Genomic DNA, 144,179 nt, shown 5'->3' on the forward strand with positions numbered 1-144,179 from the left:
TCCTGATCATTCAGTTCCTGTGGAGGGAGGGACTTGCATAAAAACTAAAATGAGTCGATGACTCGTAAGCATTACTTCATACAGTTAAAATATAACAACATAGGTTTTCATTCATGCATTCATCATTCATACATACTATACGTACATGCATGCGTGCATACGTACGTTCTTTTGAAAACATCACTGAATAGGGTTTTTCTTTTCTTAAGGGGCTCTAATTTCTTAGAACGTTTCTCCCGTCAGCGTCTTCATTTCTTCAAGAGTTCGTGCGTTCATGCATACGTGCGTTCATGCATTCATACATTCTTCTTATCACTTTCGTAGGCCAGTACACACTATTATGCCCCGTGTGTTGGGGTTAGCGGTCTTCCTTTGGACCCGGACTCCATCCATGGCCACGGGTTGGGAATCCCTTTTCAGTCAGGGGCAGCACTGGGTGCACTACTAGTACTACTTACCCGACATTGCAATCTGCCCATTCATTGGTACCCTTTCCATTCATTCATGTGGCCGTTACGTATCTTCATACATTTCATGCTTTCATGTCTTTCTTTGCCTTTCATTCATTCATTCATTCATGTCAGCTCTAAAGAGCTGGAGCTTTCATTCTTTTCTTTTCTTTCATTTAAGAGTCATTTCATGAGAAAACATTCATTTTCATGAGAAAACAATATTTCATGAGAAAAACATCATTTGGGACGTAAGTCTGAAATTCGTCTTTCTTTTTTCAGTTCATTTTAGCTCTATCCTTCATTTAACAGTCCGTTCATGGAAAATATTGTTTAAAAACATAAATGAGCTTAAACGTCGACTTTAATGGCATCCATAAGCATCACCTTAAACGTCGTCCTTCATGGCATCCATAGGCATCACCTAATGGTGCACATAAAAGCATCGGTTCGTAGCATCCATAAAAGCATCCGTTTTCATGTCTTTCGTGCATTTTCATCAGTTCATGGATTTTTCTTAGAAAATACATACAATAGATACAGCATATAGTCATCCATTCACATGCGTATAATTAATACTTTGGGTGCATAAAAGGGGCTGCCAAGGAGGGCCGTACATACATATACCTTTGAACACTTAGCATTTTCTTCCGTAAAACATCTTTCGTGTCATTTAAAGCATCGTGAAAAAAAGCGTTTTGTTTTCATTTTTGTATCTTTTAGAAAACTCTAGAAGAGTATAAACATAATACTTACCTGGACTCTATGCTACTTGCATATCATGCAGTCCATTCATGTGCGTGTCAAATGGCAACCTACATGCATACACATAACCTTAACGTCATTTTCTATCTAATGCATAAGCAACTTAACTATAAATAGAACTACACTTCACTTGGAACACTCTCCTTCTATCCCATGCTCTTACGTGTACTTTACTATGCTAAGACATTCGAGGACCACTTACGGTCACTACCTCTTCCAACTCAACGTCTTACCTCGAGTGTTCATCCACTAAAGTGAACCCATGATTCACCTTAGGATTAAGACACTAAGACCTTTGTCTTACTCTCCTTATTGAACTCATCTCGATGCATGACTTAGACCGACTAAGTCACGCATCCCAATCCTAGACAATACACCCGTCACTGACTCCATGCATCTTAGCCCATACTAAATCCTCATTTCCATCCATACAAGCCACACGGCTCTAAGCCAACTCTGAGGATTAAGCACCGTGTAATTGTGCTAAGGACAGATTACCCATTACATATGGTGAATCCGTCCGGCACATGTGTCTAACCAAATTACACATGTACCTTACCCGTTTTATCACATGAGACCAACATATAATATGTTGATCACTTGCTCGTAGGGACAAGGGCCATACTCCGATACCAACCTTATCTTAACCCGGCTAGCATGACTCTTCATGCTACCCGTCCCTTTTGACAGTTCATCCCAACACTTAACATGACAAGACTCCATCCACAACCATGCCCTATGTCACGTCATATAGCTCAAGACTACTCCCAAGCTACACCATGACCTTGTCACGTCACCTGATATCCCACTACGTCATTTCTACGCCAACTTCTAACTCATCACGAGTACGGTTCCTCAAGTACTCCTATCACACGTTCCTGCTACACCATTTCTGCACTAACCCCTCACCCATCATAAGCACGACTACTAGTGGTCATGTCACTTCTTGACATTCCCCAGTCATGTTTCCGCTGCGCACTCTTATACTTGTTCTGCTATTTCACGCATACTCCTAGCCATAAGTCCATCATGGTGACACTTGTCACCTTAGACTACAGGCTACGCCATAACAACTTCGGGACACTGTTCCACAGTTTCTGACACTACTCATCACGTTCCACGCCCATCAATCACACAATCATCCTTATTTCTGCGACACGGCACACGAAATGTCGCTGCCTCGTGGAGTACACGCCACACGGAGTGTGGTTAGGATGGGTCGGTGGTGGCCTAAGGATGTCAGAGAGGGTCGTCACACGCCGTGGGTGGTGGCGTACGGTGGTGGAGGGCGAGAAACCAGTGCGTTGGAGAGGGGAGAAGCCCGTGAGCTAGAGGGAGGCTATGGGCCTCGGGTTAGGTGGAGGAGGAAGGGGGAAGCTAGTAAGTGCCTGGGGTGGTGTCCGGTGGCCGCGCACGGCGGCGCTAGGAGCGTGCACAGTGAACCTGTGCATGGGTAAGGCTGTGTACATGCGTGGGAGGAAGGTGGCCGTGAGGTGGAGGCTGAGCTTATTGGAGGATGATGGCTGGTGGGAGGGGAAGCTGCCGTGGAGGTGGTGGCGCCTGAGGACGGCGCACGGCGGCGTAGCAACATCAAGCCTGTTCAGGCTGTGCAATGTCAATGGAGAGAGGAAGAGAGAGTGTGAGAAAGAAGGGCCGGCATGGGAGAACTCACCGGAGGGAGGAGGTGCCGACGGTGGCGGAGGTGAGGCTCATCGGCGCACGGTGACGCCGGGCTGGGCAGAGGAGCAGTTCGGGCATGGGGGTGTCGTGCAGTGCAAGCCGCGAGGGAGAGGGAGGAGAGAGAGAGGGAGCTGGGGAAAAGTGAGGGAGAAGGAAGAGGGGTCTGGGTATTTAACACAGTCCCTTCGTCTGGGGATCTACGCAACGATCCAACGATTGGGAATTACAACACTGATTTGAAAATGAGTAAACATTAACTTAATTAAAAGCACTTAGAGGAATTAAGATAGAATATTATTTAAACTAACTTTAGTTTATAAAATAATATTCATTCATCATTAATAGATGATGAAATCTTATTTAATATATTTAAAAGGATAAAACCATTTAATTAATTAAAACTTTCAACATAATTTAAATCCCATAATATTTAAATAACTAAAATCATTTTAATAATAATATTAAAATGATTTCCGACAATTATAATATTTTTGGAGCTCTTCGAGAATATTATAATTGTCGTATTTAAAATCAAACTTAGTTCAATAACACTGGAAATACTCCTTATAAATATTTCCAGTACATTTAAAACACTGGGTGTGCCTTAGAAGTCACCTAATATCTTAAGAGACACGCCATCGAGGTTTGGCACGCATGATGAGGCTCAGAATCGATAGAGAGAAGGGCAGACAATCACATAACTTTATGCCCTTGAAATTTGCTTATGTCAGAAAGAAGGAACGTACGTCAGAAAGAAGAAGCGTACGTAAGAAGGAAGGAGTGGGGTGTTACATCATGGTGGCCTCGTGGTGGCAACGAGGGGCATAACATGGTGTATCTAGCCATGTACAGTGGTGGTTAGCCACGCACAGTGGCTGTCCACCACTCAAAGTGGCAGTTTGGGTTTTGGCTAGGCCAAGGGAGGCTGAAGGTGGTCTTCATGGTGGCTTGGGTGGCAGAACACGGCAAAGCCGTGGGTTTCCAAGGGAAACCCGTGTGTCTCAAAGCATGGAAATGAAGGGGGAGCTTGGCTGGTCATGGCTGGCCATGGAGGAGCTGAGGAAGGTGCGGTGGAGCTTGTGGTGGCGTTGGGATGGTGCCATGGTGGCTGGTGGCAGTGGATCTCGCCGTGAGGTGGAAGGAGAGTCCGTGTGAGAGTGAGAGAGAGTGGTGGAGTTAGGTGGCTCGGCTGGACATGGGGGTGGCTAGGGGAGGTCGCCGGTGGGAGGGGAAGCCTTTGGTGGTGGTGCGGTCGCCGTGGGAGGAGGAGCTCAGCCATGGGTATGGAGAACCCGTGTGTTGGAGGAGCTCCGTGCGACTAAGGAAGGGGCTACTGGCTTTGGGTCAAGGGGAAGAGGAAGAGGGGCTCAGGGGGGGCTCGTGGCGATGGTCGATGGCCTAGGTGACCGCATACGGTGGCGCTAGGGGCTGCACATGGTGAAGCCGTGCGTGAGGAGTTGCGAGTGTGCGTGGGAGAGGGTGGTTGCGAGGTGGAGGCTGGGTTCAGTGGTGGCAGCTCGCCATTAGTGGTGGAGGTGAAGTGAGGCTGGGCGGCGCACGGCAGCGCCGGGCTGGGCAGGGGGAGAATCAGTGAGAGGGAGAGGAGACGTGCGACGTACGCTGGGGGAGAGGAGAGAGGGAGAGAAGGGAAAAGTGAGGGAGAAATAGACAGAGCTTGGGTATTTAATCCAAGCCCTTCATCTTGGGATCCTCAAAACGAACTGACGATAAGAGATTAAACATCGATTTGACTTGAGAACACTGAGAGGAATTAAGATAGAATATTATTTAAATTAAACTTTAGTTTATAAAATAATATTCCTTCATCATTAATAAAATGATGAAGTCTTATTTAATATCTTTGAGAGAATAAAACTATTTAATTAATTAGAGTTTTCAACATAATTTAAATCTCATAATATTTTAAATAATTGAAATCATTTTAATAAATGATATTGAAATGATTTCCAAAAATTATAATATTTTTGGAGCTCTTAAAAAATATTATAATTGTCTTATTTAAAATCAAGCTTAGTTCGATAATACTGGAAATACCTCATATAAATATTTTCAGTGCATTTAAAACACTGGGTGTATTTTAGAAATCACAAAATATATTTAGAAACACGTCATTGCGACTCGACACGCATAACGAGCCTCACAGTCGCTAGAGAGAAGAGGTAGACTGTTACATAATTTCCGTCCTTGGAATTTGCTTAAGTCAGAAAAAAGGAGTGGGGTGTTACACTTGCCCAATCCTAATCCCAAATTTGCAATGATCTAATCTTGAATTCATGACAGAAAGTCAATTTCAAATGACCTCATAGGTCATGACGCTACAATTTGTTATTTCAATGAAACATTATTATCCATTTAAATTACTTGTAGAATTGTAATATCTTTAGATTAATTTGTATTATTGTAATAGCTTAGAATTATAATTAGAACTTAAAAGTTACTAACTTAATAGTTAGAATTTAGAATTTTATGTTTAATGCTTTTAGAAGTTTTGTTTTGTTTTATGTAATATGTATAATATTGTTTTTATTTTTTTTTTAATTTAGGCAATTTAGAATGGTATATGGGCAGAAAATGGCCTAGAAACAAGTTATGGGCCCATTTGTGCCAAACGGGTCAGGGAGACCAAGCAGAGGTCCAAATTCTTCCCCAGCACCTGGACAGGGCCCTAGCTGCTAGGCAAGATTTCATGGGCAAATCCCACCTATATATATATATATATTATAGTATGTAATAATATAGTAATATATGATAGTATATTATAATATAAAATGATACAGTATTAGTATAACTACTAATACTATAGATTATAATGATAATATATACTCATTTATATATAGTGGATTACTAATAGTATATTTAGTATTAATACTTATATATACCATTAGTAATCCACGCCCATTATGGCCCATTATATATAATATTAGTATACTATATTAATACTATATATAGTGATATAATGATATAATAATATGTATATAGTTATGTACTAATACTATATGTTAGTGATAATATAGTATAATTAATAATACTATCGTATCATATAGTGATATAGTATTAGTATAACTTTTAATATATAGGTGACAAATAAGCACTGCACACTTTTTATTTTGCTCCGTGTATTTCAGAAGGCTTGCGTTTTTTTGTGTTTCTGCTTTGCCTAGGGTTCGCCTTTCATGGTGGCACCCTTGGGCCCTTCGGCGTCATCAGTGCTTGTAGATGTTGGGCCTGTAGGTGGTGGATGAGAGATGGGTGGGGGGTTTCCTCCGAAATCTTACGCGCAGGCGGTAGCAAGCTCTGGGTTTTAAGATTCCTATCCAATTGCTGGTGGAGGTGTATGGAGAAATGGGGTTTATTTTCTCAGAAGCAGAGATGAGTCATGCTACATAGGATCTTTAGTTTGCTCTGGTTCTGAAATTCCCTAGACAAAGACCATCGATTGACAGAGTGAGGCAGGCCATTGTGAAAACTTGGGGATTGCTATCATGTGTTAGTACAGATGGGTAGTGAAAGAGATTTTGTCCATGGTTGGGCGAGGGAAGGTCGAACAATGGATGGTTGCAGCTTTCAAATTTTTCGTTGGACCAGAGAGTTTGATTTAAAGGTGGAACCAGCTGTGGTTGCTTAATGGGTTTTTCTTCCTGGATTGCCGATGCATCTATATAGGAAGGACTGTCTCCAGAGTTTGGCTAGTTGATTTGGAAGGTATCTGGGTACAAATCACGCAACGTTGGCCTGTTCTAGAGCAATTGGTGCACGTATCTGTGTGGAACTTGATTTGTCAGCTGAGTTGGTCCAAGGTTTTCTGATTGTTGTGGCTAACAAGAAGATCTGGCAGCCAATAAAGTATGAGAAATTCAGTTTTTATTGTGAGAAATGTAGGAGGCAGGGGCATACCTCGGTGGTTTGTAGGGTGGGACAGCAATGAGGGATTAGAAACAAGGAGGAAAGAGTGGGTCTAGATAGAAATGAGGGCAAGCAGGAAATGTGGCGTGAGAAGCAGAAGGAGATTCTGTTGAATCCACCAATGGTGGAGGAGTTGCAGGAAGACCAGCCTAGTATACTAAGTCAAATGGAGAAGGGCAAAGAAATTGTTCGGGTGGAGGAGAATAGTGAAGGAAGGCCTATTGTCTCAGGTGGGGGGGGGGGGGGGGGGGGGAATCAGTGTTTAATGGTTTAGTCTGTATTGAGAAGGAAGGACCATTGACTCAAGAGGGGGAAAATCAGGGGGGTAAGGATGTGGGTGTTGTAGATGGGGATATGATAGATGGGTGAAAAGAGGTGGTTGGGTAGGGACACGGGGAAAATAGTCCACCACTTGTCTTGAGGCGCTCTCCAATTGTGGATTTCTTTATCTGCGATGATGAGAATAGATTAGCCTGGGAGGTTGAAGGATCTACTAAGGCAATTGATGAGGTTCTGGCTTCAAAAGGAGGGGGGATGGAGTTTATCGTGGAATAGGAGTATCAGTCTGATCAGGAAGTGGAAGGTTCTTTAAATCAGGTTGTGCAAGAGAAAGGCTATGATTCGAATAATGGAAAGAAGGCATTGGCTACCAGGTTGAAACATAAGAGTGGTCAGGTACGTCACTCTCTATGGGTTTCATCCCGCCCTGCTAAAAAGAATTTATGATTGATCACTTGATGATATGGAATGTGCATGGAATTGGCACTTCTAAGTGTCGGTTAAAGAGCTTGGCTTCTAAATTTAAGTGTCCGATTATTGCAATTGCGGAACTGTTTATGGGGGAAGATAAATTAGCTGACTTGGCAAGGTTTTTGGGATTTACAAATTTCTATTTGAATGCATCAATGGATGGTAAATTGTGGCTTTTCTGGCAAGAGGAATTAATGTTGGATATGGTGGATATGACTGATTAGGTTATTATAGTTTTAGTCACAAAAGGGAGTATGCAAGTGTTGCTGTCTTTGGTTTACGCCAAATGTAGGTATGTGGAAAATGTGAGTTATGGAATTCTTTGAGGAGCATGGCTAGTGTTAACATTCCATGGTTGGTAGCTGGAGATTTTAACATTATTCGTAATGACGGAGAAAGGATAGAGGGAGCGCCTAGACCAGCCATTATGATGAATGAATTTAACGAGTGTCTGGATTCTTGTGGATTAATGGATTTGCCAGTTAAAGGCAGATTGATGACTTGGTGTAATGGGCACCAGGGATGTGCTCGTAGATGGGCTCGATTAGATAGAGTGGTGATGAATTCTACTTGTCTGGAAACATTCTCGTCAGTATTTGTGGAGTGCTTGTCCAGGAAGTCGTCGGATCATGCACTGTTACTGGTTAAAGGGTCGAGTGGTGTGGGGAGATATGGACCTACGCCTTTTCGATTTCAAAACATGTGGTTGCAACATTCTACTTTCCTGAAGGAAGTAGAGTTGATATGGAAAGAATTTGTAAGGGAGAAGGGTCTTCTGAAGCTGGCAGCCAAATTAAAGAAATTCAAAAATGTTTTGAAGAATTGGAATAAGATGGTTTTTAGGCATGTGTTGTATTCCATTAAGGAGCTTGAGGAGAGGATTGAGCAAGTTGATTTTCAACTATAGTCGGCTTTTCAGGAAGAGTTAGAGATGGAATTGTTGGTTTTGAAGGCTGAGCTTAATTATTGGGAGTGTAATGAGGAGATTCGTTTATCCCAAATTGCTAAGAAAAAATGGTTAGAGGATGGAGATTAGAATACTAAGTTTTTTCATGCCGTGGCCAATATGAGGAGAAGAAAGTCGATGATAGCTTCCAGGACTCTTGCTGATTTTGTTGTTCTCGGATCGCCAGAGGAGGTACACAATGGGGTGGTTACTCATTTTAAAAAATGTTTGAATGGGGTAGGTGCAACTTTACAGGTTGATTTAGCTTTGTTAGTGAGGCCCTTTCTTTCAGTCCAGGAAAATGAGGGACTTTGCGGACCACCATCTGAAAAGGAAGTGAGGGAAGCATTGTGGTCTATACCGAAGAATAGTAGTCCGGGGCCTGATGGATTTGGGTCGGCATTTTTTATGCATTGCTGGGATATCATAAAAAATGATTTGGTGGAGGTAGCAGAAGAGTTTTTCTTGGGAGCTTCTTTACCGAGATTTTATTCTTCTTCATTCATAGTTTTGATTCCAAAAGTGCAGAATCCGAAGAGTTTTGATAAGTTCTGGCCAATTAGTTTGTGTTCGGTGGCTTACAAGATTTTAGAAAAAATCTTGGTGACAAGGTTGCCAGTTTCTGCCCAGAATAATTTCTCCAGAACAAGGTGCGTTTATTCCAGGTCGTAGCATTTTTGGAAATATTTCTTTAGCTTAGGAAATGATTCAGTCGATCAATAAGAAGCATTGTGGAGGTAATTTCATGATGAAAATAGACATGGCAAAGGCCTATGACCGAGTTGATTGGGATTTTTTAATCCATGTTCTTAAGGCTTTCGGGTTTTCAGAATATTTTTGCAAGCTGGTAGGGATGTGTATTAGAACACCTTGGTTTTCCATAATGATGAATGGAACTTATAAGGGTTTTTTTCAACCTTCAAGAGGCCTACGTCAAGGAGACCCGTTGTCGCCTTATTTGTTTATTCTTATGGAAGAGATATTATCTCGGCTGTTGCATAAGGGTTTTGCTGAAAATGAGATAGGGAGTTATGTTCATCCCCGTGGTGCTCCGCTAATTTGGCATTTGTTATATGTGGATGACTTATTAATTTTTTCTAATGGGGAAAAGAAGTCTTCAAGAGGTATCTAAAAAATTCTTGAGATTTATTCTGCTTGGTCTGGGCAGTTGATAAACAGAGAAAAGTCTTCGATGTCTTTTTCAAAAAAAATAAGTGTAGCTCGGCGTACAACTCTATTGAATATGATGGGTTTTGTGGAAGGCAGTCTACCCATGTGGTATTTAGGGGCGCCGATAACTGATGGAAGAGTCAATTTTTGTATGCTAAATCCGTTGGTGGAGAAGGTGAGGAACAAAGTGGCGGGATGGAAGGGGAGACTTTTTTCCCAAGGAGGTAAACTGATTCTCTTAAAACATGTCTTGTGTAGTATGCCAACTCATTTGTTAGCTATTTTGGTTGTGCCAAAAATTTGCTGGGAAAGCTTAATTCTATTTTATCGGGTTTCTTTTGGGGGGATTCTAAGAGAAAATGGTGCTCGTGGGCATCCATGTGTAGGCCTATAGTGAAGGAGGAATTGGTGTTAGAAGTTTTGATGATATCCAAAAATCTTTGCACATGAAATTAGCTTGGAGAATTTTGTCAATGGAGAATTTATGGACAAAGTTTTTTAAGGCAAAATATTTTAGAGGAGACCAGTGTACGGGTGCTGTGAGCAGGAGCACGGATTCCAGATTGTGGAAGTCCATTTCCAAAGTACTACCGAAAGTATTGGAAAATTTGATCATTAAGGTTAGAGCAGGAAATATTTCCTTTTGGTTTGACAAATGGTTGTCGAATGGTCCTTTGGCTGCTTCTGTTGATGCTGTGTTAACTCCAAAATTATTACATAAAGAGGTTTGGGTGGATAATAACTGGGATGTGCAGTTGCTGGAAAATTTAGTAGGTCAAGATATGGCTGATGAAATAAGGGCCTCTGCTGGACATTGAGGTGAAGACATTCGGGTTTGGAAGCCAGCCATTGATGGCCTTTTTTCTACGACTTCAGCATGGGAATTGATTAGATTGAAAGGGCCGAAACTAGAAGGAATGGAATGGGTTTGGCATACTCCTCTCCCGAAAAAGGCTTCAGTTTTCATGTGGAAAGCAAAATTTAATTGTTTGCCTGTAGATGCACGGATTCAAGAAGTTGGTGTTCCTTTTGTATCAAGATGTAGTTGCTGTCAGATGGGTGCAATTGAAGATAGGGAACATGTTTTGAACACAGGTGATATGGCTAATCTTTTATGGAATAAGGCATCCCTTGAGTTGGGGGTAAACTTTTTAAATTCATTAAACTGGTGGCAGCGGGTCATATTTTGGTTTAGATGTGCAAGGAAATCTAGCCAGAAGGGGTCATAATAGGTTTGTTGCCTATTTTGATCTCATGGAAACTTTGGAGATGGAGATGTTTGGCTAGGATGGAAGGGAAAAAAGAATCAATTGAGAGTGTGTGGATATCTATCAAAAAGTGGCTGAGTTTAATTTCTGGAAAACTGAAAAGGGTGGGCTCGACATCAAAACTGGATGGGGAGATTCTGAAGGAACTTGGCATTCCTATAATCCATGGTAGCAGGCAGCGCCCAAAAGTAATTTTTTGGAGTAAACCAAGAGTTGGATGGATTAAATTGAATGTTGATGGTGCTTGTAGGGGTGATCCGGGGACTTGTGGAGGTGGGGGAATGGTTCGTAATGATCAAGGGAAATTAATTGCCGCTTTTGCAGTAAAATTTTCCTATGGAACCAACAATGAAGCAGAGCTTTGTGCGTTAATCCAAGGTTTGCATATTTGTAGGGAGTTTGGTTTACAAAAGGTGCATATAGAATGTGACTCTTTGTTAGTAGTGCAATGGTTGGAAAAATGTTTCTGTACAATTTGGTATTTATGGGACTATTGGGAGGACCTCATGGAAGTTATACAGTTTTTTGAATACAGGGTAACTCATCAGTTTCGCGAAAGAAATAAAGTGGCAGATTTTTTGGCAAGATTGTTGGTGGAGGGTATCAATTGTAAATATAGGAATTCAAATGAATTGTCTCGTCCAGTGAGGGGATTGCTGGGATTGGACTACTTGGGGCTTCCGAGTATTAGAGAATAATTGGGGAGTTTTCTATTTGCTTATTTCCGTGAACTGAATGGTTTACATGAGATAGGCTTGTTTTTATTTTAGGTTGGTTGTTGCTGCTGGCAGATTGTATAGGAGTTATTGGTTGGTTCTTGTTTAATTGTTTCTTGGGATGGTTTGGTTTGTTTTGAAGGTATTCTTCTGCCTTAAGTGAGGATTTTTTAATAAATTTTGGGAGAGGCCACTCTTGGACATGTGGCCTAGAATATTCTTAAAAAACAAAAAAAAACTATTAATACTATAGTGATTTATATAGTTATTTATGTATAGTGGATTACTATTAGTATTAGTGTATATATATATATATATATGTGTGTGTGTGTGTGTGTGTTTGTGTGTGTATGATATAACATTATATAAGTGCTTACCATCAAATGTATAGAAATGTATTTATCAAAAAGAATATTAATTTATTATGCTATAAAATGTATTTATCTTTTAACTAAATATAGTTTATATTAATAACATATGATCAAATGTTCATGTTTAAGATTAAAATTTTATATTATATTAATTTTATGTTATAAAATTAAAATTTTTAATAATAATGTTATATCCAATGTTATATTAAGATTTATAGTATTAATTTTATGTAATATCAAATGTTATATTAATTTTATGTTATTAGATTATTATATATTAATAATAGGATTTTAAAATTTCATGTTATATTAATTAGCAATTTTCCATAATATAAAATTATTTTATATATAATTATATAAATTATAAATAATACAAAAAATAAAAAAATATATATATGAATCGGTCTAGTCCGGTGTTAGAAAAATAAAAATTGAAACCGAATCGTTTTCGACCAGTTTTGAGAAAAATGAAACTGGTACAGGACCTCACTAGTTTTGAATCGAACTGAACCCACCCACCTGATTCGGTCTGGTTCACCAGTTTTTTTTCACCCATAGGTAGCAGCCTTATATAATTTTGGAAAATGCTAGTTTACCCCTGAATTTTTCCCTTAGGCTTGACCGCTAGTATATTTTCTTTTATTTTTTCTATAATATTTAAGAAAATTACCACTAGTGATTTGTGTATTTTTTAAAAATGTTTGAAAAACATTAAAAAATATTTGAAAAAAGAAAAAAAATGCTTATTGCACTAGGGGAATGCCCAGTGGTAAAAGCGGGATGGTACAATAGCATTACCTTATAATTTTTGTTTTAAAGTTTGTAAAAATTGTGTTATTTTTGTATTTTGTTTTGAAGTTTGTAACACTTGTATTGATTTTTGTGTTTTGTTTTAAAGTTTGTAAAAATTGTATTATTTTTTTATTTGAATACTTTCAGGTAATAATTAGATAAAAGATTTAAAATGAAAAGTGTTTTATAATTGAATGAAGTTTAGAAATGAAATTATAAAAAAAATTATTTTATTTTCTTTTGTTTTTCTTCATACCATTAATTATGCTATAAATAATACTCTTTTTATTTTTCTTTCTCATTTTCCTTTGTATGCGGTGGCAAGGGAGATATCTCCTGCAATTAAGATTCTCATTTAAGATTAAATTATACTATATATAATTTAAGATTTTTATTTATTTTTTTCTTTCATATTATTCTATGTGATTTTTCTTTTGCTTTTTTCTTCATACTATTAATCATGCTCATTTTTCTTTGGCAAGAGTGTCTCAGCACACTACAATTTTTTTTTTTTTTTTTTTGAGAATGAACTTCTTCACTATAACATTCATCAAATGTAATCAAGAATACAAGAGGGAATACTGCCTACATCAATGTAGAAGACAAGAGAGCATTATTGGCAAGCACATGAGCTGCCTTATTACCCTCTCTTCGAATGTGTAAGACTGACCATGGGTCATAAACATTAACTGACCCTTAATATCATCAATGATCATACCAGCTGCAGACTAGTTTTCTACTTTGCCGTTAATAGCTTGAGTAACTAAGAGTGAATCCCCTTCTAGTATTATCCTTTTAAGTCCCAGGTGAGAACCAAAACAAGCAACTTCCATAGCCCCAATAGATTTAGCTAGAAAAGGATCAGGATAGAGTGACCTGAATTGTCTTGATGTTGCCAACACCAACCCATTCCAATCTCTTATAATCAGACCAATACCAATTTTGCATCTGGACTTGTCAATTGCTGCATCCCAATTAATTTTGAAAACCTGAGGAGGTGGGGAAGCCAAGGTGAGATTGTCTGATGTTGCTGTCGAGACTTAACAAAATCCTGTGAGTGCATATCCAACAAGTCCTTTAGAATAGACTTTCCATGCTCAGCAACTGAATTTGGGCCCTTAAATTCTTTTCGGAAAACATAAGCATTCCTTCTCAACCAAATGCACTTGCTAACCACTACTAACTCCTCCACAAGCTCCCGGCCCCCAACTGAATCCAGTTCGAGAAACAGATCCCTGAGGGAGTTAAAGGTGGATGAGCTTTTTTGAATCTGTCTTGAACATTGATGCCAGACATCTTGTGCAGCAGGACATGTCCATGAGGCATGTATGACTGTTTCTTCTTCTTGTAAGTAGATAGGGCAACAAGGATTCTTAAGGATTTTCTTCTTGTGCAGATCGAAGTTGGTTGGTAAAGCCTCATTGCAGGCCCTCCATAGAAAAATTTTGTCTGCAGGAGGAACTTTCAATTTCCATAGCTTTGACCATAACTGATTGTGTTGAGGGCTACTTGAAGCCTGTCCATTATCCATATCTGTTAATTCCTTGTGCAAATGGTATGCACTCTTGACTGAAAAAGTGCCTTGAGAAGTCCCATTCCAAATAAGCTCACAGTTAGAATAACTTATGGGAATTTGTTTAATAAGCTCTGCCTCCTCCCAAGAGAAGCATTCGTCCACCACTTGAGTTGTCCATTGCCTTGAATTATGGTCAATAAGTTCACGGACTGTAGCCTCAGGATTCACCCCTCTCACAACACCTTGAATTTTGAAAGAATATGGCCTAGGGATCCATCTGTCCTGCAAAATATTTATGTTGGAGCCATTCCCCACCCTCCATCTAATGCCTTCTCCACTAGCTACCTGGCTGCCATTATACTCCTTCATATGTATGAAGGTTCACTCCCCACCTTCGCCTTTAAGAAAAGACCATTTGGAAAATATTTAGCCTTTAAAACCTTTTTTTTTTTTAAGAAGAGCCAGTAGCCACCCACATAGCAGCCCCGTCCCAAGTTTATTAATAAACCTTCACTTATAGTAGAGGAATACCGTGGTAACAGACGGACACTTGGGATTTACAAAAATACCCCATGCATCAAACAAATTAAATTAAAATAAAATAAAAAAATCATCCTATACAAAGCCCAACAAGAAACCATCTAACTACATGCCACACTCAAAAGAAACTTTCTACCTTATAGACGAAAAACCAATCTTATCCAGTCGGATCATGCCCCTCACAGCAGAAGCTAAAAAGTTCGTACCTGATCCATACGTCCTCGTGATCCCTGATTCCCCTTGACAGCAAAGAAATCCGCAACTTTATTACCTTCACGGACAATATGAGAAATGGAAAAAACCATTCCTACCAGACATTCAAGCAACAACTCCCAATAGTCCCAGAGGTACCACACATTACAGGCACCCAAAGTCAACCAATGAACAAGTAACACAGAATCACACTCTATCTCCACATGATTTAGGCCAAACTCTTTGCAAACCGTGATACCTCTCAGAAGGGCCCTTAATTCAGCCACATTATTCTTGCCCATACCCAAGTGTTCTGAGAAGGCCGCCTTGACATTCTCCAAATGATCCCTAATTACTCCACCCCCTCCACAAGATCCCAGATTTCCCCTATTGCTCCCGTCAACATTCAATTCAAGTTCACCGAACCTGTTGTTGGCTTTCTCCACACCACCGCACGAGGATGACTCACAGGAACCTGCTTAATAGGCACATTAATATCTAATAGAGTCTCATAATCACCCGGAGAAAGCCTCTTACACTTTTGACATGTTTATAGAAATTTGGCTAAGCCAAAATTTAACCGCAAGCCAAACTTCCTCTGCCGATTCATAAGTCGCCTCCATTCTAGCCTTACACCTTCTTGCCCAAGTCTCCAAGTAACCAGACACGAAAGCAAGCCTACAAGTACACCCTGCTGGGATGCATGCTCCGCACAGCTGAACCAACAGGAAATACGTGAACGCCATGATGAAGCTGTCATGCATCGAACACCCAAAGCCATTGAGGCCTTCCTCCAAACTAACGTAGCTATATCTCTTGAGCACAGAACATGATCCAAAGTTTCATAACTTCCATTCGTACAATAATCACAACAAGAGGCAAGATTAATACCCATAGTTATAATACAAGCATCCACTGGGAGGCACCTAAACCATGCCTTCCAAACACAAACAGCCACACGTCTAGGGAGGAGTTTATGCCAGAACCAATCCATCCATGGACAGGTTTCACAATGAACCCGTATAATGTCCCATGCGGAAGACATGGAAAAAAGACCATCTTTGTTTGGTTCCCAAATGTAAACGTCCGACCCCTCCTTACCTGCCACCACTGACTGAATCACCTCCAGAGCTTTATTTTCTCCAATTAAATTTATCAGGGCAGATTCATCCCATACATTACCAAACCCTAGGTCCTTGACTTGGAGAATAGAGTTTATAATATTTTGGGCGTCAACATTAAGAGGTCCACTCAAAAGCCATCGATCATGCCAAAAAGAGACTCTTCCTTCTTTAAAACCTTAGAACCAAGAGCTTAAGGGTATTGCAACAACCTCCACCCTTGCTTTGCTAACATAGCAAGGTTGAAACTATGTAAATCTCGAAAGCCAAGGCCCCCAATCTTCTTTGCCTTTCCCATGGAATTCCAAGAGATCCAGTGGATCTTTTTCTCCTTCTCAATCTGACCCCACCAATAATTCCTCAACATCTTATTAATTTATTTCAAAAGGGCCCAAGGAAATTTGAAGACTGCCATGCTGTAAGTAGGCATAGATTGGACAACTGATTTGATAAAGATCTCCTTCTCTGCTTGAGAAAGCATCTTGACTTTGTTACTGCTTAGTTTTTGCCTGATTCTGTCCAGAATGAGGTTGAAAGACTGAGTTCTTGATCTCCCCATTAGAGCTGGAAGGCCTAAGTATTTCTCATATGACTGACTGGACCTCACACCTGCTATGCTCAGAATTAAATCCTTGTTCTCATGAGATTTGTTCCTACTAAAATGAATTGAAGTTTTCTCTTTGTTGAGGCGCTGACCAAAGGCATTTTCATATAAAGATAGAACAAACAACAGCCTACTCCACTCAAGGGAATTTGCTTTGCAAAACAGGGGGCTGTCATCTACAAACAGCAGATGGTTTATGTGAATCCTTCCCCTAGCAATAGGAAAACCTGATATGGCCCTTGAATTTTTAGCATGATTGAGTAAGGAGCTAAGAACTTCTGCACAAAGAATAAAAAGGTAGGGAGACAAAGGGTCTACTTGCCTAATTCCTCTAGTTGCTCAGCCCACTACAATTGAAACCCAAATTGAAACCGTGAGAGCAAGCTCATTTTGAATGCTTATGCTTACCTTAATCTCGTTGTGCACCTAGTGACCCTAGCAAGAGTCTGCGGCAAAACCCCTAAACTTCAAACTTTTTTAAGGCCTAGTTTCAATAGTTTGGGTATTGAGGATATTCTCAGTATATTTCACTATTATTTATCATTTTATTATTATTTTTATATATTTTTCACTACTATTCATTACTATTCATAGAATACCTAAGAATAGCTCACTACACAAACGCAACGTTGAGATAAGAAAATGTGTAAATAGTAGTAATGATTTGTATTGGAATGTTTTATAGAATATTGAGAAATGAGAGAGAAAAAGTTTAATAAAAATATTATAAAGTTAAAACATTATTATAATATAATTTTTATTTTAGGATTTCAAGAAGTTGAATTATTTTTTATATTTTCTTTATAAGTTTAGAAAAGTTGTAATGATTAAATAATGATTTGGTGAAAAATTTAAGATCTAAAATTAAAAAATATTTATATTTAAGTGATGTTTAAATATTGATATAAGATGAGAATGTTAGATCATAAGAAGCTATTATATCCCATTTAAGTCGGGCCAGCCTTTATTTGGGATTCCATACTTTGAAACTTTATATTCATAATGATGTCATGCTTGCTTTTGATAATTTGGAGAAATAAATCTTGATCGAACCTATATTTGTCCAACAGATACAATCTGCTTATGGTAAAACTTTATGCCGTCATTAAGGAATGCCCAATGTATTCTTCCTTATTTTGACCCAGCATCCAAATGAGATGAGAGTGGCAAGAGGTGTCAATATATGGCATGATCCGTTAACTCAATACGAACACGACACGATAATAATGGGTTTGCGTTTAGTCTTAACGGGTTTGAATTAAAATGGATCGACCCATTAAAACATGATTGCTAAACGGGTTGAAACGGTATTGAAGTAGCCAAGAAGCTGTTTGATGAAATGCAGGACGAGGGTGTGATTCCTGATAGAAGTTCTTACACTGCTTTAATTGATGGGAACTTAAAGCATGGGAATCTTCAAGAAGCTTTGAATTTGCTAGACATAATGATTGATTTGGGTATGGAGTTTGATCTACCGGCATATACTTCCTTGATTTTGGGTTTTTCTCGGTGTGGCGAGGTGCAACGAGCAAAAGAGCTGTTTGATGAGATGATTCAGAGGGGTCTCCATCTTAATGAGATTCTGTGTATATGTCTATTGAGGAAGTATTATGAGCTGGGAAAAGTGGATGAAGCCATTGAATTGCAAAATGAGATGGTCAAAAAGCGTCTAATTACTTGCAGTGATGATCTCGCAGTTCCTACTTTACAAACTTAAGAGAAATATATTTCCAGCCTTAGTTCGATGGAGCTGTGTTCATTGTTTGGATTAGAAACACAACAGTTTACCTTTCCTAAATGGGAATATGAGAACCCAAGGTATACATAATTCCTCACTTGTTTCTTACTGGATGGAATGATGTTGTGGATGGAATGATGTTGCGAAGTGATATTTGATGGTTCATGATTAGATAAATAGGCTGGTGCTGATACTTAATGGTATTCTATTCTTTTTTTTTTAATAAGAACGTATTGGTATTCTGTTCAAAGTCCTTTGTTATCTCATCATGCAAATTTTGCTACCAGATGGGTTTTTGCTTAAATTTCTCAAGCGATCTTCAGCAGAGAAATCAATTGATGTTATTCTAGTTCAATTACATTAAATTCTTGCTCAAGGTGTTCAAAGTCCTTCTCTATTAGAAACCTACTTGGTAATGCTATTGTAATGGAGGATGACGAAGAAATGTAAAAAGATGGTTGCTGCAAGAAGAAGAACAGAGTGCACGGAAGGTGTTTGATAAAAAGGCTAGCAGAATTTGTATTGTCACGGGAGTACTTCGAGGGCTCCCAAACCTCCGTACAGAAATTCTCTTACAATAATATTCTCCAAGATGCCTTTCCTTTCCTCTGACTTCCTCTCTTATTCTTACATTTCTCTCACCTGTAACTAACTCTTACAAAATGATAAACTGACCATGACTGACTTTCCATTAAAATGACAGACTCAATATTTGAAATAACAAACTCTGTGCTGCAAAGAGGTCTCAGCCCCAGTGATTTCCCCAACACACCGTTTGAAGTCTTTAAACAGGCATGCAAAAGAGATAAGAAAAACTGTCCGAGAGTGTATTTTGTGTTCTATGAAGGAAAAGTGTAAAGGAGGGTTGATTTTTGTGGGAAGTGGACTGGAGAGCCTCTTACACTGGTTAAGGAAAGTGATAGGACTGAATGAAAGCTTGAGTGTTGGCCTTTTCTTCTCATTACAATAAAAACAAATCAACCCAAGATCTTTTCTCAAGGTGGAGTGTAAATGTGAAAGAGTGAGGTGGCCCTTTAGTTTTGTAAAGATCTGGCCAGCCAAGTGGGGGTACAAAACTTAGCCATGAAGCAATGCTAATGTGGTCAAATTTGGGGGCCTTAATAGGCCTAAACCGAATGGGCCTAAATTTTGGGGTTTAAAGAGGGTTTGGGTTACTATCAATCCCAAATCCAATATCACTTGGCCCAATCAATTTTTTAAGGTTAAGAAGGTTAGATAATGATGTTCTAACAAAAATTTGAAGGATTAGTTGCATGTGGAAGTGATTTAATCAAGTAATTAAAACACAATTCTAGAAATCGGATTAGAAAGGGTTTGAAGGCCAACTTTAGAGTTTGGGGAAACTATTTAGGGTTTCAATTTCAACAATGCTTTTGGGCTTTCAAATGGATTCTCACCATTTAGGGTTTTACTAGGATTGAAACTCTCTTTGGTCTGGCATAATTTGGTTAAACAGATGAAACAAAATTTTGCCTAGGTGGCATGATCTCACACCTTGATTCCTTCAAATCCAATAAACATTCCTCATGGTGCCAAGTGTCTAATATTATTCACTAAGTGTGGCTAAGATCTTGTCAAGTGTCCAAATAAAACTTCTCTAATCTAATTTGGACATCCCACACTGTGATTTTGAAACACTGCAATTGGTGCACCTACTAAGGTTACTATTCATTCTAAAAAAATGAACCATAAACTTAGCACTAAAAATTCCTAAATATTCATATTAACCTACAGTGAAAATCGTTTATTGAAATTCAACCTCGAAGTGCTCCTAAAAATAATTTCATAGTTTCAAACAGGCCTTTCGTCCAAAAATATGAAAATAAACTTATTGCGCCATAAAATCCTAAATAATCAACTGAGTCTAATGGCGTAGACCATAACGCATTCTGACACATCTAACTCTCTCAAATAAATAAAACTCATATTTCTAGCACCATAGTGAGTGATAATACTGACTATGTTGACAGACCAAAACTTGTGCGAATGGTCGATTCGTAAAAACTTATGGAGTTTTCACGAGGTTCCTAAAGTCAATAGAAATTCCACCAATAAATTTCTAGCGGACTGTTACACACATCTTAAGGGTTTCATCATTCTTTTTAACAAATAGTACTAGGGCTCTCTAAAGTGAGGTACTAGGCCTGATAAACCCATTTGTCAACAACTCCTGCAGCTGGCTTTTCAATTCTTTCAACTCAGTTGGGGCCATTCTATAGGGTGTCTTATGCACTAGAACTGTTCTCGGTTCCAATTCAATTGAGAACTCAACTTGCCTAGGAGGGTACCATCTTGGTAATTCACTGAACACCTGTAACACCCGGGCCAAGCAACGAATTCGCATCCGAATTTTTTTTATGAAAAGCCCAATTGAAATTACAATTATTATTGGAATGGACTACGAGCTCAAATTTTTTTATATTATTTTTTATGGATATAGAATAATTTCTGAGTTTTGCCGAGTAGGTTTAAATCATTAAATACGTTGGATTAGGTGAAGTTTTATTAAACTGAAAATTAGTGGCACAAGTTATATATAATTTTTTTAGAGGTCAATTGAGATCCAAATTTTTTTTTAAGGAAAAGGCCCATCCAAAACGCAAGACGTGAAAATCCATTTAGTCTCCATAACATACACGCCTCGCACCTGTTATTTTTTTCACTTCATGCACGTTTCTCCTTTCTACTTTCTCTAGGGTTTTATTTTGTGTTTCCTATATTTATTCCAAGGTTAACTTCATAGTTCACGCTCTTTCCTCACGCTTTTATCGTTCATCCTTAACCCTAGGCTAAGTAGCCACTCCGTTGCTGCCATCTTCCCCGTCTGCCACCATGCGCTGCTTTTTGGCCACTCCACAGGCAGGAATGATCACAGAACCACCCAGTTGCGGCTCACCCAGCTGCCGCATGAAATCAACCTCCACAAGCCACAACCCATACCGTCCCAACATCATCGTAGCCCAGTCCTCACCCACTCAGAAAAAACAACATTCCCATGTGAAAACTGACGCCACCACCATAGCACCACCATGGCCAGCCGTGAACCCACATGGGAAAATACCACCGTGGAAGCCTCTGCTCTGCCAGTGCACCACCCACGGAGACGCTACTTAACCATCATCGAGAGTCAAGAACAAACCAAAACTACACCGTAGCCTCCCACATAGTTGTACCCTCACGGCTTCCCTGCAGCCCACAGCCTCTGTTACGTCCAGCAGCCTCGCCACCCCGAAGCCAAGCCAACCTCGTCGCTGCTTCTCCCTCAGATCACCACCATGCTCAGCCCATGCGAAATCGTAAGTACCTTTGTTTCAACTTTCAAAAACAGAGTATCCTTGTCTCAAATACTCACCGCCCGTAAGCCACCACCCCACCTGTTGCCGCAGCTACAAGCGACGCCGACACCCCAACCACTCATGATGGGACGCTGCCCTGGTCGAAGCCAAGCCCCAGACCGTCGCACGCCTCGCTGCATCACGGTGAGTGTTCGTTCTCTCTCGTTCTCCGTCTCTCCCTCACTATCCGTTTCCCTCACCATATTGCTCTCTCTCTCTCTCTCTCTCAGTGCTCCGCTGACTTCACCACCTTCCATCGCACCTTGCGTCGTCGCACGATACCTTCTCGGTGAGTCCCTCCCGCCGCTACACTTCTGTTATTATTATGTGTATGTTCATCGCTAGTTTTCTTTTTAAGGTGTATTTATATATATATATATGTATATATATATATAAGTAAAGTTTTACCCTAGGTTGGGTACTTACTAATTTTGACCTAATATATATATATATATATGGAAGGTAGGTTTAACCTAATGTTTTCGGGTGAGAAGTTTTATTTTTAGAGTTTATGTTTAAATGAGTTTTGCTTTAAGTGGCAATAAATATTATATTTGTATTTTAATAATATTGGTAATTAAAGGAAGTAAACCTATTTTTAAGAGAGGAGTTTTTCATGAATTATTTTATGAAAATTTTAGTAACTAATGTATTCTTTTTATTTATAAAATATCGTTGGTATTTTAGATATTTTGAATGTTAATTTTTATTGAGTTATATAATTATCATAATACTTATTCGATAAATTTTCTTCTTCAGTATGAATTCGATTAAGTGGATATTGATGGTCTTAGAAAATGATGATATTTTAAGGTTATGAGAATTTTAGGTTTTGAGGTTTTAAAAATAGGTTCTTTTAGCATTTTAAGTTTAAATATCGAAATACGTGGTTGATTGGAAATTTACGGGAATTACGTGACTTTTATAGGTGACAATTGATAATTGTTCGGTATTTTGAGGAAATTCCTAAAAAGCTAAGAAGTCCAGGTAAGCGGGGTTCCTATGCTAGACTTTGCATTAAAATAAAATGAGCTGAGGTTGACTTTTTGAAAAATATACATATTTGGTTATGAAAAGAAATTTGAACTACCTCAGTTATTTGTTCTGCATTATTCATGAGATTCTATTTAAGAAGAGAGTATTTTCCATCATAACTGGTGTAGACATGAGCTTATTTTTGACACTTTATTTCTGATTTATGCAAAAAGAGCGAATATAAAAATTTGTGCATAAATATTGTAAATATGCTTTGGATCTATTTTGATTACGAAGATAATATGATTTTGTTCAGTACTCTGTTTGGATAAGATGTGATCTCTGAAAACATTTGGCATGACTTTTTGATTCTGAATTTGATTCTGTTTCCGTTCTGTTCAGTACGACCCTCCACGGGATATAATAGTGGATACGGCCCAACCACGGGTTACAATAGTGGATACGACCCAACCACGGGTAATAATAATGGATACGGCCCAACCACGGGTTATAATAGTGGATACGGCCTTGCCACGAGTTATAGTAGTGGTCTCTGTTTTGAGTGCACACCTTGGTGACAGAATGATTTATGTTCTGCTTGGTTATCCGCAGATTGCACAACCCTACCAAGGGGGTTATACATGGCTTCTGTTCTAATATGATGTTCTAATGATGATGATCATCATTTATGCTATGCCAAAAGGATATTTTTGAATGAATTTATTTCTAAATCTTCGCTCTGATATTTTGATAATATGTTTTGCTTCCGCACTCTGAAAATAAAAATGTTTTGTTCTGCATTCTGATTTCTGTAAATGCTCATGTTTACACACTAGTATATGTCCTCTGCTTACTGAGTTGTTGATAACTCACCCCTTATCTCCATATATTTTTCAGATAATTTTGATGGTTTAGCTGGAGAACAAGAGTAGAAAGTTTTAGCAAGGTGTGATGATCGAAGTGGAATAAGTGTCTGAGGGTACAAGTGCTTATTTAAGAGTCATAGTTGGTGAACTGATTTTATTTTTCGGGTATTTTGATTTGATGAGTTAAGGATAATTTCGAGTTTTGGAGAGTTTTTAATTTATGTTATTGAGATTCTCTTTATTGTCCCCATGAGAAACTTAGATATTTGGATTGATTAAATGAATTAACATTTTATGGGATTATCTGAATTTTATAGTTGTGTTATTTAGTTGATTTTAGATATTAAGAGTTAACTCTCCGGACCTCCGGGAACGGGGCATTAGAACACCTATGGGAATTCACTTACTACAGGTATACTCTCTATCTCCTTGGGTTCTTTCTCCTACTAGGGTGGCCGGTGGGGGATCGCCCCCCGCCCGCCCCATGAAGGGGTGGGAGGCCCCACCGGCATGGAAGCAACCAGCGGGGGCAGGGGACAGGCTAGGCCAAGCCCGCCCCTTCCACACCCCACATCTCCGGGCTAGGCTTAAGCCCAACCCAAATATATACACACACACACACAAACACACATATATAAATTTGATGCCCCTAGCCATCGATTGAGATTGGACGATGGTTGAAGTGTTCGGACATGTAATTCAAAGCTACATACCCTCATACATGACAGTTAAGATGCATGCTCTTAGAATGTTTCTAGCAGTAAGCAATATATCGTAGCAGAAATTCATACGAATCTAAGTAAAATTGAGAGCAATTTCAAAACCATCATGGTACCATTTAAAACTATAGAATCCCAAAACAACTAATGTGTTCAAATCCCCCAAAATACAAGAGAGTTTTAAAACCATATCCCTCCGATAATCATTTTCTTTCTAAGGTTTTTTTTCTTGAGCCCACTTTGTTTCGTCCTTGTTGATAATTTTCTTCAAATCCTCAAAAAGCTTCAATACTTCACTTATGAAGCGATCAGACGCTTCGAGCCTATATGTGATGCCCGCAAATTTCGCTTGGGATTGGACGGACATCCGAAGCGTCGGGACATGCAACACAAGGTTACCTGCCCCCGTTCATGATATATAAGATGCAATGTTCCTAACATGCATCTAGCATTATGCAATATTCGCAGCGGATAATTTTTTGAGCAATACTATGCACTAAACTTATAATATCCCAAATACTTAAAACATAAACCATGCATACTTAAAACATCCACAATTACCACACGGGTCTCAGAAAACTGTAATCTCAAAACAATGAAGACCTAGCTCCATAATTACATTGCCAAAATATACTATTGGGCTAGTTCGTTGAGTAACTCACGTAACTTGACAAACGATGCCGGAATACTATCCAAAGACCTAACTATGGAGGCTGCAAGCTCTGTGCTGCGTCTATGGCGTCTCTAGTCTGCTAGTGTCTGCTCCCTGCTCTGATCCTGACACATCGCCTACCATTCGGGGGGAATGGTAGTTGAGACTACCACTGTGAGATTTGATTACAAATCTTAGCAAGTTAACAGAAACTTCCATACAGGTTAATGATGTATGCATGGCAGTAAAAGCATGAATGCATAATCAAAATCATAAGTAAGCATAGCATAACTTGATATACAACATGACATAAATGACATAACTTGAACTGAAACTGAAACTTAACTTGACGTGACATGGCATGTATGTGAACTTAAAACATAACATGGACTAGCAACATAGCATGAACGTGAACTTTAACATAGCATGAGCGTGAATATACATAATTTGAACATGAGCTTGAACATAACATGAACCTGAGCATGACGTAACATAAATGTGAACTTGGAACAAAACGTGAACGTGAACATGACATAACATGAATGTGAACATGAACCTTAGCATGACATAGCATCAATGTGAACTTGGAACATAACGTGAACATGAACATGACATAACGTGAACGTGAACGTGAACTTGAACATGACATGAACTTGAACTTGAACATAACATGACATAAACATGAACTTGAAATATATTCTTGTCTCCTGGGGCTACCATGATTGGCATGAACTTGAAACTTGACATGAACGTAAACTTAAACATAACATGACGTGAAACATGACTTCAATGTGAAATACATGAACTTGAAATCTTATTCAATGAACTTAATTAATAAAGTGACCATACGGGTGCTACATGGGTCCCCTTGAGCCGTGTGTCCCTGCCGATTACTGCATCACAACACAGGTGTCTATACTAGCTGTGAGTGCGTTAATACGTACTCCACAGTTGTTGTGGCCCCACGTATTCTACGTATCACAATTGTTGTGTCTCACGTAGTGTATGCTCCATAGTTGTTGTGGCCCCATACTTCATGCTTCACAGTTGTTGTGGCCCCATGAATTGTTTGTGCCACACTTGCTGTGGATACACGTAACATAATGCGTGGCTCCATCGGCGTTAGTGCCTGGCACGCTCCGGTGACCAACTAATTAGGCCCCATTCGTAAACTGTTGACTATACTTCGTCAACCCAGGGAATTTCACACCTATTTAGACACTCCAACGTGAACAAAGGAGTTTCACAAGAATATTACCCCATCCTAGCGCTTAGGGTCGTGATTGACATGAATAACTTAACTGCATATATGACATTTTGTAACGTGACGTGACATGAACGTGACATAAAGGACAGAAGTCCTAACTTAACGTAATGTGACATGAACGTAAGACGTTAGACATGACATAAAATGTAACAGACAACATTTCATAACATGGCATACATGTAGCAGACATATTTCGTAACTTGGCATAACATGTAACAGACAATATTTCATAACATTGCATAACATGTAACAGTGAATATTACGTGACATGACATACATGTAACAGATAGTATACATAATGTGGCATACTTGCAACAGATAGTAACATGAGACAGAATATATTGTGTAGCAGATAAATATTTTCTGACAGAATAATTCTTGTAATAGATAAACATGTGATGACATGGCATATATAACAACATACGAACATAAATTGTAGTTCTCTTACCCATCACACATACACAGTAAACTGATAGTAAGTTAAGAGCTAACATACCTCGATCGTCACGTTCTACGAGATTAAAGCACGAAACACGAGGAACTGAAAGAGGGTATTCTAAAAGGTAAAACTTTAATGACTAACAATTAAAAATGTGAAAAGAAAAACTTAGAGTAAAATTACTATTTTACTCTTTACATGTGAGAAAATGACCATTTTACCCCTGACTTAAGGATTTCGCATCCTAACTCCAGAAATTATCAAAATTTACATTTCTCATGTAAATTTTATCTTAGACTCAAATATCAACTCAGAAAAATTTAAAACCATTCACAACTATGAAAAAACCCGCAATGGCCGAAACATTCATAGGTCATTTCTCTAGATTTTGGTTGCAATTTCTTCCATATTCAAAACTCATGTTTAAACCAAAATTTTTGTAACCAGGATCTTCCTATCCTAAGTTTTAAAAAAAATACACTTAAAATATCCATTAAGAAAAGCTAATCATCAACACCAAACTTTTTTGTAAAAGGACCCAAACTTTTTAATAAAAAGTAAACCCTTAAATCACAAGTTTTGGCCTTAATAAAAACATCTCCAAGAATTCCAAAAAAAAATAAATCTTACTTCTAAAACATTTATAACATCATATTAAGATCAAACATGCTTTAAATCATCAAACAAAAGCCACCAAAAATCACAAAATAACACTTGGAGTTTTTGGTTTTAAACTTAGTTCAAAACAGAAACTTTTCTCTCCACTACTTAGATCAATCTCTTGATCCATGGGTTAAACACATGTGATCTTCAAACTAAAACATCTCATGGTTTAAAAACATGTCCTAAAGAAGATCCAACCATCAAACTTAAAATCACATGGCTAAAACTCCATAAAACATGGATCTAACCCAAAAACATCAAATCTTAGGCCTAACCAAAATCCTCTTGCATAGAAAAATCATACCTTTAAAACTAATACTAAATATCTTCAAAATAACATCCTAACATGTATATAAGAGGCTTAGGATCATCATATAAAAATATCAAAGCCTTTGGAATAAGATCAAACCACGAAATATTCCAACTTTCACAAAACAAAAACTACTTTTCCACTTCCAGTTTTCAAGTTTCTAAATCTAAGGAAATATATCATCAAAAGCTTTATCCATACAACAAAACCTCAATAAACATTTATAAACACATGCTAACAACACTCCATAAAAGTTTCGGACCAAGATATGTCCATTAGCTTGGTCAAAATTTCCAAAACATATCATACACTCCAGTTTCACGCCCAGAATGACCTTTCCATGGTTAAAAATACTTTTGACTGACCAAATGAGCATGGATTGAGATTAATAAGATATCTACCGAAATGAGACTCAAATACTAACAACTTTTATGAAGGATTCATCGTGATAAAATACTTACAAGGGGTTGAGAATGGCCACGCAAAAATACACAAAAATCTGCCCGAGAGAGCGCTTTTGGGTTTCTCTCTAAGAATGGGGGAAAGAAGTGATAAAATGGAGACAAGTGTGTCTTACATGACTTCAGACTCCTGGAAGGGGAATTTATGGGCTTGAAAGACCCTTGATTGGAGTTGGCTATGTGACATAAAGTAGAGAATAGTGAGAGGCATGGAGTGCCTGTAGCAGCTGTGAGAGATGGAGGTTGATGGAGTTGATTTCTCTTTCACAAGGCACTATTGGGTGCAGCCAAAGGCAGTGGATGGTCTGCCATGTGGGGGAGGAAACTTCCAAGAATCTTTGCCAAGGTTTCCAATTTCGTGGGCCTTGGTGGGCCCCAACCAAGTGGGCTTCAATTTGGGGTTTAAAGGGGGTTTGGTTAGGGTTCAAGATGCTATCAAGTCCAAAATCAATTTTTCTGCCCAATCAAATTTCTAAAGTTTAAAAGGTTGGATAATGATGTCATGACAAGGATTTGATTAATTAATAGCATGTGGAAGTGATTTAATCAAGTGATTAAACACAATGCTAGAAATCGGATTAAAAAGGGTTTGGAGGCCAACTTTAGGGTTTGGAGAAACCGTTTAGGGTTTTGGTTTCAATCAAGCTTTTGGGGTTTCAATTGGATTCCAACCATTTACGGTTTTGCTAGGATTGAAACCCTCTTTGGTCTGGCACAATTTGGTTGAACAGATGAAACAAGGTTTTGCTTAGGTGGCATAATCTCACACCTTGATTTCCTTCACAAATCTATATAAAGGTTTCTGTTTGTGCCAAGTGTCTGGTACCATTCACTATGTGTGACTAAGATCTTGTCAAGTATCCAAATAAAACTTTTCTAACCTAATTTGGACATTCCATACTATGATTTTAAAAACACTGCATTGGGTGCGCTTATCGAGGTTACTATTCACTTCAAAAAAATGCATAATAAACTTAGTACTGAAAAATTCTAAATATTCATATTAACCTATAGTGAAAATCGTTTACCAAAATTCAACCCCAAAGTACCCCTAAAAAATAATTTCACAATTTCAAACAGTCATTTCGTCCGAAATTATGAAAATGGGTTATTGAGCGATAAAATTCTAAATAATCCAGTGAGTCTAATGGCGTAGACCATAACGCATTCTGACACTTCTAACTACCTCAAATAATTAAATTCATATACCTAGCATCACAGTGAGTGGTAACACTGACTATGTTGACAAACTAAAACCTGCGCGATTGGTCGATTCGTAAAAACTTAAGGGGTTTTCATGAGGTTCCTAAAGTCAATAGAAATTCTATTGGTGAATTTCTAGTAGGCTGTTACACCATCTTCTACGAATAGCTTTGCCGAGCGCTTAGGGCTCTTCGTAGCCTCCTTCGCAGGTGGGGGATCCACTCTCTTGAGTTTCCCCATGGTCTGTATCTACACTTATCTCAACTTCTACAATTTCAAGTTGGAAATGGTAGTGAAAACTACCATAGTGAAATTTCAAGAAATCTCAATAAGCAAACAAACAAACAACATTAGCATATAAAGGCAAACCGTGAGATGAATGCATGGACATATACTTGACCCAAAACTTAAGTCATGCAGTTTTGACTTTTCAGAAACATATGACAAAGATATTTTGACATTTTGATAAAACATCTTTTTCATTTTCACATTGAACAATTCATTACACATCTTTTACTTATTACCATTTTCACTTATTGTAAGCTATGATCGAATACCTCACGGCTTTCCTATGCACAGTGGCCCCTCGCTAGTTATCACATCACCTAACCGACCCACTTGACTGAGATGACTACGTCAAAGTCCTTTTCTTATGTGGCAGTTTGTCATTTTTGCCTTCATCACATATAACATATGGCACCCACTAACTTTAAGTGCTACCCCGCTCTGGTACCCTCTAGAAGGATCCATTTGAGGTCCACCAACTGTACTTCGTCGACCTATGAGCCACCACTCTAATTTATACACTCCAGAGTGGACAAAAGAGTTCCACCAAGACATTCCCCCATCCTAGCATTTGGGGTTGTGATAAAACAAAACAAACTTTTTCCTTTGAAAACAGTACAAAACCTGAAATGCATGTGACATGAACATGTAACTCTTTTTCTTTTCATAGACCATATGAACATGTATATGCCAAGGACTATGTAATCATATGACAATATCATGCGACACATTTGAACTTTCATGTCACAGCTTGAAAATTTTAGAACATGTGGTTTACTTGAAACAAAAACATAGGCAATATCATTCGATACATACCAAGGCACGAAATAATTTTAGAAACCCAATAACTATGCATGACCGAGTTATTAAAAGCACATAATCATGACAATCTTCGTGTAAAATCGATTACTAAGCATGGTAGACAAGGAAAAGTTTCTCAATCTCTACGTCTAAGCATGGTCAAATCATCAAGAGCACACAACCATGGCAACCATCATGTGAACACCAATAACAAGGCATGGTGTAGCAAAAGGTTCCATCAACCATTACTAGTTCACATGTTAACAACAACAATGCAAAGTTTACACAGCATATATGAACATTATCCGATGGTAGCTTTAGAGTCTACTTACAAAACTCCAAAGTAAGATAACACAATCAAGCAAGTTGTAAACACGTTTGTTTAATCAATTAGATATAATGAAAAAATAAACCCTAATCCGACATGTGTGTGCGTGGATGTGCTAGGACTTCTCTTTCTTGTCCATGGAGACACTCCAAGCATTAGGCCTAGAGGCCCTTGGTCTACAGTGGTCGTTTTTCCTTCAACCATGGCTAGGTCTTGGGTGTGTGAGTGTGTGCATGGCATGGGTGTGGTGTTCATGCCATGCACTATAGCCGAGATTCCTGGAAAGCAAGTAAGAAATCTCGACTTGTTCTATCTAGTTGTGGCTGAAGGCCTTGTTTCCTTCAAAGCATACAACCCTAGTTTCAGTCTTCATCCTTGGAAAACCTAGTTTCCCTCTAAGAAACCTCTAAATGTAAGGCAAACGTTCATGTGATGATGGCGTTTTCCTCAAAATAAGGCCCTAGTTGCCCCATTATCCACGTGTTAGTGTGTGAGTGTGGGTAATGGGAGTATAGGGAATGTGGCTCCTTCTTGAAGAGGTGGCTTCTAGCTCATTTCCTTACTCGTGGCTAAAGGAAAATAGGATTGGTATGGTGTTTGTGGCATTTTGCTTGGAGAGAAAGTGAGACACGTGTGTTTGGGAGGTGAGAAAATGGAGAGAAACTAGCTTGGTTGTGTGAGAGGAGAAGAAAAAGAAATGCTAGGTATGAAAATCGAAAATGGCATCAAAAGACCTCTTTGGGTTTATTATGGGAAAGACTTAATGGGGGGCCTATGCAAGGGCATGTTGAGAAATTTATTATTTTATTGAACTAGGGTTAGGATTTTACTGTAGCGAGTATGGTAGCTGCGTTATTGTAGACGCGACACTGTTAATCCAAGGGCATTTTGGGTAAAAGGGGCTTTATTTTGGCTAGGGTTTAATTAGGTTTTACTTTAAATACTCTTTATAGCCTCATGTTAAGAAGTTTATGAAATTTGATGAATTTATTCATTGTGAGTTGAGTTTTACTCCTCTTGTTCTTGGTTAAACTTTTGAATTGATCAAAGGTAAATCACAACATTTGTGGCGTTCCTCCTTGTAATCTGGGTTCTTGAGACATGTTCTTCAACAGATCTAGATTTTGATATAATCTAGGTTCTTGAAATGAGTTCTCATCGGGTATAGATTTCCCATCAATTGACTTGATTTTGGCTTTCTTCGGTGAGTTTTCAAATTGATTGTGGGTTCAAAGAATTCTATTCATGCGGGTTCATATCACTCTCTCTCTCTCTCTCTCCCCTGTGGGCTATGATGATGCACTCTCAGAACCTCTCTCCCTCTCGCAGTCGATGCGGCCCACGTCCTTGTTTCCTCCTCCTCCTCTCCTCTCAGATTCTCCATCTCACAACCATGGGTTAGCTCCATGTTTTTACTAGTTTAGGTTTTATTTTATTTTTTTAATTATATGTTTCTGATTTGTTGTGTATTAGGTTCATGTGTTGTGAATTTTTGGTGTATTTTGTTGTGGATTTGTTGCTTTCTTTGAATTTTTTTCCCAATTGTGACAATCGTGGATGGGTAGTGGACCCGGGGGGGGGGGGGGGGGGGGGGGGTAGACGGACCAGTGGTCCGCCCCCGCAATTCAAAACATGGATAACGGCTCTGCCCCCGAAATGTAGTGGCAAATATTCCTGGGGGCAACCCCCTCCTTTTGCCTATGCCGGGGCAGGGTGTGGGAAGCGAGCAACCCCTACTGTTGCTTACCAAAAGCACCAAAGGTGAGTATTGATTGCATTTTTAGCTTTTTCTTCTTTTTTTTTTTTTTATTACATGCTATTTTGTTTATCATTTTTTCATTATTTTATCTATTTAGTTTAACATGTTCCCTATGCAATCTAGACCAATAGGTTCTATTACAAGAGAACCTCAAGAGGCCAAAAAGTATCATGATAGCTTCTTATTTCTTGCAACATCTTTATTTCTTGGAGTCTTTTTTTTTTTTTTTTAATCTTTTGTCAATCCCAGGATAAGTAGAAAGGAAGCTTGAATGTCGCCGATGTCTTTTTTTGGGTATGCCCAACTCAAGTTCATCCAGCTTTCTTGAGAATTTTGAAAGATTTTTCCTTTATAAACTTGAATGTTATGATGAATGATTTGGTTTATAACTCCTAGTATCCATTTAAAATATAAGGAGTGTAGTTTGTTTTTGGTGATAATATACCTATATGCTCTTTTCTCTCTATTTTTAACCTTTTTGCCTTCCAGTTGTTTAGCCCACTTGGATACTTATAATATCTTAGTATATCTGTGAATAATAATGAAATTGTTGAATTAAGATGTTTTATTGGATTTTGAAAAATGAGAAAGAAAGAATTGAGTAAAAATACTACAAAGTTAAAAAACTATTTGAATATAATTTTTGTTTCGAGATTTGAACAAGTTGTATTATTTTTTATGTTTTGTTTGGAAGTTTGTGAAAGTTGCATTGATCAATGACTCGTTTGGTTATACAAATGAGATGAGAAGAAATGAAAGTTAAAACTTGAATAAAATATTATTAGAATATAATTTTTTAATATAATTTTTATTTTGAGATTTGAAAAAGTTGAATTATTTATTATATTTTGTATAGGAGTTTTGAAAAATTGTAACGATTAGATGAGATGAGATGAAATAGTTTGTAAAAACAAACAAGGCCTAAGTAATAATTAGATAAAAATATTGAAATTTGAAATTGAAAAGTGATATGTGTTTGAGTGATGCTTGGAAAGGAAATATATGAAAAGGTGTTTAGGGTAATGGTAGTTTAGGGTCTTTACCATGTGGCTCCATCTTGAAGAGGTGGCTCCTAGCTCCTTTCCTTACTCGTGGCTAAAGGGAAATAGGATTGATATGGTGTTTGTGGTGTTTTGCTTGGAGAGAAAGTGAGACACGTGTGTTTGGAAGGTGAGAAAATGAAGAGAAACTAGCTTGGTCATGTGAGAGGAGAAGAAGAAGAAGAAGAAGAAATGCAAGGTATGGAAATCGAAAATGGCATCAAAAGACCTCTTAGCTGTCAGCCCCCATTCTCTTTTATATGTCCCTTTGGTTTTCTCACACAATTCCCTCATTGGGAACATAAAAACCCTATGCATGGGCACATGCCCTTTATCATTTGGCCGAACCCCTTATTTCCCCCTTATTATCATTGCTTTCTTTGGAAAATCAAATGACTCTACAAGCTTGCATGACAAGTGGCGTGTTCATGCTCAAAAACGGAAACCCTATAGTCTCTTTAGTGTCACTTCTATGCGTCTAGGTTCAATGAACCTCGGGGACATACAAGTCTTTTTACAGAAATACCAAACAGATATCTAGGATTGGGTGTGTGCATGCTTGCCATAGGGCAAGTGGTGCGAGTGGATGTGTGTGTGGTAGCGGCCCTCTCTCTTTCTCAATTCCCACAAAAGTTTTCTTCTAGAATCTTGGGGTTGTGTGTGTGTGGCTTCCCTATGCAACCTTTCTCCTCTCTTATCATTACCTTCTTCTAGAATATCTCCATCCTAGGTGCATGCATGACACTTGGCAAATTGGTGGTTGTTTTCTCTTGAGTAGGCATGAAGCCCTTTGGCCGAAATCCTAAGGCCTCTTGGGGTCGTGGGCGTGAGACCATTGGCATCCCCTATGCGCCTTTTCCCTCTTTCTCATGCTTCTATTCCTCTTCCCCAAGTGTCTCTCCTAGAAACGCTCAATGCGTGACAAGTGGTGTGGGAAAGGGTGGTGGTTTGTGGTGGCCGAGACTCCTAGGAACTAGGATTTGTTGTGTTCAAGGCATGCCTCATGATTAGATGCTTCTAGAAATTCCCATGCCCCTCCTTCATGTGTGACAAGTGTCAAAAATGGTGGTGGATTTCATGCCTCTGATTTGTTGTAGCCTTAGGTACCTCTTCCTTTTCCAAATCATTGCACAACGTTTTTGAGAATTATTAGAATCTTGTGGGAGACGTGTGGGGGTCTTTTCAGTTAATTAAACCCTAATCCTCTCAAACCCTTTACTCCATTTCATGTTTCAGTTCATTGTGTCTAGTGGGTGGGATGTGCATGTGTGACACATGGCAAGTGGTTGGTGAGAAGGGCATGTGCCCTATGTGTGCAGCCCCTTCCACACTCATCCTCTTCTTTTGGTTTCTTCTAGAAGCCCTCCTGCATGGTTGCCAAGTGGCAATGAGGTGCTTACCAAGAAAGTCTTTTCCTATGCTTCAAATGACGGGACTCCTAGGGAAAGAGCAAAATAACCTCTTCCTCTTCCCAAGTTGGCGCCACATGCCCTAACCCTAGTTAGGTTTTGCCTATTCCTCAATTTCCCTACCCTGGGCTGAATACCACATAACCTTTTGGGCCTCAAGTGGGTTTGGATGCCTAGGCTAATAGGCCCAAGTGATCTCTTCTGGACTCCAACTAGTCAAACATTGGGCTAGAAATTCTAATTAAACTAAAATTAAAATAAAAAAGATATAAGTGCATAATTTGGCACAAAAAAAAATATCAGGTTGTCACAATAAATACATTTGTTACCAAAATAATGTCATTTTGGTAACGAGTTTATTTTTTAGTTCCATGACATCGTTTTGGGGGTTAAGTTAAACCTAATTCTGCACCCCGCTTGCGCAATCTCTCTTCCAATTCTCTCTCTCTCTCTCTCTCTCTCTCTCTCTCTCTCTCTCTCTCTCTCTCTCTCTCTCTCTCTCTCTCTCTCTCTCTCTCTCTCTCTCTCCCCCTCCTTCCTCTCCTGCGGGCTACTGTGATGCACTCTTAGAACCACTCTCCCTCTCGCAGTCGGTGTGGCCCGCATCCTTGTTTCCTCCTCCTCCTTTCCTCTTAGATTCTCCATCTCGCAACCGTGGGTTAGCTCCATGTTTTTACTAGTATAGCTTCTTTTTTTTTTTCATGTTTCCAATTTGTTGTGTATTGGGTTCATGTGTTGTGAATTTTTGGTGTATTTTGTTATGGATTTGCTGTTTTCTTTGAACTTTTTTCCCAGTTGTGACAGTCATGGATGCATAGTGGACAGGGGGTAGACAGACCAGTGGTCTGCCCCTACACTTCGAAACATGGACAAGGACTTTGCCCTTGGAATGCGGTGGCAGATTCCTAGGGGCAACCCCCCTCCTTCCGCCTATGCTAGGGCAGGGTGCGGGATGCGGGCAACCCCTTCCCGTTGCTTACCAGAAAGCACCAAAGGTGAGTATTGATTGCATTTTTCAGCTTTTTCTTTTTTTATTACATGCGATTTTGTTTATCATTTTTTCATTATTTTATTTTTTCAGTTTAACATTTTCCCTATGCAATGTAGACCAATAGGTTCTATACACTACAAGAGAACCTCAAGAGGCCAAAAAGTATCATGATAGCTTCTTATTTCTTGCAACATCTTTATTTCTTGGAGGTTTTGTTTTTTTATCTCTTGTCAATCCGAGAATAAGTAGAAAGGAAGCTTCAATGTTGCCGATGTCTTCTTTTCGGTATGCCCATCCCAAGTTCATCCAGATTTCTTGAGAATTTTGAAAGATTTTTCCTTTATAAACATTAATGTTATGGTGAATGATTTGGTTTATAACTCCTAGTATCTATTTAAAATATAAGGAGTGTAGTTTGTTTTTAGTGATAATATACCTATATGCTCTTTTCTCTCTATTTTTAACCTTTTTGCCTCCCAGTTGCTTAGGCCCACTTGGATACTTATAATATCTCAATATATCTGTGAATAATAATGAAATGGTTGAATTAATATGTTTTATTGGATTTTAGAAAATGAGAGAGAAAGAATTGAGTAAAAATACTATAAAGTTAAAAAACTATTTGAATATAATTTTTGTTTTGAGATTTGAACAAGTTGTATTATGTTTTATGTTTTGTTTGGGAGTTTGTGAAAGTTGCGATAATTAAGAACTCGTTTGGTTACACAAATGAGATAATAATAAATGAAAGTTAAAAGTTTAACAAAATATTATTAGAATATAATTTTTTAATATAATTTTTGTTTTGAAATTTGAAAATTTTGAATTGTTTATTATATCTTGTGTATGAGTTTTGGAAAATTGTAATGATTAAATGAGATGAGATGAAATGAAATAGTTTGTAAAAACAAACAAGGCCTAAGTAATAATTAGATGAAAATATTGAAATTTGAAATTGAAAATTGTTATGTGTTTAAATGATGCTTGGAAATGAAATATCTAAGAATACTTTAAAGAAAAATTCTACTCATCATCCTCACACCACACATCACACATAATTTTTTATTTTTTATTTTTTCTCTTATCAAATGTATGGTATATGGGTGATGAGTAGAAGAAATCAATTATTTTTAGGGAGAATAAAACCAAAAGAAATTTAAAAAAATTAAAAATAAAAATAAGTGTGGTGCGTAGTGCATGGGAATAATGAGTAAAAAAACTTTACTTTAAAATAATTGTATTGCCAAACGAAGCCCAAGTCGAATTGAATATAGAAACAATTTCATTTTATTCAATTTTTAACTTTCATCTAAAACTATCTCATCTCATCTCACTATCTAAACGGGACCTAAGTGTAAAAAATACATACCCAAAATATTTATAAAACCAATATTATTTTGCAAACGATTACAGTACACTAGTGAAACTTTTAGGGACATTTTTATACAAAAAGATTATTAATAAACCGATATGGCAGGTGGGTTTTCTAGATTTATATCTCAATGTTAAAGATCTGTAAATTATATACGTGATTGTATTGAGTTTTACACTCAATGTTTTGAATACCGTACCGGACGCTGTACCAGTCAAGGCACTGAAACGAAATATTTCGATACCGGTACCGTTTCGGGATAGCGTTTCGGGATAGTCGATATATAAATAAATTATATATAAATACATATATATATTATAAATAGTCTAGTCTGAATTGGGGGTTAAAAAATAAGTTTGGAGTTTGAAAAAATGAAAAAAAAAAAAAAACACAGGCCGAAGTATCGGCCGGTATAGGCCAAAATTGAGGCCGGTACAGCCGGTATTTGGACTGGTACGAAACAAGTATAGTACCTGTACCGGCCAGACGACCGGTACGAAAAATATCAGCCGTACCTGCCGGTCCGGTACAAAACCCGAAACACTGTTTACACTTCACAAATATTTTTAAGCATAAACATTTTAATTAAGTAGAATAAACGTTAATATCAAATGAAATGTAAAGCATGAATATGAAATAGTCATCTATTCACATAATAGTATATAGCTCAAGACTTTAACATGATATTCTTTCATCACGACACATTACCATATATCATAAACATTACTTCTTTCTTTCATTTTTCTGTATTTTGTACTTAACATTAATCCACATCGTCATGGCTCCTCATGCCGTATGGCGTATACTATCGTCGAATATTCTTTTAGAAAAATTCGCTTACGGTGCTAAACAATTCATTTTATTTAGATGAAACAAATCATTTCATTTAGATGAAACGAATCCCTTCCCCCCAATTAGCCAGTACCAACTGTTGATCTTAACCATATTTGAACCTAGAAAAGTGAATAGAAGTATTGAGAGTTTTCTCCATACATATATATATATATATATATATATATATATATATATATTCAAAGAGTGGGCAATCACATGTCTAATAGGGTGGAGGCAAACCATGGAAACAAAAAACAAGGCCCTTGAGCAAAAACCTCAAAGAACCCAAGCCCAGAAAAGACTAAACAAGCCTGTGAACATAATGAATAGCATAGCGACCGAAAACAAAAACAAAACCAAGATTAACAACATCTTAAAGAAGGAAGTCCATATAAGTCCAACCGTAACAAGCCTCTAAGGACCCGAGGCAATAAAGAATGATTTGTGTAGACTAAAGTAGCACCATTGGCACAATCTTTGGCCAACCAATCCGCCACTTTATTTCCTTCATGTAGAACATGCTAAAAACAACAATTAATAGATTGAGCCAAAACAACAATCTCTTCCCAATAATCCTCCAGGTACCAAACCCCACATCGCCCTTTACGCTACCAAGAAATAATCACCATCGAGTCAACCTCAACAATCACATTAAAAAGCTGAAGCGACTTGCACAACCGCAGGCCATTAAGTAGTGCAAGAAGTTCCGCTTTATTATTTGAACCAAAACCAATTGGAGAGGCAAACGCTTTCACAAGCCGTCCTATATCATTGCGAATAACACTACCAATACCACTAGAACCCAGATTACACCCCAAGACTACTACCATTCGTATTCAATTGAAACCAACCTGATGGAGGTTTGTGCTACTGGACTACTTTGCACCGCCTCTCTTTTAAAGGAGCGGGTTTGATCCGTAAGGTCTCAAGAATCATGCCATCAAAACGGGACAAGCTATAATAATTATCAATCGCCTGACCAAGGGAACCAATCCATACTAAAATAGATTTGACAATAGCTTCATGCGATTCCAAGGTGCCCTTCATTCGCGCTAGACATCTTCTCCTCCCAAGTCTCCAAGTAACTATGATAGGCATAAGGCCAATTATAACACCCACCTGAGAAGAGGACTTAGCATGCCGGAACCAAGAGGAGACTTGGTGTTTCCAATTGCTATCAAGTGGAAGCCTAAAGAGGTTGCAAAAAAGACCATATTTTTTTAGGGAAATCTCTCTCAAAGAGAACATGGTTTATGCCTTCATAATGTCCTGCAAGACAACACTCACATTTAGAAACAATGGGAATGCCAATACGACGCAACCTATCATCCACACTCAAAGCCTTGTGCCAAGCCTTCCAAAACTGAATAGACATTTTTAATAGAAGACTTTTAAGCCAAATCCAAGAATGCCAATCAAGAGAGGAGCCTCTGACTCTAATACAATACCATGTAGATTTAGTGAAAAACACACCTGTCTCTGTTTGGGTCTAGACAAGAACATCCTTACCCGAATTAGGACCAGGTAAAGAGACTAGAATATCATCAACATTCTCCAAGCCAACCAAGTTCTCTAGCAAATTCACATCCCAGCTGTCTGACAAGCGACACTCTTTAATTTTCAATAAAGCTGACCCACGACTGGCAAGTCATTAATCAAGGGGCCATTATCTCGTCATTGGTCATACCAGAAAAAATATCTCATTCTCTAAATCTCCATTTAAAATTATTCAACACCAAAGGGATGCAATGAGCAATCATTTTCCAAAACCGCGAACCTTTATCAACATCTATAAGGAACCACGGTTTTGAACCCACATATTTAGCCTTAAAAAAATTTGCCCAGAGAGAATTACCTTGTAGAAGGTTCCAAGCAAACCTCATGTGCAAGGCTGTCCAAGTGTCTTGGAGAAGCCTCAACCCGAGTCCTCCTTCTGCCATAGGCCTACAAATGTGTTTCCAAACTACCCACTTCTTCTTCTCTTTTCCATTTGACTCCCTCAAAAGAATAAGCTCATCAATTGATGGATCTTATTAATTACTGCTTGAGGGACCTGTAAAACAGCAAATAGCTGAATGGCCATACTCGAGATAACATGACGTAACAAAACCAGTTTCCCTCCAGATGACAGTAGCCACATTTTCCAACTACTAAGTTTTTGCCTCACTTTATTCACCATGCATTCAAGATGTAATTGCTTACGACGACCAAGGATAATGGGCACTCCAAGATATTGGAACGGGAAATGCCCCTCCATGAAGCTCGTGCTACAGAAAAGACACCTCTTACGAATAGGAAAGATTTTACTCGAGTAGTACAAAGCAGACTTTTGTTTACTAATCGTTTGTCCCGACCATCTTTCATATTGGCACAAAATACTTAGAAGCACCTGAACCGATCTTTGGCTCCCATTAGAAAAAATAACCACATCATCAGCATACATTAAATGAGAAATAATTGACGTACCTCGGCCTGATGGAAATGCCCAAATCTATTATCAGACACACTCCAGTGAATCATCCGGGAAAGGATCTCCTACTGGATAATAAATAAATAAGGAGATAATGGATCACCTTGTCGAAAGCCACGACCTCCCAGGAAGAAGCCTTTTATTGTCCCATTCATCATAACCGAATACCAGGGACTAGAAATACAAAAGAAGATGAAGTCACAAAATTGTGTCAAAAAACCAAAACTCAACATGACGTTTATCAGAAAATTCCAATCCATGCGGTCATATGATTTTGCCATATCTACTTTTAACATAATATTGCCGCCATAATTCCTCTTATTAATAGAAGGAACCATTTCCTGAGTGAGGCTTATATTTTCAAAGATAGTTCTACCTGAGATAAAGGCTCCTTGCTCTAACGAAACTAGTCGAGGCAAAAGACTAGTTAATCGATTCACAATTATCTTGGAGCAAAGTTTATAAAAAACTGAGCAAAGACTAATGGGACAAAACTTGTCAAAACCTATTGGAGACTCCCCCTTTGGAATTAGCACCAAATAAGAAGTTGTAAAAAACTTGGGAAGAGACTTAGATGCAAAGAATTCCAACACTGCCTTCCACAAATCATTTTTAACCACCTCTGAGCAACTCTTATAAAAACTGGAGCTGAAGCCATCAGAGCCAGGAGCACTATTAACCGGAATTAAGGACAAAGCAGCAAATACTTCCTCCAATGAGGGCGCACTAACAAGGGAGGCATTCTCCTCTGCAGAAATAGCCGGATCTATAAGACCATCAGAGATTGGTTGCTCAACTGGCGGCTCACCTTGGAGAAAAGATGAAAAATAATCAACTGCACCTTGGTGGATGCTCTTTGGAGACTCAAACACCACATCATTCGACCGCATATTTAGTACCTACTTACGTCGTTTCATGGCTAGGCAATCATGAAAAAATTTGGAGCTCTGGTCACTATCCACCGCCCACTTTAGCTTTGCCATTTGATTCAGTTGAATTTCTCCCCGACGCCACCAAGTAGCCAATTTCACATTTGCCACCTGTAATTCTCTATCTAGATTTTCATCCCAGTTTAATTGAGACTGAAGTTCAATCTCCTCACTCTGATTTTGAAGATCAATAATTTGGCCCAACATATGACCGAAGACCCTTTTATCCCAATCCCGCAAGGCGGCCTTAGTCTGTTTTAACTTCACAACCAAATTCTGAATGGCTGAACCACCCTCCCGAGATGACCAAGCTTGCCGAACACAATCCATAAAATTTTTGTGTTGCACCCACATCTGTTGGAAACGAAAAGGGGCTGGACCATAAGAGAAAGGGTCTTGCTTGAACTCTATAAACATAGGTGCATGATCCGAAGTAGATCGTGGAAGATAAGAACAAATAGCATTAGGAAATACCGAAAGAAAAGAGGCATCCATTAGAACACGGTCCAATCTTGCCCAAGAACGAGCAAGGCCATATTGCCCATTACACCAAGAAAAAGCACTCCACTTCGATGCCATTTCAAATAAACCCCCTATTGAATCTAGTTGTTAAAATCCTCCATAGATGTAAGAGGTTAAGGCCAACCTGTTCATCTCTCTGAGTCATTTCAGACAATATTAAAATCACCAACAAAAATACACGGGTCTGAGCCCAGATTCTGGATACTGAGAGCGTCCCCCAAAATGCACTGTTCAACCATGGTACATTTTGCGTAAATAATCGTGAGCAAAAACTTTTCAGCACCTACGCCTACTTTGAGAGAGATATGTTGCCCTCCCATTCGAACCAAACTCACCTCCAGGATACTATCCCAAAAAATCCAAATTTTGCCCCCTTCAACCTCATTTGAAACAAAATTATCGAATTTCAAAACACAACCCAATCTCCTAGCAACATCAAGATTTTGAAAAGGTTCCAACAGAGCAACAATTTCCGGTCTCAACTTACCAAGCAACTTTTTTAATCTACCTTTCGAGGTCCCAACTCCCCTAATGTTCCATACAAAAATGAGGTCAATCATTGAAAGAGATTAGAGAATCGAGCAAGAACTCGAGAAGAACTTCTCATTTTAACAAAACTCTTTTTCTTATATTTTATTTTACCTTCCTTGATCTCAGATTCTGTCAAGTAGTCCTTATCTTAAGGGAAAACTTCAGGGTGAAATTTGGTTTTGTTCAGAAACAGTGGCAAATGGTTGCTCCTCAGCTGGTCCATCTTCCGATGCCATGGCATCCACCTCAATCTCCTAGACTACTAGCAAGACAACAAATGTATCCCCCCCCCCCCTCAAATGATGCACAAATAGCAGTATCCGAAATCACAGCCCCATGACGTTGTCCCGGCATTGATTCATTTTCTGTGACCAAAAACACAACAGTATCCATATCTTGTGATGCAATAGCATACTCCCCACTAGGCCTCGAAGTCCCAGCAGTATCCAAAATCACAGTAGTAGTAGGAGTTATCATATCCGCTTCAATAATAGCTACATGCACCATAGACAAGATAGGCGCCAATTCCTCATATGTCTGTGAAGTACGCCCCACTGGATCAATAACAAAATTATCCCCAGCTGCACTCAGAACCATAGTGTCACTCGAAACCACAGTTGCAGTCAGACTCACAACTACACTCGTAACCACAGTATCACTCAGAACCATAGTTGCACTCGGACTCACAATTGCACTCAGAACCATCTCAAGAACCACAACAGAGTCCTCATTCCCATACGACTCTTTCTGCCCCTTTTTTCCTGCTCGTGCCTTCCCCATCTTTGCAATTTAATCAACCCAACAGGTCTGTGAATTATGTCCTAGCATTTGGCACTTACAGCAGTATGCACGAAGTGTTTCATAAACAACTTCTTGTTTCCTACTAGATGGCAAAATCGGTGCTCCAATTCAAAAATGAGAGAAAGGTTCTTTGGCAGCATCAACCTCAACACACAGCCTCGCCCTATCTGTTCCCATGGCACAATGAGTCGAATTTTCCCGACGGATGAAAGTGTCGATAGGGGCCATAAGAATACTCAAAAAAGCTTCACTATAAAAATTAAGAGGAAGTCCCGGAAGAGAGATCCATACCGGTACCCGAGAAGGTTCATCATCCTCTGTAAATTCCGATGTCCATCTAAATGCCCGATAAAAAAACCCCATTAATCTCGCATACATCCCTCGACAAAGCCTTCGTGAAATCAGTCTCAGTTGTCATACGTACAAAAAGGTTCCTTGGCCTTCTCATAGAAGAAACAACCAGAGTGGATGAAAGGCCCCAACGATTCTATATAAACGAACGCACGACATCTAGAGATGGACGTTGCTTCAGAAATTTCAGAATCATCGAGTAACGAAAGGGTTCTGCTGACTTGATGATCTCCTCACGTGAAAACTGGAAATAAATTTCACTATCCAGCACCTTCGGTGGTCTATGTGGCAGCACCATCTCAGGGATGGGCTAGGGGATAGCAACCACCAGATCGGCAAAGGAAGGCCGACCGGTGCCACCATCCATGGCTGCCATGCAGCCAGCCATGGAGGCCCACGCAAGAAACAAACGGCAACCCTAAGTCCACATAGAGAGAAAAAGGGCAGAAACGTCACTAGTATATTCCACATATATATTATATATACCTATATATATATATATATTACACGTGTGTGTGTGTGTATATATATATATTATATACCAAGATATCAAGTTTTTTAAAATGGGTTTTGACGAGATCCGCCATTGAAGCAAAACTTATAGTAGAAAAATTTTCTCAAGAAGGTAGTATCATTTACAATAAATTGCTCCCACAAGCAGAATAGAGTAACACGAAACTATTAACAAGTAAAGCACATAGATTGAAGATAGAGATCGAGGGAAGATGACACTGAATAGGGGTGGGAGAAAATGAAAATAGGGGCTCAGGGCATTTGTGCAAATTGAGAGAGATTTATTGTATTTCAATAATTGTACTTCATTCATGCGCATGCAGTCCCCATTCAGGTATTGTACCTAGACGCCCTCATTATTTTAACATGATTTTCGACAAGGGATTCATACAACCTGTCTTTGAACATTATTGTAGTCTCACCGGCAATAGGGCAAGCCCTTAGGTTGAGACTCATACAACTTTTTCCTAAACACACAGGATCGTGTTAAGGGAAATCTTTTAGTTACAAAAAATTATATAAAAATAAATTACAAACTGATGTGAGTTAATGTGATACGTTATATTATAAAATTACTTTTCTTATAAAATTACTTTTCTTATAAAATAGATTTAACGGATCTCATGGATTCACATTAGTTTATATGTTTGTTTTTAAGTAATTTTTTATGTCTGTAATTGTTCTCATAGGATAAATCATTCATTCCTTCAGTTTCACAATCAATCATTTTATCAATAATTTATTCTAGTTACGGTATATGCTTCAAATCAATAAAATATTTAATATCTCGATATAACATTAAAAATCATACGGCACTCATATGCTTCAATCGAAGCTATTAAGTCCAATTTAGAGATTCCTACTTAGAAAGTGTCCTTAGGTTTTAATTTTTGCAATTTTTGTGTATTGGTGTAGAAATTATTAGTGTACAATTTATATTTTGGAAATACTTTTCTAACCTTATAATGCCTTAGAATTTTAGTTGTACTCTAATTTTTCTGTCTAACAACGATTTTGCCATTAACTTTTCATTATATGCATTTTTGCTTCAAAACTTTACTAAAACTAGTTTTTAAGCCCTATATAAACCATTTTCTCACAAATAACTTTCTTTATATGTTTTGTCTATTTTTATACTTATTTATGTTAAAATATAATTTAACACCCATAAAACCAAAGGGACAAAGTTCTCCCTGCTATAGTTTTAAATTTCTATTATTTCACCGAGATTTTTGTACACTTTGAATTCTCTAAATTCTCATAATTTATCTTAAGTTAAATTTCATAATGATACTAAATTTAACCATACATTACATTACACTTTACAATTTTATAAAAAGTCCATTAAAACCCTAAACTTTAATCCCTAACCAAACTCTAAACTTTTCCTCGTAACTATAAACTCTAACTCTCATGGTGTCTTTAGTTTTCATCCAAATAAAATTTCATCTACGCAGTACTTAACATAAAATCCTATAGTTTATTCAATTAATTAAATGATTATTAACTAAATATCTCATATCCTAATTTTTATGTCATATTGGTTGAAACCCTAAACTCTATCTTGCCAAATTTTTAACTTCAAACCTTAATCAAATCAACTACACACACTTCAAATAATACCAATTCAACATCAATTAGGTGGCTTATCAAGGAAATTCTTCAACCCTAACATTTGTGTGATGCCCCCAAACACTTAGGATGTAACAAAGACTTGGAGCGTCGGAACATGTAACACATGGTTACATAACCCCTTCATGATAGTTAATATGTAATGCATCATAGTATGAAACTAGCAGTATGAATAATCGCAGCAAAATAAGGGTGACTAAAATAAAACTCATGTCAGAATGAACTAAATATCCCAATTGTACTAATAACTATCATAAGTTCAAACTTAAAGATAGCACATCCATAATACAAGTACTTAAAACAATGAATCAACAATTAGATCAACTCTTTCATACGCTCTAAGGTATGAAGAGTTAGTGCTATGAACATCAAAATCAAATCTAATCTCGGCTCCATGTTCGGCTCCTCCTCAAATATATCCAATGGTTCATCCTGGTCGGTCTCCTCCGATTGGAGTCTGAGGTAAAATTGGACTCCGACTCCGATTCTGATGGGAGTCGGAGTTCGACTCTAATTAGAGTTCAGGGTTGCCGATTGGAACTTGGAGCTTTGATTCGAGTTGGAGTTTGCCCAAGGCTCAATCTCTATTTGAAGCCTTGGGCTCCCCATTTCCGAAAAACCTATTTCAAAAATTAAATAAAAGACTAAAAATACCAACATCCTAGTGAGCTTACCATTTTCAAAAACACTGTAAAAAATAATTAGAAAACATCAATACAATGACTAAATTACATACATTACAAAATCAAAGATAAAACAATGCACAATCACAAACACAATGTAAACAAAAAAATGCTCGAAACCACTGAACGACCACCACAATCACAACCAAACAACCTCCACAATCACAAGTTCACAACCTGTCAACCACCACAATTACAATCACAATCACCCCCAAACAACCACCCATCCATCACAATCACAACCAACCAACTTCACCAAAGTCCTCAACCAATTTACAATGTAATAATCTATCAGAATAAAATAGAAAACTACAAATTAGTGATTACAATAATTATTAGCACCATCAAGTGAGCATTTCCAAGCATCCTGTATTGTTTTGAAAATTTAAAAACTTAGACATTACACTACTTAGCCAAATTAAACATACTAACAGTTAAGTACCTCAAATGAGAGTTAATGATATACCAGGCAGTCAGGACTTCATCCCACGGTGCATCCATCTCAATTATCTATAATTATATTTGGGTTCACAGCTAGGTCTACAAAATCAAAAAATTTATAAGCTAAATAATTAAAAACATTAAAGATATATAATTAATCATGTAAAAACATAAAGTTACCTGATTCAAGTCTATAACTTTCAGCATCATCAACAGTATCTAGGCCAATAGGTGTTGAACTTAGCCATTTTTATGTGCAAATGAGGGCCTCCACATGGTTGGAGCCAATGAACTCTAATAAGCATCCAACATGTGGCCCCCGCTGCTAAATGCCGACTTAGAAGCAACCATAGTGATAGGAAGGCTAGCACATCTTAGGCTACTTGAGAAAGAACTAAAAACTTGGTGGAATGAACCTTCCACCAAGTTAATATATGAAATGTAACACTTGGTGCATCAACATTTCCATAAAATAACGTTCAACCTCGGACTTACACTGCATAATATTCTTCAATGCTTAGATTTGATAATACCTTCGCATCAAAATAGATGAACTACTTCCACGTGTGTTATCTATAAGGAAGATGTTGAGCTAATCAGTCGTGAGTAGTTTCCACCTTGGCTTGAAGACTAACCACTATTATTGTAATAGCTACATAAGTCATCAATATCACTCTTCAACACTCTAATAAACTTATCAAACTTCTCATCACCGAGGACGTTCCTAGTCCAAAATTTTACAATAACTAACTTATATCAGGGGTCAAGAATTGCAACGACAAATAATAATGTATTTATCTTCTCAACATCCCCCAATATTTATTATATTTGGATTTCATCATCATAACCATAACATTCAACAATTCGATAGTGTCATCACAGCTCTGTTGCAAGTGGTCATAAATCCTTGAGAACTTCTCGAAGTACTTGTTCACAATACAATATTTGAAATCAGATATGTGCACAATTATGTCATAAATTAACTTTAAAATTTGAACAAAATACCTCACATTAGCCCGATCAACAATATCTGGCAAATTGAGCCCCCTTCTCCCCTTACTGGCTCCAGCAAAGCATACCTCAAGCTTCCACCCTCGACCTCTGTTCGCTCGAACACTTTTTGGTACTTTTGCACTACATTCAATTTTATATGTAGATTTCATTGAGTGGGAACATAAGCTCAACATACTAGAAGATAGGATCTTAAGTTGTTCGGCTATAGCCTTAAACTTGCCAAGCCTTTGAGGGGAAGCCTTTACATATCTCAAAAGGTAGCAAACTTTGGTAATTGAATCATCAACCTTCTTCAATCCCTCAGCAACTATGAGATTGATGGTATAAACACAACATCAAACGTGGTTAAACTCATTCTCACAAATTGTATCCTCTTTTACCATCATATTCCGCCTAAACCATTCTATTGTAGTGGCATTAGCACTGGTACTGTCAACTGTGATACAAAGTAGTTTTCTAATTCCTAAATCATTTATATAGTTATCCATCTCCTTTCCAATGTATGAACCCTTGTGATCTTCAATTTGTTTGAAGCCAATAATCCATTTATGCAACGTCCACTTACTATCAATGAAGTGGGATATAATACATATTTAGTTGAGATTCTATATGGACGTTCATGAATCAATGGTGAATGAAATTCTCTGGCCAGTGGTAATAAGCACCTCCTTCATCTAGGCCTTCTCCTTGGTATACATCTTCAAACAATCTCACATCGTCGTATACCATGAAGGCATGGGAAATTAGGGCTCAAGAAACTGCACAAATTTACGAAAGCCTTTTCCCTCAACAATGAGAAAAAGCATCTCATCCGTAATAATCATTTCCGCAAGCCTTTTCCCTCAACACCTTCTCACTATATTGGGGGATTGACAGTTTCTTACTCTCCATACCATCAGTGGCTATAGAAGTTTCGTAACTTAGCTTTGTCTGATCATTGGCCACCAACCCCTTGTATATTTTATACCTTTGGCAACCCTTAGAATGTGCTATTAATATAGAAGTGCCTTGCTTCTTCGAATGACAACCATAAAGTTACCTACAGTGGTAACATCTTGCTTGCAGGTTCTCACGATCACTAAGGATTTTGGTGAAATGTTCTCATGTCCATGACATTTTTTTACTAGATCGTGGTGGTCGACCAATATCAATATCCAACTCCTCCTCATTAAAAATATCCTTATCTTCTATATCTATAGGTACTCGACTACTTGCACTAGAAGTAGTTGCTCCAGATGTGGGTCTAGGGGTGGAAGTACTTGTCAATGTAGGAAATGTGGCATCCCCTTGTGGACAATTACCCTGAGTAGGTGTTACAAAAATAACACCTTAAATTGCACTGAAACAATTAAGAAATAACCAATAAAGACATGTTACAAAAATAATCTAGACATTGGAAACACATTAAGATCATTTTGATAACAGAAAACTTGTTTTGAAAAGAAAAAACATGTGTTTCCAAAAAAAGAATGTGTTTTAATCCATATGTGTCATGTGTATGGTTTTAGAAAGAAAAGAAAATACTAAAACTCACATAGGTTTTAAAAAAAATACAAATCATGCATATTCATTGCGGAAAGACAAAACTTCTTTAATTAAATTAACTCATTGTTTTTGTTTAGCTGAGCAGTTTGCTCGAGAGGAGTGTCGAGCGAACATCAAGAGAATAATTTGTCTGACATCCAATGTCGAGTGAGAATCGAGCGAACAATCTATATGAAGTTCACTTGAGCCATAGTCGAGCGAGCATTGAGCGAACAATCTATATGAAGTTTACTCGAGCCATAATCGAGCAATCATCAAGCGAAAATTGTCTAGATGGCGTTTTCAAGTTTTCCACAACAAAATCCCCCAAATCAAACAACAAAAACAACAAAATTCACAATCAACCCAATTGGATTTTGGAACCCTAAATTAGAAAAACCAAAAATCAAACAACGAACACACATTAAATTAGGAGGATAAAACCACCTTACGGTGTCGCGACGGCTGATGAGAAGTAGTCTACGGTGGGTTTGAGCTCACGACGACGCCAAACAATAGCAGGAAGGCGCAGCACGACTGATGAGCAAAGAAATCCAAAGAGTAGAGAGAAGCTTCGCGAAAGTGACGACGAGAAAAGGGGCCCTGCATTTTGGAACCCCGATGTGCACAAAACGACATCATTCCACTTAAAATGGAACGACGTCATTTAGTTAACTTAGTAGTTCAAAATATCAGATGTAAAATGACATCGTTTTACATCTATTTATTTTTTTTTTTTAAAAATCAGAGTTCAAAGCCCATATGTGCTCCGACTCCGACATTAAATTTAAGAGTCACTTTGACTCCAAATTTGAATTTTGACTACTCTGACTCTGTTGGAATCAGAGGCTAAGGGGGTGTTGGCTAGAGTCGGAGTTGGCAGAGAATTTGCACAGCCCTAGGCGGAATATGGTGCTGAAATATAATATAAGCAATTTCCATAAAATAGTTATTTATTGTAGAATTTTTAGAGTAATGAAAAGGTATTTTAATGAATAGCTATTGCAAGAATATCAATGTTAATTCCTCTTTTTTTTTAAAAAAAATTGTGGGTGGCTACCAAAACACAAAGGGTCACCAACGATTTTGTGACTACGGCGGGTACTCTGGGCCACCCCCAACAGCCATAAGGGTAGCTTGAGGCAACTTTTGACCATTAATGAGGTGGCAAAAGGCTATTTCGAGGGAGGTTTGGCCACCCCTTGGGCTTTGAGAGGGGATGGATATCCCACACGATATAATTTTTAAAATTTATTTTTTATTTTTTAAAAAAGATAATGGGTGTTTAAAAAAAGTTATGTGGTATGGATTCTTTAATAATTTTATTTCAATTCAAATTTTGCATTCAATCTTTTGCCTCCAAACACAAGAATATGAGAAGGCATTTCCATTCCTTTAAAAATAGAATTGTCCATTCTATAAACTAAACGTGTCCTAAGTACTTGGTATGGTAAAAAGTTTATTAAATATTCATATTGATTAGGAGGTTACAATATAAAATTCATAAAATACTCGTGTTTGTTAATCAGAAGTGTTGGAAGCTATTACTAAGGTGTTCTCACTTGAAAAATGTTTTAGATACAAAGAGATCCTATAAAAGTAAACCCATAAACTGACATAACCTGATGTAGTATGTTAGATTGTAAAGATATTTTTATTATAAAATAGATTTAACGTATTATATGAAATCATATCAATTTGTGGATTTACTTTTATATAATCTTGTGACTGTAACACTTCTATTAGCACTTATCAATAAAAGATAGGCAATCCAGAGAGAAGAGGGTGATACATCAATTTTTGATTTGGTATCTTGAGGGATCATTTGCTACACCATAATTATACCTTAAAGCATTCTCATCCAAATGGCTAAACTGTTGTTATCTCTAAAATTTAGGAAGAATTTTGGGGGAAGCTGAAAAGCTCCCTCTCATCCCATTCCCTAAATTAGGGATTTCATTTAGGGAAGCTACAGTCATTCCCCATATTTGGGAAACCACTATACATCCCCAATCTACCATCCCCTTCATTTCTTGTTATTGGTCCCGCGTGTTCCTCTCTTCCCCTCTCGATTGCCCTCATTCTTGAAGGCCCTCTCTCGTACCGTTTGCCACCATTGAAGGTGGCTTCTCTTCATCGACACATTATATGTAAGTTATCTCTTATCTCTCATATATTCCCTCTTCTTCTCTCCATGGATGGACTATGTCCTCTCTCACACAAATGGAACACACTGAGCCTCTCTCCCATGGTTGAATCTAATACATTTTTTAGTTTAAATATTATTGTATTTGTCACTTTGGCCACTAAAATTTGAGAACCCTAGATTTAAATTAGTGCTCTAGGGTTTGCATATTCATGGATCTATGACCCATAGTCATGGCAACTTTCATGCATGTATCTACCATGGTTTTCATATGTGTTACATTTTTTGACTTCTTGGTTGTATGTATCAATCGATTTACTTGGCCACTGAAATTCAAGAACCTTGCATTTTATTTGGTGCTCTAGGGTTTGAATGGATAATGGATCTATGTATCATTCACGGCACACTCAATGCATGTATCTGCCATGGGTGAATCTGAGACATTGCTCCTATATGTTTGAGAAAATTGTTTGTTCTTTGAGCAATTTCGAGTATTTTTGCATGTTAGCTTTTTGAATGATTCAGGTCACACTGAAATCTGAATCTTTCATGGTTGAGCATTGGACTTGTGCTCAGTTTGGACTTGTTGTATTTGGGCACTCAATACTATTCTTGTGAACATAAATTTGGGCATCTAAGTTTGCATTTGGATAATTAGTTTTTGTTCTTCATCTCACACCTCACTTTGATTGGCTTTGTTTGGGTTTCCTTTCTTTAGCTTTAGTTATCATCTAGTTAGTCACCTTGTTCAGAAAATGGAGATATATAAGTTAATGGAACTTCTTGAGTTTAAAGAATTTTGATTAACTTGTCAAAAAAATTGGGAATGAGTTCATTTTTTCCTGTTCTTTCCTTCACCCGATTTTGTTATTATCCATTTATACAGGGCACACTCAAATCTGAATCTGCCATGGTTGAATGTTGTGGAATTGGACAGTTTGGACTTGTTGGTTGTATGTATCTGGGCACTCAAAATGGAAGAATCGGATTAAAAATTTTGCAGCTCTAGTTTGAATTTGGAAAATTGGTTTTTTTTTCTTCTTCTTACACCTCCCTTTGATTGGCTTTGAATGTGTTGGCTTTATTTAGCTTCAGTTATCACTTTGGTTTACTCACCTTGTTCAAAAAATTATTACAAATAAATAAGTATAAGTAATTGATTGAGTTTCAAGGATGTTCTTTAACTTGCCAAAAAAATGTTGACTGAGTTCATTTTGACCTGTTCTTTCCTTCACCCATTTTTCATATTATTCATAATATTCTTTCATGATTTGAATATTAGTCTCTATCTGTATCCTTGTACTTGTGCTCTAATGTATATGCCAGGGTTGAATCTGAGACATTGCACCAATTGGATTGTTCTTTGGGCAAATTATATCTATGTTATTGTGGTATTTCGTTGGTTGTATGCATGTTTGATCTTTATATGATTCAAGGCACACTGAGATCTGAATCTACCATTGTTGAATGTTGTGGAATTGCACAGTTTGGACTTGTTGGTTGCATGTGTTTGTTGGTTTGAGGAAATTGATATTACCTTGCTATTAATTGATTTTGTGGTATCTTTGCTTATTGTTCCCATGGACTGAGCTGCTATTGGTTTGAATTACCTAGTTTGGACTAAATGAGCTACTTTCTAATTTCTGTTTTTATGTTCTTATTCATTTTGCATGATGCTTAGGATATGATTTTCCTTCTCTAACCCCATGGCTGTGAATTGCTCTGTGCTATTGGGACCTTTGTAGTGTTTGGTACTGATGAATAATTATTTCTCGTGTGGGGCCTGCATGTCTACTGTTAGGCTATGATGATGGTATTAGTGGGGGTTAATTCATAAGTGTTAGTGGGCCCCCATCGAGATGGTGTGGTAATCGTCCCCAGGATGGCTATATTGCAGTTTGTGATAGTTTTCATAAAAGGCAACTGGGGTTTGGGTAAGGTTTTGCAGCCATTTGATTTTGGGCTTCTATTTCACACATGATGCAAATTATGTAAACCATTCTAAGCCACATTTAAAACACACAAGTGTTTAGGGAAGTGGATAGGAATGCTCTTATTTTCTATTTTGCAAACTGATTTTGTTATTGAATTTGAGTTGTCTTAACCCCTCGATTGTGATCATGAGAAAATTTGAAAAAGGTGAAGTGGCACTTTGGCACACACCTACATGGCATGGTAACCTGGATGGCTAATAAATAGTGGCAACCGGTTGTTGCAGCCATGCTAGGGGGTGCCAAGTGTGGTCATATGTTACCATAGGATTCCTGAGCCGGCTACCAAAATCACTTGCAAATATTGTTCTTAATTATCTAACATGTGTACCACATTTCTATGTTTACAAATTTTTAGATATGGATTCACAAGAGCATAGAAATATGTTCTTCAACAGCCTCAAGACTCAAGAGCCTGAGATTGACCACATTTATGGCGGTCAAGGTGGACAATCTCCGGTGACTTGAGATGACTCTCCACCCCCACCCAAGTAGAGCCTCCCTCTCAAAGAAAATCAGCTAGAGGTGCAAACTTCACCCCTGAAGAAAACAAGTTACTTGTCTCCGTATGGCTAAATAGTAGCATTGATGTCATCCAGGGAACAAACCAAAAATATGCCCAACTTTGGAAAAAATTTAGTCAATACTTCAATGAGTATAAAGAAAGTACAAATGAGGGGAGTGTTGGGTCCTTAATACATCAGTGGTCTGCCATTTAAAATGTGACGAACAAATTTTGTGCTAAACTCGTCCAAGTTGAAGGGTTGAATCAAAGTGACATGACTGAGCAAGACAAGGTATAAGCATCCACTTTTTTATTATTTCCAGCAATTAATTATGACATTTATGTGTTATGTTTCTTTTATCTTTAATGGGTGGTTAATTATTTGATTTTATGCTTGAATTAGAAATTTGACAAAGCGAAGGTCACGTACCAATCGCTTGAGAAAATGTCCTTTCAATTCAAGCATTGTTGGCAGCTGTTGAAGGACCAGCCGAAATGGATTCAACGTTGCACAATGGACGAGATGAAGCGAAGGTTGACAATGTCCTCAACATATTCACATACCTCTGCAGTTGCACCTAATTCACCTATGGATTCAGTCGGTGGTACAGAGGCTAAGAATCTAGTGAATAATGATGTCATCGAATTGGATAGGCCAATGGGAAGAAAAGCTAAAAAAGGAAAACGTAAGGCCCAAGGTAGGCCATCAAATGAGCTTCGGGACCTGAGCAAGTGCAAGTATACTCTCCTAGAGGAGTCAGATGCTCAAGAGAAAGAATTTTTTTAACTCAAGGCCGAGAAAATGACATTTGATCGAGAAAGGGAGGGAGATAAAAGTAGACAAGAGGACGAGAGACTGAGGTTGGAGGGGGAGAAACTGGAAATCGCCTGGTGGGAGAGTGAGGAGTGAGTAATGTTTCTCGATCTGAGTACGTTGCCTGGAGTTCAGCGGGTATATTTTCAACAACTTCAAAGGGAGATATTGGCGAGACGCAATGCATCAGAAAATTGAATTCGATCTTTTTTTGTAACTTATTTTTTAATTAAGTATTAGAACATTTGTATAACTTGCTTGGCACAATAGTATAATTTGCTTGAGTGTTGCGACTAATGTTGAGGGTTACCTCTTCAGACTTTGGCACATAAGACAAGATATTTTATAATTTGTACGTTAGCAAGTATTTATTGAAAAAATAGAAAAAGGTGGGTGTATTTTGAGTCTAACATGGATAGATGTTGCTTGATTACAGTAAAAAAGTGCAAATGTTTAAACTATTACAGATAATGAAAATATTACAATAACAATCAGCATGTTCTTGAAGAAAACATGTTTTTTAGAATGCAATTGTGGAAAAAAAGTACATGGTCGCTACTAATGAGAAGATAGAGAATCCAATAGCACCTTCTCTTCTATTGCTGGGAATAAATCTGTCATTGATGTTCAATTAAATCTGCTTGTAGTTGATGATGTGCCGAGTTGTCTCTAATTTCATGATGGCACTGGATGAAGTTGATAAATTCGCTTGTTAGATTGCCCGACATTTCTGGAATATCATCATCAACTTAATCATATTCCATGTTCAGACCCTAACTATCATCACGCTCGTCCTCAATGATCATGTTATGTAAAATAACACATGCTTTCATTATATTTGTTAGCTCTTTGACTTGGAAAAATAGGGAAGGTCCACGAACGATTGCAACTCATTGTTAAAGTACCTCGAATGCACGCTTGACATCTTTTCTTGCGGATTCTTGTGTTGCGGCGAAGTTTTTCTTCTTATTCCCTTGGGTGATGGAATCGCCTTCACAAAGGTTGACCACTTGGGATAGATACCATCGGCAAGGTAATACCCCATAGTATAGTCATTGCCATTGATTGTGAAATTGACTACAGGAGTACGCCCTTGCGAATCCAATGCATGCAATCAATACTTCCAATGCTTGCAATCGATACTTCCCAACATACTTGGGAATCCCCATTGTTCACCAACCGCAAGTAATCGAGCAATGTCATTGGTATTTGGAGATCACGAATATTCATTTGAAAAAAACAGTTATGATTGTCTTGCATTATTTTTTTAGGCTCTCCATTGTGACGCTTTGTCCAATACGTATGTATTCATCTATAAAATATCCAGTAACCCCATACACCAGTATTCTAAGTGTTACGATTATCCTTTGCATTATCTCTTCTCTGGACGAAGTAGGGCTCGTAAGTCTCTACCTCATTTAGAATACAGAGAAATAGTAGACGACTCATCCGAAATATCCTTCGAAATAAATTCGAGGGGGATTTTCTACAAAATAATCGAGGAAAAGGTGCTCGTGCCCTTGAATATGATCACGCTAAATAAACTTACGACGTTGCCGATTAACACAATGCCTCAATGACTATCCATCGTCCTCGGCATTAAGAACAACATCCAACTCATCTTCAAATGACAAGTATGTGAGCAATTTGCGAAAGCAGGAACGAGTCATTTGATGAAGAGAGTTAGAGATGAGACTTGGGATTTTGAGAATGTGAATGCAAGTCTCAGGCGTATTTATAGAGGAAAAAGTTACCGTTACATATAGGACAGAAAAGGTTACCGTTTGAGAAATAACAAAAAAATTTATCATCGGAGAAATGACAAAGCATATTACCGTTCGAGGTAGGAATTCAAAATGTTACCATTGGAGAAATGACAAAAACTTTTATCGTCAATACATGGATAGGTATTACCGTTAGAGATACTGAAAAAAATATTACTGTTATATGAAAATGAAAAAATGTTACCGTTAGACAAATGCAAAAGTTATTATTACTCAAGTATATGCAAAATAAATCATATTAAAAAATATCATCGTGTTGAAAAATGCACATATTAAAAAAATTATTATTTTTAATACCAATATTGGATTGAAAAATAATATTGTATCAAAAAAAAATCATATAAGACATTATAAAATTATTAGAATGTGATATTGAAAAGAAGATAATAAGACAAAAGAGTTGGTGGTTAAAAATGGAAATGAAAGTGAGAAGAAAGTACTAAAGAAAAAATAGAAGAATATTATTTAAATAGAATAGATAAATGATAGGAAATGAGATGTAGAAAGTTTTTTGAAAATGAGTAAAATTTAGGATCAAATTATAGGGAGGGTCCTTTTTAGCTAAAATTTAGGAAAACTTTTAAGGAACCGGATGTGAATGCTCTTAAGCATAAAACTATCTATTTGTTTACTCAGAGCAATCCCAACGACTACTTTAAATTCCTATATAAAATAGTTAACTAAATCATTTTTATCTATTCTTAGTTGATAAATTTTAGAATAGACCATACATTAACTAATATATTATTTCTCTATATTATATAAAAATTACTATTTTTAAATATTTTTCTAAATACCAATGAATATACAATTCCCAAGAATAAAACCTAACAAAAAAAGAAAACTAAAGTATAAAACCAAAGAAACTTCATAGACGTGAAAGAAACTAATAGCAGAATATATAAGAAAAGTAGAAAACATATTGTTTTTTTTTTTTTTTTTGAAAGAAATAAATTCCATTGATCAAGACACAATTACATCATACATTAAAAGGTCTTCTTGGACTATGGTTAAGACCTCAAGAGGACCCTCCTCTAACCATATGGTTTCCCTAACATTCCTAATGGCCAGTTTTGCTGCTGTGTGAGCAGCTTTGTTTGCTGATCTGTAAGCAAAATTAAGACGCCATGCTTGGTTATACTTCATGATTTGTTGCATATCTTTTGTCCATTGGCCCAGCCAAGAATTATCCAGTCGTTTAGAATTTACTGCATCAACAACAATCTTAGCATCCCCTTCAAAACAGACTTGGTTAAAACCAAGTTCAGAACACAACTCCATAGCTTCGAGGAGATCAGCGCTTTTGGCTTGGAGAGCTGATGAGACATGGTCTTTGTAGAATGTCAAAACTGCTTGCACCCTACCATCTGAATCTCTGATCACCACGCCCCCTCCCATATATCCTTTCTCTTTTTCAAAAGCAGCATCAAAGTTTGCTTTGAGATATGGCCATGCAGGGGGTTCGCATCTTGGAAATGGAGTTCTTTCCTACAGTACACTTGGACCTCTCCTTGTTGTTTTCTTTAAAAGTAGATAAATCAGCTCGAGCCCTTATACCAATGGACTTAGGTTTGGAAAACTGGTTCTGGAAAATAAATGCATTTCTCCTTGCCCAAATCAGGTAGAACATTACTGCTACTAGCTCCACGGTCTCCTTACTCAGCCTTAGTCTCATTTCATTCCATAGGGACTGGAAAAAATTGCTCCTTCCATTTGCTGAGCAAGCTATTCTCTCCACCCCACACATTTGCTGCCGTAGGACATTCTCACAAAGCATGAACTGGTGTCTTGCTTTTACTTAAGTAGACTGGGCATATGTTGTTCTCAATAATATTGTTCCTGTTAAGATTGTCTTTTGTAGGAAGAATATTATTGAGACATTTCCACATGAACAATTTCACTTTGCCTGGGACCTCTAATTGCCAAACTTCTTTCCAAAACCCAATATCCCCTCCCCTTATTGAGGTTTCTCCTGCCATTCTATGCAGCCTTCCTGTTTCCTTGTAATAGGCACTTTTAACAGTAAAATCCCCTTTCCTTGATCCTATCCATATCAATATATCATTAGCTCTTCTCCTACTAATAGGGAGGGAGCAGATGATCTTTGCCTCATTTTCATTAAACACTGCTTTTACCAAATCTTTCTTCCACTCACACTTGTCTTCCTCTATCAGCATAGCAACTCTAGCCTCAGGATCAAGGGTATTTATGGGAGTTTGAATATGAAAGGTCACTGGGCTGGGAAGCCATTTGTCCTTCCAAATTTTTGTGTTAATTCCATCTCCTACTCTCCAAACAGACCCCTCTTTGATCAGGTCCAAACTAGACCAGAGACTTCTCAATATAAAAGAAGGGTTACCCTTCAATTTTGCCTCCAACAAATTACCATTTTGGAAGTATTTCTGTTTGTATACCAAGAGACCAGCGAGTTTGGGTCTTTGATCATCCTCCAGCATTGCCTAGCTAGAAGGGCTTGTTGAAACTGTTGAGATCCCTAAACCCCAGGCCTCCTTGGTTCTTGGCCACTCCCATTGCCCTCCACGATTTCCAATGAATTCCTCTCCCGTCTCCACTATGGCACTACCAAAATCTAGACAAAAGACCTTCAATTTCTTTGAGGAGAAGTCCAGACAGTTTGAAAACACTCATAGTATACGCTGGGATTGCCTGAAGTACACTCTTAATGAGAATTTCTTTCCCTGCCGAGGATAAGAATTTTGTCTTCCAGATGTTGATTCTTTTCCATATCCTCTCCTTTAAAGACTTGAAAGTGTTGTACTTTGACCTTCCAACTACAGTTGGGAGGCTAGATATCGGTTATAGTCATTACACCTTGCCCCATTTACCTGTTGTAAAATGAACTCCTTTGCCTCCATTCTGGTATTGGAACTAAAGAAAAGGCTGGTTTTCTCTTTGTTTAGAGTTTGTCCAGAAGCCCTCTCATATAAAACAAGAAGATCTCGGATTTGGTACCACTCAACTAATTTGGCTCTGCAGAAAATTACACTGTCATCAGCAAAAAGGAGGTGGTTTATCCTCAAACCACCCCTTGAGACAGCAATACCCTTGATTAGACCCTTGGATTTAGCATTTTGAAGCAAAGAGCTGAGGGCTTCAGCACAGATAATGAACAGGTATTGAGACAAAGGGTCTCCTTGGCGCAACCCTCTGGATGGTAAAAAGACCTCACCAGCTTCACCATTAGTAAGGACAGAATAAGAGACTGTCCTTACACACTCCATTACAAGGTCAGTCCATTTCTTTCCAAAACCCATCTTAAGCATAAGATTTTCCAAAAAACTCCACTCTACTCTATCGTAAGCTTTTGACATGTCTAACTTAATAGCCATAAAGCCTTCCTTTCCCTTCTATTTTAATTTCATAGAATGAAGTAGCTCATAAGCCACCATAATATTATCTGAGATAAGCCTTTTGGGAATAAATGCACTCTGGTTCCACGATATCACCATATCCAGCACCCCTTTCATTCTATTGGCTAATACTTTGGAAATCAGTTTGTATGCTACATTGCACAAGGAGATAGGTCTATAATCATTCATTGAGATAGGATTATTTACCTTAGGGATTAGTACCAGGTGGGTGTGGTTGAGGTCCTTTGGCATCTTTCCCACTTTAAGAAACTCGAGAACAGCCATCATTATTTCAGCTCCTACTAACTTCCAATGATCCTGGTAGAAATCCGCACTGAATCTGTCAAGGCCTGGGGACTTATACGGGGACATTTGCATAAGGGCCTCCTCCACTTCTTTTTCTATAAAAGCCTTGTTCAAATGTTGCTGCACTTCAACTGACAGTCTCGGTTCAAGACCCTGCAGACTCTGCTCAATACAGTCTGGTTCTGGTTGGGAGGACTGAAAAACAGAAGAGAAAAATCTCTTGAAACCCTCAGCTACGTCAGGTTTCTCAATGAGTTCTGTCCCAGACATATCTCTAACTCTATTGATGGAGTTTTCCTTCCTTCTCTGGTTCACATAGGCGTGGAAGAACTTTGTGTTCCTATCCCCTCCTACCAACCAATGTTTTTTTGCTATTTGCTTCCACCAAGTATCTTCTTGTTCTAACAGAAATTCCAGCTCTTCTCGAATTCTTTTTTGTTCAACCATATTACCTGGTCTTTCATCTTTCTGAAGCCTGCTTAATAGCAGGGACTTTTCTCTCAAAGCTTTGGTTCCGTCCCTTACAAGATTTTTACTCCACTATTTTAAAGCCTTTTTTGTTTGGTCCAATTTGCTCATCAATCTGTTCAAACACCTATTCCACCCATTACTGTCACCCCAAACTTCTGAGATTACCCCCATACATCCCTCCTCCTTATGCCAACATGCTTCATACTTGCAAGATAAGAGTGGCCTACGGGTTGATGGCCTACCCAGACCAAATTGCAGCAGTATTGGACTATGATTAGAGCAGATTGCAGTTAAGGTTGCCACTGAGAACTCAGAATATTTATCCCTCGAATCACTGTTCGCTATGGCTCGGTCAAGTCTTTATTTTGTAAAAGTCTCATCTTCATGGAGGTTGCACCATGTAAATTTGTTTCCCCTCCACCCCAAATCACTAAGCTTGTCTTCCTCCATTACTTTCCTGAACTTACACATGAGACTCTCGCTTCTAGGCCTCCCTCCCACTTTTTCATCCCCATACAGAACCTCATTGAAATCACCAATAACTCCCCATCCCCCATTTCTAGGCTTAAAGGAAGAGAGCAATTCCCAGGTCTGGCTCCTTAAGTTAGCTGATGGATGACCATAGAAACAAGTCAGAAGCCATTTAAAATTATAACGTGCATCCTCAACCTCAACATTAATGTGATGCTGAGAGTAATTTATCAGATTTACTAAGTCCTCATGTTTCCACAAGAGCATGAGTCCACCACTCTTCCCTCTAGCCTCAACTACAATACATCCTTCGTACTTAAGCCTCTTTGCCACTATGAGGCTATTTGCATAAGACAATTTAGTCTCCATCAAGAAGACTACATCGGACAGCTTTTCCTTCATCATTGTGTGAAGAGTTTGAACTATTCGAGGGTTCCCAAACAGGCTCAAGAAAACATATTGTTGTAGTTTGTATTTTCAACAATAAATAAATATATAATAATGCTATAGTCTACAAAATGCTTTAATCCATCTCAACATACATTCCAATGGATTATGTCAAGCCACTGTGGTGATCCATGAGGAAAGAGGAGCAAATAATAAATCATTTTTAAATAGCTAAATGTGTTGAATTGTTGCAGCAAAAATGTAAAATTGATATATTTTTTTTGCATAATCCGATTTTTTTTGGTAGGCAAGCCATTTTACATATAGAACATGGGCTAAAGTAGCTTGTGCATGGTTTAACGGATTGAACTTCTTTTTTATTTTTATTTTTAAGGAACTATTCAGAGACAATTAAGAAACAACTTTTGCACAATGAATAAATAAAATATTAAATTTTTAAAACATTTTTTACTTTTATTTTAATGTGCTTGATTTGTTTTTAAATATTTTATCATGTGGTTATAAAAGAGTTAAGATATGACTGTTTTTGCATCACTGCAACTAACAATTGAATTATGAAGAATATATATATATATATATATATATATCTATTTTTGTATAACGTAGAATATTTATTACAGTGCCAAATATGGGCGCCTGAGTACCAGTCATGAGAAGCCTAAACAAGGTTGTAAACGAGCCAAGTTTGAGTGGGCATAGGATGTGCGAGCTCGGCTCGTTCACTACTCGAGTCCAGCTTGGGCTCAGCTCGTTTGTCAACCAGGCTTATGAGAATGTCCGAGCTCGGCCCAAGATCGACTCGAGCTCTACTCGTTAATGCAAAATTTTAAAACTAAAATTAATAATATAAAATTAAAATAAATGTATTAATAAAATAACAAATTAAATACAAAGTTACATTATGAAGCCTTCAAGAGTATTATGGCTATGGTACATTAAATGACATTTTACATCTTAATGGAACAAGTGAATCAGAAAATACATTACAACAATAAGTTATGAAATAAGATACCTTAAACTTTAAAACAAAAAATGGGCTGTAAAATCAATGAAGTTCTCAGTCTTCATGATGGAGCCAGAAATTTTGATATTGTTGCCCTGCATACACTAATACACTAAAAAAGTTAAGCTTGTTTTTAATCCATTGCCTAAGTATTGTTAACTTAGTAATACTGTCAAGAGATGTTTGATAGGAAATGCAAAACTTAATTTGTCTAAAAAATTAATGTCATATCTCTAACACAGTTACACAATACAATTATACAAGCAATCTTAGAAATAGATATGTGCATCAAGGATTCAGACAAGTTACCAAAGAAGTTACCAAAACAACGAGTATGCAATAGGCAATAGGCATGACTCATATCAGCCAAAGAACAAACTGTGAGGCAAACAACTGCAATAGGTATAGACTAATACAACAAGCAGTTACCAGCCACAAGAACAATCAACAGCAGGCAGCAGTATGCAATAGGCATACACTAATACCATAGGTAGTTACCAAAGAAGTTACAAGTTCAGTAACAAGTTCATAACAAATTACCAAAACTCAACAAAATCAGTCAAGACAAAACCAGCCAGACAACTGCAGTTACCAAAACAAGTTCACAACAAGTTACCAAAGTTCAACAAAATCAGTCAGAAAATTGCAGTTACCAAACTTCAACAAAATCACAATGACAGGAAGTTGCCAAACTTCTAAAAAATCTAAAATAACCATGACAGAAGTCAGCAAGTTCTCAAACTTGAACAAAATCATCATGACAACCTACACACACTGATACAGTAAAAAACATTAATATCATTTTTAATCTCTTGCATCATTACTCGAGTACTTTTAACTTAGTAATATTATCAATGAATGCTTGCAATGTAAAATTTAATTTGCCAATTAAAAAAAATTAGGAAATCTGGATGGTGAGGAGTTATAACTTAAAAATTACCTGAACTGTCATGACTCATATCATCCCAAACAAAATCAGATAGAACAACCAAACTATCCAAATATTACAAAGTAAACTGTCCAAATATCACATAGCAAATCATATATATTAAGCAATGCAGACTAGATAAAAAAAAAAACCAAACTATCCAAGTGCTCCATAGATTAAACATGATAAAATGTGAAAATATTAGTTTCACTTGAATCTAAGTCTGTATGGGCCTATGGCTTGGCAAGAGAATCTGAGTTTCTGATGGAACATCCTTCTATTGACAAGAAAAAAAATAGTAGTTCGTATTTTTATAAATAATAGTAAGTATAAAATAGTAAAATAGCAATTTAAAATTAAAATAAATATAACACTTACAAAATTAGTTGATGATATTTTAAGTCCATATAATGGTCTAACCAAATCAGACCCACATAACAACATGTAACACCCCGGTCCCAAAAGTTCAGAGAGTTAGCTCTTAATAGCTAATATAAATTCCAATACCACAATTATAAAATCTAGAAAAACTTCATAAAATATTAATTCATTTGTTCAACCCAAATATTCATATATCTTCATAAGGACAATAAAGAAATTCTCAATAAAATAAATTAAAAATTTTCCAAAAACTCGAAAATATCCTAAACTCACCATATCAAAATAACCGAAAATAAACAATTTACTAACTATGACTCTCAAATAAGTACTTGTACCATCTGACACTTATACCTCTACGAACCTCAAACCTCTCTAACACTGCCTACTCTTGCTCTCCAACAGAACCATCAAGATTATCTGAAAAATGTTTGGAGATAAAGGGTGAGTTATCAACAACTTAGTAAGCAGAAAACATATACTAGTATGCAAACATGAGCATTTGTAGAGTTTAGAATGCAAAACGAAACACTTTATATTTTCAGAATGCAAAGTCAGAACAGTTTATCAGAAATATCAGAGCGAAAGTTCAAAAAATATTCTTATACAAAATTTCTTTGGCATCGCATAAACTAAAACATCACATCTTATCTTATCATATCAGAACAGAGAGCATGTTTAACCCCGTGGTAGGGTTGTGCAAATCCCGATGGCCAACTGAGCAGAAACAGAATGTCATATCAAAACAGAGTACTGAAATTCAGATCATTTCACATTCTCCAAAACAGATTAAGAACATTTTCACGTCACATGCAAAAAATTTTAAATTTTCATATTCGCTCATTTTTCGGAATTCAATAACAAAATGTAAAAAATAAGCTCATGTTTACACCAATCATGCCAGAAAATACTTTATTCTTATACAGAATTTCATGAATAATGTAGAACAAATAATTGAGGTCGTTTCAAAATTTCTTTTCATAACAAAATATGCATATTTTTCAAAAATAATATCATCCCATTTTATTTTATGCAAAGTCTAGTATAGGAACCCCGCTTACCTAAACTTCTTAACCTATTGGAATTTGTCCACAACAGTACTAAACGAAAAATCATCCGTCACCTAAAAAATTATTATGTAACTCCCATAAATTTCAATTGAACCCGTATTTTGATTCTTAAACCTGAAATACTAAAATAACTTATTTTTTCTAAATGTCTAAAATTCTCTTAATTCCAAAAATATTGCCACTTCCCAATTTAATCTATATTCTTGTACTATAAATACTGGCAGAAATTTCGTTTGATAAAAAATAGACTTAATTAACTTTTAAAACGTTCAAAATAAAATCAAACACTCATTACTTACTACTAAAATTCAATTATAAAATTTTAATACTAAGTAATGTAATTTAAAAATCATTAATCATTTTCTATAATAATACTTCTACTTAAAACAAAGCCTTCACAGAGAAAAATTAAAATGAGCCCAACATATATAATCAGGGGTGTTTTTGGAAAGTTGCCATAGATGTGTATGTGTTCACTACTAGAAAATTGACTTTACAAATAAAATTCTGGGATTTCAGTTCAAACCGTGCAAACCTATGTTTATGCTCACCTAGAGAGGGTGCAACTCGAGGCAGAGATCGGCTAATCTAGGTGGTTAGATGAAGGTGCCGGTGAGCTGAAGTCTGGGCACTGTGAGAGATGAGTGATGAGGCAGGGAGTGAGAAACCAGAGAGAGGAAGACACAGGGAGGGGGATACCGTGCTAGATATTCACCGAGGCAGCAAGAGACGACGACAAGGTGGTTGGGACGGCAGTAGATCACGGAGTGGTTGGGGCATTGGCGACCCTAGACTTCTCTTGTCATGGCTAATTGCACCAAACGGGTTGAGTGGTACTCTATTTTGACATGCAAAAATAGGGGTCCTTCGGTGGGGTTAAGGGTGGTGTTTTCTGACGTGGGTTGACGACTGGCTATGGCAGCGAGGTCTGGACAAATGTTCACGTGGGGTGGACGAACTGGGCGGCAACAACTTGGAGGCACAGTGGGTCATGGAAGAAGATTCACACTCTAATTTGGGTGAAAGAAAATAGATGGTGATTGAGGTTGTTTCCGTGGTGCGGATGAGATCGCGATCGAGCCAGTGGATGGCGGCAAGGGTCCTCTCGCATTACAATGACTTGCTAGCTTCCGTGTGTGGAGCTTGAACATAGGACTTCGGTTTTCTTTTTGGGATGCCCAGGATGTAAAGGGAGGTTGCGGCTTGAGGTTTTCTTTTCATGCAAGGGATGAGCGTATTATATAAAGGTGATTGAGAACTAAAAGAAAACCCTAGAGGAAAAGAGACGTGCATGTAGTGAAGAATGGACGTGAGTCGTGATCAAAACTGTGCATGAAGAGGAGTCTGGCAAAGGGTCTCACGGCTTGCGCTTTTTAGCCCATTCCAAGTATTTGGGCCACGTCTAATCCTTAAAAATAAAATAAAAATACTTGCTCCAAAAAATCCCTTGGCCCATACCAAGGTTCCAAAATATTTAATGGTTTAAACTAATATGGCAAGTCCAATAAAAATTTGATATCTGCCAAAATAAAATCTTAAGCCCGTACTCTCTTCCAAAAAAATTTACTCATAATCTCAAATGGGCTTTTCATACCTATAAACCCAAAAAATTTTGTAAAGCGGGCTTGGTTGGGCCCCGGGTGTTATATCCTCCCCCCTTAAGAAAATTTTCTCCTCAAAATTTATAGCATCAAAAGTCAAGTCTAATACACAAATCCTTCATATTTCAAAAATCCTAACTTTATAATATTCCTCAACTCCGCAATCTCCAAAATCCAACTATCTATTTCAAATGCGACTTCGAATCCAAACTTAAAATTATGAATCTTAACCATAGACTTACAAGCCAAAAAGAAATTCCCTTTTTTTTTTTTTTTTCCAGCTAAACCTCACAAATAACTAAATAAGAACTCCCATAATAATGTTTGAAAACTACGAATAATAGCACAATCAAAACTTCCAAACTTAAGTCCTAAGTAACTTCAATTCACAAACTCCTAAATCCTCAGAAGATCTACTATTAACCCTAAATTTTTCCTAAAATTCTCCCTTCCAAAGTACATACTAACCCATCACACTTAAAATTAGAGCCTCGTAGTTATAAAATGTTGTGTCTAATCCCTTTGAAAACCTCTTTAGCCAAACTTCAATATTCTAAGTTATACAACTAGAAAAGTTCCATGCAAGCACGATTATTCCCAACTCAACTAAAATAGAAAGCTTTCAAGGAGAAAAAGAGTGGGGTACCTGTGATCTTATTGTTGTCATCCTCAGCATCTTCAGATGTCAGTGCAAACACTCCGGCTGGTCCCATTCTACGTTGATTGTTTCCCTGATTCTTATGTTGGGATCCTAGAGGTGGGTTAGGCTTGTTGTTGTCCGTCAGAAGCAAAGGGCAATCCTTGATAAGATGTCCGGTCTTACCGCATCAAAAACACACTCCCACTTCCCTTCTGCACTCTCTAGTGTGTGCAATCTTAAGAGGTTATTCGATTGATTTCCCTGTGTCTGCTTTTGACCAAAGTTATTCCCTTCATTCCTTTTTTTCCACGAGACTTGGTCCATTGCAAATTGAGACCCCAGTGGTGCAGTCCTCTTCCTCTGTTCTAGCAGTAAAGCACTTATTTGAAGGCTCCGTTCAAATACTGTAGCCTTATTCACCATCTTTGAAAATTTCTAGATTTGAGATCCCACAATTCGTTTGTAAACCTTTTCATTCAGCCCTTGTTCGAACTTACAAGCCTTCTTCTCCTCATCAGGGATCAGATATGCAACAAAACATAATAACTCGATAAATCTAGCTGCGTACTAATGTACTGTCATAGCTCCATGCACCAAATTAGTGAACTCCATAGCCTTGTCGTCTCTAACTAAGCTTGGAAAAAAGCATTTCAAAAAAATCTGCTTGAAGTGCAGCCAACAAACTATTTCCATCCCTTCAGCTTCTCTGATAGTTCTTTCAGAAATCCACCATCTTTTTGCTTCTCCCATTAGTTTGAAAGTGGAGTATAAAACTTTCTGTTTGTCTGTACAATTTATAACATGGAGTATCTCCTCAATGTCCTAGATCCAAACTTATGCTAAGGTTGGGTCGCCCCAACCATTGAATGTGGGAGGATGCATTCGATTAAACAGGTCTATGGTGCATCCCCATTCATCATTTGTTGCATCCATACCCGAGATACCTCGTTCTCGATGACTAGGTGGCATCTTGACAACTTGTATTATTATTAATCATTTCAAGAATAAAGATTTCATACAAAAAAAAAAAAAAGAAAAGCGAACGGTGGTAATCATAAAACAAACATAAATCTATATAAAATGGTGTACATGCAACTGTAGTAACAAAATATCTCCAGACTCTAAACCTTCAATCCTATCAAAAGTCTTATATACAATCTATAGAATCAAAACGAACCTCAATCAACATGAACTACTAAAAAAAATCTGTAAAATCCTACACCTCAAATTTCATAAGACATCTTGCCTAACACTTGAAGATTCCAAAACCTTAAGTACCGATAAAATTATTCCTTACAGTCCACAAATGTCTACACCTTAACTCTGAAAATTACTTCCTCAAAATCATAACCCGGTGCCTACAAGATTCTAAAACCTTAAATTTCATCAACCATTTTATTATAGTATGCAAAATCTCAAACTTGTCTCTAATACCAACTATAACGCCATGGTCCCAGAAGTCACCAGCTCTTAATACTTAATATCAATTCCAATACCACAATTATAAAATCCAGAAAAACTTCATAAAATATTAATTCATTTGTTCAACCCAAATATCCAAGTTCCTTCATAAGGACAACAAAGAAATTCTCAATAAAATAAATTAAAAACTCCCCAAATACTAAAAAATATCTTTAATTCATCATATCAAAATAACCAAAAATAAACAATTTACTAACTATAACTCTCAAATAAGTACTTGTACCTTCGGACACTTATTCCTCTACGAACATCAAACCTCTCTAACACTGCCTACTTTTGCTCTTTAGCAGAACCATCTAAATTATTTGAAAAATGGTTGGAGATAAAATGTAAGTTATCAACAACTTAGTAAGCAGAAAACATATACTAGTATACAAACATGAGCATTTATAGAGTTTAGAATGCAGAACGAAACACTTTTTATTTTCAGAATGCAGAGTCAGAACATCCTATCAGAAATATTAGAGCGATAGTTCAAAAAATATTTTTATTCAAAATTCCTTTGGCATAGCATAAACTGAAACATCACATCTTATCATATCAGAACAGAGATCATGTTTAACCCTATGGTAGGGTTGTGCAAACCTTAATGGCCAACCAAGCAGAAACAGAATATGAATCTTCTCCTTATTATTCTCGAAACCCTGAGTGTGCACAAAAGAAGGACCACACAGAAAACCATTTTGGCTTCCAAAGTGGGTGCACCGAAAATAGAAAAGTTGGAACAAACCCAAACAAAGGCATAGTTTTACACTTGAATAGAATGTCATGCCAGAGGTTTTCAGAAATCACATCATATCAAAACAGAGTACTGAAATTCAGATCTTTTCACATTCTCCAAAACAAATTCAGAACATATTCACATCATATGCAAGAATTATCAAATTTTCATATTCGCTCATTTTTCTCTGTTCCTTAACAGAATGCCAAAAGTAAACTCATGTCTACACCAGTCATGCCAGAAAATACTTTATTCTTATATAGAATTTCATAAGTAATGCAGAACAAATAACTGAGGTCGTTTCAAAATTTCTTTTCACAACAAAATGTGCATATTTTTCAAAAATCAACCTCAGCTTATTTTATTTTTATGCAAAGTCTAGCATAGTAAAAGTAACAACTAACAATACTACAATGTATAAAGAGTTAGGATAGAACCATAATGAATCCTCGAAAATACTCAGATAAAATTATAACTAGATAAGATCAATCAAATCTACCAAGTTCCTGAATCCCAACCAAATGCTTAGAACAGGAAAATAACTAGGGTAATCGACTCATAGACAAACGAATCGACGAACCAGATAACCATGAACCATAGAATCAGGGATTCAGTTGGTTGGGAGTCATAAATGCACACATTCTTCCATTTGTCTAGGACCGGTTGCAATCTCAGAGACTGAGATTACAACCATAGCTCCCCGAAAATACGGTTGCCGGCTGTATCTACTAGGGTTTCTTGCAGTTGCAGCCGGTATCACTCGAGGCCTCTCGAGAATCCTTGGTTGCAAGCATTCGAGAATCAAGGAGGCCTCTCGAGAATCCTTGGTTGCAAGCATTCGAGAATCAAGGATTGAGAGAAGTGTGAGAGAAGGATTGAGAGAAGGATCAAGGATTGAACCCTTGATTCCATCATTCCGTGCAATGAGAGAAGGGAAGGAGTGAGTCGAAGTGTGAGTCTAGGGTTTCTCGATGGGTCTGCTGAATGAGAGAAGTGTGAGTCTGAGAGTCAAGACTTGAGAGTTGAGAGTGAAACGACGCAAAAGTGATAGTAAAGAGTCTAAAGACAAAGTTTATAACGATAAGGTAATGAAATCAACAGCTTCTATAATATACTTAGGTTGATCCAACGGCTTGAGGCCCTCACACGACCAATTTGCTAGGTTTAAGTACAAAATTAAATACTATAAGTCTATAATAATTTAAATATTATTCTATTTAAAAAAAAAATACTATAGCCTATAAATTATAATACATGTTAATTATTATATACTATAATTTTTAAAACTTGCAAGTAGTGTTGTAAAAAAAAAAAAAAAACTATATTTATTTATAGTATTTAATTATATAAAATTGTCTACATTATATTTTATCAAACATTATAATTTAGTACTCATAATATAATATTATACTTGTATTAGTTAGTATAATATAATAATACTATTATACTAATACCGTATATTAACTACAAAATGAGTATATTTTTTTTTCTCAACTACAAAATGAGTATGAGTCTATATTTTCTTGTGTTTTAATACGGAACACTTCGAAAAAGCTCTCCCTGAAAGCTCTCCCTGAAAGCTCTCGAACCCATCTCCCTCAAAGCTCTCGTTACTGTTCTGGCTCGGGAGGTGGGAGTTTCAGCTCCTCCCCCCTCTCTCCTTCTCTTCCCACCCCCGTCCTCTCTATGTAGAGCTCCATTTTTGTTTTTGTGTTTTGCAGGCTAAATAAGGGAGAATCGCGGATTTGGTACTTTCGGCAACCATAGATCAGCACGCGCCTCTCCATGGCGCTGCCCAGCCGCCAATCTTCAAGTCTTCCGAAGGCGGCGCCAAACAGAGCGGCGAGTTGCTCGCACGCGCAACCAAAAGAATCGGAAGCGTTCGGCGAGTGGCTTCCTAGCACCTTCGGGAGGCCCTCTACCGGCGCCACGCGCAGTGCCGCTGGGGTCTGTGGGTCTTGAACCTCCTAGATCGATCATCGATTTTCTCTCAAGGTGGCGCGTGTACTGCACGCGTCTCCACAGCCGCTTGGAGTTTTGTCTTTTTCTGTTGTTACAGTTGTTTTCTTTTGTAATTTTCATGTCTTGTAAAAAAAAAAAAATCTATAAATTTTGTCCCTTCAGACCTTGGTCCAATAGGTGTGATCCCCCCTCTTCGCTTAGGCGGTGTATGGGGTTGGTGCATCCTACTTTGCGTAGTCGGGGTATGGGTTCTGTCACTTGATTACTGTTTACTCTGTCGGGAACAGAGATATGCACGACGGATCTCTTAGACTTAGGTCTTTAGAGTTCTGTCGTCTGGGCTAGACCATGTCAGTCACGAAAGTGTGCTGGGGAGTTATTAACGTATGTAACTAACTTGTTTAAGTCAAAGTTATATGTCCTCTTTTATGAATGAAATGTGATCCCTTATTATAAAAAAAAAAAAAAAAAAAAAAAAAAACTACAAAATGAGTACATTGATACTTAAATATTGATGTACGTTAAGGTTGTGTCTCGTTTGCCTGAGTCCTCCTCTTTCACGCTTCAGATGCGATATCTTGTGGATATTTAGGGTGAGCAAGGCTTCGTTTTTTCAGAACAAGAAATGTCAAAAGCAGTGGAAGATTTTCGTTTTGCTTTAGTCCTCAAGTTCATTCGATCCAGACCCCGCATTGATGATCACCATGTTCTTATTCAGATGTCTAATGAACGTGATTTTATTCATGGTTGGGCTCGAGAAGGACGGGTAATGGAAGGTTGCACGTTTCGGTTATTCCGGTGGACTAAAGATTTTGATCTTCATAAGGAACCTTCGTTAGCACCACAATGGATTTTCCTCCCGGGGCTTCCATTGCACATGTATCGGACAGAATGCCTTCAGATCTTTGCGTCAAGGTTCGGCCATTTTTGGGGACTAAAAATGTGACTTTACACAGATCCAGGGCGACGGGGGCTCGTATTTGTGTGGAGATTGATGTATTGGAGGAGCCTGTCCAAGGTTTCCCAATTGTTGTGGCATCAAAGAAATTTTGGCAAGAGGCGAGGTATGGAAATCTGGTTTTTACGGTCAAATATTTTCGATAAGGTCACTCTGTTGTGGTGTGTAGAATGGGTGGGATGGCTCTGAAAAGGAGTAAGGAACATGGGCGCCAAGATAGAGGAGGGACTCGTAAGGAGATTTTGCGTGAGAAGACAAAAGAGGGCCATGTGGAGGCCGGAATAGTGAAGACCCGGGATGGGCTATTGGAAAATTCTTCAGGTGCAATAGAAACTAACGAGAATGTGGTGGTCGAAAATATGGACCCGAGCAGTACTCTATTGCAAGTGGTTCCAAAGGTTCCTGTGGGAGAGGAGGCAGGGGACGTGTCTAAGGGAAAACAAGTTGTTGTTACTCTTGAGGATGGTGAGATAGAGCAAGTTGGTGTTTCTAGTATGCAGGGGATTACTGGTAGTTCGCATGACATTAGTAGGCTGCAGTCTTGCCTCCGGAACCTGATTGCCTCCTTCAGGAGAAGACTGATGCATTCACTCTTAGGGAAGGTCGATTTTTAGAGGGTTGCTCTGAGGAGGGTGGTTACTTCGGTGGAAAAATTGTTTCAGAAATGCTTGAATTGGAAAGTCGATGGCTAGAGATGTCCCATGAAACGAGAACCATAGATTGAGGTGTTTGGTTAAGAAACATAATGTTCATATTGTTGCAATTTTAGAACCATTTCAAAGTGAAGAGCGGTTACCTCGTGTAGCTTCCCTTATGGGTTTTGCTAATTACTGTGCTAATGAAGTGGCGGGGGAAAGATATGGCTCATGTGGAGTGATGCCCTTTCTTTTGACATGAGTTATATGTCTGATCAAAGTTTGTCTGGATGGTTTTCTTCGTCCTCTCAGAAAGTGTTTGTGACTTTTATTTATGCTAAATGTCAACTCCAAGATATAAGGTTACTATGGCAGGAATTAGAAATTTTGCAGGAAAATGAGTTCCCGTGGCTTGTGGTTGGGTATTTTAATATCATTCGAGAAGATGGGGAGCGTATAGCTGGCAACCCAAGACCATTGGCTACTATGGAAGAACTCAATAGGTGTCTGGATGCTTGTGGACTAGCAAATATGTCACACTTGGGTGGTTGCATGTCGTGGTGCAATGGTCATGCAGGTGCCTCAAGGAGTTGGGCACAACTTGATCGTGCAGTTTTAAACAATGTTTTCTTGCGAACTTTTCCTTTGGCTTGCCTAGAGTATTTAAATAGGAAAAGTTTCAATCATTGTCCTATGCTTGCTGCTTTGCAGAAATTATTTCAGCACTATGGCCCTAAATCTTTTCGGTTTCAAAACATGTGGTGCACACATGAGTCCTTTAAAGCCTTTGTAGCAAAAGTCTGGAATGAAGGGGACTCTGGATTTGGTTTAAGATTGTTAGTAGCTAAACTTAAGTGCACAAAGCTGGCTCTTAGGGGCTGGAATTTATAGGTGTTTGGGCGTGTGGATGTTAACATTAAAAATTTGGAAGAGAGGGTGGTTCTTCTTGAATCTCAACTTCAGGCGGGGGGTATAATGTTGATCTTGAAACTGAATTTTTGGTGTCCAAAGCAAAGTTACAAGTTTGGGAGAATAGAGAAGAACTGAGATTGGCTCAACAGGTGAAGAAAAAATGGCTTCTTGAAGGCGATCAAAATTTGAAATTTTTTCACACTTGTGCTAATCATAGGCGCAAGAACACGATCATTTCATCCATGAAGTTAGCGGATGGAGTGGTTTTGCAATCTCTGAAGGACATACATGAAGTTGTGGTTAATTATTTTGAATCTTTTTTGATAGGTTTGGGAGCTAGGTTACATCTGAATCTTAGCCCCTTAATTTCCAAGATGGTTTCTGAAAAGGAGAATCTTTTGCTATGTCATGAGCCCACGGAAGAGGAGGTGAAGAGTGTGCTCTTATCCATTCCAACTCAAAGCAGTCCTAATCCAGATGGTTTGGGCTCTGCTTTTTATATTTCTTGTTAGGACATTGTTAAAAAGGAGTTGGTGGAAGCAGTGGTAGATTTCTTTCGGGGTTACCCTTTCCCAATATTTTATTCAGCATCATATATTGTTCTTATTCCTAAAGTGCAGGATCCTCAAGGTTTGACAAGTATAGACCCATAAGTCTGTGCAGTGTTGCTTACAAATTCTTTTCCAGGATCCTGGTTTCTTGCTTGACAGGTTTGCTGCATAAATTAGTTTCTCAGGAGTAAGGAGCCTTCATTCTGGGGCGTAGTATTTTTGAAAACATTACTCTTGCGCAAGAGATGGCTACTTCCTTGAATTATGCAGCTGTGGGTGGAAACATGATGTTCAAAATAGACATGGCTAAGGCCTATGATCAGGTCGATTGGAGTTTCTTACTTTTGGTTTTACAAGACTTTGGTTTTTCTACTCATTTTTGTACAGTGGTGAAGGGAATGTATAAGTTCTCCCTGGCTTTCGTTAATGATGAATGCAAAGGTTTTTTCCAACCTTCAAGGGGCTTGAGACAGGGCGATCTCTTATCTCCCTTATCTTTTCATTATAATGGAAGAGGTGCTTTCTAGGCTACTAAAGAAGAGGTTTAAGGATGGTCAGATTAGGTCTTTTTATCATCTTCGTGGGGCGCCTTTGGTTTCTCATTTGCTTTACGCCGATGACTTGCTGATTTTTTCAAATGGCAATAAAAGGTCGATGAGAATGTTGTTGAAAACTTTGGAGACCTATGAGCAGTGGTCGGGCCAGCTTATAAATAAGGCAAAATCCTCTCTCTTTCTCTTAAAGAAAATCTTATTTGGTCATAGAGCAAGCCTCATTCAGATGACAGGTTTCATGGAAGGATCTTTTCCTATGACATATTTGGGAATTTCTCTAGTCTCAGGGAGACTTACAGCACGTATGCTGTAGCCACTAGTTAGCAAATTCTGGAACAAAGTGGCGGGTTGGAAGGTAAAATTGTTGTCGCAAGGAGGCTGTTTAATCTTACTTCAGCATGTACTGTCAAGCATGGCAACACATTTACTTGTTGTTTTGAAGGTGCCGAGAGTCACTCCTACCAAGATTAATTCTATTCTCTCTTCTTTCTTTTGGGGTGAATCTAATGGACAATCAAGGAAGAATTGGTATGCATGGTCCAATTTGTGTAAGCCTGTCAAGGAGGGGTGTATTGGCCTTCAGGATTTTTCGAAAGTTCAACGAGCTTTACATATGAAGTTTGCCTGGAAGTTGGTCTCGTTGGAATCTCTATGGACTAAATTTTTAGAGCCAAGTATGTTAAAACTAATCATATTGCCTTATGTGTTCGCAAGACTTCAGACTCTAGATTTTGAAAATCGATTTTGGAGGTTCTCCCAGATGTGTTATCTAATATGAAAGTTTGTATTTGGGAGGGAAGAACTTCTTTCTGGTTTAATAAATGGATGTTAACTGGTCCGCTTTGTGAATCAGTTTCCATGCTAGTGAACCCGACTCTCAAAGTCTGAGATTGCTTTCGAGATGGAAATTGGGATGTTGAGCTTCTTCATGAGTTAGTTAGTTCTTCAACAGCTATGGAAATTGTTAATGAGATATGAGGAGTTCGCAGGGGTTCGGATTTGGTGGTGTGGAAGCCTAACTGTAATGGTTCTTTTACCACCTCTTCGGCTTGGGATGCCATCAAGGTGCGCAGGGTTGAGGTTCTGAGGATGGATTGGATATGGAATAAACACCTTCCCAAAGAAGTTTCTGTCTGTTTTTGGAAAGCCAGGTTTAATTGTTTACCTGTGGCTGCTAGGATTTGTTCTATAGGTATCCCTTTAACATCTAAATGTGATTGTTGTTTCAACAGTTCAGTGGCAACCTTGGATTACATTTTTAGCACGGAGAATTGACGAGGGAAGTTTGGAAGAGAGCAGCTTTGGCTTTTAGAGTCCAATGTCTGGGGGTGAGCTCTTGGTGGTCAAAGGTCATTACTTGGTTTACTTGTGCTCGAAAGTCGTCATAAATGGGTGTCTTAATTGGTTTGTTGCCTTGCTTAATTATTTGGAGACTATGGGTGAGGCGATGAAAAGCTTGTATGGAGTGTTCTGGGATCCATGGATTCAGTATGGCACTCTATTAAATTCTGGTTGAGGCACATTTCATCAAATATTGTGAAGGTGTCTTCTTTGACTCCTACGGATATGAGAGTTCTTGAGACTATGGAGATTCCAGTCTGCCCCGTCAAGTGTCGTCTGCCTCATGTGCTTGAATGGAAATGGAATCGGCCAGCGATGAGGTGGGTGAAGCTTAATGTGGATGGGAGTTGTAGAAGGCAATCCCGGCAATAGTGGTTTTGGGGGGGGGGGGGTGAGAATTTTCTTGCTGGTTTTTCGGAAGCTTATGGTTTTGGCACTAATATGGATGTAGAGATGCCAGCTTTAGCTAGTGGAGTGCAACTCTGTTCTTCTTTGGGGTACTCGCAACTTGAGATTGAGAGTGATTCTGCTGTGCTTGTTAACTGGGTGAGAAGTAGTTCTTGCAATGCATGGTATTTGTGGGACTTTTGGGAGGACTTGTAGTCGGCGTTGACTCTCATTACTTTCTCAATTTCGCATCAATTCCCGGAAGCAAACCAAGTGGCTGGTTTTCTTACTTGGAAGGGAGAATCCGGTGTTTTGTTGAGCTTTGTTGATGTCGATCAGATCCCATGGCAGCTGAAAGGATTGCTCAGATTGGAGAAGCTTGGTCTCCCTTACATTAGAGGCTAACTGTTTGTTTTTATGCCTCTCAGAGGTCTTTAGTTTCAAGATTGTTGTTGCTCTTTGTTTTACACGTTTTCGGAGTCTGGTTTGTATTGCGACTCTTATGGAGGTTTTCTTGAATAAAATTAGAAGGTGCCACCCTTCTATCTAGAATGATAGAATCACAAATACGATGTAACTTCATCGAATATAAAAGGACAATGCTACAGCGGGAATGCAACTTCATCGAATATATAAGGACAATGCTACAGCTCCGCTGGGGCTCCCGGTCTAGCATGTGTTTTCTATTTGTTTTTTTTTAAGTTATTTTTTTATAAATTTTTTAATATTTTTTAATATTTTTAAAAAATAAAATAAATTTAGAACATCATTAAAAATATTTCTTTAATTAGAAAGTAAAAAAAAAAATTACAATATTATTAAAAAATACTTCCTTAATCACGAAGTAAAATAAAAAATCATATTTTTTAATAATATTGTGTTTTTTTTTTTTATTTCTTCAAAATATTTAAAATTGTTAAAAAAATTATTATATAAAAAGGAACAAAAAAAAAAAAAAAAACACATGAAAACACATATTGGAGCTCCAGCAGGAGTCCCAACGGGAGCTCTAACATTATTCAATATATAATGATAGAATCTAAGAATCATATGTGATAAGTCTTTAATAATGATATTATGATAGATTAATAACAATATTATAAAATCTTCAATAGTACTTCATAGAATGATAGAATCATAAGTGATAAGTTATACCTATAGCCTATATCCTATAAGCCTAACTTTTTATACGACAATTCAATATTTGATAAGAATAAGATAAATATATCATTATGATATATTAATATTATAAATTAAATTTGTAATATATGTAGAAGAAAGTTGATAACTATAAGTCACTATAATTCTATATACATAATTAATAATACATATACAATGTTTGGTTATTATATTATGTATATATTGTATTATATATGTATAAATATATATACAAATTGAGATGACGAGTCGAGTCTAGTCGATCTTTACATGAATTTGTTTATTAATATCATTCGAATCGGTCGAGTTTTATACGAGTTTGTATCTTTTAACAATTGAGCTTAATTTTGTATTTACGAATTGCCTATTTAATTTACGATTTGAGTTGATTTCGAGTTTAATCGAAACAAATTCGAACTGCCAAGTAGCTTGTTCATTTTATAGCTAATGAATAGTATGGAGAGCTCACGTTAGCAAAGGTGAGGTTGCCACCATAATATCTTTAACACCCGCGGTATCTCGGGGAGTATGTTGTGAAGACCCAAGTGGCATTGGAGCTTGGTGTGGAGATCGGAGTGAGGTTTGGAATTCCGAAAGCTTAGCTACGGTCTCTCTTCCTCTCAGTCTGTATAGCCGTTCCAAATCAAACCCACTGCCCCAAAACCCTTCAACCTTTCCCACTGTTCTCTCTCTTTGGCTCTCAGGCAACAAACTCTTATCCAAACGAAGGAGAAGAAGAAGATTGAAGGGTGCATGCCTGGGTTAGATCTGCAACAAATTTCCATTCTTGGGTATAGAAGTAACCAGCAAAAGTGTCAGAGAAAGAGTATGGGGACCAGGGTTCCAGTGCAGCACTACAATCTGAGATCGGCGAATTCGTTCATCGAAAGCCCTTTGCATGACCTCAACACCGTTGATGCTCGGCCTGCGGACATCGAAGCCATCAGCGACGTTGACCGGGAAGCCGTCACAGAAGATAGCTTGGACAACGATGTTGATTCTAATTCCGTTGTGAGTATCTCATATCTATTTTTTAGTTTCTTTCTTGTTTCTTTTTATTTTTAATGGCTGTCTGTATGATTTCTGAGAAGCTGACGGAAATAGAAGAAACAGTGATAGAAAAGAACGGAAATGAGTGAACAGAGTTTACTTTATTCCGAAGTTTAAATAATTTGTTTATAAATAAGGAAATTAGATGACTGAGTTGGTTGATGAGAATTTGTAGTGTCATGCTTGGGCTTAAAATTCAGACACGAGTGGATGGGGTAATGGATCAGATACTGGGAATGTGTCAAAGTCTCATACTGGGTGTGCACTCGCTGAAATTCGTTTTTATGAGTGATTACGAGAGGAGCCTCGGTCGTGTAGTTTTTTGGGATCTCACACAGGCGTAGCTAGTGCATCTTAACTCCTGATAAATGGTAAAAGCGTCAATTTAATAACGCCATATGGTGTAGGGGCATTCTGTAGTGCTCCTGACATGAGATATTTTTGTGGGGAAGATTGCGATACCATAATTGTATAGAATGTCAAGGTTTCGTACGGACCTGTGCTAAGTCCTACATTGATGTGTATTAGATTAAACTGGACTATATGAGGAGTCCCGATAAGGTACTGATTCTTTTGAAGGATTATATCTCTTATCAAATAATAATAATAATAATAATAATAATAATAATAATAATTGATTTGAAGTATTAGACAGGCATGACTAGTACATTCTCAGTTTGTGACAATGATATGCATATGTAAAGGAGTTTTTTAAGCTTTAAGATTCAATAGTTGTCATACGATTGTGTAATGTTTTGCAAATTACTAAATCTATGCAATATATCTTTTAGGACTGCATGCATGAATCCTATAGGAACTCTTTACCGCTTCACAGCATAGGAGCTGAAGAAGATCGCTCTAGACTTGAAAACGATGGGCCTTCAAGGGGTTCCTATGATAACTTGACAGTTGAAGGTACAATTGATTTAAAAATGAAACTCTTAATTGGATTTCTAATTGAATTCTATAGACATTTTTTTTTTTTGGCCTAAAATGGCTGGTTGATTTGAATTGTTGAATTTTGAACTAGACGTTGCACCTATTGAATCAGCGAGGGCAAGATTTCTACAAATTATTGTGGATTATTTTGTACATGATAATGTGATTGAAGTGGCGGATTCTGAGGCTGACTATAATATTCAGTCTGGACAAGATAAACTGAATAAGAGGAAGATGAGAGAGGTTCAGTATGAAGGAGACCCGAGGTTTGCATTACCCTTGATGTATGTGGCAAATATGTATGAAACTTTAGTTGCTGATGTAAATATTAGGCTTGCTTCCTTGAATGGTATTCGTGAGAAGACCATTGGAGTAGCTCTTGAGGCAGCTGGTGGTTTGTATAGAAGGCTGGCTAAGAAATTCCCCAAGAAAGGTATTTCATTTTTCCTTGTTCAATGTACCTTTGGGATTAAAAACCTTTGCTCGGAACTTTGTTTTGTTTTATTTTTAGCATAGTATTTGTGCTTCTCATTTATTGCTTTTAGTGTTTGATAATAAGTGACTTCTAGTGAGCTTTAATAGGTTTCTTTTGTTATATTTCTTTCTTACACCTCCAGATTTAGTATTTGCATCTTTAAACTTTGCTCAACAGGACCCTGTACATTCAAAAGAAGAGAGTTGGCAACTTCTGTTGAAACTAGGACAAGATTTCCAGAATTAGTAATACAAGAAGAGAAGCGAGTTCGTTTTGTGGTAGTCAATGGTTTGGTTATTATTGAAAAGCCAAATAGTATGCCTATTGAAGATGCTGAGTGGTATGTTGTAGGTGTTGTTTTTCTATGTTTAGAAGGGGTTACCTCCGCTTCGCTATTTTTGTGTGTGCCTATATATTTATGACGTTTTTGCTCATTAGTGCAGGTTTAAACGATTGACTGGTCGTAATGAGGTAGCTGTCTCTGCTCGAGATTATAAGTTCTATTCTCCAAGACACAAGTATAGGCGTGTCGCAACAAACTCAGTGTCTAACATCACTGGTTTGCCTGTAAGTTTCATTTTACATGTCAAATTAAGAGGTCATCAAAGATGTCACTAGGAAATTATATGGTTGATTTTTTTTCTGGATAGCATTTAAAGGTGATTAAAGAAAAACAAAACAGAAAGAAAAAAATAAAGAAAGAATAAGAAATAGCAATTCAGCATTCCCACCGGTACAACTGATATTGGAGCTTCCTCTTTTCAAAGTCTGAAGATTTTCCTGATCTTTTTCTGTCTTTGGAGCTTGCCCGAGTGATAGAATTGTGCACATACATTGACGATGAATGTATGTGCACATACATTAAGGACTTCCTTGTTTGGATGTATCTCCAAGTGGTTTTCCAATAGATATTGTGCCTTCAGTATTCGATGAGGATTAGTTGGATAACATGGGACATTAGGAGAAAGGTAGTTTATCTGGGGAGCTTTATGATACTTCAGAAAATGACTCTCAAGCAGAGAGGAGCAAGGTGAAGGATTGTTGTGAGGTTCTAGATTCTATCTGTGTGGCAGAACTTTGTAAGCAGAGGAGTGTAGCTGACAAGGGACTTCCATTCTCTGATATGGTGCTGTATTCTGGGGAAGGATTGAGTCTTTATGAACCCTATTAAATGTATTCCATTTGCTATTCTAGAAGAGTATGTACCTCCTTCACTTGATTCCATTGAATGGATTTTAGAGAAGGGTAAAAGGCTTTTACAGTTTTGTGGGTCTATCATGTGACTGTTTTGAAGCAGATTTGATGTCTTTTTTACTGCAAATGGTGGTTGAAGTCACCAAAAAACTCTGATAAGATCTAAGGTGGGAGGAAATCATGGATTAAAAAGGTTAACATGCCGCACATATAAATAAAAGGGTCAACATTGCCTGTTAGTTATGATCACAAGAGTGGTAATTCTAGCAGAGGCAAAGGTACAGGGAAAGGGGTCAATATTTAGTGGATGAAGCCAAAAGTTGTCTTGGAATTTGAGAGGTTTGAATGAGATGGATAAATGCTTGCGTGTCAAGAATGTAATCATGGAATTGAAACGAATATTGTTTGTGTGCAGGAGAATAAGCTGGCTGTTGTTTCTAGGGCTATTGTGTGGAGCTTGTGGGGATGCCAACACATGGATTGGTGCTGTGTGGGCTCAAATGAGGCTTTTTTCATAGGGATTTTGCTCATGTGGTATAGGAGGGTGGTAGAAAAAATTGATGGATGTGTGGGAGATGAGAAGTAAATGCTTGCGTGTCAAATTATTTTATTTTTTTTTTTTGAAGAAAATTTATTGATCCTCATAATTAGGCACAACCCAAGTACACAGGTGGTATACAAGAGTGAAATACTTAATTACAGCCTAAAAACAAAAAAAGAAGCATACAAGTCATTAAATTTAACCCCCTCTAATACAATAGCCTTAGCCCAAAGTAACAAAGATTGGAAAAATATGTCTCTAATACCCCCCAATGAGCATTCTCTATTTTCAAAACATCTTCCATTCCTTTCATTCTATATACACCACATAAGACATAGGGGCACCATCTTCCAAACACCCGCTACTTGACAATTTCCCCGTATTCTGCACCAACAAGCCAAAAGATCCACCACCCTCTTTGGCATCACCCAAGCAATGTCCAGCCTTACAACGATTTCATCCCATAGAGCCTTCGCCACAGTCACAATGGAGAAGTAGATGGTCCATCGATTTTCCATTCCTTTGGCACATGAAGCATCAATCCATTATAAAAAAGCCATGCTTCCTCAGCTTGTCAATGGTCAGAAGATTCCCGTGAGAGGCCAGCCAACCAAAGAAAGCAACTTTTAGGGGCACTTTGCACTTCCAAATGCACTTCCAAGGGAAAACAGTAGAAGAATGGGTAGACAAAGCATTGTATAAAGATCTAACTGAAAAATTCCTGTTCCGGGGTGTATCCACAGCAGTTTGTCCTCCACACCACACTCCAAATTCACTGCATACAAGGTGCTATCGAAATAAAAAATGTCTCCCACTTCCCAATCTGGAACTGCTCTAATAATTACACATTCCACTACAGCAGACCATTCGAAGAGTCCATATAATCAGCAACAAAGGCTTCCTTATGCAATGCAATTCTGAAAAGAGAAGGAAAAACCTGCTTGAGACCAACATCACCTCACCAAACATCAACCCAGAATCTGACCCTTCTACAAACATCCACCACAAGCTGCGAATTAGTCTTCTAACTTCTCTTTTTTTTTTTTCACGTCTAAGATGGTGGCTATGGCTTCTTGACGTTGCTGGTGGTATATTGTTTGGAAGGAAGATGCCTTCCATGAAACGTATTGTCATTGAATCGAAGATATTTGAAGTGAGTAGAGAGGGACATGAGGTGCTTCTTACAGAGAAAGGTTGGAAGGTTGTGAAAAGTTTGAGCTTGGGTGTAGATTCTATACGATGGTTTTCGAGAAGTCTGGAGGGATGTGCGAAAACTGGAAGCAAGGGGTTTTATTCCGCTCACCGTGAAGGAGGCAAAGCTTTCATTGCACAACGGTGTTCAAACGCTCGTGGCGTTTACATGGCTTTGGTGGAGTACGGTGGGGGAGGCTGTCGCAACTTCATTTTTATCCCAAAGGATAGGGATGGAGCGGGGTGGAGAAATATTGCAGTAGCATTACAGGAGGTTGGTAGAGAAAGGGGGAAAACTTTCCTTCCACCTCCACCTCGGTCGTACAGGGAGGCTTTGGAGTCGTCTCGAGACACGTGCAAAAATATGAGAAATCATGTTTTCAAAAGTTAGACGGCAACACTCTTTCGGCAAGTAACCAGTACGATGAAGGAGTTGGCAGTGCATGGTTGGGGCAGAAAGTAGAAAGGGTGCTAAAGGAACTAAATGATATGCAGTGGAGGATGAAGGAGATGTCTGACCATTTAGTTAAGTTGAAACGTTGCGTTGAAGGATTCTCTGAAGGGGAGTGGTGCATGGGCTCGAGCCTTGGCCCGTTTGAGGGAATGAAAGTGGGAGAGGTTCAGTTTGGTGGGCCTGTAGCCCAAGGCATGGGTGGGTCCAAAGGCAAGGCTAAGGTGGGTAGTTTGGGAACTGGGCTTCAGCCCAAGAAGACATATCCAACGGGCTTCTCATGGCGCAAGAAGATACCGCACGGTGAAGGCCCATCAGAGTCTAGACCCGAGGCACCGACGCCGACGAAGTCTCAGACGTCGCCTCCGAAGGCCTTGGAGGTGCCGGCGGTAGCAGGGCCGTCTTCCGAAGCCGTATTGGGTCAAAATGGAGCCGAGTCGAGTATTATTGCTACTGTAGTCATCACGGGATCTGCGCAGAACAAGGCGAAGGTGGTCTCTGTCCTAGTTCCGACGACCGCAGTTGTTGTCCCTCCGACAATGGTGGCTGGGCTTACACAGACGTTGGATGATAATGAGCAGGCCTTGCCGTCGCTCTCTGTAGCTTTTATCGACTCGGGACTTGCACAGAACGGGTCGCAAACTTCACAAGAGGCATCTGGAGATGTTTTTGCTTCAAACAGTGGTGTTATGGTGGTATCTGGAGTTGTGGAACAAGATGTGCTTTTTGTGACGGAGCCAGATGGGGTACATTTGCAGTTAGCTATCTGTGAAGAGGAGTGTTTTAACGGGGGTGACGCGGATCCAATATGCATGGTTCCTCCAAATCCAAATTCAGACCAGTTCATCTCCGATTGGGTGTTTAAAAAAGTGGAGGAACTGCAATCTATTCTTGGGGTGTCTTGTCCGGGATTTGAAGAACAATTCAGGGCTCTTCTTGTTGCCATCGAAGATAGTCGTTCGAAGTCCGCCACTAAGAGAGATAGGGAACTTAAAAGGCTTGAATGCTTTATAAATTATGAAGTGAAGGAGGGGAGTAGCGGAAGGGATAGAATGAAAGGGAGGGGAGTTTCTATTGTCCATGAAACCTAAGATCCTCTCATGGAACGTGCGGGGGCTTAATGATCGCAACAAGCGCCTTTGCATTAAATCTTTATTGCGATCGTGGAAGATTGATGTGGTATGTATTCAAGAAACAAAATTGAGGACCGTTGATAGAAGACTAATTCGCAACTTGTGGGGATGTTTGTATGTAGGTTGGTCTTATTTGCCTTCGGAAGGAGCGGCCGAGGGCGTTCTCTTAATGTGGGATAAAAGGGTTGTGGAGGTGACTGAGGAATGCATTGGGACTTATTCTGTTGCTAATCTTTTTAAAAATGTAGTAGATGGGTGGGAATGGGCTTATGTAGGCATTTATGGGCCTAATTCGGATAGTGAGAGGAGAAGACTTTGGGAGGAGTTGGCGGGCGTACATTGTCTATGGGACGTGCCGTGGTGTATGGGTGGAGATTTTAACATCACTCGCTTTCCGAGTGCGAGATCAGGCAACTCTCACATTTCTACAGCTATGGAGGAGTTTTCTGAGTTTATGTTTGATTTGGATCTTATGGATCTTCCGCTTATTGGGGGTAAGTTCACATGGTCCAATAGCAGGGGATGGTCGAGACTTGACAGGTTTATTATTTCTCCTTCTTGGGAAGCTCACTTTCCGGAACTAAGGCAGAAGCGGTTGGCCCAGGTCTGTTCGGATCATTTCCCTATCTTGTTAGATTGCGGAGGAGTTCATAGGGGCTGCCAGTATTTCTAGTTCGAAAATATGTGATTAACAGCGGAAGGATTTGGTGAGAAAGTTCGGTCTTGGTGGTCTTCTTACCAGCTCATGGGTACACCTAGCTTCATTCTTGCAGGCAAGCTTAAAGCTTTAAAGCAAGATTTAAAGAGGTGGAACATGGAAGTCTTTGGCAGTATTGACAACCAGAAGACTACCCTTATGGAGGAATTACAGGAGTTGGAGGGGCAGGTATCGAGGGGAGATACTTCCGAAGAGGCTCTATTGAGGAAGAATGTGGTGGAGACTGAACTCAAGAGAGTGTTGTTGATGGAGGAGACCTCGTGGCGACAAAAATTCAGGGCTCTTTGGTTAAAAGGAGATAAATGTACAAAGTTCTCCCATAGAGTGGCTAACTCATATAGGTGCAACAACACTATTCAGACACTCAGGACAGGTAATATAGTTCTCTCTTCCCCTATTGAACTAGAGGATCATATTGTGAATTACTATGAGAATTTGCTTACGGAACCGGCTAGCTGGAGGCCGAAGCTCGATTTGCCTTTTGAGTCAATTGACATACAGAGTGTGAATTGGCTGGAAAGATCTTTTGAAGAGGATGAGGTGTATAAGGTCATTAGCAGTATGGCTAAAGACAAAGCGCCTGAGCTGGATGCTTTTTCGATGGGTTTTTTCCAATATTGCTGGGAGATTGTGAAAGGTGATGTAATGCAGGTCTTTCTTGAATTCCATGCTTTCAAAAAATTTGAGAAATGCCTTAATGCGATGTTCCTAGCTCTCATACCGAAGAAACATGGGGCAATGGAAGTGGAGGATTTCCGTCCTATAAGCCTGGTGAGTGAGGTTTACAAAATTATTTCGAAGGTTTTTGCTAATCGGTTAAGCGTGGTGATGGAGCAAATTATTTCAAAACCCCAAAATGCATTTGTACGGGGGCGGCAGATCCTTGATTCGGTTCTTATTGCCAATGAGTGTTTGGATCACAGGTTGAAGGAGGGCACACCAGGTATCCTATGTAAGCTTGATATGGAGAAAGCATATGACCACGTAAATTGGGATTTCCTCCTATACTCTCTTGGGAGATGCAGTTTTGGTGATAGGTGGATTTCATGGATTCGCCATTGTATTACTACTGCTCGATTCTTAGTGTTAGTTAATGGTACCTCTGCAGGCTTCTTTAATAGTTCACGTGGACTGAGGCAAGGGGACCCTTTGTCTCCATTCCTTTTCGTTATTGTCATGGAGGCACTTGGCCAGATGGTGAAGGCTGTGGTTGAGGGTGGTTTCTTTTCTAGATTTTCAGTGGGTAATGAAACAAATGGTTCTATTATGATCTCACATCTTCTATTTGCAGATGATACACTCCTTTTTTGTGATGCGGAGTTGGGTCAAATTCAAGCTCTACGAGCACTTTTGTTATGCTTTGAAGCCGTGTCAGGACTTAAGGTCAACCTTGGCAAATCTGAGATGGTGGCGGTGGGTGAGGTGCCTCAAATAAGCAATCTAGCAGCTCTCTTGGGGTGCAATGTGTCTTCTCTGCCCATGAAATATGTGGGCCTCCCTTTGGGGGCGTTTTCAAAGCAAGAGCTATTTGGGAAGGGGTTATTGAGAAAGTGGAGAAAAGGTTGGCTGGGTGGAAACGGTTGTATCTTTCTAAGGGAGGGCGGATTACACTAATCACAAGCACTTTATCTAATCTTCCAACCTATTTTGTATCTTTATTTCCGTTGCCTGCTGGGGTGGCTAATAGGATAGAGAAGTTATTTCGGGTTTTTTTGTGGGGTGGTTTGGGAGAGGAAAACAAATTTCATCTTGTCAATTGGAATAAAGTTTGTTCCCCAATAGAATGTGGAGGTTTGGGTGTGTGTAATCTAAGGACTTTCAACAAAGCATTATTGGGGAAATGGATGGTTATGGAGGTATCATTTGGAGGGTGAGTCTTTGTGGAAGGAAATTGTTAACTCTAGACATGGAGGTGCTTGGGGTGGTTGGTGCACTAATTTAGTGAGGGGCTGTATGGTGTGGGTTTGTGGAGATATATTAGGGGGGGTTGGCAGTGTTTCGAAAACAACATCCGTTACGTGGTTGGCCAGGGTACTAGAATCAGGTTTTGGCAGGATATTTGGTGTGGTGAACGCTCTTTGGAGAGGGCCTTCCCAGCGCTCTATAGCATTGCAGCTAATAGGGAGGCTACGGTGGCCAGATGTGTTAGTGTTTGCTCATGGTATCTATCAGTGGAACATTCTATTCACTTGGGATAATCATGACTGGGAGCTGTCTACCGTTGCAAAATTTTTCAGCTTACTACATTCCTCAGGAGATCTCGCAAGAAGTTCTATGGCACAGGTTGATAGAATACAATGGAGAACCAGTAGTAGCTAGAAGTTCATAGTGAAGGCATACTATAAAACGCTGGCTTCACAAGGTAATGTACCTTTCCCATGGAAGAGCATTTGGAGATCACGCGTACCCTCCAAAGTAGCTTTCTTGGTGTGGACTGCAGCCCTGGGGAATATTTTAACCACGGACAACTTGCGGAGGAGGGGCCTCATTGTGATGGATTGGTGTTGTATGTGCAAAAAACACGGGGAATCAGTAGACCACCTTTTATTGCATTGTGAGGTGACAAGAGAGTTGTGGGATGGGATATTTAGTAGAGTGAATGTTGCTTGGGTTATGCTGTCAAAGGTGGCTGATATGCTTGCCTGCTGGAAGGATATTCAAGACTGTCCCCAGGTGGCTGCAGTTTGGAAGATGATACTTTTATGCATTTTGTGGTGTATTTGGATGGAGAGGAACGCAAGGTGTTTTGAAGATAGAGAGAGAACAATAGCGGAGCTCTAGAATTTTTTTCTACACACTTTACTTCTTTCTATGGTTTTCAGCTATTGTCCTTGATGGAAATAATGTGCATGATTTCTTATCTTTAATGTAGTTCTTTTAGAATGTATTTAGGCATTTTCTTTTGTATACTCCCCGTGTACTTGGGCTATGCCTATCTTTCATTCATATCAATGAAACTTACTTCTTACTTATAAAAAAAAAAAAAAGAAAAAACAAAAAGCTTCATAACATTCTCCTTGATAATATCCCAATAGACCTGGAAAAAAGCTATTGAAAATCCATCCGGTCTCGGCGCTTTATCCTTGTCCATTCCTTTCAGCAAATTAAACACCTCTTCCTCTTCAGACATCCTCTCTAACCAGTCAGCACACGATTGATCAATCGTGTCAAAAGCCCATCAACCTTAGGTGATGTAGGATAAAAGATGAGAAAGCAATAGAACATGGAAAATAATGGTTGCAGAGAAGAAAGAAGCCAGAAAAGATAAAGAAGAAGAAGACAAAGAGAAAGGGGTTTGAAGAATGACAGCAGCACTCAATTGTTTAATCTCAAAACTGCCTTCAATGTTTCATTACAAGCATTTAAATAGTAAAATAACACAAACCCTAAATAAACCTTAGAAAGTCTATGGGCTAAAGCCCAAGCCCATTAATACAAACCCAAATAAAATAAATAAAACATAAGTAAAATAACCAAAATAACAATAATAGGAGATGTCCTCATCATTAGGCCTCCAAGGGAATTGTTCCATGAGTAGATTATCAAAAAACTGCACTAGGTGATTCTTAATTTCAGATCTGTCAGAAAGAACATATCCTTTCGAATGCAGCACCTAAATAGTATGAAGAAAACTGGTACACTTGTCCTTCCTTCAGCCAAAGGGCCCAGGATTTTTGTCACCATGAGATTTCTTCCATGAGAGTAAGTTTTTCCAGATTAGCCACAACAACAATCTTCCTTGCCTTCTCCTCATCCATGAGAACCCCAGCAGTCTCCTTTTTATCGAAGCATGAAAGTTCCTCAAAAAGAATCTTCCTCTGATCATCAATCTTCCTAAATTCTTCATCATTCTACAATTTCAGATCTTCCTTCAAAGCTTTTAGCTTTCCAGCCAACACAAAGTTGGGCGTACTAGAAAAATCATAAGAGGACCACCGCACTCTCACCTTCTCCACAAAAACATCAGCTTTCAAATTTAAAATATCTACGTCCCTCATGGAGACCCCCACAATCTAGCAAAATGGGGAAATGGTCTGAACATAGCCTTGGAAGTCTGTTTTGACAAAAATCAGAAAAATGGCCTCCCAAGATGAAGATAGAATGAATCTGTCCAGTCTTGACCAGACCCTCCCTTTGGACCATATAAAATTCCCCCAGCCAAAGGTAAATCAACTAAGTACCTATAAAAAAAAAGGTAAATCAACTAAGTCCAATTCAAAAATAAGATCAGAAAATTCTGCCATAGCCAGGCTAATACAAGAATCCCCCAACCTCTCACTCGAAAAACGAGTTATATTAAAATCCCCCCAATACACAACGACCCATCCCACCAACTACACATACCATCAATCTCCTTCATAAGGAACCTTCTATTGTTGTCCACATTAGGACCATATACACTAGTGAAAGACCACTTGTAGCCATCATCCACATTTTTAAAGGAACAAGCCACCAAATATTCCCCGACATACTCCTCGGCCAGATTGACAACTCTTGTATCCCAGAACAAAAGAATACCTCCCGATGCCCCTTTAGAAGCAAGATAGACCCAACCCATATGAAGACATCCCCACAAACTTCTAACAATACTTCTATCTATGAACTTCAGCTTCGTCTCTTGAAGACAAATGATATCAACATGTCAAGAATTTAATCAGGGAATTGAAACAAATTTTGTTTGTTTGTGGGAGACTAAGCTGGCTGTTGTTTCTAGTGTTGTTATGTGAAGCTTGTGGGATGCAACACATGGATTGGTGCTGTATGGGCTCAAATGAGGCTTTCAGAGGGATTTTGCTCATGTGTGATAGGAAGGTGGTAGAAAAAATTGATGGATGTTACTTATCAAGGAAAAAAAAAAATGATGGATGTGTGAGAGATTTCATTGTTACCTGTAGGTTCAAATATGTCAATGACAAATTTAAGTGGGGCTTTGTTGGAGTTTATGGATCTAATGATAATTGTATCAGAAGACTTCTTTGGGATGCATTGGGGTGTTAAATTAGTTGGTGGAGCATTCCATGGTGTATTGGGGTGACTATAATGTTATCTGCTATCTGAGTGAGAGGTCGGGTGATATCCACTATTCTTGAGCGGTCAAGCTACATTGGAGGTGTCTGAATTCATTTTTGAACAGAGTCTTATAGATATCCTCCTCATGGGAGGGAAGTATAGCTGGTCCAACTAGCGTGACTAGGCAATATGGTCTCGAATTGCAGGTTTATTCTCTTTCCTGAATGGGAAGCTAAATTCCCAATGTTTTCTTAGAGAAGGCTCCCTGGATCACTAATGGACCTTTTTCCTTTTATGTTGGCTTGTGACAATAGGGTGCACAGTAGACTTTATAGCTGGTGTAAGCCATATACAAGCTCCAATATACAGAAGGATATACCCACCTACAAAGTCTCCAATCTTTTAGAGCTCAAGGAGTTTTGCTCTTTTTCGTGCTAGATGGATACATCCTTTTGTATACTTCCTGTGTATTTGGGTTGCACCCCACTGCGCTTTTAACAAAATTTGTGCTATGAAAAAAAAGATATGCCATTTGACTTTTTGTTTTCTGCGTAATGACAAGAGATTTGTTCATAAAGCTTTTATAGAAAATATTGGGAATTCAACTAAGTAGATTGTAACACATTTTGATTGCTGTGCCTTACTGACTAAATTGAAGGTAGATGTAACTTCTTGTACTTTTGTTGTATTTTCAGGCATTTCCAATCACAGATAACTCCTCTACATTGGCTACTGCTCAAGGTTTTCGCTCTGTAAGTGAATTTGTTTAAGAAGCAATTATTGTCTATTTTCTATGGGTTAGAGTAAAGGCATATGTAAAAATGTATGATATGCTCACTTACTTTTTTCGGTCCATTGAGATTGAGCCGCTTATCACTAGGGATTTGATAGTATTTTTTGTTTGATTCAAGTTAGCCAAACAATGGAAAATTTTTAGTGTTCTTCTCATTCCTTCTGCCATAGTGCTAGATATCTATCTCCAACTCGCTTTTTCCACAAGGATTGTGTGGCCCAGTTCTCTAGCAATATCCTATTTCCTCCTTCTCTATGCATAAAGCTCACCGGAATCCCATCACAACCACATAATTTATTCAATAGAAACCTTTTCTGATTCTGAATACGACCAACTCCTGTTTCTTTAGGTCTTTCAACTTGCTCGCCAATACAAAACTGGGGGAACCATGGAAGCTGTAGAACAACCGTCATGGCTTCACTTTATCCACAAAACCCTATTCATTTTTTTTGTTAATTAATAAAATATTTCATTAAAAAGCTCAAAAAGGAAAATTGAAACATGTACCTAGCCATGTTTTTTTTTTTTTTTTTCTTCTTTTGGATAACAAGAAGGCAGGCTGATCTAGTTTGATCCATGAAAAAGCTAGTCAGCCACGAACTTGGTGCTGACCTACAGCTCAGCCTTATGATCAGGCTACAACTGAGTATGAGAAAGAATTCGAGAAGAAGGTGGACATAGAAGAGGAAAACTCGAAAGATTTAGAAGGAAAGAAACTCTATTGGCCTCGTCATGGAACAGGAGCTCGTGCTTGTTCACAAATTAGGATATGAAGTAGGGATAACATTAGGTAATTACAGCTCTTTATCTCTATCCTTATTTGGGACCCTATTTGTCTCTTTAGGCTTTTTTTTAATCGGAATATATCATCCTCTAGATAATTCAAATTTAAGGAATTGGATGTCAATGAATTTCTAGTGTCTCATCTCCATTTTGCAAATGACGCATTGTTATTCTGTGACGATAATCCAGAGCCTCACAAAATAACAATTAGGTCTCTCTCCCAAATGGTACTTTGATTTTATCAATTTCTTTCTTTTTTATTGGTGGGCCTCTTTAATGTAAAAAATGATACCTAGTTTTTATTCACCATGCATAGGTGTAACACCCCTATATTACGAATCATTCATAACATAATGCCCGGTGAAGAGATTCGAAATCACGAAAAATAGCTCATTTACAAAAAAAAAAAAAAAAAAAAAAAAAAAAAAAATCAAACTAAATTGAACATGTCTTCGAATTATGAAACTGAAAACATAACGTAAAAACATAAACTAAACTAATTCTTGTGTAACTAACACTTATTCCTTTCTAAGTCTTTACACTAGATCTATTCCTGGCCCTCCAGCTCTGCATCCTCACACTCATCATCTGTGACATTTAAACATAGAAGAAAACATAGAAACCAACAAAAATAAGTCGAATACTCAGTAAATAGTATATGATACCGTAAAATATAACTTGGCTTAGCATAGACTTAATTTTTGAAAGACTCGTCGTAGCATACATACATCATCACAGATTCACAATCATACCGTAATCATAACTTAATTTAACATAGGCTTAATTTCTGAACAACTCTACATACATACATATATCATCACAGATTCACATAGCATATCTATTCATCATTAATATGAGTGGAATCATACATAATCATGGCAAATATATAACGTGAATTCATAAATGACTGACGTAAACATGACTTGTTTATCTTGTCCTTCACTTATTATATGGTGACCCACGTTTGAGTCCGTGACACCGCATAACTTGTAATAACATGGAGTAAACATGCTTGAGTCTTTCACCTAACATATGGTGAACCACGCTTAGGTCCGTGGCACCGCTTATCATAACTTGTGATGAACACGCTTAGGTCCGTGTCACATTTAACATAACTTGTGATGAACACGCTTAGGTCCTTGTCATCCTTAACGTAACTTGTGATGAACACTTAGATCCATGCCATCCTTAACGTAACTTGGAGTGAAACATGTTTAGGTCCGTGTTTCACTTAACATATGGTGAACCACGCTTAGGTCCGTGGCACCGTCTTAACATATTTTGTGGTGAACACACTTAGGTCCGTGTCACCCTTAACATCTTATCGTTCTTAATGCATGAGAAGTTTGTTGGACTTGTACTTTTCTAGCATGGCATACACTTGTACATAGCATAATATGACATGACATGGTATAATGTGATCTGAACATAAACATTCCATGGCATACATGATCTGAGAACTACATGAACATTACATGACTTATATGATCTAAATACTTCATGACATTACATTGTATGGCTCACTTACATGCATATCATTATAATTCATCGAAGATCATGAAAGGGATCTAACCTTGACTTAGCTCGTAGCATAGCGTAGACAAACATCATATTTTCATATACAGTTAGAACATTTATATTACACATGCAATTATATGATCATACTAATTACCTCTTAACGCCGCTTCCTGATTCCCACTTTGTGGCGTGTTACCTATACAAGGTACTAGACGTTACTAATTTCCTAGAAAAGCGTGTCGTAATACTCTACGTAGTTAAATACGTATAATGGAACTTAACTAAAATAATAGGCTTCATAGTATACTTTAAAAATATACTTTAAAATCCCTTAAATACTTTTCATAAAAATTGTGTCTATGGGCTCATAATTATTCATGTAAAACTTTGGGCTTAAATTCCAGCGCAGCTCCTATTAAATAAAAATAGCCTAATTAAAATCACTAAAATGGGTTTTTGTAAAGCACCACCAGCTCACTTTAAAACAATAAAACAGTTTCTGTCAACCCAAAATTCACTCACTTAAATTATTATAGTTTCTGAAATAAGCCCAACAAGTTCATTTAAAAAAAAACTAGGCCCAATACCAACTCAAGGAAACACTAGCCGAATGGGCTTAGGGCCCAAGGGCCCCTTATGAACTCAAGGGTGTCTACGCTTCTGGAAATTAAAACACACGAGACTAAAACAGATGAAAGAAATGGCTGAGCATCGAGAGGAGAAGCTGATATGCGGCGGCTCTGGGTGGCTGAGAAGGACTGGCAACGTAGCTGGAGGGTCCCTATGGTGGTGTGACGGCGAGAGAGAGAGAGAGTTTAGAGGGAGAGAAACTGTCAAATGGAAACAATGGAGAAGGAAGGAGGATTCCGGCTTGGGCTTACAGGGAAGGTGTGGGTTCGACGGAACTTGGCTGTTCGGAGATCTCTGTGGCTGCCGGGAGGTGGTCCGACGCTCCCTGATGTGGTTGACGGTGGCTGGGAACAAATGCAGGGGCTGTTTTTATTCTCGGTTTGGAGAAAACAAAGACCCAGAGGACTTATGGGTCATGCACGCAGTGAAGGAAGGAAGGCTCACTGTCGGTGTGCTCAGTGATGGTTTCCGGCAAAGATGTCTCAATTTGTGGGTTTTGCTATGTCTGCCGAAGCTGCTATGGTGGCTAATGTGTGCAAGTTTCATGGTTTTTGCTAAGGGTCTTGTGGGTTTTATAGATGAGGGGTAGGGAGATATCGTGAGTGATCTGGAGGTTTGAATTCGACTAAACTTTGGAAAACTACTCCCACAAGGAAAGAAGCACTGAGAGGATATAAGAGTTTTGAAGTGTTAGAGTTGAAAGTTAGTTTCAAATCAGGAAACTACCCAATCTGGGAGACCAAACAGAAAAATAAAAGAGGCTTATAGTTTAACAGTAGAGAAATCCTATTCTAAACAAATTACTACCTCCAAACATATCTAATAAAATAGTAATAATAATAATAAAAAAAATAATAAAATCACACTTTTGGGGTCTGGATGATACAATAGGGACTGCATGTTTTTTTTTTTTTTTTTTGGCTTTAGTTATCCTATAAAGGTTTTGCCTATTTATTGTTCCGAAACATGAATTTCGCAAGCTGCCTTTGGGAGGGACATTTGCACCCTGACAAATTGTTTTCTGCTCCTTTCCCCTTCATTTTTTTCTTCGTTCTTTTGTTTCGCTTTAGTGCTAAAGCCTATCTGCTCACTGGTCCAGAAATGTCGCTATAATTGATGCCGCACCATGAACAACTATTGCCCTGCTTGTAGGACATTGCATGATTGTTGACCCAACTAAAAATCTAATTTCAGGTGTTTAGAATGAAATATTGTAGATCCTACAAGGTTCATTAAAGAGATGGTTAGAAAACAAGCCTCAAATTAGGTTAACACAAATACTTGTAGTTGCTCAGCGTCAACTTCCATAGAACTTGTCTCATGGGTACAGTGGACCAGGACCTGAAACTAGAGTTCTGATCCTCCAGAATTATGCTCCACCAGGGTTAATGATTATGCGCGGCCTAACATTAATACAGCCAAACTTATGTGAGTGAAGTTATGTTGTGGTGTAGGGCTGTCAATTGTGTCGGGTCAGGTCAATTTCAAGTCAACTTGAACCCGACACGAATAACTAATTCGTTCAAACACATTGGACCCGAACCCGACCCAAATAACTAATGTTGACCCGTTTATCAATTCGGGTTAGGTCAACCCGAGAAGACCCGTTTAAAAATAAAAACAAGAATGAAAAAGATTCACAAATATTTGAACATTCTTACTATTATAACACGACAGGTTATACAAGAAACATTTAAGAATATAATTAAAACAAGAGTTCTATGTTTCTATTTAAAATTCAATTTCTAGTTAGAAATATGTAGCGGGTCAATCGGATCATGGGTTGACCCAACTGACCGGATCATGGGTTGACCCAACTGACCGGTTTCCTTTTGGATGATCGGGTCAACACATAACCCGCAGGTTGAGTCACTCAACACTACTCAATTATTAACCAGGTCAACCCGAATTGACCCTAGCCCTATTATGCCCAACCTTAACCCTAATATTACATGTCGGTTTCTAGTTCCTAACTAGGTGTAATCAAATGTATACTTCCTATGTGCTTGGACTATGCCTATTTCAATATCAATAAAATATCTTCTCACTTGTCAAAAAAAAATATTACTTGTCGGGTTTGAGGGTCATGTAAAAAATTGACAGCCCTAACTGTGGCTGGAGTGAAATACTGTCATGAGGCTGTGCTGAGAGTAGTTGGTGAACTGGAAAAATCTGAAGTATAAAGACAAAAATGTTTAGCAGCACTTCTTTGAAGACTCATGTGCCATATCTACATGTTGAACCAGAGATTAATTTGAGACCTTATCATGCATTCCATAGTCAAATAAAAATGTGATTCTGAAGTGGTTAAGGCTGGTTAAAATCCTGACTCATTCTGTGTCCATTTTTTTAAAATAATGGGCAGGGCCTAGATGTGGAGTTCACCTCATTTTAGTTCACTTCATGATTCAGAGCAAATCCTGTTTAGATTTATATTCACATGCACCACTCAGAAATCAACTAAAATCAATCTTTGTCTATATTCATATTAATAATGCTATTAGATTGCCATGGTTGTGATTGAGACGTTTGCAAATGTGTTCTTGATATTTTCATGGCATTCAATATATAGTAGCCTTTTTTGTTCTTTGGTAAATATATTTTTTTTTTTAACCGTTTCTTATCCCTCTTTGCAGCCACAAAATCAGCAGCAGATCATTTGCAAACATCCTATGCAACAGCTTTCGCATCAGCCCCAATTTCACCCAGTTCATCAGAATCATCAACAACACATGCACCCTGCATCCCACTATCCTCACAGTCATCAATGTGTTCCTGCTTCTCACTTGCCTGAAATTTCTCATCCTCATCAACCAACCATATCACAACAGATGGCATCCTTACAACCGCTCACAGGTGGTGGTCATGCTGGAGGGCGTTTGCATGTACTGGTGGGTTATTAATTCGATTTTTCCTCCATCTACTATGAATTATGATAGCACCTATTTGAATATCATAAGTTTTACTTTTATTTTCATGGTTAGTCGCATGGTTACCCTCAACGATAAAGATATTATGTTAAATTTTAGCTAATGTTTCTGGTGTAGAACATGCACATCTATACAACCTATTTGTGGACTTCTATTTTTCCATTATTCTAGCCAGCCAAAACAAAGTTGGTCAAAAGTAGCTCAGCATATTTGACCATAGCAGGGGATAGATATCACCTGCGATCTATCCCCTAAAAGCAATATTCTATTGTTGACGTTTGATTTCTTTGTGTGTATATGTGCGTGCTTATGTTTTCAACAGCAAGTGAGTTATATTGAGAAACATTTTTAGAGATGTGTTACTGTGCCATTTTATTTTTCATGTAATTTATACTTTATAAAAAAAGAAAATCATGTAATATATATTACATGACTTTAGCAGAGTTTTGCATTCACATGTTTTCTTGTGTTGATATGTGATGTTGTGTGAGTGTGAACTTGTATTGCCAATCTATTAAGAGGAACAATGGCCGGTATGTCATTTCAATGTCTCAATTCATGTGATCTTTTTGTCCCAGCATTATTTATGTTACATCAGAATAATGGTCCATTTCCTTCATTGTATATTTGATTAGAATCTTTATGTATCCTCACGAGCTTAAGCTATCTATGATTCTTGCTTAATTCTCTGTAAATAGCGCATTTTTCTCGAATCTTTATTGATGCTTTTTCTTATGGAAAACAAAGTAGGGCTTCATTAGCTTTGTGAATGTTTGAAAAAGGCTCAGGATTTATTTGTTATCTTTTTCTTTCAACCCGTGTCTTTACTGAACTTTTAAGATTGATCGTATGTCAGCCATCCAGCCCGGCAAAGTTTTGTGACGAATGTGGGGCCCCGTACTTGAGAGAAACCTCTAAATTCTGCTCTGAATGCGGTGTTAAAAGGTTAGGAACGTGACATGGTGCTGTCACTTATATGTACATAAATATATTTATATTCATATTCTTTTATATTTGATTTAGGAGTTTCAAATATATGTACTAATGTAGAAGGTCAAGTTTTAGATCTGATGTACGATATTTTCAAGTGTAGAGACATTTAGTGTGGTTTGGATAGTAAGATGAGATGAGATAAAGATGAGAAGAGATCGTTTTAAATGAAAGTTGAAAGTTGAGTAAAATGTTATTAAAATATTATTTTTTAATACTATTATTGTTTTGGAATTTGAAAAAGTTGAATTGTTTATTATGTTTTGTGTGGAAATTTGAGAAAGTTGTAATGTTGAGATGAAATGAAACGTTTTCACTATCCAAAAGGGGTTATCCAAAAAAATCTTAATTGATTTTTTTCTTGTTTTGTAAAATCTTTTGAATAAAACTTCTCCACAAGATTACATATATTTTTAGTTTTAAATTACTTGTATATTTTTGGATTCCAAAGAACTAAACACATAAGCTCCATTGCCCTTTCACTAAATTTAGGGTTGGGCAAAATTTCAAAAATATAACTCTGAATCTAACTATGATTTAACTCGACTCTGAGTTTCTTTTAATTTTTCAGCCGGAGTCGGAGTCAGAGGTGTCATTGAACCAATTCTGACTTTGCCTTTCAAATCTGACTTCGACTTTGAATCTGACTCCAATATTATACATATATTATAAAATATGCAATTATTTATACATTTATCATATATGCTAGCATATTTCTTTAGTTATATAACTAGAACTTATATAGTTAAATTCAATAATATACTATTATGAGATAATTATTATAAAATAATATACTTATACTATAATGTAAATAAACTAATAATAGTTTAGTTACTTTAGTATAAATAAACATCATAGTATTACTACCATACATAACCAAGTATAGAAATAAGTTAGACACTAATATTGAAATAAGCCTAGTATAATAAGTTAATAACACAAAATACTAATTTATTAAAGTATAATATCATGTAATTAGACTATATAGTATAAGTCTTGTATAGAAATAAATTAGACACTAGTATAGAAATAACTAATAAGTCTAGTATAATAAGTTAATAACACATAATACTATAGTATAATAATATGTAATTAGACACTAGAAATAATATGTAATACTATAGTATGATAAAATGTAATTAGACACTATAGTATAAGTCTAATATAAAATAAGTTAGATAATTAGTATAGAAGTAAATTAACAGTGAATGATTTAGTTTTAGTTTTTAATTTTTGGAAAAACTAAAATTTGAAAGCCTACAAAGAATTCTTTTTTAAAAGTGGGCTAAATATGAAACTAAAAAAAAAAAAAAAATCCAAAACAAGCCCATATCCGACTCTGCTCCGAAAAGTCAAGGGTCGAAGTTGAATCGTAGCTTACACAAGTCGAAGTTTAAATCTGAACTCCGATAGAATTTGACTCCGACTATGTCGGTGCTCACCTCTTACTATATTTGTTGTTCAACTCTTGCAAATGAGAGTTCATAGTAGCATTAAATAAAACTATTTAAAAAAGGGGCCAAAATAGCCAGGGTTGCTGCAATATAAAATATTAGTGTCAATTTCCTTTCACGAACTTACCAAAAGATGTATTAACATTGAAAATAATTGTCTTAATTGAATGATTGTCTCCCTATTGAATTTTTAGGCCTGGTTTGGATATAAGAAGTATTTCATTTCATCTCATCTCATCATTAAAATTTTTTTAAATTCTTATACAAAATATAATACACAATTCAATTTTTTCAAATCCTAAAGCAAGAATAATATTAAAAAATAATATTTTGATAATATTTTATATAACTTTCAACTTTCATCTCAATTCATCTCATCTTAATTCACTATCCAAATGGCACCTTAAGTTGACCTTAGGTCCTCAAGGGGGCTCGTTTCTCGTTTTGCTTGCCTTGGGAATGGGCCAAGTTTTGTGCGACCCAACAATTGGGCGACCTTTGCTCGCCCTTAGTCAAGTAATGAGGGAAAGTAAAGTACTAGCTCAGAGGTGCACTACGAAGGACAAAGTACCCATACCCAAACAAGCATGATGAGATGCAAAGGGTCGCTCTCTTGTCGAGCGCAACAGAAAACAAAGTTCTCTCTACCAAGCAAGCAAATTTGAAAGCAAAGTGCTCACAAGATAATAATAGGGTCAATTTCATAAAATAGACACAGAAAGTGGACTAACATTTGATTGTGCCTGTTAGTCTTACAAAAAAAAAAAAAAAAAAAAACATGCTACGATCAATAACAAAAGAAAAAAGTCAAAATCCAAAAGCTTACATTGTCGAGAAGCTTGTTGACCATTCGCTGGAGTTGTTGGTGCCCCAACATTTTGGGGAAGGTTCATGGCAGCTCCCAGACGCGTTCCATATGGATCTGTCAAGAGGCACATCACTTTGTTGGTAGTCGTTTCTCTCTACTCTTCTTCCACCTCCATCGTTGTGCCTCAAAAAGCACATCACTTTGTTGCAAGACCTAACGCAATAGTTACGCACCGATCAAAGCTCTGGAATAACCATGTACAAAATTTCAATCATGTATTAGGGCTCGGTCAATTTATCCCATCCATAACTTCAATCACCACATCGACTTCTTGTCCTGAGGATTCTTATCCATAATGGATTTCGATACATTTATTTTAGTAATTAAGAATATTTTTTAATGATATTGTAAATTCTTATTTTGAGTCGTTCTAAGGGTCAGCCACTGTAGGGTTGCGTGCACATTTTGCACACCCTATGTGGCTACACTGTTTGTAATTTTTTTTTAAAAAATTTGAAAATAAAAACGTGCATTTTCATCTTACTGTTTTCTTCTTCTCCAATTCATTCGACTTTGCCCCGCACGAAAAAGTTCCTCCCACGCCCGCGTCGCGTCGTTGCTCTACCCACAGCCACTGGCGATGTCGCCTCTCTGAGCGACCCTCCCCCAGCCTATCCTCTGATTGCGCAGTTTGAAAAGGTAAGTGGAGACTAATTTATTCTTTGCTCTCTCCTCTTCCTCTCTTACTTCTTGTTTGTGTTTCTCTCTTTACACACATCTATGCATTTACATTTTACAGGATTTAGGACATCTGATTGAAAGAAACCCAAATGGGTATACAAATTAGGCCAAAGGCTATGTTTCATTTCTTATTTTGATTTATTTTGGGGTTCCGATTAGACAGTGACTGCTTTTTTTTTTGGAACTGTTAATTTGTTGATGAGATTTGTTTCTTGTAATTATAGTTTGGTATAATGGGTTAGCTGAAGATTGTGTCTTTGATTTAGAAGGGATTTGTGAATGTAATCCTTAATCTTCTTGCATACAAATATGTGGGTACTTGGATACCACTGACCTTTATCTTTAATCAACTTCTATATGTAGAGGTTTACCTATGTATGTAAAATTCTAGTTGAAAAGATTGCCCATGTTAGAGAATCAGACATTGTATGCAAGGAATATTGATTTTAAATAATTAATACTCAGCTTGGGACAGCTGCATGCATGAGTTTTTAATCCTATCATATTGTCCTTTAGAGGCTAAAGGGCATCCCGTTTAACTACTCTTGTTCAGTTTGTTTCTTGTTATTGTCATCTTAATTGGAATTCTTGTCATCTTAACTAGAATTCAATTTGCGAATTCCAAACATAAATATTAGAGCTTATTCCTTTTAAAACTTTAGGCATACAGAAAAACAAACCTTATTCCTTTTAAGACTTTAGGCAACTTGTAAGTGTTTATTCTATTTCTTCTTCAATAATCTGTTTTGTTTTGGTGACATAATGTGTTGTGTTTGATTTCTATGGAAATAGAAGTTTTTTGTGAAAATGTGATTTTTATGGTAACATGTTTTTTCCATTTTCCTTTTTCCAGATTTGAGAGAAATTTGTATACCTAGGTCTTATGGTGATACTGGCAATCATTTATTTCTTTTCTGGGTTTGCATTCTGTCTTCATTTCTTTAATGTGTTCCCTTATATGGTTGAAAGCAATAGACCTTGCCGAGATTTCTTTTCTTTTCTTTTTGTGTTAGTGTGTCTTGGCGTAACATATTTTTCTCTTATGGTATTTTTTTTCTATATTTGTTTGTTCTTTTATATACAATGCATCTCCCTTGTTTTCAAACGTGTTGTATCATTGTAGGCAATTCGAATGTTTTTGTTAAGTGCGTTGCCACTTTTAACATTTTTTATGCCCCCCTTTAGGACACATGTTGATCAGGTATACACTACAGAGGCTCTTCATATTGGATCGAGTGCTCCTATAATGCAGGTAGTCTTGACGTGAAATATCATATTTAGTTTTTTCAGATTTTTTTTAGATAATAGTAGTGACTTTTTGTTCATTTAGGTGTAATGGAGATGATTGCATCTCTCGGATCAGGATAATGATCCAAGAAATTAATCATAAATGATGCAGTTTTGGTGATTGAAAGACCCCATGCTTTTGGAAGATAGCCGGTTGATTTTGTATATTTGCTTCATTTTTCTGGTTGATTAATTAGGGGAGGGTCCAATGGTATGTTTGCTCCATTTTTGGAGTTGCAAGATATTTTGTGATGAAACTATAGTTTTTTGGGAGAGACCAATAGTATATTTGCTCCATTTTTCTGGTTCCTCCATATTTGTAATGAAACTACATTTCTCTAGTTGATTAATGGAGGGGCTATATTATGCTGCTATATTTGCTCTGTTTGTTTGGATGCCCCCTTTATTGGTGCATTGGGGTTGCTTGTTATAACATCAAAAGATTGAAGAGTGAAGCAAACTGAGTTGTGGGTGATCTCCCATAGAAACTAAAACTGTTAAGCAGTTGCCTATCCTCTTCTTGAATATATTGAATCAAAATAGATGGCTTGTTTTTTGCCTTTTATCTAAATGAACGTTGCACTTTGTTTATTTTTAGTTGGCCAATGCGTTTTTTAATCTGGTAAACCCTTTTTTGGGTACGGATAGTGATACATTTCATAACAATTTATGAGAAAATCACGCGTGAAATTTAATTTAAACTTGAAGAGAAGCTTCATCCTGCATGATTTATCTCAAAACCTTGAGGGTTTTAGACTAGGGTAAAAGTTCCTCACGAAGACTTGATTCAAGCAGCCACGATTCCAAGAGTTTCAAATTTATGTTGGGCATTACGTCACCCTACATTCATTCCCAATTCATCAGAAAATTCACCAAAGCAATGTTCAACATGAATCACATTGATTTTTGCATAGATTCTTGATAATTTGGTTTTGGAACAATAATATCATCTAACAATCAATTTCTTTTACATGTAAAAAGTGGTGAGTTCTTCACGATTAAGTACTAAAGGAAACTCTTGACAAGAACAAAAAAAAAAAAAAAAAAAAAAAAGGAAAATGTTTCAGAGATGGATTTACAAACCAATACACAGACTTACATTATACATTCGTGAGAAACACAAAGAGAGAAAGACTTCATTTTCAGGTGGAAGACGGGGTTGAAGAGTTGAGGAAGAAAGCCAATGCACAATTCATGTAGTCCCAATGACATGAACATTATATGGAGGTCTCCAATAGAAAATTAGCTCATCAAGGGAATCAGTCTGTGCTCGAGCCCTGAGGATGTCATTAGCATCATCTATCAATGCAGCAGCTACCACTGTATATTCACCGGGGACAAGAAAATACAAAGAGAAGAATGCATGCTTTCTTGAAGATGAGGAATTTCCATGGTGATCCAACTAAGAACACCTACAACAAATTTAGAAAAAAAATAATAACAACACACTAGTCAAGAGATCTTTGATAATGGAAATATACAAAGCGATTAGTCTTATACATGAGATTGAAGAAGAATGTAAATCAACTATAGTTTAAACAAAATATAGAATATGTGCCAAAAAAATAGCATATATACACGAAATATAAAATGTAGTAATGCACAACGAAACATAGCATCCAATAACAAAAGCATCCATACTTATAAAGAAAAAACATCCAATAATAAAAGCAAAACTCAATTACCTGTAACTTAGAATCTAGTTCCAGAAAATGGTGCAGATGGATTTATTAAGACCAAGAGATATGTAAGCATTTTGGAAGAAGGAAAACTGGAACATTTCGTCAAACAGGTTGTGCTCATACTGAGACATTTATTAACAACCATCGGTGGGAAAGACTAAGCTCAACATCTCAATACCCATCGAAAAAGTAGGCATTTTTACGCAAAATACCTTTAAAAAGTCTGTACAAAACTAAATTAATAAAAAAAATGTATGTTTTTTTTCCCATGGATTATTCAGAATTGCATAAAAAATAACCCTACAAAGGAAAGTTCTGGTTCAATCCATGAAGAGAAAAAAAATGGAAAAGCAGGAAATTTATTTTATTGTTTACAAGAGGGACTAAATAAAAATAGTTAACTTTACCAAAAGCATCCAGAGCCCTTAAGGGGTTGTGGCATGTACGTTGACTCTCACCTGAGGCTTTGGGTTGTGACCAAATGTTCATCTGTCAAGACATTGTTTCTGGCGAGGTGGAGGAGATGAAGTGGAAGAGAGAATGACGGGAAGCATTCTACGATGTGGAGTTGGATGGATGACTCGAAGAATTAGGCAAGAATAGGCAGGGGAAGAATTTTACGATGTGGAGTTAGGGTTTGTTATTTGGGAAAGAAAGTAAGCTCTCCGATTGATTCAATTTTTTTTTTGAGTTGGGATGGAAGATTCGAAGAAGACAAGCCCAGGACAGGAAAGAGATGGCGGAGGAGGTGCGAAATGAGAAGACTCTCGAACAAGAATTAGGGCTGAGAGGAGAGACGATTTCATCTACGTGTGAGGGCTGAGAGCCTGCGAGCGTGCGTGTAAGTGAACCCGGTCCAGTGCGTTTAGTGAATCCGGTCCACACGTCAGGTGTGTTGCAGTTGTAGCCAATAGTATGCAGATGAGAAGCTTTGTCCTTTCGAAAAATTCACCGGGCTATAGCACGACTCCCATATAAGGGCGTTATTAGCGTTCGCTTCATTTTCGTAACAACAATGTGACTTTACCTGCACGGTCTCTTCAACAATTTGTAATATTATTCAAATTATTCAACAAGAACAGTGGGATGACAATAGGATTATCTGTTTGTTTGACTCGGCCTTGGCGCCCACATGGATGTTTAGGGCTTTGGTGGAATTGAAAGGGGATCCAAGGTTAGCTTTGCAGTTCTTCAAATGGGTGGGAACCCGAATCGGGTTTTGCGACACCACGGAGTCATATTGTATCTTGATCCATATATTGTTTTACCGAAAATGTTCTTCGACGCCAATAGGATTATTAGAGAGTTAGTTTTGTTGAGGTGGGTTTTGCCAGGTTGCCATGTGTTTGACGTATTGTGGTCGACAAGGGGTGTTGTTTGGGTTCAAGGGTTTGGTGTGTTTGATGCTTTGTTTAGTGTTTTGACTGGGCTAGGAATGTTGGAGGAAGCGATCAAATGTTTTTGTGGATGGAGAAGTACAGGATTTTGCCAAAACCTCGGTCTTGTAATGAACTTTTGCATAGGCTTTCAAAGTCCGAGAAGAGGGAATTGTCAAGGAAGTTTTTTAAATATATGGTTGGGGCTGGAATTAGTCCTTCGGTTTTCACATATAATATAAGAGTAGTGCTACAGAGCAGCTACTGTCGCTGCTGTGCACACACTACATGGATGCTTTTGGTCCTTATGTTTTTTTATTTTTTTTTAGTGCAAAACGCACCAGACGGCTTCTCTCTTCCTCTCTCTCATCATCTTTCTCCATCGTCTCTCTCATCAGCTCCTTCTCTCTCCTCGACTCTCTCTCATCGTCTCTCTCTCATCATCTCTCTCTCTCTCATCGTCTCTCTCTCTCTCTCTCCTCGACCCTCTCTCTCATCAGATCTCTCATCTCTGCTCTCTCTCATCTCGGTCTCTCTCTCATCTCCGCTCTCTCTCTCATCTCGGTCTCTCTCTCATCTCCTCTCTCTCTCCTCAGCTCTCTCTCATTGTCTCTCTCTAATTTTGAATTTAAGAGATGTGTGATTTAGAGGATGCCACTTAAGGTGTGCAAAAATGGCTACTCCCAACAATAGCTGCTCCAAATATTTTTCCATAATATAATGATAGACAATATGTGCAAAGGAGGAGATTTGGAAGCCGCTAGAAGCTTGTTCGAAAAAATGAAACAAACTGGCCTTATGCCTGATGTTTTCACATATACTTCGCTTATTGATGTATATGAAAAGGCAAGCAAGAGGGAATTGTCGAGGAAGTTTTTTAAAGATATGGTTGGGGCAGGAATTAATCCTTCAGTTGTCACATATAATATAATGATATCCAATATGTGCAAAGGAGGAAATTTGGGAACCGCTAGAAGATTGTTCGAAAAAATGAAACAAACTGGTCTTTTGCCCAATGAATTTACTTACACTTCTCTGATTGATGCAAGTTGTAAATTAGGCAATCTAAATGATGCTTTGGAGCTGGCTAATGAGATGATGTAGGCAGGAGTTGACTTGACAATTGTCACCTACACAGCTCTAGTGGATGGTCTATGTAAAGGAGGATAAAGACAGCTGAAGAAGTCTTTCAGGCAATGCTGGAAGCTGGAGTAATTCCTAACGAGAAAACTTATACTGTCCTTGTTCATGGGTATATTAAGGCTAGTAAAATCGAGAGTGCTATGGATATGTTGACAGAAATAGAGAAGAGCATCATACTCGATATAGTGCTGTATGGGACCATCATTTGGTGCATGTGCAGCCAAAATAAGCTTGAAGAATCTAACCTTTTAATCAGGGAAATGAGTGCTTGTGCTGTAAAAGTGCAAATCATTTTATATACGCAACCCTTATGGATGCTTATTTCAAGGCAGGAAAAACTACAGAGGTTCTCAATGTGCAGCAGGAGTTACAGGACTTGAATATTAAGGTCAGCGTTGTTACTTATTGTGCACTAATTGATGGTTTGTGCAAAATGGGATTGGTTGAAGAGGCAATCAAGTAGTTTAATAGCATGAACGATATTGGTATGCAACCTAATGTTGCAGTTTATACAACGTTAATTGATGGTCTTTGTCAAAACAGTAGTATTAAAACAACTAAGAAGCTGTTTGATGAAATGTTGGACAAAGGTGTGATTCCTAATAGAAGTTCTTACACAACTTTAATTGATGGGAACTTAATGTTGGGAAATATTTTGAAATGCTTTGTAAACTAGAGAATATGTAAAATAACAAGAACAAATTAGAAAGAGAGAACCCGGTGTTGAGGCATGTTGTGATGGACGCTTTCCTTAGAGTAGATTCCGCCACCTCCAATTATAAACATGCACTAGGCTTCTTAACGGTCTACTCCCAAGATACAACAATGTTGGTTCCCGTTAATCTCCTTGTTGGTGCACATAAAAGGAGATCCTTGAACCCGATATAAAATAGCCAAAGCTCAAAGAAAGAAAGACAAAAAGAAGGACAAAGTGTTACACTAATTTTTGTAGAGAATTTTGAGTTTTTGAATTTGTGGGTGGGGTTCCCTATTTATAGAGAATGAAAGGACACTTGTGAAAAGTCACAACTTATTTAAATGAAAGGGTACACGTAAAAAGACACTTGTGAAAAGTCACAACTTATTTAAATGAAAGGGTACATGTGAAAAGTCACATCACATAAATGAAATGGTACGTGTGAAAAGTTATAACTTAAATGAAGGAGCACTTTTGAGAAGTCACAACTTCTCAAATATTAGAGAATACATTGAAAAGATTTCTAATTCACCAAAGGACACAACCCTTTGTTTGGTTGGGAAGCGGTTAAGGCTCATATCCCTAAGAGGCATACATTGGTTCAAGTACCAAGGCACATTTTCATTTAAATCTAGATAATCGAACCGATACATTGAAAAATGGTAATGTTTCACATTATTTTCACTTTACATCAAATATTTTAATCATTTTTAAGTTGAAAAACCAACAATCCCCCACCTGATTAAAATATTTTAAAGAACAGAATAGAATACAATTTTCTTTGGCCTAAGTACTATGCATCAATAGAGGTAGCTTGCGGCTTTGAACATCTACCTAGTGTTAGCGTGTTTCCATCTGAAAGATCCATGGTGAACCAAGTCTTGAACCAGAATCTTTTAACTCAGGCTTCTCCACAACACACACATAGTACGGCATATATCAGGTTCCTTTCAAGGTGGTGCATAAAGGCTGTGCACCGTATCTTGGATTCATGAGCGCTCTAGGGAATAGCCAAATTACCATAGATTGCGGCCCCACAGTCACACTCACATAGGTGAGTCCTCCAAGGGTACCTGCAATTCAATACCTTACCTTAGTCTTGGAATCATTCAAAACATTTCATTTTTCCTTTGCCATTACATTTGTAACACTCACACCCTAGGGATGGACCTATAATAATATTTTAATAGTGCTATTCAGTCACTTAAATAGTTTGTTCTTCCCATTGAACCTTCTTCTTGGGATCTCCAGTCAGGAAGGTTGGGTTGCCGTTATCGGTGACCTAATTAATGGACTTCAGTCCCATCCCCTTGATGTATGTATAACCTTCGACTTTGCCAGTCCTTTCTTCAAAGGATCCACTAGGTTATTTTCTGACTATACATATTCCAAAGTCAGGTATCCATTCTTTATCAGGTATCTTATCGTAGAATGTCTGATACTCAAATGTCTCTTCTTATGAATAAAGTGTTTATTATTACAAACACTTATCACAGCCTGATTGTCACAAAGAACATAAATAGCTGGTATTGGTTTTTAAACTAGTGGAATTTTTGATAATAAATTCTTAAGCCACTCTACCTTATGTCCGGTAGTATCTAAGGCTATTAATTCAGCTTCCATAGTAGATCGTGAAATCACAGTTTGCTTGGAAGATCTCCAAGCCACAACTGCTCCACCGAGAGCAAAAATATATCCACTCGTTCCCTTACGATCTAATGTGTCAGTTATCCAACTAGCATCACTGTATGCTTCTAATACAGTGGGATACCCAGAATAATGGATACCATATGTCATGGTTCCTTTCAAATATTTAAGAATTATTTCCAATGCCTTCCAATGAGAATCATCAGGCCTACTAGTATATCTGCTATGTCTACTCACAACATATGAAATATCAAGTCTAGTAGAATTAGCAATATACAGTAACGTACCAATAATCTGAGAATATCTCAGTTGTGACACAGGATCTCCAAGATTCTTACTTAAATGCAAACAAGGATCAAGAAGAGTACTGATAGGTTTGCATTCGAATCTCTCAAACTTTTTAAGAATCTTTTCAATATAATGAGATTGATTTATGCTAATACCATCACGAGATCTCATCAATTTAATACCAAGAATTACATATGCCTCTCCCATGTCTTTCATATCAAAATTCTTAGATAAAAAATTTTTAACATCAAGAACAATATCTATATTGGTACCAAAGACATTGCATTATGCATGCACCATCAACTATTTTAGTGTATAAACACTTATCAGATTCATTTATCTTAAAATCATAAGATAAAATTATTCATCAAACTTTTGGTGCCATTGTTTAGGAGCTTGCTTCAATACATAGAGAGATTTAATAAGTTTACAAACTTTCCTTTCCTGTCCTGGAACCACAAACCCTTCTGGTTAATCCATATATATCTGTTCTTCTAGATCGCCATTAAGAAATGCGGTCTTTACATTCATTTGGTGGACCTCAAGTTTATGGATCACTGCTAGATCAATTAGAACATGAATTGTGGTTATTCTAGTAACAAGAGAATATGTATAAAAATAATCAATACCCTCTCTTTGTGTAAAGCCCTTTGCAACCAGCCTAACTTTAAATTTATCAATAGTACCATCAGGTCTCAATTTATTTTTAAAAATCCACTTATATCCAATGGTTTTACATCCAGGAGGAAGATCACATAAGTTCCAAGTGCCATTAGTCTTAAGAGATTCTATCTCACTATTTATTGCTTCTTTCCAGAAAGTAGAATCAATGGAAAGCATAGCATCCTTGAAAGTCAATGGGTCTTCCTCCATAGAATAAGTGTAAAAATCATGTCCAAAATCCTTTTCCTTTATAACTCGTTTTCCTCTTCCAAGTTCATTTTCTAATCCAGATGCACTATCAAGATTAGATATAATGGTAGGTTGACTATTGGTGGAAGGAAAACTTACTGTAGGTAAAGATCTTTCTAACTTATTTTTTAAAGGAAATAGAACTTCAAAGAATGTTGCATCCCTAGACTCCATGATGGTGTTGGGATCAATATCTTGAACTTCTGATTTGATAATAAAAAACCTATATGCAGAACTATGTTTAGCATACCCAATGAATACTGCATCTACTATGTTGGGACCTAATTTTATTTTCTTAATTTTTGGAACATTAACCTTTGTAAGACAACCCCAAACTCTAAAGAAATTAATATTTGGTACTCTACCCTTCCAGAGTTCATACGGTGTCTTGTTAGATCCCTTAAATGGTACCCTATTCAAGATAAAACAAGATGTAAGTATTGCTTCCCCCCACCATTGCTCAAGTAGGACAGAACTAGAGAGCATGCATTTGACCATATCTACCAAGGTTCTATTTTTCCTTTCAGAAACACCATTGGATTGAGGAGAATATGGAGCAGTTTCCTCATGTATAATACCATTCTCCTCACTGTATTGAACCAATTGATTAGAGGAGTATTCACCTCCTTTACCAGACCTGATAATTTTAATCTTTCTCTCCAATTGGTTTTCAACTTTAGTTTTATAGATGAAAAATTTACTAAATGATTCATCTTTTATTTTCATCAAGTAAATATAACAAAATTTGGACATATCATCTATAAAAGTAATGAAGTATTTATTACCACATTTAGAAGAGACGCCATTTAAATAATAGCCATCACTATGAATTAATTCAAGTAGCGATGAATTTCTTATAACAGATTTAAATGGCTTTCTAGGCTATTTTGATTGAACACAGATTAAACATTTTTCATCCAAATCAACAGGAACTTTAGGAATAATCTCTAAATCCATCATTCTTTTAACATTATGATAATTAACATGGCCTAATCTAGCATGCCATATTGAAGAGGAACATGTAGAAAATGCAAATCTATTATTAGAATCAAATTTGTCTTCTACATTATTTTGAATATTTATTACAAACAACCCACCAGTCACATAGCCTTTCCACATAAATGACCCATATTTAGTTACAATAACTTTATTGGATTGAAATAATAATGTGTAGCCTACCCCACTAAGTAAAGATCCAATAATTAGGTTTCTCATCGCCTTTGGTACGTAACATACTTCTTCTAAAGGAAGAGTATTTCCAGATGTTAATTTGAGTACAATTTTTCCTACTCCAAATACTTGTGCAGAGGTGGAGTTGCCCATCATCACTTTCATGCCGCTTGTGTCCTGATATGTTGAAAAAATATTGTTGTTAGAAGTGACATGTACATTGGCTCCTATGTCTACTATCCAATCAGTAGCACTACAAGTAAGATAAACTTGGAGACTTATGGTTACATACTGTTTATCAGTTCCAATAAAGTCGGTCCTGGAAAACACCATATGAGCCTGTGGGTTAGGCGATCTTGGTTGTTCATTGCCTTGATATTTCCTCTTCTTATAGCGATAGTTTTTGGCCAAGTGACCCGGTTTGTTACAATTAAAACAAATGAGTCTCTTATCATCTTTGTTAATATAGGACTTTGGTTTCAAATTATTCCCATAATTAGTTTTATCCTAATTGAATTTGGACTTCTGATGTAATGGGTTTTTATGTGTTTTATGGCATTCTACAATATTTGCTTTAGACTGAAAATCAGAAACCAATGGTGGGATGAGATCATTTTCCAAGTGTTGTTCTTGGATCCTAATGGCAGAGATCAAGGTTTCCATGGCCATATCTTCAGCCTTATGTTTAAGAGATAGACCAAAATTCTTCTATGAAGTCGGCAACTTGTCTATTGTACAAGCAACTTGTAGACGCTCGGTAATACCCATTCCCCGTTGGCCCAATTCATGATAAAAAATAGTTAACTTATGGGCTTGCTCTACCACAGATTTGGAGTCATCCATCTTAAAGCCAGCAAATTGGCTTGCAATGTACTTATCCATTTCGGCATCTTGTACACCATATTTCTTATCAAGAGCATTCCAAATATCTTTGGCAGATTTAATGTGTAGATAAACATAAAAAAGTGTATCACTTAAATGATTTAAAATCCTACATCTACACAAATTATCTTTTTCTACATATGTTTGCAATTCAATAGTACCATGCGGGCTCATGTAAATCATCAGAAGGAGGATCATTTTCAATAACAAAATATAATCCAAGCATTGCAAGAAAGATTTTCATCTTTTCTTGCCAACGCTTAAAATTGATTCCTCCAAATTTCTCGGGTGCAATATTTTCGTTTGAAGTCATGGTGGCAACCAATCAATTAAAACATACCTCTAGTTTAACAAAGAGAATCTACTCTAAGATTGTTGGGGAACATTTTGAAATGCTTTGTAAACTAGAGAATATGTAAAATAACAAGAACAAATTAGAAAGAGAGTGTGACGCCCCCAAATTCTGCTTGGGGTCGGACGGACATTTGAAGTTTCGAGACATGCAACACAAAGTTACCTGCCCCCGTTTTTGACATATAAGATGCAATGTTCCTAACATGCATCTATAATTATGCAATATTCATAGCGGATAATTTTTTTTTTTCTTTAGCAATACTATGCACCAAACTTATAATATCCCAAATATTTAAAACATATTTCATACATGAAGACAAACTAATCAACTGATATCACAATACTAGTCCAAAATGGTTGTGAACAAAAAAGTGATGGAGATTGAACTCCACAAAATACAAGTAGTAATCTAAGGTAACTCTATCAACGTCGCACTGTCGCTTAGTCAACCATTTCCAGTGGGTCGATTCCCGGTTCTCCTTCTGATCTTGCAATAAGATCTACCATTCAGGGGGAATAGTAGTTGGGACTACCACAGTGAGATTTGATTACAAATCTCAGTAAGTTAACAAAAAACTCCCACACAGGTTAATGATGCATGCACGGCAATGAAGGCATGAATACACAACTCAAGTCAATAGTAAACAAAACATAACTTGACATAACATGGCATGAAATAATAAGCATAACGTGACTTGACATAACATGGCATGAGCTGACATAACTTGAACTGAAACTGAAACTTAGCTTGGCATGACATAAACTTGAAACTTGACATGAACGTAAACTTGAACATAATATAACGTGAAACATGACTTGAACATGAAATACATGAACTTGGAATCTTATTCAGTATACTTAATCATTAAAGTGACCATACGGGTGCTACACAGGTCCCCTTGAGCCGTGTGTCCCTGCCGATTACCGCATCACAACACAAGTGTCTATACCAGCTGTGAGTGCGTTAATACGTACTCCACAATTGTTGTGGCCCACGTATCCTACGTGTCACAATTGCTATGTCTCATATAGTGTATGCTTCGCAGTTGTTGTGGCCCCATACTTCATGCTCCACAGTGGTTGTGGCCCCATGAATTGTTTGTGCCACACTTGCTGTGGACACACGTAAAATAAAGTTTGGCTCCATCGGCGTTAGTGCCTAGCGCGCTCCGGTGACCAGCTAATTAGGCCCCATTCGCAACCTGTTGACTGTAGTTAGTCAACCTAGGGAATTTCACACTTATTTAGATACTCCAGCGTGAACAAAGGAGTTTCACTAGGATATTATCCCATCCTAGCGCTTAGGGTCGTGATTGATATGAATAACTTAACAAGACTGTTCTCGAGATACACAAACTGTATTTGAGATGGAATGACATGAATACGAAAAGATAAAAGTCCCGACGTAGCATAACGTAACGTGAATGTAAGATGACAGACATGACATACTTGGAGACTTACTTGTAACAGAAAATATTTTATAATATGGCATACATGTAACAGACATTATTTCATAACATGGCATAACATATAACAGACAATATTCCGTAACATGGCATAACATGTGACAGTGAAAATTACGTGACATGAAATACATGTAACAGATGGCATACTTAACTTCACATGACATACTTGCAATGCATAGCAATGTATAGAAATACGTGACAAAATATCTTGTGTAACAGATGAATAATTCGTGACAGAATAAATTCTGAGTAACAGATAAATATGTAATGACTTGACATGGCACATATGATAACATGCATACATACACTTTAGTTCCCTTACTTATCACTCATACACATTAAACTGATAGTAAGTTAAAAGCTAACTTACCTCAATCTTCACGCTTCTAGACAAAACTCAAGTGCGATCACGAGAAACTAAAAAGTAGTGATTTCTAAAAAAATTAGAATTAATCACTAACAATTAAGAATATGGAAAAATATCGACTTAGAGTAAAATTATCATTTTAACCTCTACATGTGGAAAAATGACCATTTTACCCCTAACTTAAGGATTTTGCATCCTAACTCCAAAGATCACCAAAATTTACATACCTTATGTAAATTTTATCCTAAGCTCAAATATCAATTCAGAAAAATTTAAAACTAAACTCAACCATTAAAACTCTATAGGCCCGAAACTTACAAAGGCTATTTCCTTTGATTTGTTGTAATTCTTTCAAATTTCAAAACTAATGATTAAACCAAAATATTTCTTCTAATATACTCTTAACATATTCCTAAGAATAATCATGTTTTGAATCATGAACAAAAGTCATCAAAATCACTAAAACCATACTTGAACTTTTTGGCTTTTCTTCTAAGTTCAAAACATATTTTTGTTTCTAGCTTGTTTTGATCAACCTCTTGATCCATGACTTATAAAGATGTGATCATCAAACCAAAACATCACATGATTTAAAAAGGTGTCCTAAAACAGGTCCAAGCTTCAAACTCAAGATCACATGGTTAAACATAAACCAAAACATAATTTTAGCCAAGAACATAATCACTTTGGCCTAACCGAAAATCTCCTTGCATGAAATTCCATATCTTCGAGACTAACTTCAAATATCTTCAAAATAACATTCTAACATGTATATAAGAGGCTTAGGCTTCTCCAATAAAAATATCAAAGCCATAGGAATAAGATTAAACCATAAAAGACTTAAACTTTCTCAAAACAGAAACTGTCTTTCCTCTTCCAGTTTCTAAGTTTCTAGATCTAAGAAAGTTTTCACCAAAACTTTTAATCATGCATCAAATACTCAACCAATAGTCATATACACATGCTAACAGTACTCCATAAAAATTTGGGACCAATATCCATTCATTAGCTTGGTCAAAACTCCAAAATATAACACACTCTCTAGTTTATCGCCCAGAATGACCTTTCTGGGGTTTAAACAACTTTTTACCAATCAAATGATCTCCAAATGGAACAAATAATGTATCCACGTAAATTAAACTCAAACAGGAAAAACTCTAATCAAGGAAACTTTGCGAGAAAACACTTACAAAAGCTTCGAAATAGGCATGCAAAAGAGATAAGAAAAACTGTCCAAGAGAGTCTTTTGTGTTCTATAAAGGAAAAGTGTAAAGGAGAGTTGATTTTTGTGGGAAGTGGACTGGAGATCCTCTTACACAGGTTATGGAAAGTGATAGGACTGAATGGAAGCTTGAGTGTTGGCCTTTTCTTCTCATTACAATAAACAAAAATCAACCCACTATCTTTTCTCAAGGTGAAGTGTAAAAGTGAAAGAGTGAGGTGGCCCCTCTTTGTAAAGATCTGACCAGCCAAGTGGGGGTACAAAACTTAGCCATGAAGCAATACTAATGTGGTCAAATTCGTGGGCCTTAATGGGCCTAAATTTTGGAGTTTAAAGAGGGTTTGGGTTGCTATCAAGCCCAGATCCAATATCACTTGGCCCAATCAATTTTTCAAGGTTAACAAGGTTGAATAATGATGTTCTAACACAAATTTGAAGGATTAATAGCATGTGAAAGTGATTTAATCAAGTGATTAAACACAATACTAGAAATCGGATTATAAAGGATTTGAAGGCCAACTTTAGGGTTTCGGGAAACCATTTAGGGTTTCACTTTTTGGATTTCAATTGGATTCCAACTATTAAGAGTTTCGCTAGGATTGAAACCCTTTTTGGTCTAGCATAAGTTGGTTGATCAGATGAAACAAAGTTTTGCTTAGATGGCATGATCTCACACCTTAAGTTCCTTCACAAATCTACCTAATGGTTCCACTTTATGCCAAGTTTCTAATACTATTAACTAAGTGTGGCTAAGATCTTGCCAAGTGTCAAAATAAAACTTCTCTAATCTAATTTGGACATTCCACACTGTGATTTTGAAAACACTGCATTGGGTGCACTTATCGAGGTTACTATTCACTCTGAAAAAGTGAATCATAAACTTAGCACTAAAAATTCCTAAATATTCATATTAACCTACAGTGAAAATTGTTTACCGAAATTCAACTCCGAAGTGCCCCTAAAAATAGTTTCATAGTTTCGAACAGGCATTTCGTCCGAAAATATGAAAATAGACTTATTGTGCTATAAAATTCTAAATAATCAAATGAGTCTAATGACGCAGACCAAAACACATTCTGACACTTATAACCACCTCAAATAAATAGAATCGCACTTCTGGCACCATAGTGAGTGATAACACTGACTATGTTGACAGACTAAAACCTATGCGATTGGTCGATTCGTAAAAACTTACGGAGTTTTCACGAGATTCCTAAAACCAATAGAAATTCTACTTTTGAATTTCTAGCGGGCTGTTATAAAGAGAATCCAGTGTTGAGGCACGTTATGATGGACGCTTTCCTTAGAGTAGATTCTGCCCCCTCCAATTATAAACATTCACTAGGCTTCTTGACAGTCTACTCCCAAGATACAACAACGTCGGTTCCCGTTAATATTAGTTGTCGGTACACACAAAAGGAGATCCTCGAAACCGATATAAAATAGCCAAAACCCAAAGAAAGAAAGACAAAAAGGAGGAAGTGTTTCTCTAATTTTTGTAGAGAATTTTGAGTTTTTGAATTTGTGGGTGGGGTTCACTATTTATAGAGAATGAAAGGGCACTTGTGAAAAGTCACAACTTATTTAAATGAACGGGTACATGTAAAAAGACACTTGTGAAAAGTCACAACTTATTTAAATGAATAGGTACATGTGAAAAGTCACATCACATAAATGAAATGGTACTTGTGAAAAGTCACAACTTAAATAAATGAAAACTTTTGAGAAGTCACAACTTCTCAAATATTAGAGAATACATTGAAAAGGTTGCTAATTCACCAAAGGACACAACCCTTTGTTTGGTTGGGAAGTGGTTAAGGCTCATATCCCTAAGAGGCATACATTGGTTCAAGTACCAAGACACATTTTCATTTAAATCTAGATAACCGAACCGATACATTGAACAATGGTAATGGTTCACATTATTTTCATTTTACATCAAATATTTTAATCATTTCTAAGTTGAAAAACCAACACTTAAAGCATGGGAATCTTCAGGAAGTTTTGAATTTGCAAGACATAATGATTAATTTGGGTATGGAGTTTGATTTGCCGGCATATACTTCCTTGATTTGAGGTTTTTCTCGATGTGGCGAGGTGCAACGAGCAAAAGAGCTGTTTGATGAGATGATTAAGAGGGGTTTCCATCCTGATGAGATTTTGTGTATATGTCTATTGAGGAAGTATTATGAGCTGGGAAAAGTGGATGAAGCCATTGAATTGCAAAATGAGATGGTCAAAAAGCATCTAATTACTTGCAGTGATGATCTCGCAACTCCTACTTTACAAACTTGAGAGAAATATATTTCCAGCATTAGTTCGACGGAGCTGTGTTCAGTGTTTGGATTAGAAACACAACACAATTTACCTTTCCTCACTTGTTTCTGACTGGATGGAATGATGTTGTGGATGGATTGATGTTACGAAGTGATATTTGATGGTTCATGATTAGATAAATAGGCTGGTGCTGATACTTATTGGTATTCTATTTTTTTATTTTTGTTTTTATAAGAACTTATTGGTATTCTGTTCAAAGTCCTTTGCATGCAAATTTTGCTACTAGATGGGTTTTAGTTTAAATTTCTCAAGCGATCTTCAGCAGAGAAATCAGTTGATGTTATTCTAGAAATCAGTTCAATTACGTTAAGTTCTCAAAGGTGAGTGATTGTATTTTTCGAAATCATTACAGAGGAAAAAAAGGAGAAGTAAGCATGCGGCTAACATATATTGTAACCTTTAGTTTTGTAATTACAAATTAAACCAAAATTGGTTGTAACACCTTCGTGCATTTTCTGCCTTCCTGCGGTTCTTTTCTCTTGTACCATAGTTATGCTTATGAGAGCTTGAGTATCCTCAATAAATTAGCCAAAGCTAAATGACACTTTTGATGAATATGAGATGAATTTGACTTTTGGCTATTCCATTCATATAAGTCTCCACATTTGAATATCTATTTTTTCATTATATAACAATAAAATAATATAAGATGAATTTGACTTTGGTTGTTCACATCAAATTCTCATATTAGATTATCTATTTATTCATTATATAGTAATGAGCTATTAATAATTAAAAAAAATTAATTTTTAAATTATTAAATTATTTTATTTTATCATATTTTACCATTCTACCTAGGATAGATTATTCATGAATACAAGGAATTACAACATCATTAATAAGATGAATTTGCTGATCTAGTGATCTTCCTCACAATTATATACAGAGCTTCCATACACACTATCAAGATATGCACATCATTATTTGAATATACGCATAGCAACAATTACTTTACCAATGGCAATGGAATTCAATCTTTTACATTTCTGTAACAAAGTGTTGATTTAACATTACCAGTTCAGACCAGATATGGATTGCACATGCTTCCAGGGTGTTGAGTAAGCATTCATATGACCCATGCTGCAATCATCATCATAATCCAACGAGTTCATCTGACTATGGCATAAATAATTTTTTTTTTTAAAAAGAAAAGTACTCGAAGGTAAACGAACCCAAAAATTCATGAATAAAATTCATTCAATTTTTTTAATCAAAGATAACCCAGAAAGGAAAAAAAAAAGGTGACCTAGCAATCGAAGGTGTCATTGCCTCTGATTTTGGCATCACCCCAAGGAACGAGGTTGAGATCGACGATGGAGATGAGGTCGATTTCGAAGAGCTTGACCAGAAACGACAAATGTTTGTTATCCAGGGGTGCAGTGGTGCAGGGGTGCGGTGGTGTTGTTACTGACGAGAGTTGGAGTGGTGGTGCGGTGGTGAGTCCTTGAGCAGTTCTCTTTGGTTGAAGAACAAAGAAGGCTGCAATGGGAGAAGAACGACTTTCTGTTTTCTTGAGAGGGAATGAAGAATGCAGTTGATGGGAGAAGATGAGAGAGAAATAATTGATAAAATATGTGTTTGGTCTATCTATAGTAACCTTCAAATTTGAAAAATATTTTGGAAGTCACTGTAGCTAAATTTAACTAATCCATTATAAACATATTTTGTTCTTTAATAGCTAAATACTCAATGGATTTAGCTTTTGGCTAATCCATTGATGATGCTCTTGTAATGGTCCAAAGGGTTAAATTTAAGGCTTACTTATTACCTTACTCTTGCCCTTGATTTGACTTATTTACCATTGTCTCGAGCATTATAGCGCACTCATTTCGGCTCAAATAAAAATGGGAACCTTTCCTGCATGACCTGCTCTCTTTCCCAAGTAAATTTCTCATTTTCCGCATCTCCCCATTGCATCTTTACTAAGGGTACGACTTTAGACCGTATAGGTAGTGCTGCCAAATCTTAAAGGCAAACACTATAGCTGCTAATTTCATGTCACGAGTAGGATAGTTCTTTTTGTGATCCTTCAATTGCCAAGGCACGTAAGCAACTACCTTTCCTTCTAGCATTGGAATGCAACCCAATATGTACTTTGACAATACCATAAACGGTTTGTGTCTTTGTGAGGCTCGGGTAAGCTAAAGCAGGGGTGATGGTTAACCTCCATTCCAGTTCCTCGAAACTCTGCTCATACATGTCAGTCCAAACAAATTTAACGTTTTTTTATGGTTAATGTTTTGAGAGGACTTAATAATCTAGCAAATCCTTACACAAACTTTCGATAATAACCCACTAAACCCAAGAAAATTCTAACCTCATGCACCGAGGTAGGAGGTTGCCATTCCACTACTGTCTCGATCTTGCTCGAGTCGACCGTGACTCCTTTCTTGGATATCACATGATCGAGGACTCTCACTTCCTCCAATCAGAATTTGCACTTGTTAAGTTTGACGAACAATTGATAGTCCTTGAGCTTTCCAAATACTAATCTCAGATGATCCTCATGATCTTTAGCTCCTGGAATACACTAATATGTTGTCTATGAACACTAATACAAATAAGTTCAAGAATGGCTGGAATACCCTATTCATAATATCCATGAAAGCTGTTGGGGCATAAGTTAACCCAAAAGGTATCACTGTAAACTCAAAATGACCATACCTAGTCTGAAAAGTTATCTTTGGTGTGTCGCTTTCCTTAATTCTCAATTGGTGATAGCCTACCTAAGGTCAATCTTAGAAAACACCACAACTTCTTGCAACTGATTGAATAAATCATCTATCCTCGGTAGTGAGTGTCAATTATTTATGGTTATCTTATTCAGTTCTCTATAATTGATACACATATTAAGGGTTTCATACCATGATTAAGATGGGCAATAGCAACTTCCATAACCAGCCACTGCACACATTCATCATCTTAAGGCACTCTAAGAATTCTCCAAGATGGTTCAAGAATTAGATTTTTTTTTTATTTTTTTATTTCCAAAGATTAGCTGATTTGCATTGGTTGCTATGGCGGCTGGAGCCTTGCATGCCTCAACAAGGACGTTTGTAGAGATTGTATCATCGCGGCCTCAACCTATTCCAGAGGTAGAGGTCCCCATGTGTGAAGCAAAGCTGATTGAGGGAGACTTGTGTTTCGTTTTCAACAAGGAAGAAATCACAAGAATGGCAGCTCCATGTCGTTTTTCAGTGGTGTTAACGTTTCAACGACGTCGTCCTTCACTAGATGCGATTCGGGGATATATTAAAAACTGTTGGGGTGTATCATCAATGTCGGTTGTTGGTGCTATGAGAAGGGCTCGAAATGTTCTTGTGTGGTTGATGAATGAAGAGGATTTTGTTACTGCTATGTCTAAGGAAGTTATGGATATTGCAAATGTCCCTTACAAAATTTTTCACTGGACGGACACCTTCGTTTAATGAATATGAGGAATCTCCAATAGCTCCGGTATGGATTTTTCTACCAGGATTACAACCTCATCTTTCATGAATCTACATTGAAGATCTTTGCAGGCCCATACAGTAGATATCTAAAAAGAGATAATGCAACGACTTGTGTATCACAGCTAGAGGGAGCAAGAATGTGTGTGGAGATGGATTTTTAAAAGGAGCATAGGCATTATTTTTGGATTGGTGTACTGAATAAATTGGGAAGCCATTTTCAAGAAGTGATCTTTGAGACTCTTCCAGCATATTGTTCAATGTGCCGTCAACAAGGGCACTTGAATACTACGTGTAGAATGCAGAGGCTACATGCAGGAAATCCAAAAGGAAGTGTGGCTCAAGTGCGTGAGGATCTGAAGAGAAAGGAAAAAAAACGATGGTGTGGAAATTGGTGAATAAAAAAGATCAAATTGAAGTGCAAGACTCAGAGACAAAGGAAGTAGAGCCACTGGTCTATTATGCAATGCAAGACGGGGTAATGATGCCATCCTTAGTAGCAGACAATCAAATGGTGGATCATCAGGAAGGTAACAACGCGCAAAGCTCTAAGGGAGAAGTAGTGCTAAGTGACAGGGAAAAAAACGTGGATGTAGTTCAGGATTTGGATAATACATCTGAGGAGCTGGGGGTGACACAAGGGGATGAAAAGATCCCAGAGGAAGCAGATTTGATCTTGGAAGAAGTTGTGAATGCAGAATTAGAAAGGATTTCGGATCTTGTGGTAGATGGTGATATTGGAATGGAGGGTGGGGAAAATTCTCAGGTGCAGTCTGGGGAGCAAGAGAACCATATGCATGTGGGTATAGGTGATATACAGGTTACGGAAAATAACGAGAAACTGACTGTGATTCTCAATGGGGCAAATAGTAACATTGAGTTTTTTGTAGCAGAAACGGATGTGAGTTTGGGGAAGGATATACACGGCTTTGAAAATGCAGAAAATGCCAAAAAAGTAGCAGTGGAGACTAAGTATGAATCAGATTTGCCATTTATAAAGTTAAAGAAGAAGAAAAAGGCTGTAGCTGTGCCACCAGGTATGCTTACTCGATCTTCTAAACAGGTCTGATATGCTAGATAATATCTTAGTTTGGAATGTGAGAGGGGTGGGTAGTTCTTATTTACAATTATAGAAACATATTTTTGAGATAAAACTAGATGAATTGGCCATATTGGAACCTTTTGCGGCTGAATGTCGAATTAAGAAATGGGCTAGGAAGTTGAAGTTTGATAATTTTATGACTAACTTTCAACAAGAAGGTAAGATTAGGGTTTTGTGGCAAAAGGATGTTGATATGCAAATTATTTCCTGCTATAAGCAACAGATTTCTGGGTTGTATAAAAAAGGTGATAGGGAAATGTTAATTTCTTGTATATATGTGAGTTGTAACGCCCCGGTCCCACAGGGATTACTCCCTATAACTTAAAACTCACAATTCCTTAATACATTTACGGACACCAAAAATATAAAGTCATCATAATACTACAAAAATCGCTTAATAAAATCTTCTAATTCTCAGAAATCTTCTATGAGTAATCCACTATGCTTAAATAATCATCTCACCGATGCTCCATAATCCTGATTCTTAGCTGAACTATTCAAAATCATCTGAAAAAAATTATGGAGATAAGGGGTGAGTTATCAACAACTCAGTAAGCAGAGGACATATACTAGTATGTAAATATGAGCATTTTCACAGAGTTCAGAATTCAGAAACAAAATATTTCAGTATCAATATGCAAATCTCAAAAATACATATTATCAGAAAATCAGAGCGACTTTTTAAACATTTTATATTCAGAAACCAACTTTTCATATTCAAAGACTCATTTGGCATAACATGACTGAACATCTTCATCTTATCATATCATATCAGAGCATAATATCAGAATAGAGGCCATGTTTAACCCCTGTGGTAGGGTTGTGCATCCTGCGGAAAGCCAAGCAGAACATAAATCACCATGTTAACAAAGCGATTGCACTCAGAACAGAAAACTACTATTATATCCCGTGGCGGGCCAGACGTCCCTGTTGTATCCCCTGACAGGGCTAGAGGTCACTATTATCTCCCGTGACAGGGCTAGAGGTCACTATTGTATCCCGTGACAAGGCCAGATGTCACTATTGTATCCCGTGACAGCGCCACATATCAGAGCAAAACAGAATCAAAATCACCATATCAGAATCAGAGTCAAAATAGAATCAGAAAGTCATGCCAAAGGTTTTTCAGATGCCACATCATAACAAAACAGAGTACTGATATTCAGATCGTTTCACATTTTCCAAAACAAATTCGGAACATCTTCGCGTCACATGCAAAATTTATCAAATTTTCATATTCGCTCAATTTTCTCAGTTCAATAACAGAATGCCAAAAATAAGCTCATGTCTACACCAGTAATGCAAGAAATATTTTATTCTTATATAGAATTTCATGAGTAATGCAAAACAAATAACTGAAGTCGTTTAAGATTTCTTTTCATAACAAAACATGCACATTTTCCAAAAAGGACCTCAGTTCATTTTATTTTATGCAAAATCTAGCATAGGAACCCCGCTTACCTGAGCTTCTTAGCTTATCAGAAATTCTCCCTAGTAGTACTAAACAAAAATCAATCATCACTTATAAAATAATCACGTAATTCTCATAAATTTCCAATAAATCACATATTTCGATATTTAAGCCTAAACTTATAAAATAACCTATTTTAATTAAACTTCTAAAATTATCATTACCCTAAAATATCGTCACTTTTCAAATTCACTGGTATCCGTTTACTAATCACTTAACCTAATTCCAAATAACAACAAGCACAGTACGTAAGCTGCCACCATATAAAACAACCCAACCGAAACTACACGTTCACACAATAAGGTTTGGATGGCTTACAACTAAAAGGGCAAAACTGTAATATCATCTCAAAATTATTCTTCTTCCTACGTAAGGCTTTACGGGTGAAAACTATCCTAGTTTGAAAGCTTACCGAGAGGGAAGGGAGACGTGCGGCGGATCATTGCTCACCAGAGGGAAGCTCGCGAAAGCGGATTGGGGAGGTACTGGGTGGTCGGCGACATGAAATAACACTGGGAGAGAGAGAGAGAGCGAGAGAGAGAGAGATGAGGGAGAGGGAACGGAGAGTGAGAGAGCGAGAGAAAAAGAGCAGCATGTGAGGGACTCACCGTGAGGGCAGCGATGAAACGGAGACAAGGTGGCTGGGAGCGGCGACAATGTCGTCTTTTACAGCTGGGGCAAACGGCGTGGACGGTGGCTTAAGGGCTGTGGGTTGGTTGAGTCAAGATTGCTCTATTTCGGGGATTAAAAACAGAGGTCCTTCGGTGGTAGTGAAGCAGCGTCTTCCGTCGTGTAGGGGGCTTGCCGTGTGGGTTGCGGCGTGGAAGAGCTTGGCAGTGGAACCGCCCTTTGGTGGTGGTAGTGAGGTTTGGGCAGGGTGGTTCTGTGCGATGGACATACGCAGGATTGGGCTTTCGTGGAGTGGCTCTTGGTGGGTGGGTCTCTTGCCTTGATCTGAGTACTCGTGGTCGAGTTTGACCTTTGCTGGCCGTGGGTGGTGCACTGCAAAAGTGCACGGTGCGGGGCGGAGGTTGGTGTAGTTGTTGATGGCAATGTGGAGTACAACTATGCGTGGGTTGCTAAGGCAACTTCTTTTGAGAGAAAAACATGCATTTATAGAGTTGATTGGAAAAACCCTAGATGCGAATAAAAAGGAGGGTAACCATGCATGTGAGACGTGCGTGCCATCAAACATGGATCGTCAAGTGGTTCCTGGCTTCATGGGCTTTGTTTTGAGCGTTGATTGGGCTTTTCCTTCGAGTTTTGGGCTCCCGATTCAACTTCTACTATAATCTAACTTGTCCCACCAATTTTTTTCTTGGCCCAAATAAAAAAGATTTCACCTAATCCAAAAAGAATATTTAATGATTCTAACCTAATTAGCAAGCCCAATAAAATATATTCGACATCCATAAAAATAAAATTTGGGCTTGTAGTCCATTCAAAAAAAAAAAAAAAAACAAATGCTCGCTAATCTCAACTGGACTTTTCATCCGTAAAAACTCATAATTTTTAGAGAACAGCTTGGTGCTAGACCCAAGTGTTACACGAGTTGTTTCAAATCTAGGCAATTGCAGCTTTGGAGAGACTTAGAATTAGTTCAAAGGCATGATATTCCGTGGGTGGTTGGGGGTGACTTTAATGTCATTCAGTATGATCATGAAAAAGTCAGGGTTCTATTAAAGTCTTAGGGTGTTAAAGATGATTTTAACAATAGTATAATGAATTGTGGGCTTTTGGAGATTCAAGAGGGGGGGGGGGTTCAAGATTTTCATGGTGTAATGGGCAAGAAGGAAGAGGTCGAATATGGGCTAAGCTAGATCGGGTCGTTGTTAATCAAGAATTCATATGGAGGTATCCTACGGCGAAGGTTTTTATTTTGGCTAGAAATACCTCGGATCATTGTCCGTTACACGTTAGAGTTTCAAATGCTAGTGGGAAGATAGGATAATTTTATTGGAAGACAAGGTGATACAATTGGGTGATGCGGAGGATGAAAAATTGTTACAAGAAGCTCGTAAAAGTTGCATGATTGGATGCATCGAGAGGAAATCTTCATGGCTCAAAATGCGAAGGTAAAATGGATAAAGGAAGGGGATGCAAATACCAAAATTTTTCATGGTATGGCCAGGAATCATAGACGGAAAGCGTGGGTAGGCCGAATGGAAATGCAAGATGGACGGGTGCTTTAATCCTTGATTGAGATGCATGATGGAGAAGTAGAGTTTTTTCATAAACTGTTGAAATTGGAAGGAAAAAAAAATGTAAAAGAAGAAATATGTTTTCTAGTGCAACTGACTGTTATGGAAGAGGATAATGTTTTTCTAGCTTGGATGCCGGGCATGGAGGAAATTTTTGCAGCTATGATGTCCATTCTTGAAGATAGTAGCCCAGGACCTGATGGATTTGGGTCTAGTTTCTTCATCTCTTGTTGGGATATAGTTGGTAAGGATATTCTTAATGCGGCTAAGGAGTTTTTTTTAGGGGTTTCGTTGCGTTCATATTTTTTAGTTCTTATTCCTAAAACAAACAAACTGGATAGTTTTGCTAAATTTTGGCCTATTAGTCTATGTTCAGTAATTTATAAGTGTTTTTCAAAAATTATAGTTGCAAGATTGAGGCCGTTATTATCTAGCATTATTTTAGAAGATCAAGATGTGTTTGTTAAGGGGCATAATATTTTTGAGAATGCATTGTTGGCTCAAGAAGTGTTGCGTAATCTAAATAGGAAGGTGAGGGGAGGAAATATAATGCTGAAATTAGATATGATGAAGGCATATGATAGGTTGGAATGGAATTTTCAATGGGAGGCTTTAGCTGCTTATGGTTTTTCAAATCAGTTTGTGGATATTCTAAAAAATTGTGTACAAAATTGTAGCTTTTCGGTGATGCTGAATGGAACATATCGGGGTTACTTTCAATCATCCAGGGGTATTCGGCAGGGAGATCCTCTTTCGCCATATTTGTTTATTTTATCAGAGGAAGTATTCACAAGGTTGGATAAGCAAGTAGTCGAATACCAGAAAATCAAGCCTCTCTTAATTCCTAGAATGAAAACACAGGTATCTCATTTATTTTATGTAGATGATGTCATCTTTTTCTTAAATGGGGATAAAAAATTGGTAAAAAGGCTGATAGAAGTGATATGTGGTCGAGACAAAAGGTAAATACGGATAAGTCGGCCATTTATTTTTCCTCTCACATTTCATGTGCGTGGAAAAAATGTTTACAAAGGATTACTGGTTATGGACTTGGGAGGTTTCCCTGTACATACCTGGGTATTCCTATAGGCTCATCTGTGATTGGCGAGTGTTGTTTTGAGAATATTGTTAATAAGGTTCGGGCAAAGCTTGATGGGTGGAAAAGTATTCTATTATCAGCAGGGGGCGTATTGTGATGATCTGACATGTACTTTCTACCTTACCTATTCACCTTATGTCAGTAATGGATGTGCCAACAATGGTTATTAGAAAACTTAATTCTATCTTTGCTAGTTTTCTTTGGGGAGGCACGGAAGAGCATTGTAAAAAACATTGGGTGTCTTGGAAAAAGATCACTAAACCAACATAAGAGGGAGGATTAGGTATTTGGGACTTACAGGAGGTACAAAAGGCAATCCAATGGAAATTAGCATGGAATGTTCTTTATGGTAACTCTTATGGGCGAAAATCATGAGGGAAAAGTATTAAAAAAAACATCATCCGATTCAAGAAGTGGCTATGTGGAACTCTTCTCCCTTATGGAAATCGATTGCATCATGTTTTAGGGCTGTAATGGAATACTCAAGGTGGCAAATAAATGAGGCAAAAATTCCTTTTTGGTGGGAGAATTGGTCTAGTTTGGGTATTCTGGGTAGGCAGCTACGAGTTATAGATCAACCAAAATTAATATTGCAGGAGATGATTATAGGAATAGAGTGGCATGAATAACGGCTCACGGAGATGATAGGTAGAGAGAAGGTTCGATATATTTGTTTGAATGTGAAGTTCGGTAGGATGGAGTTGGAAGATAAGGTATTTTGGAAGTCTTCAAACAATTCGAATGTTACTGTTAAAGATGGGTGGGAGTTGTGCTGAACAAAAAATAAGCAAGTTAGGTGGGAAAATGTCGTTTGGGATCCTGGTATTCCTCTCAGGATTTCTGTTGTATGTTGGAAAGGATTACAAGGGGCTTTGAGTGTAGAGATACCAATATTCAACGATTGGGTACTTCTTTGTGTTCGTCATGTGTATGTTGTGAGAAGCCGAGAATTGAAACGATGGATCACGTTTTGGGAGAGGGGGTTTTTGCAATGTAGCTGTGGAAAAAGGTTTCGGATATGTTGTGAGTTGATTTTGAACAACAGCAAAGTTGGAGAGAAAGGTTGTGGAATTGGATTTCCAAAGGAAGAAGGTCGTCCCAGTTAGAACATTTAAGAGGCATCACCCCGGTTTTTATTATATGGATTCTTTGGATTCGGTGGTGTAGAGCACGCATGGAGGACAGAAAAAGGTTAGTCGAAGCGTGTGGGAGCAGATTCTGTTTTGGTTCAGGAATATATCTATTAAAATGAAAAGAAAGAAAAGATTAAATATTGCACATATTGATATCCTTCAGAGGTGCCAGATTCCTATTGTAGAGGTGAATAGACATATCCATAGGATTTAAGTTACGGGTACATCGTAGCAGCTGAGTTTTATTTTTTTTATGTCCATCGTTTATGTATACGTTTAAGTTTTTTACGTTTTTACTTTTACATTGAATTGCATTATTGCTGCTTTTTACGTTTGTGCTGCATTTACGATTACGTTAATTGTTTTTACGTTTCACTTTTACGTCGTAGCAGCTGAGATTATTTTTTTATGTTTAGCGTTTACGTTTACGTTTACGTTTACGTTAATTCACTTTACGTTACATTTACGTTAACTGTTGTTTCCATGTTGGTCAGTTGCGATTTTTATGTCATGATTGATTCACATTTATGGATTTATGTACTTGACAGATTTACGTTGATTTACTTTGTATTGCGGTTTTTGTTCTAGTTTTTTATTAGGCTTGTTAGAATTTTGCTTTTGGATTTGGTTTTTTTGACACTTGGTTTCGAGGTTAGTTTATAGCAATTTACCTTGTAAGCCCCAAGTGTTATGATGTTACCACGGTTTTCTTCCGCCATAAGTGAGGGTTTATTAATAAGCTTGGGACGAGGCTGCTATGTGTTTAGCTACTGGCTTTTTTTTTTATTAAAAAAAAAAAAAAAACAAATATTACTAGTACTCCTTAAGGTGAGGTATTAGGCCTGATAAACCCCTTTGTCAACAGCTCCTGCAGTTGGCTTTTCAATTCTTTCAACTTGGTTGGGGCCATTCTATAGGGTGTCTTATGCACTAGAACTGTCCTCAGTTCCAATTCAATCGAGAACTCAACTTGCCTAGGAGGGTACCATCTTGGTAATTCACTAAACACCTATGAGAATTCACTTACTATGGGTATACTCTCTATCTCCTTGGGTTTTTTCTCCTACTAGGGTGGATGGTGGGGGATCGCCCCCCAGCCCCATGAAAGGGTGGTGGGCCCCACCTGTAGGGAAGCAACCAGCGGGAGCAGGGGACAGGCTTGGCCCAAGCCTGCCCCCTTCCACACCCCACATCCCCGAGCTAGACTTAAGCCCAACCCAAACATATATATATATATTTATACACACACACACACACACACATATATAAATGTGACGCCCCCAACCACCACTTGGGATTGGACGATGATTGAAGTGTTGGGATATGTAACTTAAGGCTACATACTCTCGTACATGACAGTTAAGATGTATGCTCCTAGAATGTTTGTAGCAGTAAGCAATATATCATAGCGGAAATTCATATGAATGTAAGTAAAATTGAGAGCAATTTCAAAAGTATCATGGTACCATTTAAAACTATAGAATCCCAAAACAACGAATGTGTTCAAATCCCCCAACATACAAAAGGGTTTTAAAACCATATCCCTCCGATTATCATTTTCTTTCTAAGGTTTCTCTTTCTTGAGCCTACTTTGTTTCGTCCTTGTTGATAATTTTCTTCAATTCCTCGAAAAGCTTCAATACTTCACTTATGAAGCGGTTAGCCACTTCGAGCTGATCTTCTACAGATAGCTCCACCGAGCGCTCAGGGCTTTTCGAGGCCTCCTTCGCAGGTGGGAGATCCACTCTCTTGAGTTTCCCCATGGTCTGTATCTACACTTATCACAACTTCTACCATTTTTGGTTGGGAATGGCAGTGAAAACTACCACGATGAAATTTCAAGAAATCTCAATAACCAAACAAACAACATACAAACAGACAACATTAGCATATAAAGGCAAACCATGAGATGAATGTATGGACATGTACTTAACCCAAAACTTAAGTCATGCAGTTTTGACTTTTCAGAAACATATGACAAAGATATTTTGACATTTTGATAAAACATCTTTTTCGTTTTCACATTGAACAATTCATTACAAATCTTTTACTTATTACCATTTTCACTTCTTGTAACATATGATTGAATACCTCACAGCTCCTCTATGCACAGTGGGCTCTCTTCTAGTTATCACATCACGTAACCAACCCACCTGACTAAGATGACTACATCAGAGTCATTTTCTTATGTGGCAGTTCGCCATTTTCACCTTCATTGCATATAACACGTGACACCCACTAACTTTAAGTGCTTCCCTGCTTCGGAACCCTTTAGAAGGATCCATTCGAGGTCCGCCAACTGTACTTCATCGATCCAAGAGCTACCACTCCAATTTATACACTCCAGTGTGGATAGAAGAGCTCCACCAGGACATTCTCCTATCCTAGCATTTGGGGTCATGATAAAACAAAACAAACTTTTTCCTTCGAAAATAGTACAAAACCTGAAATGCTTGTGACATGAACATGTAACAAAACCTGAAATGCTTGTGACATGAACATGTAACACTTTTTCCTTTCATAGACCATATGAACATGTAGATGCCAAGGACTATGCAATCATATGACAATATCATGCGACACATTTGACTTTCATGTCACGGCTTGAAACTTTTAGAACATGTGGTTTACTTGATACAAAAACATAGGCAATATCATTCGATACATACCAAGGCACAAAATAATTTCAGAAACCCAATAACTATGCATGACTGAGTTATTAAAAGCACATAATCATGACAATCTTAGTGTAAAATCGATTACAAAGCATGATACACAAGGACCAGTTTCTCAATCTCTATGTCTAAGCATGGTCGAATCATCAAGAGCACACAATCATGAGAACCATCATGTGAAAACCGATAACAAGGCATAGTGTAGCAAGAGGTTCCATCAACCATTACTAGTTCACATGTTAACAACAACAATGCAAAGTTTACACGGCATATATGAACATTATCCGAGGGTAGGTTGAGAGTCTACTTACAAAACTCCAAAGTAAGATAACACAATCAAGCAAGTTGTAAACACGTTTGTTTAATCAATTAGATATAATGAAAAAATAAACCCTAATCCGACATGTGTGTGTGTGGATGTGCTAGGGCTTTCTATTTCTTATCCATGGAGGCACTCCAAGCATTCGGCCTAGAGGCCCTTGGTCTAATAGTGGTCATGTTTCCTTCAACCATGGATAGGTCTTGGGTGTGTGAGTGTGTGCATGGCATGGGTGTGATGTTCATGCCGTGCACTATGGTCGAGATTCTTAGAAAGCAAGCAAGAGATCATGACTTGTTCTATCTAGTAGTGGCTAAAGGCTTTGTTTTCCTTCAAAGCATAAATGTAACACCAGAGCCCAGCAATAAGTCGTTTTCAAAAAAAATTTCTTTTTTTTAAAAGTGGGCTCTACCTGATAACCCCAGGACCCACACCAGTTTTTTTTTTTATTAAACTGAGAAACCCAACGATTGTTGTTTTTAGAAACTTCCCACCTTTCTCACGTCTCTTTCCGTTAGTCTTAAGCATCCACATCTCTTTCCTCGCATCCTTTCTAGGGTTTTCCTTACTCCCTATATATTTACACGTTAACCTCAGATTTTCGCACATCCCTCAATCCCATGTATATATATCGAACATCCTCAACCCTAGACTCAGTTGTCGCCACACCACCTCTAGGTACTTTCAGTCCCAAGCTCCTCTCGGGTTTTCCTTGTTGCCGTAAGCAATGGTAGTTCCTCCGCAAGCTACCAGCTTTGGTCGAAGCCATGCTCCATCGAGAACCCACACCTCGCAGTCGTAGCAACAAACTGTTGCGTTGGGAACATTCATCATTTGGACAACCTAAGCAACCTCAAGCAGCACACACGCACGGCCAACAGCGAATCAACACCTCCACATAATTGCCGCCCGGTTCATCCACCCCACGAAAACCTCTGTCCAGACCCCACCACCATGCCCAGCCACACAAAGCCGCTGCCCAACGCCTCCTGTAGCCTCCTTTGCAAGCCACGAAACTCCCCTGTTTTAGACAACCGAAACAGAGCAGTCATGGCTCATCCAACTCACCGCTCGTAAGCCACCACCCCACCTGTTACCGTAGCTACAAGTGACGCCGACGCCCCAGCCACCCATGATTGGACGCTGCCTTGTTTGACGCACAGCCCCAGACCGTCGCACGCCTCGCTGCCTCACGGTGAGTTTTCGTTCTCTCTCTCTCTCTGTCTCTCTCTTGCTCACCACTCCCTCTCTTTCGCTCGTGTGCAGCCCAGCTTGACGGAGTCTCCGCAGCACTCCCGCTCTTTTGTCGCGCCACCTAAGTCCCTCCAGTCAGCCCCGTCGTGCCTCACCCCTCCACGTGTGCCTCGGTTTCCCTTGGGTAAGCTGCTGCCGCCACATACTAGGTATTAATCCCGTATGTGTGTTCGTCTAGCTTATTATACGTACGTAATATATATGATATACATGGATTGTTTTAACCTAGGTTGGGTACTTACCAGTTTTAACCTAATATATATATATGGAAAGTTCTCAGATTTATGTTTCAGGTGAGAGGTTTTTTTTTTTTTTTTTTTTTTTTTTTTGGGTTATGTTTAAATGAGTTATGTTTTTAATAAATGGTCTTGGTTTAATTTTATTTAAGAAAATACTTGATTTTTATAATGATAATAATAAAGATTTGTAATATGGTATTAGTACTATTATTTTTTTTTAATATATTTCTAGAAGTACAATATAGTGCAAGACTTTTATTTTGAATTCTTTAAAGAGAGACTAATTAAGTCTATTTTAATTAAATGGTATTTTTTATTTGTCTACCTTAATAGATTTTTTATATAATTATGTTACCCAATTTTATAAATTGATCTCATTAGTAAATAAGTTAGATTTTGTGTTTTGTTCGTACTGATTTTAGAAAGTGATGATTTATAATGTCAGGTTATGAACTTTTAGGTTTTGAGGAATTAAATAGGTTATTTTAGAAGCTTAGGATTAAATATCAAAATACGTGATTAATTGAAAATTTACGAGAATTACTTGATTATTTTATACGTGACGATTGTTAATTGTTTTACATTTTTTAGGAAAATTCGGAAAAGGTTAAGAAATCCAGGTAACGGGGTTCCTATGCTAGACTTTGCATTAAAATAAAATGAGCTAGGGTTGATTTTTGGAAAATATACATATTTGGTTATGAAAATAAATTTGAACTACCTCAGTTATTTGTTTTGCATTACTCATGAGATTCTGTTTAAGAATAAAGTATTTTCTGTCATGATTAGTGTAGACATGAGCTTATTTTTGACATTCTGTTTCTGAACTTTGAAAAAAAGAGCGAATATGAAATTTTGTGCATAAATTATGTTGTGATATGATTTTGTTCTATTATGAAGATTTTCTGTACTCTGATATGATCTGATGTGATTTCTGAAAAACCTTTGGCATAACATTCTGTTTCTATTTTTGTTCCGTTCTGACCTTACCACGGGTGTAAAACTGTGGCCTCTATTCGGGTTGGTACCAACTTTTCTGTTTCTAGTGCACCCACTTTGGAAATAAAGTGATTTTCTGCATGGTCTTTCTTATGTGGACACTCGGGGCTCTGAGAATAAATAAGGGGAAGATTCACATTCTGGTTCTACTCGGTTAGCTACAGGGGTTTGCACAACCCTACCACGGGGGTTAAATATGGTATTTGTTCTAATGTGATAAGATAAGATGTGATGTTTCAGTTTATGCTATGCCAAAGGAATTTTGATTATGAATATTTTTGAACTTTCACTCTAATATTTTGATAACATGTTCTGACGCTGCATTTTGAAAATAATATTCTGATTCTGCAATCTGAAAGAAAATATTTTGTTCTGCATTCTGAACTCTGTAAATGCTCATGTTTACACACTAGTATATGTACTTTGTTTACTGAGTTGTTGATAACTCACCCCTTATCTCCATATATTTTTCAGATGATTTTGAAAAGTCCAGCTAAGGATTAGGATTATGGAGCATCGGTGAGATGATTATTTAAGCATAGTGGATTACTCATAGAAGATTTCTGAGAATTGGCAGATTTTAATAAGAGATTTTGGAGTATTCTGATGACTTTATATTTTGGAGTCTATAAATATATTGAGGAATTGTGAGTTTTAAGTTAGAGGGAGTAACTCTTCGATCCCTGCGAGACTGGGGTGTTACAATACAACCCTAGTTTCAGTCTCCTTATTTGGAAAACCTAGTTTTCCTCCAAGAAACCTCTAAATGTAAGGCCAAACATTCTTGTGATGATGGGGTTTTCCTCAAAATAGAGCCCTAATTGCCCCATTATCCTCGTGTTAGTGTGTGAGTGTGGGTAATGGGAGTTTAGGGCCTTTACCATGTGGCTCCTTCTTGAATAGGTGGCTCCTAGCTCCTTTCCTTACTCGTGGCTAAAGGGAAATAGGATTGGTATGGTGTTTGTGGCATTTTGCTTGAAGAGAAAGTGAGACACGTGTGTTTGGGAGGTGAGAAAATGAAGCGAAACTAGCTTGGTCGTGTGATAGGAGAATAAGAAGAAATGCAAGGTATGAAAATCGAAAATGGCATCAAAAGACCTCTTAGCTATCGGTCCCCATTCCCTTTTATATGTCCCTTTGTTTTTCTCACACAATTCCCTCATTGGGAACATAGGAACCTTATCCATGGGCGCCATGTGGCATGCCCCTTATCATTTGGCCGAACCCCTTATTTCCCCCTTATTATCATTACTTTCTTTGGAAAATCGAAGGACTCTACAAGCTTGCATGACAAGTGGCGTGTTCATGCTCAAAAATGGAAACCCTAGAGTCTTTTTGGTGTCACTCCTATGCGTCTAGGTTCAATTAACCTTCGGGATATACAAGTCTTTTTACACAAATGCTAAACAAATATCTCTAGGGTTGGGCGTGTGCATGCTTGTCATGTGGCAAGTGGCGTGTGTAGGTGTGTGTGTGGTAGCACCCCTCTCTCTTTCTCAAATCCCACAAAAGTTTTCTTCTAGAATTTTGGGGTTGTATGTGTGTGGCTTCCCTATGCAACCTTTCTCCTCCCTTATCACCTTCTTCCAGAAACTCTCAATGTGTGACAAGTGGTGTGGGAAAGGGTGGTGGTTTGTGGTGGTCGAGACTCCTAGGAACTACGATTTGTTGTGTTCTAGGTGCCCCTCATGATTAGATGCTTCTAGAAATTCCCATGCCACCCTTCATGTGTGACAAGTTTCGAAAATGGTGGTGGATTTTCATGGTTGGCATGCACTTCTCTTGGCCGAAATCCTAAGGCCTCTTGGGATTTCGTGCCTCTGATTTGTAGTAGCCTCAGCTTCCTTTTCCTTTTCCAAATCATTGTACAACATTTTTGGGAATTATCAAGATCTTGTGGGAGACGTGTGGGGGTGTTTCGGGTAACCGAAACCGTAATCCTCTCACTCCCTTTACCCCATTTCACATCTAGGTTCATTGTGTCTAGTGGGTGGGATGTGCATGTGTGACACATTGCAAGTGGTTGGTGAGATGGGCGTGTGCCCTATGTGTGCTGCCAGTTCCACACTCCTCTCTTCTTTTGGTTTCTTCTAGAAGCTCTCCTGCGTGGTTGCCATGTGGCAACGAGGTGCTTACCAAGAAAGACTTTTCCCTACATTTAAAATGATGGGACTTCCAGGGAAAAAGCAAAATAACCTCTTCCTCTTCCCAAGTTGGTGCCACATGTGCTAACCCTAGTTAAGTTTTGCCTATTCCTCAATTGCCCTTCCCTGGGCTGAATACCACATAGACTTTTGGGCCTCAAATGGGTTTGGACGCCTAGCCAATAGGCCCAAGTGATCTCTTCAAGACTCTAACTAGTCAAACATTGGGCTAGAAATTCTAACTAAACTAAAATTAAAATAAAAAAATATAAGTGCATAATTTGGCATGAAAAAAATATTGGGTTGTCACAATAAATACATTTGTTACCAAAATGACGTCGTTTTGGTAACAAGTTTATTTTTTAGTTCCATGACAACGTTTTGGGGGCTAAGTTAAACCTCATTATGCTCCCCCCGCTTGTGCAGTCTCTCTTCCCATTCTCTCTCTCCCTCTCTCCCCTTCCTCTCCTGCGGGCTACGGTGATGCACTCTTAGAACCTCTCTCCCTCACTCCCTCTTGCAGTCGGCGTGGCCCGCGTCCTTGTTTCCTCCTCCTCCTCTCCTATCAGATTCTTCATCTCGCAACTGTCGGTTAGCTCCATGTTTTTACTAGTTTAGTTTTTTTTTTTTTATGTTTCCGATTCGTTGTGTATTAGGTTCATGTGTTGTGAATTTTTGGTGTATTTGGTTGTGGATTTGCTATTTTCTTTGAATTGTTTTCCTAGTTGTGACAGTCATGGATGGACGCGCCGGGGGGAGGGGGGGTGTAGACGGACTAGTGGTCCACCCCCAGACTTCGGAACATGGACAAGGGCTCTGCCCCCAAAATGTGGTGGCGGATTCCTGGGGGCAACCCCCTTCTTCTGCCTTTGTCGAGGTGGGGTGCGAGAAGCGGGCAACCCCCTCCCGTTGCTTACCAAAAAGCCCCAAAGGTGAGTATTGATTGCATTTGTCAGCTTTTTGTTTTTTTTTATTACATGCCATTTTGTTTATAATTTTTTCATTATTTTATCTTTTCTGTTTAACATTTTCCCAATGTAATGTAGACCGGTAGGTTCTATACACTACAAGAGAACCTCAACCTCAAGAGGCAAAAAAGTATCATGATAGCTTCTTATTTCTTGCAACATCTTTATTTTTTGCCATTAACTTTTCATTATATGCAGTTTTGCTTCAAAACTTTACTAAAACTAGTTTTTAAGTCCAATTTAAACCATTTTCTCACAAATAACTTTCTTTATATGTTATGTCTATGTTTATACTTAATTATGTTTAAATATAATTTAACACCTATAAAACCATAGGGACAAAGTTCTCCCTGCTATAGTTTTAAATTTATATTATTTCACCTAAATTTTTGTACACTTTGAATTCCCTAAATTCTCATAATTCATCTTAAGTTAAATTTCATTATGATACTAAATTTAACCATAGATTACATTACACTTTACAATTTTACAAAAAGTCCATTAAAACCCTAAACTTTAATCCCTAACCAAACTCTAAACTTTTACTCGTAACTGTAAACTCTAACTCTCATGGTGTCTTCAATTTTCATCCAAATCAAATTTCATCTATGCAGTACTTAACATCAAATCCTATAGTTTATTCACCTAATTAAATGATTTATTAACTAAATATTTCATATCCTAATTTTTTTGTCATGTTGGCCGAAACCCTAAACTCTTTCTTGCCCAATTTTTAACTTCAAACCATAATCAAATCAACTTCACACACTTCAAGTAATACCAATTCATCATCAATTAGGTGGCTTATCAAAGAAAAGCTTCAACCCTAACATTTGTGTGACGCCCCCAAACCCCCACTTAGGATGTAACGGAGAGACTTGGAGCGTCGGGGCATGCAACACATGGTTACATACCCCGTTCATGACAGTTAATATGTAATGCATCCTAGTATGCAACTAGTAGTATGCAATAATTGCAGCGGAATAAGGGTGACTAAAATAAAACTCATGTCAGAATGAACTAAATATCCCAATTGCATTAATAACTCTCATAAGTTCAAACATAAAGATAACACATCCTTAATACAAGTACTTAAAACCAAGTCTCAACAATTAGATCAACTCTTTCATATCCTCTAAGGTATGAAGAGTTAGTGCTATGAACATTAGAATCAAATCTCATCTCTACTCCAGGTCTGGTTCCTCCTCAAACGTATCCATTGGTCCATCCTGGTCGGTCTCCTCTGATTGGAGTCTAAGGTAAAATCAGACTTCGGCTCTGACTCCGATGGGAGTCGGACTTCGACTCCAATTGGAGTTTAGGGTTGCCGATTGGAACTTGGAGCTTCAATTGGAGTTGGAGTTGGCTCAAGGCTCAATCTCTATTTGGAGCCTTGGGCTCCGCATTTCCGAAAAACCTATTTCAAAAATTAAAAAAAAAAAGGCTAAAAATCACCAACATCCTAGTGGGCTTACCATTTTAAAAAAACACTGTAAAAAATAATTAAAAAACATCAATACAATAACTAAATTACATACATTACAAAATCAAAGAGAAAACAATGCATAATCACAAACATAATGTAAATAAAAAAAATTCTCGAAACCGTCGAATGACCACCACAATCACAAGCTCACAACCTGTCAACCACCACAATTACAATCACAATCACCACCAAACAACCACTCATCCATCACAATCACAACCAACCAACTTCACCAAAGTCCTAAACCAATTTACAGCAAACTACAAATTAGTGATTACAATAATTATTAGAACCATCAAGCTAGCATTTCCAAGCATCCTATATTGTTTTGGAAATTTAAAAAACTTAGACATTACACTACTTAGCCAAATTAAACATACTAACAGTTAAGTACCTCAAATGAAAGTTAATGATATACCAGACAGTCCAAACTTCATCCCACAGTGCATCCATCTCAATCATCTACAATCATATTGGAGTTCACAACTAGGCCTACAAAATCATAAAATTTATAAGTTAAATAATTAAAACATTAAAAATTTATAATTAATCATGTAAAAACATAAAGTTACCTGATTCAAGCCTATAGCTCTCGGCATCATCAACAGTATCTAGGCCAATGGGCGTTGAACTTATCCATTTCTATGTGCAAATGAGGGCCTCCACGGTGATTGGAGCCAATGAACTCCAATAAGCATCCAACATGCGACCCTCGATGCTAAACGCCGATTCAGAGGCAACCGTAGTGATAAGAAGGCTAGCACATCTTAGGCTACTCCAGAAAGAACTGAAAACTTGGTGCAATGAACCTTCCACCAAGTTAATCTAAGAAATGTAACACTAGGTGCTTTGACATTTTCCATAAAATAGTGTTCAACCTCAGACTTACAGTGCATAATATTCTTCGATGCTTAGATTTGATTATACCTTCGCATCAAAATAGATGAACTACTTCCACGTGTATTATCTATAAGGAAGATGTTGAGCCAATCGGTCGTGAGTAGTTACCACCTTGGCTTGAAGACTGACCATTATTGTTGTAATAGCTATATAAGTCCTCAATATCACTCTTCAACACTCTAATAAACTTATCAAACTTCTCATCACCGAGGACGTTCCTAGTCCAAAATTTTACAATAACCAACTTGTATCAGGGGTCAAGAATTGCAGCGACAAATAATAATCTATTTGTCTTCTCATCATCCCCTAATATTTATTATATTTGGATTTCATGATCATAACCAAAACATTCAACAATTCGATAGTGTCATCACAACTCTATTGCAAGTGGTCATAAAGCCTCGAGAACTTCTCGAAGTACATGTTCACAGTTCAATATTTGGAACCAGATATGCGAACAGTTATGTCGTAAAATAACTTTCAAAATTGAACAAAGTACCACACATTAGCCCAATCAACAATCTCTAGCACATTGAGCCCCCTTCTCCCCCTACTGCTTCCAGCAAAGCATACCTCATTCTCACAAATTGTATCCTCTTTTACCATCATATTCCGCCTAAACCATTCTATTGTAGTTGCATCAGCACTGTTACTGTCAATTGTGATACAAAGTAGTTTTCTAATTCCCCAATCCTTTATATAGTTATCCATCTCCTTTCCAATAGATGAACCCTTGTGATCTTGAATTTGTTTGAAGCCAATAATCTGTTTATGCAATGTCTATATGGATATATGGACGTCCATGAATCAGTGGTGAATGAAATTCTCTGGCCAGTGGTAATAAGCATCTCCATCATCTGGGCCTTCTCCTTGGATACATCTTCAAACAATCTCACATCATCGTATACCGTGAAAGCATGGGAAATCAAGGCTCAAGAAACTGCACAAATTTATGCAAGCCTTTCCCCTCACTATCTTCTCACTGTATTGAGGGATTGACAATTTCTTACTCTGCATACCATCAGTGGCTATAGAAGTTTCATAACTTAGCTTTGTCTGATCATTGGCCACCAACCGCTTGTGTAATTTATACCTCTGGCAACCCTTAAGATGTGCTATTAATATAGAAGTGCCTTGCTTCTTCGAATAACAACCACAAAGTTGCTACAATGGTGACATCTTGCTTGCGGGTTCTCACGATCACTAGGGATTTTGGTGAAATGGTCTCATGTCCACAACCTTTTTTTACTAGATTGTGGTGGTTGACCGATATCAATATCCAACTCCTCCTCATTAAAAATACCCTCATCTTCTATATCTATAGGTACTTGACTACTTGCACAAGAAGTAGCTGCTCCAGATGTGGGTCTACGAGTGGATGTACCTGTCGGTGTAGGAAATGTGGCATCCCCTTGTGGACAATTACCCCGAGTAGGTGTTTTGAAAATAACACCTTAAATTGCACTGAAACAACTAAGAAATAAACAGTAAAGAGATGTTACGAAAATAATCTAGACATTGGAAACACATTAAGATCATTTTGATAACAGAAAAATTGTTTTGAAGGGAAAAAGCATGTGTTTCCAAAAAAAATATATGTGTTTTAAACCATGTGGTCATGTGTATGGTTTTAAAAAAGAAAAAAAAACACTAAAACTCACAGAGTTTAAAAAAAATACAAAATCATGCATATTCATTGTGGAAAGACAAAACTTCTTTAATTAAATTAACTTATTGTTTTTGTTTAGCTGAGCAGTTCGCTCGTGATGAGTGTCGAGTGAGCATCAAGAGAATAATTTGTCTGAAATTCCCTTAAGCCAATGTCGAGCAAGAATCAAGTGAACAATCTGTATGAAGTTCGCTTAAGTCATAGTCAAGCGAGCGTTGAGCGAACAATCTGTATGAAGTTTACTCGAGCCACAGTAGCAAGCATCAAACTAACATTGTCTAGATGGCATTTTCAAGTTTTCAACAACAAATCCTCCAAATCAAACAACAAAAACAATAAAATTCACAGTCAATCCAATTTCATTTTGGAACCTAAATTAGAAAAACCATAAATCAAACAAAAAACACACATTAAATTAGGAGGATAAAACCACCTTATGGTGTCACAACGGCTGATAGGAAGTAGTCTAAGGTTTGAGCTCGCGACAATGCCAGACAACAGTAGGAAGGCGCAGCATGGCTGATGAGCAAAGAAATCCAGAGAAGAGAGAGAAGCTTCACGAAAGTGAGGAGGAGAAAGGGGGTCTTGCGTTTTGGACCCCCGATGTGCACAAAACGATGTCGTTCCACTTAAAATGGAATGACGTCATTTAGTTAACTTAGTAGTTCAAAATATCAAATGTAAAATGACATCATTTTACATCTAATTTTTTTTTTCTAGATAAAATTGTTAGAGTTAGGAGCCCATACGAGTTCCAACTCCGACATTAAATTTCAGAGTCATTTTGACACCGAATTTGAATTCCAACTACTCTGACTTTATTGGGATTAGAGGTTGAGGGGGCGTTGGCCAAAGTCTGATTTGGCAGAGGATTTGTACAGCCCTAGGTGGAATATGGTGCTAAAATATAATATAAGCTATTTCCATAAAATAGTTATTTATTGTAGAATTTTTAGAGAAATGAATAGCTATTTTAATGAATAGTTATTCCAAGAATATCAATGTTAATTCCTCTTCTTAAAAAACAATTATGGGTGGCTACCAAAACACCAAGGGTTACCAACCATTTTGTGACCACAGTGGGTGCTCTGGGCCACCCCCAATAGCCATGAGGCTAGCTTAAGGCAACTTTTGGCCATTAAGGATTTCGAGGGTGGTTTGGCCACCCCTTGGGCTTTGAGAGAGGATGGATATCCCACATGATGTAATTTTTAAAATTTATTTTTTATTTTTTAAATGGGGTTTTTAAAAAAATTTACATGGTTTGGATACTTTAATAATTTTATTTCAATTCAAATTTTGCATTCAATCTTTTTCCTCCGAACAAAAGAGTATGAGAAGGCATTTCAATTCCTTAAAAAATAGAAATGTCCATTCTATAAACTAAACGTGTCCTAAGTACTTGGTATGGTAAAAATTTTATTAAATATTCATATTGAGAAGGAGGTTATGATATGAAATTCATAAAATATTCTTGTTTGTTAATTAGAAGTGTTGGAAACTATTACTAAGGTGTTTTTGCTTGAAAAATATTTTAGATACAAAGAGATCCTACAAAAGTAAACACACAAACTGACATGACTTGATGTAGTATGTTAGATTATAAAGATATTTTTATTGTAAAGTAAATCTAACGTATCATATGAAACCATATCAATTTGTAGATTTATTTTTATAGAATCTCGTGACTGTAACACTTCTCTTAGCACTTATCTTGGGGGAAGCTAAAAAGCTCCCTCTCATCCCATTCCCTAAATTAGGGATTTCATTTAGGAGAGCTACAGTCATTCCCCATATTTGGGGAACCACTGTACATCCCCAATTGACCATCCCCTTCATTTCTTGTTGTTGGTCTCGCGTGTTCTTCTCTTCTACTCTTGATTTCCCTCGTTCGTGGAGGCCCTCTCTCATTCCGTTTGCCACCATTGACGGTGGCTTCTCTTCATTGACACATTATATGTAAGTTATCTCTTCTCTCTCGCATATTCCCTCTTCTTCTCTCCATGGATGGACTCTGTCCTTTCTCACACAAATGGAACACACTGAGCCTCTCTCCCATGGTTGAATCTGATACATTTTTGAGTTTAAATATATTGTATTTGTCACTTTGGCCACTGAAATTCGAGAACCCTAGATTTAAATTATTGCTCTAGGGTTTGAGTATTCATGTGGATCTGTGACCCATATTCATGGCAACTTTCATGCATGTATATGCCATGGTTTTCATATGTGTTACCTTTTTTGACTTCTTGGTTGTATGTATCGATCGATCTGCTTGGCCATTGAAATTAGAGAACCCTACATTTTATTTAGTGATCTAGGGTTTGAATGGATAATGGGTCTATGTATCATTCACGACACACTCAATGCATGTATCTGCCATGGGTGAATCTGAGACATTGCTCTTATATGTTTGAGGAAATTGTTTGCTCTTTGAGCAAATTTGAGCAATTTCGAGTATTTTTTTCATGTTGGCTTTTTGTAGGATTCAGGTCACACTGAAATCTGAATCTGGCATGGTTGAATGTTGGATTTGTGCTTAGTTTGGACTTGTTATATTTGGGCACTCAATACTATTATTGTGAACATACATTTGGGCATCTATGTTTGGATTTGGATAATTGGTTTTTGTTCTTCTTCTTACACCACACTTTGATTGGC

At 37.7% G+C, this 144,179-nt stretch overlaps 4 protein-coding genes and 1 pseudogene across 7 annotated transcripts; 3 read left to right on the plus strand and 2 right to left on the minus strand.

Moving 5' to 3' along the window:
- Positions 1-41,641: 41,641 nt before the first annotated feature.
- LOC121255103 lies at positions 41,642-42,250 on the minus strand. The gene has a single exon (XM_041155390.1). The coding sequence runs from the start codon at positions 42,248-42,250 to the stop codon at positions 41,642-41,644; it is 609 nt and encodes a 202-aa protein (XP_041011324.1).
- A 15,636-nt stretch (positions 42,251-57,886) lies between these two features.
- LOC121255104 lies at positions 57,887-58,321 on the minus strand. Its single transcript, XM_041155391.1, has one exon. The coding sequence runs from the start codon at positions 58,319-58,321 to the stop codon at positions 57,887-57,889; it is 435 nt and encodes a 144-aa protein (XP_041011325.1).
- Positions 58,322-78,740: 20,419 nt separating this feature from the next.
- Positions 78,741-98,784, plus strand: LOC121255783 (uncharacterized protein At2g02148). 4 transcript variants are annotated; one of them, XM_041156289.1, is made up of 8 exons: positions 78,741-79,242; positions 80,073-80,196; positions 80,312-80,653; positions 80,873-81,035; positions 81,139-81,262; positions 91,629-91,685; positions 92,350-92,516; positions 97,294-97,429. In XM_041156289.1, exons 1-7 carry the CDS (start codon positions 78,985-78,987, stop codon positions 92,497-92,499), a joined length of 1,218 nt encoding a protein of 405 aa, XP_041012223.1. In that variant the 5' UTR covers positions 78,741-78,984; the 3' UTR covers positions 92,500-92,516; positions 97,294-97,429. The 4 variants fall into 4 exon arrangements, with proteins under 4 accessions (XP_041012223.1, XP_041012224.1, XP_041012225.1 ...); XM_041156290.1 differs by having other exon boundaries at positions 92,362-92,516; XM_041156288.1 differs by lacking the exon at positions 92,350-92,516 and adding an exon at positions 98,444-98,784 and having other exon boundaries at positions 78,748-79,242; positions 97,294-97,548.
- LOC121255784 (exodeoxyribonuclease-like) lies at positions 85,153-85,878 on the plus strand. The gene is made up of 2 exons (XM_041156292.1): positions 85,153-85,461; positions 85,492-85,878. The coding sequence occupies exons 1-2, from the start codon at positions 85,153-85,155 to the stop codon at positions 85,876-85,878; spliced, it is 696 nt and encodes a 231-aa protein (XP_041012226.1).
- A 6,823-nt stretch (positions 98,785-105,607) lies between the features above and the next one.
- Positions 105,608-118,368, plus strand: LOC121255105 (annotated as a pseudogene).
- Positions 118,369-144,179: the final 25,811 nt, after the last annotated feature.

This window comes from Juglans microcarpa x Juglans regia, chromosome 3D (genome assembly GCF_004785595.1).
Source record: "Juglans microcarpa x Juglans regia isolate MS1-56 chromosome 3D, Jm3101_v1.0, whole genome shotgun sequence".
In the NCBI taxonomy this organism is placed as follows: domain Eukaryota; kingdom Viridiplantae; phylum Streptophyta; class Magnoliopsida; order Fagales; family Juglandaceae; genus Juglans; species Juglans microcarpa x Juglans regia.

Excerpts from the sequence above, each read along its gene's own strand:
- LOC121255103 (XM_041155390.1), bottom strand. The coding sequence starts at position 42,250 with ATGGCATCGAAGTGGAGTGCTTTTTCTTGGTGTAATGGGCAATATGGC.
- LOC121255104 (XM_041155391.1), bottom strand. The coding sequence starts at position 58,321 with ATGGGAGGGGGCGTGGTGATCAGAGATTCAGATGGTAGGGTGCAAGCA.
- LOC121255783 (XM_041156288.1), top strand. The coding sequence starts at position 78,985 with ATGCCTGGGTTAGATCTGCAACAAATTTCCATTCTTGGGTATAGAAGT. Across the intron at positions 79,243-80,072 it reads ATGTTGATTCTAATTCCGTT|GACTGCATGCATGAATCCTA; the intron begins GTGAGTATCTCA and ends TATATCTTTTAG. Across the intron at positions 80,654-80,872 it reads TAAGAAATTCCCCAAGAAAG|GACCCTGTACATTCAAAAGA; the intron begins GTATTTCATTTT and ends TTTGCTCAACAG.
- LOC121255784 (XM_041156292.1), top strand. The coding sequence starts at position 85,153 with ATGAAACCTAAGATCCTCTCATGGAACGTGCGGGGGCTTAATGATCGC. Across the intron at positions 85,462-85,491 it reads TTAAAAATGTAGTAGATGGG|CCTAATTCGGATAGTGAGAG; the intron begins TGGGAATGGGCT and ends GGCATTTATGGG.